This window comes from Zalophus californianus, chromosome 5 (genome assembly GCF_009762305.2).
Source record: "Zalophus californianus isolate mZalCal1 chromosome 5, mZalCal1.pri.v2, whole genome shotgun sequence".
Lineage (NCBI taxonomy): Eukaryota > Metazoa > Chordata > Mammalia > Carnivora > Otariidae > Zalophus > Zalophus californianus.
In genome coordinates this window covers 27,891,535-28,013,430 of record NC_045599.1, presented here as the reverse complement: position 1 = coordinate 28,013,430, position 121,896 = coordinate 27,891,535, and the positions used below count along the sequence as shown (strand labels likewise).

Sequence of the window (121,896 nt, the reverse complement as noted above, 5' to 3'; positions counted from 1 at the left end):
GCTTGAGAGCAATCTTGACAGCATCACACTTCCATTCAAGGCACCCAAATATTCTTATTTAAACACATTGAAAGGGAGCGCCTGGGTGGCCCAGTCGGTTAAACATCTGCCTGTGGCTCAGGTCATGATCCCAGGGTCCTGGGATTGAGCCCCACATCAGGCTCTCTCCTTAGCAGGAAGCCTGCTTCTCCCTCTCCCACTCCCCCTGTTTGTGTTCTCTCTCTTGCTGTCTCTCTCTCTGTCAAATAAATAAATAATCTTTAAAAAATAAAAAATAAAGCTCAAAACCTAGCATCCAATCCATTATCTGGCACATAATTATGTTTTGTAAATTACTTAAGAATTCAAGAAACAGGTGTACTTTGAAAATATATTTTTTTAAATACATTTTTAGGGGCGCCTGGGTGGCTCAGTCATTAAGCGTCTGCCTTCGGCTCAGGTCATGATCCCAGGGTCCTGGGATTGAGCCCCGCTTCGGGCTCCCTGCTCAGCTGGGAACCTGCTTCTCCCTCTCCCACTCCCCCTGCTGTGTTCCCTCTCTCGCTGTGTCTCTCTCTGTCAAATAAATAAAATCTTTAAAAAAATAAAATAAAATAAATGCATTTTTAGGGCGCCTAGGTGGCTCAGTTGGTTAAGCGACTGCCTTCGGCTCAGGTAATGATCTTGGAGTTCCAGTATGGAGTCCCGCACTGGGCTCCCTACTCTGCGGGGAGTTGGCTTCTCCCTCTGGCCCTCCCCACTTCATGTGCTCTCCCTCTCTCTCAAATAAATAAAATCTTAAAAAAAAATAAAGTGCATTTTTTAAAAAACGGATGTCATAGATAATTTTCCCAAGCTACAGACTCGCGTTTCCTTCTCTGCCTAGGCCCTCGGGTCCCTGAAGCCCCTTCCCGCGGACGTGGGGAGACCAGGTTGCTGAAAGGCTGGCTCCAGCCAGCAAGCGCGCTGAGCCTGGGGTTTGGCGGCGGAACCGCGGGGAGGCGGAACTTTGGGCTCGTGGAACTGTGGCCCTGCGGACCGCCAGGAGGGAAGCATCCCCCCGCCCCCGCCCCCGGCCCGGAAGGAGCTGATGGGAGCTGGGACATCGGCAGCCATAGCGCTTTGCAGTTTGAACTAGACGGGTGTAGGGCGGTCGCCAGGTGAGGAACTGCGATCTCTCCATTCGCAGGTGAGTGGAGGTCTCTTCTCCCAGTAGAACTGGCAGGCGGCAGCTGTGGATCCCAGGGAAGGTGCACTTTTCGGGCCTGAGCCCACCGGGGCCCCTGCTTGTGGCCAGGCGAGGAAGGGGTCCCTGTTTTCCTCTCCGGAGTCAGGCGGCACTAAGAGGAACGGGTTCGTTTCCTGCTCTGCGGTGGTCGCCGTGAGAGTCCTCTGGATAGTACACCTGCTGCTGTCAAACGGTGTCATTTCAGAAAAGAATGAGCTGACTATAAGCCGCAGATAAGCCCTTCCTTCCCCTCAGCCTCAGTTCCCTCACCTGATCAGGTGAAGGCGGCGGGGATCATTGACAGCTCAAGACCCTGTGACGCGGTGTTTTCAGTTCTCCCAATTAGTGTGGCGGCAAAGTGAGCTTCCTTACTAGTAGAAGTTAACGTTTGGCCATAGCCCAAGTCCCAGCTGAGTGGGAGAAAAGATAAACTGGTTGGGGGAAAACTAATGATTTATAAATTGTTCCAAGATTTTTGAACAACATAGAAATTTGTTTTGACAGCAGCTGAAACTCTGACCTCATTGGCCCGAAGAACCAAACTCATTAGGAATGTATTTGGTACATTGGGCAAAACGAGGTGAGGGAATCCTTTTAACTTGAAAAATTAAACCTAGTATTATTTGCATATTTACCTGTCAAGCTCACTATTACCACGTGTCTTACTCTGAAAAATATCCTAAGTTCAGTGTTAAAATACCAGCTAAGGGTATGAAAGAAGGGGCGCCTGGGTGTCTCAGTCGGTTAAGCGTCGGCCTTTGGCTCAGGTCATGATCCCAGAGTCCTGGGATTGAGTCCCGCGTGGGCTCCCTGCTCAGCGGGGAGTCTGCTTTTCCCTCTGCCTCTTCCCCTGGCTTGTGCGTGCTCTCCCTCAAATAAATAAAATCTTAAAGAAAAAAAGTATGAAAGAAAAGGAAACATTTACTGTCTCCTGTTTGTGAGGTGCTAGCCATTCGCACAACAATTCATTAAGGAAGGTAATGGTATCTCTATTTTACAGATGGGGAATAAGGGAAGACTTACAATTTGTCAATAATTAGTGGTGCTGACATAGCAAAGCAATGTGTATATCTAATACTGTTTTGAGGATTTACATTCATTACCAAAATATTTGGAACTTTAAAAACTAATCTTATAGTTTAGTGGCATTTTCTGAGTTTGCAGAAAAGGAATGTTTTGCCTTTATTTTAGAAATGTTAGAGAAGCATTATTAATCATTACAAAGATGAGCAGTTGAAAAAAGTACATTTTAATCATCCTTTCCTTGCACTTCAAGCAGGAATTGAGACAAAAGATTAGGCTATCAGAAATGAAAATCACTGCCACATTATTTGAAGTTTATAAATCAGAATTCTGTATAATGATTATTTCTCCACCCTCTTCTTTGAGTATACTTGGTTGATACTCATTTAAATTATTTCTCTGTGGGCGCCTGGGTGGCTCAGTCGGTTAAGCGACTGCCTTCCGCTCAGGTCATGATCCTGGAGTCCCGGGATCGAGTCCCGCATCGGGCTCCCTGCTCGGCGGGGAGTCTGCTTCTCCCTCTGGCCCTCTTCCCTCTCGTGCTCTCTATCTCTCATTCTCTCTCTCAAATAAATAAATAAATAAAATCTTTAAAAAAAAATAAATGATTTCTCTGCAAAACATAACTAAGCAAACACCTTTAAAATCATGCATTTGAAAAATTTCTCTTGTAAGTGATGAACCACTGAATTCTTCTCCTGAAACCAATATGCACTGTATGTTAACTAACTAGAATTTAAATAAAAATTTAAAAAAAAACTTTCTCTTTGTTCTGTGTAGCTTTTAAAATAATTTCAATTAAGAGTATTTTAAGGGGGAGGGGGCACCTGGGTGGCTCAGTCCTTAAGCGTCTGCCTCAGCTCAGGTCATGATCTCAGGGTCCTGGGATTGAGCCCCGCTTCGGGCTCCCTGCTCAGCCGGGAGTCTGTTTCTCCCCTCCCCCTGCTTGTGTTCCCTCTCTCACTGTGTCTCTCTCTGTCAAATAAATAAATAAAATCTAAAAAAAAAGAGCATTTTAAGGGGGCTTCTGGCTTGCTCAGTCAGGGGGGAATGCTACTCTTGATCTTGGGGTCATGAGTTCAAGCCCCATGTTGGGCCTAGAGCTTTTTAAAAAAAAGTATTTTAAGGATTGAATTTGTCACTGTTTATATCAATTCTCATTTTCCTTTTTTTTTTAGATTTTATTTATTTATTTGACAGAGAGAACAGCGAGAACAGGAACACAAGCAGGGGGAGTGGGAGAGGGAGAAGCAGGCCCCCTGCTGAGCAGGAAGCCTGATGTGGGGCTCGATCCCAGGACTCTGGGATCATGACCTGAGCCGAAGGCAGACGCTTAAAGACTGAGCCACCCAGGCGCCCCTCGGTTTTCACTTTCTTAATTCAGTACAGGCAAGTTCAGTACTTAGACTCACAACAACCTTATTCATAATATAGCGTTCATTTCCCCTTCTCTTACTCTTAAAAAAATCCTATTTATATTTGTCACAGATTTAACCTTTCAATTGGAGTGTCATTTTTGCCTAAAGGAAACTTGAGTTTGTACTTTTGGTTGATTACATGAACCCAAAGGTCTAATTCCATTACTATGATTGCTATGCATTCAATCATAAAATGTTTTTTTTTTTAAAGATTTTATTTATTTATTTGAGAGAGAGAGAGAATGAGAGATAGAGAGCATGAGAGGCAAGAGGTTCAGAGGGAGAAGCAGACTCCCTGCTCAGCAGGGAGCCCGATGTGGGACTCGATCCCACTCCAGGATCATGACCTGAGCCGAAGGCAGTCGATTAACCAAATGAGCCACCCAGGCGCCCATAAAATGTTTTTTTGAGTTTTGTATTTGCATCATTATTTCAAAACTCTAAAGGCTATAGAAAGAAAATCTAAGAAATTTAGGGGAAAATATTTATAAAGTCAGCACTGTCTTGAAACATTTAACATTATTACTTTCCATCCTTGGTAATACACATGGCCTTGCTGAAATTCTATAAAACATGGTTTTATAGAATTTAAGAGATTACTTAAAAACATGGTTTTATAGAATTTAAGAGATTACTTAAAAACATGGTCAAGCAGAGTTTGGTCTCATATTTCTAGTACTATTTGAATTTGTTTTGTTTTTTTTAAAGATTTTGTTTATTTATTTGAGAGAGAGAATGAGAGAGAGAGTACATGAGGGGGGGGGAAGGTCAGAGGGAGAAGCAGACTCCCCACTGAGCAGGGAGTCCGATGCGGGACTTGATCCTGGGACTCCAGGATCATGACCTGAGCCGAAGGCAGTCGCTTAACCAACTGAGCCACCCAGGCGCCCCTAGTACTATTTGAATTTGAAAGAGAAGTGTGCATAATTTCTAAATGAGCATAATTTCTAAATAAGGTAGCTTACTGATCTTATGGAATTATACACATTTTTATCATAAACCTGATGAAGATGGGTAGAAAATTATGATTAATCTTTTCTAGTAAATATCTTTACCTAGAGTTGAAGGAAACTATTCTAGTACCTATTCTGGTGACAGTCAATGACAATGTTGTTAATATTTAAAGTAAAGACATTCATGGGACCCCTGGGTGGCTCAGTCGGTTGGGCGTCTGCCTTCAGCTCAGGTCATGATCCCAGGGTGCTGGGATCGAGTCCCACATCGGGCTCCGTGCTCCCTTCTCCCTCTCCCCCTGCTGCTCCCCCTGCTTGTGCTCGCTCGCTCTTTCTCTCTGATAAATAAATAAAATATTAAAAAAATAATTTTTTTTTTTTTTTTTTGGCCTGGGTGGCTCAGTCGTTAAGCATCTGCCTTCGACTCAGGTCATGATCCCAGGGTCCTGGGATCAAGCCCCGCATCAGGCTCCGTGCAACGCGGGAGGCCTGCTTCTCCCTCTCCCACTCCCCCTGCTTGTGTTCCCTCTCTCGCTGTGTCTCGCTGTCAAATAAATAAATAAAATCTTTAAAAATAAATAAATAAAGACATTCATGAAAAATATTAAAAACTTCTTGGGGCTCCTGGGTGGCTCAGTTGTTAAGCGTCTGCCTTCGGCTCAAGTCATGATCCCAGGGTCCTGGGATCGAGCCCCGCATTGGGCTCCCTGCTCCTCGGGAAGCCTGCTTCTCCCTCTCCCACTCCCCCTGCTTGTGTTCCCTCTCTCGCTGTGTCTCTCTCTGTCAAATAAATAAGTAAAATCTTTAAAAACAAACAAATAAATAAATAAAATCTTAAAAAAAAAATTCTTCATATTGGGGCGCCAGGGTGGCTCAGTCGGTTAAGCGTCTGACTGTTGATTTCGGCTTGGGTTGTGAAATCGAGCCCCGAGTTGGGCTCAGCTCTGGGTATGGAGCCTGCTTAAGACTCTTTCTCCCTCTCCCCATCCCTCTTTCTCTCTCTCCCCATCTCTCAAAAAATTTTTTTTCATATTAGAATACTGAAATCTTTCAGTTTTTTTTTTAAGATTGTATTTATTTGACAGAGACAGAGAGAGAGACAGCGAGAGAGGGAACACAAGCCAGGGGAGTGGGAGAGGGAGAAGCAGGCTTCCCGCTGAGCAGGGAGCCCGATGCGGGGCTCGATCCCAGGACCCTGGGATCATGCCCTGAGCTGAAGGCAGACGCTTCACAACTGAGCCACCCAGGCACCTCTTTCAATATTCTTGTTAATATTGAAGTTAACTTGAAAATTGGCATTTAGAGTTTGTACTTTTGAGGAGGCACCTGGTTCAGTTGGTAGGGTGTACAACTCTTGATCTCAGGGTTGTAAGTTCAAACCCAATGCTGGGTGTAGAGATTACTTAAAAAATAGTTAAAAATAAAATTTGTGTTTTGAATTTCAGTTAATTTAGTTGGAATGAGTTAATGCCACTTTACGTTGTGTAGTATACAAAATATTTTCAGGTACACTATCATAATTAATCTTTTTTTTTTAACACTTTATTTGAGAAAGAGAGAGCACGAGAAGTGGGGAGGGCAAAAGGAGAGGGAGAAGCAGGCTCCCGCTGAGCAAGGAGCCTGCTGCAGGGCTCCATCCCAGGACCCTGCCTGGGAGCATGACCTGAGCCAAAGGCAGATGCCCAACTGACTGAGCCACCCAGGCGCCCCACATAATTAATCATTCTTAAAACTCTGTGAGACAGATAGTATTCCTATTATAGGTAAGAAGAAATTGGAGCTCAGAAAGATTGGCTTTCCCAGAATGAAATAATAGTATTTCAAAAGATGCATATTAAATCCTGATTTTTAAAATTCTAGGATAGGGGCACCTGGGTGGCTCAGTCGTTGAGCGTTTGCCTTCGGCTCAGGTCATGATTCCAGGGTCCTGGAATCAAGCCCCGCATCGGGCTCCCTGCTCTGCAGGAAGCCTGCTTCTCCCTCTCCCACTCCCTCTGCTTGTGTTCCCTCTTTCGCTGTGTCTTCTTCTCTGTCAAATAAATAAATAAATAAATAAATAAAATCTTAAAAAAATAAAATAAAATTCTAGGAAAGTTACTCACTTTCACCATGGCCCTACCATCCTTTGCTTCCCAAACTTAATAATGTATTGTTTCTATAATGCTACTCTGGTGTTATATTTGCCTTTTTAGACCATTGGAGCTTTTATTTTTATTTATTTTTTAATAGCTTTATTGAAATATAGTTCACATACCATAAAATTTATCCTATTAAAGTATACAATTCAGTGTTTTTAGTATATTCAGTGTTATGCAGCCATCACCACTATCTATTCCAGAACATTTTCATCACCCAAAAAGAAACCCAGTACCTATGAGCAGTCACTCCCAGTTTCCCCTTACCTCCCTCATCTGACAACCACTAACTTACTCTGAGAACTTACATGTTCAGGACATTTCATGTAAATGGAATCATTCATGTAAGTTTAATGGGAGAAGGCTTTAAGCAGTTATTTGTAATCTGAGAGGTTCTGCTCCATTCTACTTTTGTACTGATTTTCATGTTACTGGAGTAGATCACTTTTCTAATCTGCATAGGCACTTTTCCTATTTGTTGTTCATGCAATAAATAAATCTGCTGACGTGTATATGTTTCCTTATTCTTGACCTTTGCTCTTCACATGTCTAATAGTGTGTTCATGGTGTTGTGTAACCTGTTCTCAGGGCTCAGGTATCTGTTTGTGGCTAAGTAACATTTATTCTTAGTTGGGCATTTTTATTTCTACTTTAAAATGACTAATGCTTCCTACCTTGTTTTAAGGTTCTTAGAAACCACAACTTTATTGAAATATAAATATCTCATTATCTTCTAAAGCAGAGTTTCCCATATATGTTAATAAATTATTTCTCTAGGGACAAATTTTACAACAGCAAATTTGGACCATCTTTATGCAAAAAATCGTTTTTCCTTCAAGTCTTACCCCATTCCACTCTCTGTCAGTTTCATGGCTTTCGCCTACTAACAGTCATCTTCAGTGAAGACTTCTTTTTTTTAGTAAACTCTGTCCTCAATGTGGGGTTCGAACTCATGACCCCGAGATCAAGAGTCACATGCTCCACTGACAGCCAGCCAGGCACCCCTTCAATGAGGACTTTGTCACTTGATTCATAGTCTTGCTCTCTCTAGCCCCGCGTTCTTCCTGTGATTGTGCTGTCGGCGTGGACAGTATACCATGTAGCCTGGCTTCCCCTTTCTTTCACTCCAGCTTTCTTCATCTGTCTGTGCCAGAGATGGGCCTTGGAATTTGCCACCACCCAGACCCGATCCTCTGGAAATTTTGAACCCCACACTCTCCTCCAGTTTGCTGACACAATTCTGCTCCACCTTTCACTTTTCTTGCCCTTTTACTATGCCTATGTGTGTCTACAGTTGCTTTTCGACCAGAGATTTTCCCCCTGTTCTCTTAGTTCTCTTCTGTGAGAAGCCTGCCTTTGCTGCCCAGTTTATCCCCAGGTACTAGCTGCCTTTATACCTTTATTCACACAGCCTGAACTTTTGATCATATCACTTCAGCCTCTCACTAGTACTCTCAAATTCCTGTTCCCCTTGTCTTTTTTCAGTTCCTAATCCCTGTTCACTCCATTTCTGTAAAGCTGATCCTCGCTGGGAGGGAGTGGCCGGGAGAGGGGGAGGTTGGAAATCCATGCAGATGGACGGTGCTGTGAATGTTTTTCAGCCCCAGCCAAGCACTTGGCCCTTTTTAGCAGTCTTTTAACTTGATCTTTTCCCCACAGTAGCTATTCGAATCCTCACTCTGCTCCTCAGAAAATTCTCAGTACCCCTTCTCCACTTTTGGAGTCTGATTCCTGCTGCCTCCACTGTATGTTCCCTGGCCCTGCTTCCTTCTACTCTTAGAGGAGATGTGCTCTCAGCCCTGGCTCCTCTTATGAGACTGTGCCCCTTTTTGCAATTCCTTCCTTCCCTTTCTCCCTCATCTTTAACCTCTCCCTTTCTGCTAGCTCCTTCTTACCAACAAACTTACCCTTCCTTAAGAAGAAAATCCCACTTCTGTCCTTCCATTTCAGACTCTTTGAAAGAGGACTCTTCCCTTACTGCCTCCAGCTACTGACCGTCTGTCCTACTACTTCTCCATACTGACAGCAACCAGGTATGAAGTACTTATTTTGTGCATTTTATCTCAGCTTGATCTTTACAGCACCCTGAGAGAGTTTTGCAAAAGAAACTGTAGCTTGTTCTAAGGTCACACAGTTAATGACTCTTGGAGACCCAGCCCTGCTGTGCTCTAAGTACTGGCCTTGGGCTCTCCTGGACTTCCACTCTGCTGTGGGTGACTCAGGCTCTCAGCGGTGGTCTCCTGTCACAAAGCAAGCTGTGACATCTCTGCAGCGGTACTAATGGGGCTAACTTCTTTCCACCTTTGCCACCGGCTCTTCTTGTTGTTTTGTTTTGTTTTGTTTCTTTAAGATTTTATTTATTTGAGGGGCATCTGGGTGAGTGGCTCAGGTCATGATCCCAGGGTCGTGGGATCGAGCCCCGCATCGGGCTCCCTGCTCAGCCAGAGGCCTGCTTCTCCCTCTCCCTCTCCCCCTGCTTGTGTTCCCTCTCTCTCTGTGTCTCTCTCTGTCAAATAAATAAATAAAATCTCTAAAAAAGATTTTATTTCTTTGAGAGAGTGAACAAGAGAGAGAGCACAAGCGGGTGGAAGGGCAGAGGGAGAGGGAGAAGCAGACTCCCCTCAGAGCAGGGAGCCCGATGTGGGGCTCGATCCCAGGACCCCCCGCTCATGACCTGAGCAGAAGGCAGATGCTTAACTGACTGAGCCCACCCAGGCGCCCCTCTTCTCGTTCTATGCTTGCTGGGTTCTGTTGGTTCTTCCACTCCTCTGTCCCTTAAAGATCATCTCAAGTGAAAACTCATTTCTTCCATAGCATTTGGCTGGTGCTTGAGGCAGGAGGCCTTTAGGTAGAATTGGTGGGAGAAATTCATTTGTTGGTTGGGTTGGAGAATGGGCAGAGGTTTTAAGGTGGTAAAGTATAGGTCACCGGCAGTGAATGGCAAGTGGTTTACTTTGGCCCAGGGAAGGCTACAAGTAGGGAAGATTTAAGCTTGTAAAGGTGACCAAAAGATAGATAGTGGAAGTTCTGGAATATTGGACGAGGAGTTTGAATCATTTCTCAGCCCACAGACCTCCAGTGGCTCTCTATGCATAGGTATAGGGTGGCTATATAATTTCACACCTAATCAGGATGCTTTTGAGAGTGAAAGGAAGCACTATGAATAATTGTACTGAGCTAACTTTGCTGAGACTGTCCCCAGCAAGCTGGGAGTTATAGTCACCCTAACCATGCAGTAAATCAAGTCTAAGATGGTATTTTGATGAAGCCACTCTGGAGGGTGTGTACAGAGTGGTACAAACAAAATTTGAAGTTAAGATGGTAGTTTGGGAATGTGATTTAAGGTCTTCACTAACTGGTTCCTATAGGAATCTAAGAAAGCTTGAGACTGCAGAAATTGATAGAGCTGGGGAATAACTAACTGGATGTGTGATGTGAGGAGGAGGAATTACGTGTCAGAGTCATAAGCTGGAGTGATTAAAAAAATGGTATGTAACCATTTAAACAAATATAGCCTTTGTTATAAAGCCACTGCAGTGTAAGAGAAAGGGAACGGACTTAGAAGTCAGAAAGACCCGTGTTTAGAACTTGGATGTGCCAATCCCCAATACTTGAGTTTTAGCTATTGTAACTTCAGTTTCTTCTTCTGTAAAATGGGAACAGTAATGTATTTACTTGGGGGCCCAGTCGGTAGAGCATGCGTGACTCTTGATCTTGGGGTCCTCATTTCAAGCCCCACATTGGGCATGGAGCCTACTCAAAAAATATATATATATATTTACTTTGAAAGGTTGTTGGGGTGTTTTAGTGGTGACATTCACAAAGTGCCTAGTCCTGTGGGCCACATGGTAGAAGAAATAAGAGCAGCTAATGCTGAATGCTTCCTCCATGCCAGATGCTAAGTGGTTTGTGTATAGTAATGGATTTAATCTTCACAACCATCTCAGGTAGCTACTGTTATTCCCAGTTTACAGGTAAGGAAATTGAAGTAACTTGCCTAAGGTCGGTGGTAAAATCCTGGCTCCGTAGTTCTTGTTCTTTTTTTTTTTTTTAAAGTATTTATTTTTTGACAGAAAGAGAGAGAGCAAGAGAGGGAACACAAGCAGGGGGAGTGGGAGAGGGAGAAGCGGGCTTCCCACTGAGCAGGGAGCCAGACGTGGGGCTTGATCCCAGGACCCTGGGATCATGACCTGAGCCGAAGGCAGATGCTTAATGACTGAGCCACCCAGGCGCCTGCGTAGTTCTTGTTCTTAACCTTTCAACAAATCATAAAGCTTATGGGGGTAGCTGCTATTTCTTGTTAGCTTTGCTTTATTAAATTGAAAGACTGATTCAATATTGTTTCTTATATCAATATGTTATGGGTAGCAAGCATGAAGACCAAATGCCTAAATTTAGTCTCAGATTTGTTTCTCATTCTGACTTACGCCTCCCTTGTGAGCACCTGTTGACTGATGCTAAGTTTGCAGCCCCCTAACCTGTCCCATCATTTCACAGTACCTGACTTTTTGCTGTCCCCACTTAGTTTCACACCGCTGCACATAGTATAACAACCACTTAGCAAACTCTTATTTAATCTTCAAGATTCAGGCTGAACATCATCCAAGAAACCTTTCCTTAGGGACACCTGAATGGCTTAGTCGTTAAGGGTCAGCCTTCGGCTCAGGTCATGATTCAAGCCCTGCATCGCATCAGGCTCCCTGCTCAGCCCGAAGCCTGCTTCTCCCTCTCATACTCCCCCGTTTGTGTTCCCTCTCTTGCTGTCTCTCTCTGTCAAATAAATAAATCTTAAAAAAACAAACAAACAAAACAAACCTTTCCTTAGCTACAACTTGTTGTCTCTGTAGAACTGTGTAGAGACAAGGAGGACTGATTTTCTCTTTTTCTGTACAGAGCATAAAGTACATTTGTGAGCATACCATACCCCTTCCTACTGCATTACTTCTTTTTATTCTGATTTTACACTGTTATGATCATTCATCCCCTAATAGCTTATGATTTACAATATGGGCCGTCTTTTTCTTTGTGTTTGTATAAGTTTTGAAATTCTATAGGGTAAGTTGTTAACCATCCTAGATAATATCCTATTCAGTTTTAACATTTTTCAGTTGAATTACATTTGTGTAGCTAACTTACTTCTCTAGCTAGACTTTAATCTTTTCAAGAGAAAGAGCCATGTTTATCATCAGTATTTGTATCCCCCAGGGTGTCTAGCTTAGGACCTTGGACATGATATGAACTTGGTAATCACTATTGAATTAAATAAAATGTTTCAATACGCCACTGCTTTATTTGATTCCCTAGAGTAAAAATTATGATTCTATTTGAAAAACACACATCTTACCTAAAAATCTTCAGAAAAGATAAGCCACTGTATACATTTTCTGTGACTACAAGTTTCAGTTTCTACATCACCTAGAATAATAATAGAATGAGATATAATTTTCAACTTGAGTAAAATAAGAACTTCTAAGGTACTGGATTTTTTTTTTTTAAGATTTATTTTAGAGAGAGTGAGCAGTGGTGAGGGGCAGAGGGGAGAGTCTTTTTTAAAGATTTTATTTATTTGTTATGTCAGAGAGAGAGCGCGCGCACAAGCAGGGGGAGGGGCAGAGGGAGAGGGAGAAGACTCCCCACTGAGCAAGGAGCCCGATGTGGGACTTGATCCCAGGACTCTGGGATCATGACCTGAGCTGAAGGCAGATGCTCAACCAACTGAGCCACCCAGGCGTCCCTGGATTTTTCTATATATGGCTCTTCTAGTTCTCATTCTTGTGCTACTGACATACGAAACTTTATAATTTGTGAGTCATTCTCAGTCAGGAATGGACTGGTTGCAAGAGCAAAATTTTGCTCTGGCGAGTTCAAGTCAGGGGATGGAAGAGGGGAGAGGCTATTGCCTGGATCCAGGGAATCTCCTAGTAAATACTGCTAGGCCTTCTAAACTGGAGGTAGGTGTCTCTTTTTTGTCTCTCATTTTCAGGGCAATGTAATCTCTTAACACCTTATCCTCTAGCAATTCTGAGTTTGGTGGGCCTGTCTGGATCAGGTTGGCAGCCCACTGACTGAGAGGTGGTTAAAGAAAGCAGTGTTGTGTGTCACACTTTGTTTAAAGAATGTCAAAGATAGCAGAACCTTTCAAATTGTTTGGACTTGGCCCAAGTTTTGGGCCTGGGTTTTGTTTAGCTCTAGAAAATGAACTTTGTTGATCTGAAAGTGTATTTTTGTATATGTGATCTTTCATTTCTCCAGGATTTTTTTCGTCTTCTTTCCATATTAGCTTTATTAGTTATCAAGCCCCTGTCAAGTAAATGCTAAACGGAACTATACTCTGCATTTTCTACTGTGATTTAAGAAAATGTTTTTTACAAACTGAGGGTTCTAGAGGGGAGGGGCTGGGGGGATGGGTTAGCCTGGTGATGGGTATTAAAGAGGGCACGTTCTGCGTGGAGCACTGGGTGTTATGCACAAACAATGAATCATGGAACACTACATCAAAAACTAATGATGTAATGTATGGTGATTAACATAATAAAAAAGTTAAAGAAATAAAAAATGTTTTTTAACATTCAGTAACATGATTAAAATTTGCAAAATGCAGAAAGATGACAGACCCAGAAATTTACCACCTGTTACCATTTACTACAAAAGACCAAAAGTAAGGGTTTTTACTCCACAAAGGTATAATCAGACTTGGAAACTTACTATCATAAATTTCCTTTTTTCATCTCTTTCTCTTTGCTCTTCCTTCCCCTACTCTAAGGTTTTGGTACCTATTTCATAGACCATATATACTTCATTTAACTTACTGTTGAATATAGATTATTTCCAAAATTTTTCTTACATAATGCTTTGATGCACATCTGAATATATGATTGTCCGTATTTAGGACAATTTCTAAAAGTAGAATTCTTGGGGGGCACTTGGGTGGTCACTTGGTTAAGCATCTGACTCTTCATCTCAGCTCAGGTCTTGATCTCAGGGTTGTGAGTTAAAGCATACCTTAAATAAGTAAGTAGAATTCTTGGGTCAAACAGTATAACATATATTACTGGCGAATTAGTTATTAAAAAGATTTGCATCAATTTATATTGCTATTAACTGCCTCTCTTACGACATCTTTTCCAGTTCTGGCTGTTAAAGTTCATTTTCGTGTTTGCCACTCTGATTGGCAAATAATGGTCTCTAGTTTGTTTTTTAATTAAAAATTTTTTTTGGTTTTTTAAAAATAGAGGGCTTTTACTTTTTTCTTTCCTTTTTTTTAAGATTTTATTTATTTATTTTACAGAGAGAGAGTTAGAACAAAAACACCAAGCAGGGAGAGTGGGAGAGGGAGAAGCAGACTCCCCGCTGAGCAGGGGGCCGATGCGGGGCTCGATCCCAGGACCCTGGGACCATGACCTGAGCCGAAGGCAGTCGCTTAACCGACTGAGCCACCCAGGCACACCCCCCCGCCCCCCCGCTGCCGCCTTTTTTTAAAGTAAGCTGTACACCCAGCATGGGGCTTGAACTCCCTACCCTGAGATCAAGAGTTGAATGTTCTACCAGTTAAGCCAGCCAGGCACCCCACTAGTTTGTATTTTAATGGCATTTTGGTTTCTATGCATCAGTATAGATCAGATTAGATCACCCTGGGTAAGAAGGGCTAACTCCTTATAGTAAGGTTGTTGTAGGATTATTTACTCAGAGTTCCTCTTTAATGTTGTTGTTAAATGTTGACTACTGAATTCAAAACACTTTCTTTTTCAGACTCTATAAGATTTGGATATGTCCTTCATATTTGACTGGATTTACAGTGGTTTCAGCAGTGTGCTACAGTTTTTAGGTATGTTGGCTCTTTGTTCTCTATGGTTATCCCATTTAATCCTACTTAAATAAAAGTGCTTATTTGTCTAGAGCCTCTTTATATATAACCCAGTAGTTGCGAATGTGGGCTTTGAAATCATACAAACATGTTCAGTTACTCATTGTATCTCTTATAAATTATGTAGTCTTGGGCAAATTACTTTCTCCACCTTAACCTTAGTTTCCTTATCTGTAAATTAAAAATAATTCCTACCCCTTAAGATTGTTGATAGGAATATTATTTACAGGAATAGCTACCTTTGATTAGCCAGTTTACCTAAGTGCTTTAGATACTTTATCTCATTTAATCCTCACAGGAATTCTCTGCATTATTTTTGTTACTATAAAATGCACATTCCATAAAGTGCCTTGTATATCATAACTGGTAGCATATAGTCTGCTAAATGAGACTTGTTTACCCAGCAAATCTGGCTAGTAATTTTCCTCTCTTCTGTAGATTTTAAAGAGGGAAAATTTTAGCATCTCATTCTCTTATTGACACTCTTAACTTCTCATATTTTCCAGCGAAACAAGCTTTTGATTAACTTTTATATTACGACATAGACAATTTTATTATAGTAATTAATGAAGATATTTCTGGTCTCCTATTTTCAAATCATGCTCTAAGTTTAGTCTCCATGTAATCATCATCTTGAACTGGAACAAAGAGAAACATTTCATGTAATTACAGAGTTGTCAACATAATTCCTGACTGGCCACAACCGTACTTATGAATTATAATCTCCTGTATAAATGGCTCTTTTTCCACAAACATAATTTTAACAAAGGAAATAAATTTTGTTTGGAAAATACACATTTTATTTGACTATTATATATAAAAGGATAATGTAAGATCAAATTTTGTCAATCTATTTTTTTTAAAGATTTTATTTATTTGACACACAGAGAGAGCGAGAGAGAGAGGGAGAGGGAGAGGGCACAAGCAGGGGGAGCGGCAGGCAGAGGGAGAAGCCAGGAAGCCCAGTGTGGGGCTCGATTCCAGGACCCTGGGATCATGACCTGGGCTGAAGGCAGCAGTTTAACCAACTGAGCCACCCAGGCAACCCTTGTCAATCTATTTTTATTTCTTATTTGAACCTCAATGTTTGCACATTTTTAAAAATCAAGGTTTTCTTTTTCCTTTTTAAACTAAAATTCCTCACATTTTATACTGTCACTCTACTACAGGTCAAATATCAGATCTCTCTATATTACCTCCTCAAGAATTCTTAAATATTTTTATCAGACTGAAATATTTTATTACGTATTTTTAACAACTGGGTCAGAAATAAACATTTTAAACTTCATTAGACTGGGATAACCCGGGTTGTGACAGGTTGGTATCTGTATCTCAGTTTATAGAAAAATTAATCTATGCTGAACTATGTTGAAAAAGCAAAATAGGGTGCCTGGGTGGCTCAGTTGGTTAAGCGACTGCCTTCGGCTCAGGTCATGACCCTGGAGTCCAGGATCGAGTCCCGCATCGGACTCCCTGCTCAGCGGGGAGTCTGCTTCTCCCTCTGACCCTCCCCCCTCTCGTGTGCTCGCTCTGTCTCTCATTCTCTCAAATAAATAAATAAAATCTTTAAAAAAAAAAAAGCAAAATAAATTGCCTCATAAGCAGAAGCAAGAGGTTAATAGGGCTAACAGTAGGAGGCAGTGTAGAGAAATGAAATGAACCAAAGCTTTGGCATCAGGCATGGTTTCAAATCTCCTATCTGACTTCGGCATTTGAGCAAGTTAACTTTGAGCCTTTGTTCCCCTCTGTAAAAAAAGAGGATAATAATGTTTACTTCAAAGAGTTATTTTGTTTTGTTTTGTTTTTTTAATTTTATTTGAGAGAGAGAGTGAGAGAGAGCGAGTACAAGAGGGGGTAGGGTCAGAGGGAGAAGCAGACTCCCCGCTGAGCAGGGAGCTTGAGCAGGACTCGATCCTGGGACTCCGGGATCATGACCTGAGCCGAAGGCAGTCGCTTAACCAACTGAGCCACCCAGGCACCCTTCAAGAGTTACTTTGAAGATTAAATAATGTGTAACAGTTTGCTTAATAGTGTCTATCACAAAATAAGGATTTAGTTGGGCGCCTGGGTGGCTCAGTCCTTAAGCATCTGCCTTCGGCTCAGGTCATGATCCCAGGGTCATGGGATCGAGCCCCGCATCGGGTTTCCTGCTCAGTGGGAAGCCTGCTTCTCCCTCTACCACTCTCCCTGCTTGTGTTCCCTCTCTGTCAAATAAATAAATAAAATCTTTAAAAAAATTAAAAAAATAAGGATTTAGTCCAACCCACTTTAAAGGTTAAAGTTTAAACGTCGTAGGTGTTCCCTTTTGGAATCTTATCCAGTGCACTTTTACTACTTAAAAGGATGGTAAGATTGATTGTGATTGCACTGGTTAGAAACATTCGATGTAGAAATGTTTTAAGAAATAGGAATGTGGATCACCTGGGTGGCTCAGTTGTTAGGCGTCTGCCTTTGGCTCGGGTCATGATCCCAGGGTCCTGGGATCGAGCCCTGCATCAGGGAGCCTGCTTCTCCCTCTCCCACTTCCCCTGCTTGTGTTCCCTCTCTCACTGTGTCTCTCTCTCTGCCAAATAAATAAATAAAATCTTTAAAAAAAAAAAAGAAAAAGAAAAGAAATAGAAATGTAGGGGCGCCTGGGTAGCTCAGTCTGTTAAGCGTCTGCCTTCGGCTCAGGTCATGATCTCGGTCCTGGGATCGAGCCCCACATCGGGCTCCCTGCTCATTTTGGAGTCTGCTTCTCCCTCTCCGCTTTTGCTTTCTCTCTAATAAATAAAATCTTTAAAAAAAAAAAAGAAATACAAATGTATAAAAAATTATTAGTCACAATTCATGATTAAGTGAGAAATGTAGTATCCCAGCTCAAGTAAATATGGAAGACAGTCTTCCCCTTAGGATCAGAATTGTTGGTCACTGGGTTATCAAAAGTTTAGGACTTGAAACAATTTACTCCTTAAGCTTCAATGTGGATAAAGAATTGGGTGTTATTTTGGCATGAACTTATTAAATGGGTAGCCTGAATTACAATGCCTAATATCTTTAAAGTTCATTTATTGATTGAGTAAATATTTTTGGGATGGCTACTATGTCCCCGGGTCCTCATGTAATTCCATGGGTGTCAATTAAACACATGAAACATAAAGTTCAATATTACTACATAACCTATTAGAATGTTCAAAAGCTGGACATTGACAACACCAGATGCTGACAAGGATGTAGAGCAGCAAGAACTTTCATTCACTCCTGGGAATGCAAAATGGTACAGATGATTTGGAAGATTGGGTGATTTCTTACAAAACTAGACATACTCTTACCATACAATCCAGCAGTTGTGCTCTTTGGTATTTACCCAAAGGAGTTGAAAACGGTGTGAACCTGCACACTGATGTTTTATAGCAACTTCATTTATAATTGCCAAAACTTGGAAGCAACCAAGATACCCTTCAGTAGGTGAATGGAGAAATAAACTGGTTCATCTAGACAAAGGAGTATTCAGCACTAAAAAGCCATGAAAAGATATGGAGGAAGCTGAAATGTATATTCCTAAGTGGAAGAAGCCAATCTCAGAAGGCTACATACTGTCTGATTACAACTATATGACATTCTGGCAAGGTAAAAAGGCAGAAATATGGAGACAGTAAAAAGATGAGTGGTTGCCAGGCGGGGGGGGGTAAGGTGGGATGAACAGGCAGAGCTTATAGGATTTTTAGGGCAGTGAAAACACTTTGTATGATATTATAATGATGGATATATGTTCTTATATGTTTGTCAAAATACAGAATATACAATACTAAAAGTGAGCCCTAAGGTAACTCTGGGTGATTATGATGTATCAGTGTAGATTCATTGTTGGTTAAAAATGTACCATTTTGGGGCGCCTGGGTGGCTCAGTCATTAAGCGTCTGCCTTCGGCTCAGGTCATGATCCTAGGGTCCTGGGATCGAACCCCACATCGGGCTCCCTGCTCAGCGGGAAGCCTGCTTCTCCCTCTCCCACTCCCCCTGCTTGTGTTCCCTCTCTTGCTGTGTCTCTCTCTGTCAAAAAAAAAAAAATCTTTAAAAATGTACCATTTTTGTGAGTGATGTTGATAATGGGGAAGGCTGTATATGTGTGGGGACAGGTGTTTTGTCAGTTTATTTTAAAACTCAGTTTTGTTGTAAACCTAAAACTGCTCTGAAAAAAAGCCTTTTAAAAAAATAAAGCTCAATTTTTAATTTCGCAGTAAATGCCAGTCTCTTCTAAATTGGTCAGTGCTCTTTTTTCTCTCACTTCTTCTACCAGTATTAGTTGATACATGTAAATTATGTGCTTGGTTTTTTTGTTTTGCTTTAGTTTTATGCAAACCTGTGAATAGTTTAACCGTATTCTCAGGGAAATTTGACAGTGACCTAAACTTTTTATTGAAAAAATTCACTATGATTTTTATTGTCAAAAGCGCTTAAACTTATTTTCATCCATGAAAAATCTAATTTTCCTTTTTTTTTTAAGATTTTATTTATTTATTTGAGAGAGAGAGACACAGTGAGAGAGGGAACACAAGCAGGGGGAGTGGGAAAGGGAAAAGCAGGCTTCCCGAGGAGCAGGGAGCCCGATGCGGGGCTCCATCCCAGGGCCCCAGGATTATGACCCGAATCGAAGGCAGACGCTCAATGACTAAGCCACCCAGGCGCCCCTCCTTTTTTTTTTTTTTTTTAAGATTTTTATTTATTCATTTGACAGAGAGACACAGCAAGAGAGGGAACACAAGCAGGGAGACGGGGAGAGGGAGAAGCAGGCCTCCCACAGAGCAGGGAGCCCGATGTGGGGTTTGATCCCAGGACCCTGGGATCATGACCTGAGTCAAAGGCAGACGCTTAATGACTGAGCCACCCAGGCGCCCCTTTAATTTTCCTTTTGGTCCAGCTTTACAAATACATGATGTCAAGTGTGTTATGAGTGTTTCTCTAGTAGATGACATTGATATTTATCCCTAAATAGTCAAGGGGATCAGCTTTGTGGTATTGAGACAGGTTTAGGTAACACATTTCAATGACTGGACAGAGTTTAGTTTTAAAATGATTTGAGGGGCGCCTGGGTGGCTCAGTCCGTTGAGCATCTGCCTTCAGCTCAGGTCGTGATCCTGGTCAGATCCCTCTGCCTGCTATTCCCCCACTTGTGCTCTCTCTTGCTCTCTCTCTGTCAAATGAATGAATAAAATCTTAAAAAAAAGAAAAATAACTTGAATTTACAAATCAAAACTAAAAATAGACTAGAAATTCAAGCTTATTCAAGCCAGTTTATAAAATCTTACAAGTTCAGGGCGCCTGGGTGGCTCAGTTGGTTAAGCGACTGCCTTCGGCTCAGGTCGTGGTCCTGGAGTCCCGGGATCGAGTCCCGCATCGGGCTCCCTGCTCAGCAGGGAGTCTGCTTCTCCCTCTGACCCTCTTCCCTCTCGTGCTCTCTGTCTCTCATTCTCTCTCTCTCAAATAAATAAATAAAATCTTTAAAAAAAAAATAAAAGAAAAAATAAAATCTTACAAGTTCAAAAGGTTAATAGGTGTTTCTTTATAAAAAAAATCTAATTAGGAAAAGTATACAAATAACTAAAGTGCAAATGTTATAGTTTTATTTAAAATAATAAGTCTTTTGTTTGTATAATCTATGTCAGATAGAATTTTGACTAATCATAGCTCTTACTCTGGCAGGATTATATAAGAAAACCGGTAAATTGTATTTCTTGGATTGGATAATGCAGGAAAAACAACATTGCTACACATGCTAAAAGATGACAGGCTTGGACAACATGTCCCAACGTTACATCCAGTAAGTATATTCCCATATACAACATGTTACTTTATCAAGTGATACCCAATTCATAGGTACTAACCAAAATTTTTTGTCTTTTGGTGTTTTTTTGGGTTTTTTTAAGATTTTTATTTATTTATTTGACAGAGAGAGACACAGTGAGAGAGAGAACACAAGAAGAGGGAGTGGGAGAGGAGAAGCAGGCCTCCTGTGGAGCAGGGAGCCCGGGGTGGGGCTCGATCCAGGACCCTGGGATCATGACCTGAGCAGAAGTCAGTCGCTTAACCAACTGAGCCACCCAGGCACCCCTTTTGGTGTTTTTTTGGTGGATAAATTATCATCAGGTGATATGACCTAGTCTTAAAATAGTATAATAATTCACAGCTAACCCACTCCACTCCCAAGAAGTATATTTAAATCTTAAAATAATACACATATCTTCTTTTCAGTTAGTACACCCTTCTCCAGCTAGAGGAATTAAAGTTACTGTCTCAGGGATTATAATATGATTGAGGTCTATCCAACCAAATACTGCTTAGACTATAAATAGTCACCATTACCTTATTTAGATAACTTAAATTTCTTCAAGTTTTAAAACTGTACTTTTAATCATTATTCAGTGGACAGCTTATAGTCTTACACTTGCTAGTGACTCTCAATTTATTAACCAGTTATTTTTCTACTCTGAGAAACCTCAACAGTATCTAATATAAAAACCATAGAAATTATTCCAAGAAACAGGGCACGTATGGATACTTTACAGAAAGTTTTAGAGAACAATTTGAAAGATAATTTACTGTGGTTTCTTTAAGAAAGACTGCTAAAGACATTAACAGTGACTCTGTAAATCACTAATACATATCATCCAGCATATAAGGTATGTCATGATACTATTTGAGAAAGTAAAATTAATGTTAAAGTGACAAAATTATTAGAACAGAAGCCTAACTTATAAATACCTGTGACCTTACTGTCACTTGAAAAGACTATAAATCAAAAAGACAAAGTTTTATTTTCTTTTTCAATTTCATTTTTTTTAGACAATAGAGTTTAAAAACAAGCTAATCCACAGGGCGGCCTGGGTGGCTCAGTTGGTTAAGCGACTGCCTTCGGCTCAGGTCATGATCCTGGGGTCCGGGATCGAGTCCACATCGGGCTCCCTGCTCAGCAGGGAGTCTGCTTCTCCCTCTGACCCTCTTCCCTCTCGTGCTTTCTATCTCTCATTCTCTCTCTCTCTCTCAAATAAATAAATAAAATCTTTAAAAAAAAAAAAAAACAAGCTAATCCACAGATTAATTATGAAATAATGAGTGTGGACTTAATAATGAGTATAAAATGGAGCACTGGACCAGAAAGTAGATAATAATATGATAGTTATTTAATTCAGTAATATTCAGAGAACAAGGAAGGAGAACAACAAAAACAAAGTACTGTTTTATCAGTAAAACTCTTAGTGAAGTTGGAAAAGGAAGATTTTATAAAATTGATAAATCTTTTTTTTATATTAGGACAAGAGTGGGGCTTGGCAAATAGATTCTGATACAAGAACAATACCATTAAAAAATGATCATTGTGAAATTGAGTATATAAATTGTATGCAAAAACAGTTGAAAGAGACTACAGAGTGGTGTGGTATTATTTTAGGTGTAAGTCAATTTAAAAAAAATTTTTTTTAAGATTTTATTTTTAAGTAATCTCTACATCCAACATGGGGCTCCATTGTATAACCCTGAGATCAAGAGTTGCATGCTCTACCAACTGAGCCATCCAGGCACCCAAATTTTCATATATTTTTTTAAGATTTTATTTATTTGAGAGAGAGAATAGAGAGAGAGAGCACATAAGAGGGGAGGGTTAGAGGGAGAAGCAGACTCCCTGCTGAGCAGGGAGCCCGATGCGGGTTTCGATCCTGGGACTCCAGGATCATGACCTGAGCCGAAGGCAGTCACCCAACCAACTGAGCCACCCAGGTGCCCCACCCATTTTCATATTTTTGTTGTTGCTCTCTTTTATTTATTCATCACATATTTATTGAGCACCTACTTTATGTCACACCTTGTCCTAAGTACGAGGAGTAAAAGGCACAAAACAATTGCCATCTCAGCTCTCCTGCAGCTCGCGTTCATTTTGTCTTACATTTTTCATTAATTAAGAGCATATGTGGGGCACCCGGCTGGCTCAGTTAGTTTAAGCGACTGCCTTCAGCTCAGGTCATGATCCTGGAGTCCCGGGATCAAGTCCTGCATCGGGCTCCCTGCTCAGCGGGGAGTCTGCTTCTCCCTCTGACCCTCCTCCCTCTCTCTCTCTCTCCCAAATAAAAAAAATAATTTAAAAAAAGAGCATATGTGGAAAAGGTAATATATATCTACCCTATGATCTGACAATTCCATTGCTAAGTATTTATCAAGGAGAAATGAAGACATGTTCACTAAAATCCTTGTACAAGAATGTTTATAACAGCCTTCTTTGTAATAGCCCCAAACTGGAAACAGCTCAGATACCCATCCAAAAAAAAGAAAAGAAAAGATAAACAATGAAATTCTTTTCAATAAGAAAGAGGAATAACTTACATACAAAATATATATTATGATGTTTGGAAGAAACTGGTCACAAAAAGTTTCATACTGTATGGTATCATTTATATGACATTCTAGAACAGGGACAACAAACCTGTAGTGATAGAATTCAGATTACTTCTGGGAGTGGACAGTGACTGGGAAGGGGCAAACTCCCTGGGATATTGACAGTTTTCTGTGTCTTAATCAAACTGGGACTTTTATAGTGTACTAGGGATTGTAACCATAAAGGTAGTATCCCAACCACATCCAAGCATTATATTTTCCTTATGGAAAGGAACACACTTTGAACACAAATTGTATTGGTTCATTCAGTTGGGAGTCTATATAAATAATTTTTTAACAAGAAACTACTCTGGGGCCTCAGCAATTGTAATGAATAGTTAAAATTACACCGAACCTTTCATTATAATTGTAGGGGACTTCTGCTTTTGCTATGGGGCAGTAAGAGCATCTGGAATTATCCTCCCACTGTAAGCAGCTAGAAAACTGGACAACCATATATACTACAACTGTTTTCAGAACTGGACAATATTTAGCACAGGACTGTGATTCCTGAGAGAAGGAAAACAAACTTTTCTTTATTCAGGCTTTATCACAGAGATAATCTTCAGACCATGGTGCAAGGAGAAGAAACCCAAACATGACCCAGTAGTCCTGCTGAGTTGAGGAGAGAGAGACTAGAATATGGGGAAACTGAGGTGACGAGAATTTGCTTGGCACAGTACCAGAGAAGGAGCTCTGCAGACAAAGAACTGCAGAAATGTTCATGGCTAAATACCAATCTGTGTGCATAGGGTAAATCTCCCCATGTCCAAACAAAGAACAATTTCTGCAGAAAGAATAATTGTAGCAGAGCTGTTAACCAAATAATTCTCAGAGCTCACATGGGCCCAGGAATCATTCATGTTCTCCCACCAGCCAGAAGGGTGAGACCAGGCATTCAGTAGAGACTCCAGAAGGATCATACCTTATTTTTTTTTTAATTTTTTTAATATTTTATTTACTTGAGAGAGAGAATGAGATAGAGAGCATGAGAGGGGGGAGGGTCTGAGGGAGAAGCAGACTCCCCGCTGAGCAGGGAGCCCGATGCAGGACTCGATCCCGGGACTCCAGGATCATGACCTGAGCCGAAGGCAGTCGCCCAACCAACTGAGCCACTCAGGTGCCCAGGATCATACCTTGTTAATGGGGCTGAAGTACCTGTAAAGATTATGATAACCCAACAAAACTTAAAAACTGATCTACAGTGTGCCTGGGTGGCTCAGTCGTTAAGCATCTGCCTTCGGCTCAGGTCATGATCCCAGGGTCCTGGGATCGAGCCCCACATCGGGCTCCCTGCTCGGCAGGAAGCCTGCTTCTCCCTCTCCCACTCCCCTTGCTTGTGTTCCCTCTCTCACTGTGTCTCTCTCTGTCAAATAAATAAATGAAATCTTAAAAAAAAAAACAAAAACTGATCTGCAAGCAGTTTAACTGTCTGCCAGAACAAAGTCCACCTTACTTCAAAAGAATAAAACGAAATCCAGCATCCCGTGAAAAATGACTAGACATGCAAAGAAGCTGGAAAGTGTGACCCACAACCAGGAGAAAAATCAATCAGTAGTGACAGGCCCAGAAGTGACTAAAATGATGGAATTAGCAGATGAGGATCCCAAAAGAGCTGTAATGAATGTGCTCAAGGACTGAAGGAAAACATGAAAAGAATGAGGAAAGAAATGAAAGATACAAGACAGAACCAAGTGGAACTCCTAGAATTGAAAAATACAATAACTGAAATTTTCACTACATAGGATTAACAACAAAATAGTGCCAGTACTGCAGAAGCAAAGACCAGTGAACTTAAGTCAGCATACTAGAAACCATATAAAATGAAGCACAGAGAGAAAAATGAAAAGAAAATGAACAGATACTCAGTGACCTGTGGGATAATACGAAGCAGTCTAGCCAACCTATACTTGAAGTCCTAGAAGAAGGGAGGGAGCAGAAAAAAATTTGAAGACATCCTGGCAAAAATATTTATTGCAACTGTGTTTATCATTAAAGACTGTCACTTGCTCATATGAGAGCCATGAGAGAAAATTATTTCCCTGGTGTCATCTAAGATGAATTACAGGAAAAATTATAAGGTTGGAGCAGTTACCTGAATTCACAGCAGATAATTATCTGAATAGTTAATATTTTCAGCAGGAGAAAGAAAGAAGGAAAAAAAATGTTGGATTTGTGAAAGGTAGTGAATACTAGAATATTACCATTACTTGTGTTATGTTGTCAGTATAAACTGAAGTATATCTAATTACAACAGATTCTTTTATTAGTTACTAAATGTCTGATTTGAACTTATTTGCTTGCAGTTAATCAAACATTAAATAGCAATATATACCATGAATGGATATCTGATTTTCTTGTTGTAAAAATATTTTATATTATTATTTAGCTTCAGAAGAACTAACCATTGCTGGCATGACCTTTACAACTTTTGATTTGGGTGGACATGTTCAAGGTAAGATTCTATTACTCTTATAGTTGCTTTATTTTAATAAAAATGTGGCCATTATTTCCTAGTGCATGAAATCTCGTTCTGTTCAAGGAAGGCCAGAGTAGACTTAAAATTTAAGAATTATTACCACCAGATAAGCTTTAAACCAAAGTGATTTTCATAATACTCCTGGTCAATTTAAGTCTGAATTGCTTTAGGTGTAAAGCATGAACCTAAATTTAGCCTCTTATCCTCTGCTCCAATTCACATCTCACTGATGGTCATAATCATGTTATGATGTCACTCTCTGTATTAAAAACCTTCAACGGCTGACCTACAAAATGGAAGCCAAACTCATTGACCTGGCATTTGGGATCTCTGTAATCTGATCCCAGCTTATTTTTTGAGTCTTTATTTTCCTCTATTCCCTTTCCTATTCTCTGTACTCCAACTAAACAAAACCCTCTTGATGTTCTCCCCCTCTGTACTTTTGCTCATGCCATCCTCATCTGCACACAAGTAACCCACCTTCAGGGACCAGTCAGTGTAAGTATGGCTACCTCCCCTGAGAAGCCACTCTCACCTGGGAGTGCTATTAATTATACTTCCATAGTGCTTAGTGCGTTTGTGTAAGTGTCTACAAGTTTGGAAAAGACTGTGTTATCTCCTCTACTAAACTTTCTGGAATTAAAGTCTATTTCTTATGTCCCCCTAAAGACATGGCAGTGCCCAGCACATGGTAATTCATAAATAGTGAATATTACAAAGTTGGTGGGCATTCTGAAAGCTCCTAAGACAAATAGTTGAAAAGATTTTGATTGGTTGTGGCTAGTGAATGCACATTTGAGACATAATAATTATTTGAAATATATATGAAGTATTTTCCAGAATATAATGGTTAGAGAGAATTGGAACCTAATGGAGTTTGTCTGAGACTTAATTTCTGTGCTGTTTTTAAGATATATCATAAAACTGAAGTCAGAAAAAAGTTGCTTACCCCTAAGGCACCCCTAAAACTTTTCTAAAAATAATGTCATAGAAAAAAATTACCCTAAAGGTTTCATCAACTTTAGTTAATTTCTAACAGTTTGCTTTATTATTTTTTTATTGCAACTGTGTTTATTTTTATTAACTTAACAAATCTGTACCCACAAATTTCCTTCTTTCACTGACTCCGAATTTATCAGTGGCAAAAAAACTGATAAAATGTCAAAAAATGAATACTGCATATAAATAAAATTTAAAAATAGTGGCAGTCATCCAATGAACTTAATGTGCATCATTGTCCATTGGTAGCAAATAATAATTCCACTTCTGACTTGGGAGAATTGGGGCAGAGTAAAATATTTGACTTGCTCACATCAAGGAAAGCCTTCCTTGGTCCTCTGAAAGATTTGGCAAACCTGGGTTAAAGATTAACTTGAGTATATAGTGAAGTGATAGCAGCTAAGGGATAATTATACTTGATATCTTGTTGGACTCTTCCATCAAACCATCTGCTAGGTCTGACCAGCAAATAAAATCTAACTCCTGATTGTTTTTGTTAGCTCGAAGAGTGTGGAAAAACTACCTTCCTGCTATCAATGGCATTGTATTTCTGGTGGATTGTGCAGACCATGAAAGGCTGTTAGAATCAAAAGAAGAACTTGATGTAAGTTAACTAAAACTAAACATAGCTGAATCACTCTGGTAAGCTTGAGGAAATAGGTTGGAGATCTAGGTATCAGAGTGTAGCTTTTCTGCAGTCTCTGATATAACTCCTGGCAATTTATGGAGCTCAGTGGTTACTCCACTTAGAATGCAGAGACAGTAGCTTGGAGTAATTGTAGCTATTGAGGACATACTAACACAGACTTTCTTCCTGAAGACCTAAGCTCACTCTGCAGCATGCCTTTCTAGTATATTTCATGTCTGCAGCATACCTGGAGTGGCTTGGTCTTGAGTCCCTGGTCATCCTAGATGCCATTTTCTTCAGGAGTTGGCCGGAACCTGGAAATGGTATAACATAGTATCTTAGTCACCACTTCCAGGAGTGAGTAGGGGCATTTGTAGCCACTTCTCCCCCTCTTCCAGGTCAGATGCTTTGTAAAGTGGCTCAGGATCAGCTGGGAAGGCAGGGCTAGATCTGGGACCACAGAGAAAGCAGTGATTTGACCTTGACCGTGCCTCTTCCCAGAGCAGGCAAATAACTGTTCATGTGGCAAAGTCCAGGTAGGTTCTGTGGTCATGGAACAGGGTCAGGGAATTCCTAACTACCTGCTTTGTGCCAGGCACGTGTATATTAACTCATTTAATTCTCAAATCAACACCATAAGGTAGGTGCTACTATTCCAAATTCTCTTTGAACTTCATTGAGGCTTATTTGTCCAAGATCTCATAATTCATAAACAGTAGAACTAGAACTGAAACCAGGTCTGCTCACCTTCAAGGTATTTGTTTTAGAGTCCCTTAGTGATTCACAGAGTGAGCAGAGTTGAGCTATAGGGAAACAGAAGAATTGAGCTTAGTTTCTTTGAGCTCACTTTGTTTTGTTTTTGTTTTTAAGATTTTTTTTTTTTTAACTCCTCTCTCCACCCAGCTTGGAGCTCAAACTTAACAACCCCCAGATCAAGGATTGCATGTTCTACTGACTGAGCCAGCCAGGCGCCCCAGAGCTTGCTTTAAAATGTACGAAAAGTTTGTCAAAGAAATTTGGCAATATTGACATGCTATGATAGAGAATGAGTCCTTGATACTCATTGGTATCTTATCATAAGGAGCTCTTCAGATAGTTTATCAACATCTTGTCTTTCATTTTGTTTTGTTTCAGTCACTAATGACAGATGAAACCATTGCTAATGTGCCTATACTAATTCTTGGGAATAAGATTGACAGACCTGAAGCCATCAGTGAAGAGAGGTTACGAGAGATGTTTGGTTTATATGGTCAGACAACAGGAAAGGTAAATAAAACAATTTTTTTTTTTTACTAGTGTGAATATTTCATTTGACAGTGTAAGGGTCTTTTAATTTAATACCTTATTTGTTTTTATCTTCTGAAATAGTTTATTCCAATACTAGCACTAACAGTAATCATGGTGATTAGTCCAGTTGGCGGTCTGCCTTTTTTTTAATCGAGGTATAACTGACATGTAACATTAGTTTCAAGTGTACAACCAAATGTCTTTTTAAATTACTATTGTCCAATTGCTTCAAATTACTATTGTCCAACTACTATGCCCATTATTACTATTTTTTTCTTAAAAACTGTTATTTGTACATTTGGGTCTTTTTAAATGTCTTCATGTGTTTTCTTTCTACCACTGCATGAAACCTTTTTTTAGGGATAACAAAAATGTCAAAGCTCATGCTTGTGGGAAACTGAATGAAAGCTTTCAAAGTTTATTCTTCTTAGTTTTTCAGAATAGCCACCAAATAATATACTTAAAGGTTTAAGCATTCCAGTAATGTATTTAGGCCCTAAGTTCCTCAGAGATAAAAATAAAATGTAAATTTGTACAGTGTTTGGGGATTTTCTGAATACTTTTTTTAACGTTTTATATGAGATAAAGAGAGTGAGCATGAGGGGTAGGGGGAGCGAGAGGGAGAAGCAGACTCCCCACTGAGGAGGGAGCCTGAAGCAGGGCTGGATCCCAGGACCCTGAGATCATGACCTGAGCTTAAAGCAAATGCTTAACCGACTGAGCCACCCAGGCATCCCTGAACATAATACTTTATTTTTTTAAGATTTTATTTATTTATTTGAGAAAGAGAGAATGAGAGACAGAGAGCACGAGAGGGAAGAGGGTCAGAGGGAGAAGCAGACTCCCTGCTGAGCAGGGAGCCCGATGTGGGACTCGATCCTGGGACTCCAGGATCATGACCTAAGCCGAAGGCAGTTGCTTAACCAACTGAGCCCCCCAGGCGCCCTGAACATATTTTATAATAAGCTTCAAAATGCATTATTTTTGCAATCATTTTTACTAGTATTTGTTTGAGGGAGGGACCTTGGTATAGAAAAATATCAGAGTTTACAAACAAAATTTCTTCGGTGTGTATGTGTGTGTGTGTGTGTGTGTGTGTGTATATACATACATACATATATTTTCAGAATAGAGAAATACTGCATTCTTTGGAAGGAGGCTCTGATGTTAGGGTAGACTTTAGTCTGTTTTCTGTGTCTTTTCAGTAAGTCAACTCCCCATTTTTAGAAATGCCTTGTTTAGTCATAAACCTACTCAAAAAGGTTTGTCTTTAATATTAGTGAAGCTGGCTTGGGTAACTTAAATTTTTCCAAGTCAAAGATTATTTTCATTCTTTTGTGCCTCAGAAACTCCCCTCTTTCCCACTGAGAGGAGGAGGTTTCCTGTGTGTCTAAGGGACTTGTCCACCCAACAACCAAGGCTTAGCACAGTCACCCTTTGTTCTGAGATGCAGAAGCTGCAAGTCAGCTGTAAAGTGGAGCTTTTATTTCATAAAGGGGTCATCCATCATAATATAATGTCTGTCTTCCCTTCTAGGGCAGTGTATCTCTGAAAGAACTGAATGCCCGACCCTTAGAAGTGTTCATGTGCAGTGTGCTCAAAAGGCAAGGCTACGGAGAAGGTTTCCGTTGGATGGCACAATACATTGATTAACAACCACCTGCATCGGTTCCAGGTCTCACCATTCAGGCCTACTCAGAGATTTGATCTACTCAACATGCATAACTTGAATTCAATAGACTTTTGTTGGTTAGAAAACATGTTTTTTAGATTATTAATATTATATCAACTTAATTTGAGTGCAAATTGAAAACTGATTTAAGTAAGTTTGAGTATCACAATGTTAGCTTTCTAATTCCATAAAAATAGTTTATACAGTTTATAATCTGACATTATCCCCAGCGCCATTTATAAAGAACAACTTTCCAGCAGTACATTTGAAGCACTTTTTAACAACATGAAACTACAAATATAAACCATGTTTAAAAGCTCACCGTGTTAAATTTTTATGTACTATTTTGGAACTAGTTTTTAAATTTTAGATTATATGTCCACCTGTCTTAAGTGTACAGTTAATAATTAGCTTATTGATGATTGCATGATGCCTTACAGTTTTCAATAATATTTTTTCTTATGCAAACGTCATGCAATAAAACACACCCTGATGTTTGGCATTTTTGTTGGACAGATGTTTCATTTTAATGTGTCTTATCTAGCTAGTATGCTCTGACATTTTGAGTATTTAATAACATACGTATGAGGGGGTTGTGGGGAAAGGAGACCACTTCAGAATTTTTAGGATAATGTATAAGTCTCTAGAGGTTTTTGCATTTACCAGGAGACAAGTTGTGTTTAGTTCCACCTTACACCACATTTATCTCTGAATCACTTGTGTTTGTAACAGTAATGCTACCATTATTAGGTGCTGATGGGGTCCACCTCCTAGTTTCCATGGGATCGGTCTTTTGAAGAAAAGCACATCTGGTACAACACAAGGGCTTGATAGGCCCTATAGCTCCATCCCAGTTGTCTGATTCTGAAGTGTTCCAAACTTACTGGTGTCCAGTTCGGTTATTTGTGCCTTTTCACCAAAAGTAGTGACAGGCACCAGTCTCCCCACATTTAGAGGTACCCCCCACTCCCTTTTACATAATGGTACTGCCAGGGCAAGCAACAAGTAGCACCTTGTGCGTAGTTTCATTGTGGAGGCCTGTGTGTGTGAGAGAGGAAGCCTGTTCTGCCTTGTGAGCTGCACGGGGATTCTGGTCCTGTCCTATAGCTTTTTTGCATTGTTTGGCATATTTTATTTCTCAGTAGAAATAAATGAATGCTTGTGTTTGATTTTCCTTTTTCTTAATTGCTCTCAGCTCTTACTTTTATAGCACAAAGGCTTTTGTTTTTAGAAGTAATGCCTTCCAAGTGATAGTGTCTGCAAGCCTCACTGATAGACTAACATTTTAGGTAGGTTTTAAAGCACTTTAATTTTCTAAGAAATTGAGTTTGTTTGTTTTTTTCCATGAGGTTCTGAGATTCCCATAATTACTGAAATAAGCTGAAAGGTAAGTGCCAAATATGTATTTTTAAAGACTCAAACTTAAGAGAGTTCTCTCTTGGTTATAAATGAGGATTTTATAGTATATTTCACCAATTCCATTGAGAGTACATTGCTCCAATTCCCTCAAGAATAATTTTAATAACAGAATTAGTGTTTTCTTTAGCTTTTTTCCAAATCAGTTATAGTTCTGTCATTAATACTGGAACATCTGAGACAGATAAGGATCTTAGGGATATGACTGAAAGGAAATACCAGTTAGCTAAACCAACAAGGTCATTGCAACATGACCTCCGGTTTTAGTAATAACAGCTTTTCTGTTTCACTTTAACCTTCCTTTCAAAAAAAGAGCTTCTTCCCTGCTTAGAATCATCAGTAGCATCATGGGAAAAGGAGGGAATGACATACCAACCTGTTGGTTTATCCTGCCACATGTAATTCAAGTACTCACTATTCTAGGGGCACCTGACTGGCTCATTTTGTGGAACATGTGACTCTTGATCTTGGGGTTGTGAGTTCAAGCCCCACACTGGGTGTAGAGATTACTTAAATAAATAAAACTAAAACAAGTACTTCCAATATCCTGACAACAGAACTGCGCCTTATTAAAAGTAACTGCCTCTCATTGATACCTGTCTTGAATACCTTCGGGGACATGCATTTTCTTTCAAGTATTTCCTTATATTGTGATATTGAGAAGTTAATTATTTGTATCATAAATTGGTGTAAAGGAAAAACCTTACTAGTTTCTCTAAAGGGGAGAAATGCTTTCTGGTACAAAATAAATCATTCCAAAATTCTCATTTTAGTTCTGACCCTGGATCAAAGAAACAAAGTCAGTTGTGGAGCACAACTAAACTGTGGCTATTTTCCCAATGATACAGGATTCTTACGGCCTGAACATTCAGAAATGAAGCTGCGCATAGCAGCAACTGGCTTTCCCCCCAGCTCCGGGGAGATGGACCCTAGTCATCGGGTTTCCCACCTCACTCTTCCAGCTCCTCGGAACACATCCACTGAGTCACTGCTCCCCTTCAAGAGAAGCATATTAAGAGAATGGCAAGAGACAGAAGCACGTGGGGAAAACGTGCTCTCTATGCGCTTGTGCAAGTGTGTGCGCCTGTGCAGTATTTTGGGGGTAAATGGTAGCACTGGGGACATAGATTAATTATGTACCTTTTACCATAAGTTGTGAAAATGTATACAAGTTAAAACTGGATTCCATATAAATCAGGCACTGCTCAAAAGATGTGTTAAAATCTTTAGTCTAAAGCTCTAAAAGACAAGGTCTCAGCCTACATTTCTCATTTTAATGAAACCCTTAACCCCACACCTCTTTTCAAGGACTGCTGTTAATTATATTTCCAGGTAACTTTTTAGATTGATTCCAGTTTGTCTTTATCAGTGAATTTTTTAGAATGGAGATCATAGCATTTTTTTTAAATTGGGGCAAGACATTTCCTAAAATATATGAAAATAATTCTTCACTATTGGCTTGGTTGACCCAGTATCTCTGAATGCCAAAGATGTATGAAATCCAGATGTTGCCTGCATAGATGTAATGTTTAGTTTTGTGTGCCTGTGTTTATATATACATTTACTGTGGTTTACAGTGTTGTTTCTTTTCCTTAGTTTTGAACCAACTCACACTTCTTCCTAGTGCTTTCCAGCACATAAACTACTTGTAAAATCATTAAAATAGGGTAATAGCTGTGATAATCTGCTTCTAGCCTTCTGCAAAATGACTTGATCAGCCACATTCAAAACACAGCATTTTCACAAGTTCCATCATTAAAAGCAGTGTAATTCTAGTTGACATGATTTGAGAGTTGCAGGAGAAAGGTTTACATGTTCTGAAACTGCACTGGTTGTGACTCAGTGTGGCATTTGTCTTGATAGTCATGTGATTCAAGTTTGCAAGGATTTATTGCCAAACTTTGACCAGAGTACAATGAGAATAGCTAATATGAAGGGAATGCTCTCAAAATATCTTGTGTTCATTTTACTTAGAGTATATTGTTTGGATCATTTTAAACCTATGTAAAAGTTGGTGAAGCTTCAAAAAAATCTCCAAGAAACCATGAAAAAAAAAAAAGATTAGCAAATAAAAATTCCTTAATGCAAAATTAATGGTGAATTGAGGTTTTCTGTAAACCTTTCATATTTTTTTGCTGTAAATCTAAGAGTTCAGAACAGTGTATCTTCAATTAAGGTCTAAATTCTCAAAGCTACATGGTGATGCTTCTGATGGCTTCCATCACTGTTCTTTGGAAATGCAAATTAGTGCTTTTTAATCCCCGCCCCCCCCGCCCCCCCCCCCCCCCCCCCGCCAAGGAACAATCGAACAGTCTAGGAATATGGGACTGTGCCTCTGTGCAAAGTGATTGGGATTTTGTTAAAACCGTGTTTCCACTCCTGATCCCTGAACCATCCCCCCTCACACACTCCCTCACCACAGCTAGATAAAAAGTATGAAGGGAATCTACAGAGTCTATTGAAGATGTAGCTCTGAACCAACACATTTTTGTTCTCATAATTCAGATTAAGTAACTAAATGCATTTAATACCACTGATTGATTGTTCAGGGATTTGACCACACTTTTAAATAGAATCAAAAGTAATTACAGTAAGCAAATTTATCCAAAGTAAACTTTGTTTCAGGAGCATCCTTGCCCCAAATAGATTTTAGGGCAGAAATGGGAAGAAAACCTTTTGAGTAATTTCACACCGAGTTATTGTTGCAAAAGCTGCAGTGGACTGGATGAATTCTTCTTCAGCATGCATTTTAAATGGGGAAGGGAGAATTCGAATTAATTTCAGTTTTAAGTATTTTGGGGAAAGAGGGGGTGATAGTTCTACAGCTTTTGACATACAAGTGGTCTTTGGAATTGTTTTCATTATCAAGTATAAAGATTCACATCAGAATGGCAAACTTCACGTGGGTTTCTCTATTCCCTGGTGCTGCTTCTAACCTGAACTCATCATCAGTTGACATACTGAGGTGATAGCACTCAGGGTGAATGTAGACATGTTACTTTGAAAGTGATCAAAGTGTTTTTCTGTGGTGAGGCCTTCAGTATTTGACTGAATGAGGGGTATGTTGAAGTGGTTAAGTCAGGGTAAGTTTTTCATCACTAACCTTGTTTGCACTTTTGTACACCACTGCTTGCACTAGCATCTCAGTGTGAATTTTAACAATGGTTTTACAGTGTATACAGATTAAGCATAATTTATATAAAGATGTTTCTGTTTACCTTTATTTTACAAAGAACAGCTACAATAGATGGTTAAATGTTCTTGAATTGTGTTTGTATGTGATTTTGATTATGTTCTATTATCATTCACCCCCTATGAATTCGAGTGTCAGGAATAGAAAAATAAAATGCTAACATGGTCTTTGAAAAACTAGTGTCAAGTTCCATTTTTATCATCCAACTATAATTTTCATTTTGCTCACTGGAAATTTCTTGGACTTTGAAATTATGAAGATAATATAACTTTCCCTTTGTACAAAGATTCTGAAGAATCTTTGCTTAAGTACCAAGGCCTAATTTGCCTGAAGACAACTTAAGGGCAAACTGAAGTAGAAGTGACAACAGTGTTGACTCTGCTGAAATGTGAAAAATAAGGCAATCAGTTGGTTTTATCTACATCAAAGTTCTCTAGTGTTTGTCTGCATCAGAATCTCCTGGGAAGATCTTATTTATTTTATGTAAACTCTGTGCCCAATGTGGGGTTTGAAATCACAATCCCCCAGGATCAAGAGTCCCATGCTCTACTGACAGAGCCAGCCAGGTGCCCTTCCTGGGAAGATTTTTTAAAAAAACACAAAAGAAAAAATAATCCAACCGCAGGTTGTGATTCAGTAGACCTGGAGTGGGGGTGGAGGGCAGGAATCTGAATCATTTACAAGCTTCTCAGGTTTTTCTGATGCCAGAGTACACAGATTTTTCATTTAGCAGAAACAGTGATGTAACAATACTAAATATTAATATTGATGTAGGAAAGATGTTATTAGGGTTCGAAGCCGACAGCCAAAAAAGAATTCTTGAGATGTCTTTGGTGCAAAAGGGTGGTTTTATTAAAGCACTTGGACAAGACCCATGGGCAGAAAGAGCTGCACCAGGTTCGTGAGGAGTGGCCCATTATATACTTTCAAGTTGGGAGGGGATTAGGGGAAGCGTAAATCTCTAAGGAATTTTGGAAGCAAAGTTTCCAGGACCTTGAGAGGGCTAGCTATTGTTGGGAAAAGGTCATTTATTACCGTCTAATAAAACCTTAGTCATGCGACCCTTCAGATGTATATCGGTGGGTCATATGCTTGGCGGGGGGGGGGGGGGCAATTGTCAACACGCATCTTGGGGTGGGGGTTAGAGATAAAGGAAGTTTCCAAAGGAATTTTTATATGTTCAAGTAGACTTACAGGATCCTGGGTGGGGAGAGGGGGGTTCGGGCTAGGATTGCCTTTTGCCCTTTGCAAAGTATTAACATTGAGGCAGTTGAGTCCCTAGAGGAATGTCACTCTGCCTGTTTCAAGGACTTGTCAGTGGGCTCTAGGTAGTAAGGAAATTTAATAATTTTTCTTCTGCCTTTGTTTCCCACATCAGTATCACTAAATGATCATTGGTTCATCAGTGAAGAAAAACATTAATCATTTTGGTAAGGATTATCGAGCTGCTTTTGAGACTTAAATCCTTCCTTCCTTTAAACCTTTCCCACAACAATGTACAGAATGGAGACAAGCTTTGGGTTAGCTCTTTTAACATAAGCAATCACGATTCTATTACTGTTGTGTCCATCAAACAGATTTACCTCTGGACTCACATTATTTGTTGAGTTGAAACTAACCAGAAGATAAAAATAGTGCAATGAAGGAACAAATAATGTGAAATAAATGATCTCCAGTTTATTTAGCTCATTTTCCTGAATTTAGCTATGTAATTTTCAAAGGTACAAGTAATACAAGAGTCAGAGACCCCTGCAGAATGTGAAAGACACTTTGTTCGGAATAGGGAAACTTCCTAAGAAACAATGTAAATGTAAATGAAGCCCTTTGGGTGGTGGCCACTGTCCTCCTCATTGAAAGGAAAGGCATTGCTTAAAAACTTAACTAGAAAGTCCTAAAACAAAACAAAGGTCCTAAAAAAGGCCCTGTTTCTGTGGCATCCCTTATATAGGGTTCAGCAGCTGGGAATGCAGTTCACTGACAAAAGTCAGGACCTCTATTTACAAAGACTCTTAACCTTGACTTATTTAGACATTAAGGGGGGTGCCTGGCTGGCTTAGTCAGAAGAGCATGCAACTGTTGATCTTGGTGGTCGTGAGTTCAAGCCCCACGTTGGGTAGACCTTACTTAAATAATCTTAAAAAAATAAATAAAAATTAGGGGTGCCTGGGTGGCCCAGCCCAGTCAAACATCTGACTTCGGCTCTGGTCATGATCTCAGGGTGCTGGGATGGAGCCCCAAGTCAGGCTCCACACTTAGCGTGGAGTCAGTTTCTCCCTTTCACTCTCCCTCTCCTTCTGCCCTTCCCGTCAGGGGCTCTCTCTCAAATAAATAAAAATATATTTTTTAAAGATTTTATTTATTTATTTGAGAGAGAGAATGAGATAGAGAGAGCATGAGCGGGGGAGGGTCAGAGGGAGAAGCGGACTCCCCGCCGAGCAGGGAGCCCGATACAGGACTCGATCCCGGGACTCCAGGATCATGACCCGAGCTGAAGGCAGTCGCCCAACCAACTGAGCCACCCAGGTGCCCCTAAAAATCTTTAAATAAATGAATGAAAATTTAAAAATAAAGTTTGACATCAAGGCTGAATAATTTTCTGGCTATTACTTAGAATATAAAGTAAGTCTTGCTTTGGAATGTGGGTTTTGATTTGGGGCGTGGTAACAAGTAATTTAAGATGTTTATTAAAGTCACTAACTTCAGTGATGGCAATATGCCACTACAAACAAGCTCTTTATGTTGCAAAAATAAAAAGAGCTTTCTTTCTTGATTGTATCTAAAGGGCTTGGGTTAATGGGTAACACATTCCTCCAATCAAAGGGTTTTGCATGGAACAGGTTTCAAGGCTGTTAAAAGAAAAAAAGAAGAAATAATTGGAGGCGAGGTACAGGTGGTACAGGGGTCAAAATGGAGATTTTTGTTCACTGCTTTCTTGAGCAAAAGGCAACTAAAGGTGAAATGCAGTATTGGAATTGTAGTTCCATTTGATCTGGGATTAGCAAAATTTCACAAACTAAAGAGATTACAAACAATACCAAGTTACAGCACCACTTTTATGGTTCTCCTAGCACTTGGGTTTGGGTTCAAGTCTGTCTAGACCTATCTCTGGACTGGGAAGCCCTACCAGACTGAATGCAGTCTGAAGAAAATCAAGTTGACTTTTGTCTATTCTAGAGACTTCACTTAAAAAAAAAAAAGTTGGGGCGCCTAGGTGGCTCAGTTGGTGAAAAAACTGACTCTTGATTTCAGCTCAGGTTATGATCTCGGGCTCCTTGACTGGAGCCCAATAGAGGGCTCCGCAATCGGCGGGGTGTGTGCTTCAGGATTCTCTCTCCCTCTCCCTCTGCTCCTCCCCCTGCTTGCACACACACGCGCGTGCCGCGTGCTCTTTCTCTAAAGTAGATAAATATAAATAAATGAGTAAATAAAATTAAAAAAAATTTTCAAAGGGAAGTATAGTTGACATACCATGTTATATTAGTTTCAGGTGTAGAACACACTGATTTGACAATTCTATACTTAATGCTCAACACAGTAAGTGTAGTCACCATACAATGTTATTACAATATTAATGACTATATTCCCCATGCAGTACTTTTCATCTCTGTGACTTATTTATTTTATAACTGGAAGTTTGTACCTCCTTATCCACTTTATGCCCTGGTTCTGGCCCACTACAAGAGCCCTCTTGCATACATTTCTCTCACCTGGCACGCCCCACTTGCCTTATCCAAATTTTTCACCTTCAAGGTCCAAATCAAGTTCTGCCACCTCAGAGACACATCTGTGACACCTCTGTAAAAACAAATTACTGGACTCAGAAGGCATTGCCTCTAGCCAACTGTTTTGCTGTAAGGATTCTCTAGAATAAGTAAATTAGTATAATTTCCAGGAAAACAGAAAACACTTAACTTTAGCCAAAGCATCATTTTGTTAAGACAGTTTAGCACAGGAAGGGGTTTGGCCATCACAATGGGGTAAGAGGATCAGTTCAACTACACTAGTGCCCTACTTATGAATAACTGCGTGATTGGGGCGCTTGGGTGGCCCAGCTGGTGAAGCCTCTGACTCTTGGTTTTGGCTCAGGTCATGATCTCAGGGTCGTGGGATCCTGAGCGTGGATCAGGCTCTGCCCTCAGCAGGGAGTCGGCTTCTCTCTCCCTTGCCCTCTGCTTCTGCCCCTGTGCTTCCCCTCTCTCTTGCATGAAAAATAAATAAAATCTTTGACTAAAATAAATAAAATACTGGGATGCCTGGGTGGCTCAGTCAGTTAAGTGTCTGCCTTCGGCTCAGGTCATGATCCCAGGGTCCTGGGATTGACTCCCAGCTGAGCAAGGAGCCTGCTTCTCCCTCTGCCGCTCCCTCTGCTTGGGCCCTCTCTCTCTGACAAATAAAGAAATAAAATCTTTTTAAAAAATAATAAAATAAAATCCTTTTAACAATTTAAAAAAATTAAAAAGTAACAGCATGATGAACCACTGTTAGCTTTGGGAGTGAGTGGGTCCTGTTCTTCAAATGGATTAAGCATAGTTGACGCACAATGCTACATTAGTTTCAGGTGTACAAAACACAGATTCAACAACTCTAGACCCACAATTACAGCTACCATCTGATACTCTTCAGTCTTATTGCAGCAGAAAAAGGATGGTCAAACCCTGGTCCTCTCAATTTGGGAGGAATAAAGAAAGGCCTAAATTTTATTCATGGGGTCTGACTTTTAATTCCTTTAGCCCTTTTTTCAGCAATGACAAATGACTTAACCTTTTTAAACCTAGGTGGAGATTAGAATTCTTACCTCCAAGGATTGTTGAAAGGATAAAATAAGAAAATGTACCGCAAAAATGTACTAACCACTCAACAAATGGTAGTCATATATATATAAAACAATGTACATTTATGTACAAAATACAGCCCCTGGTTTATGCCCGAATAGGCAAAAGTGTTGAGGGCAGGCTAGGTCTTAACATGGGCTCCCTGACTTGTCCGAACGTCCTGAAACTCTTAAAATTTGATGCAGAACTTTGTGCTCTGTTGTGTTGGTAAATTCTACTGCGAAAACGATTCAGTTGGCACAAGGGTCTCAAATAAGTTCAAAATAGGCGGGGAGCCGGGAAGGCTTTGATTTAGGTACAAGGAATTGGGGGTGACCTAAGGAAACGCCTCAGGTCACCTGAGGGGAAGTAAAGATCAGCAGTGCGGGTCTCGGCCTGCTGCCCTTCCTCCTGGAGGTCTCACTAGGGGGCAGGCCCACCCTTGCCCCCCTTTTCTCTGCCCCTTGAGCCCGGCGCGGCCTCCAGGTCTTCCTCCCATTACCTCCAGAACGCCGCGCGGGGGGAGGAATCGCGTGGAGCCTCAGCCGCCAGCTGGAAGCACCACTTGCCACCTTGCCCCGAACATTCTTCAAACTGGGCGCGAGGGCGGGGCCAAAGCGCGGGGCAGAGCGCCGAGGTAGCGCTCCGGCCTATGAGGGACTGGCGTTCGGGCGGCGGGGGCGGGACGACGGGGAGGGCTCCGGCCTATGAGGGACTGGCGTTCGGGCCCCGGGGGCGGAGCGGCGGGGAGCGCGCAGAGAGCGAGGACGCCACTTTTGAGAACGTCGGCTAGCCGGACTGGGTTGGCGGTCGAGCTGAAGAGCTTCGGCGCTGGAGAAGCAAAGTGGGTGGGAGCTTGTGTGTAACTAAGGGCTCCATTGCCCAGCAACACAGCTCTGACGGCTCCTGAAGGAAACTCTGCAATGCTGCCTTCTTTCCTGACTGCCTGGCAGCAGATGGCAGGGGCGCGAAGCTATCTAGAGAACAACCTGAGTTTTCCTCCACCCCAGCTTCTATATAGCGCCAGGCTCAGAATCATCAGTCCTCTGGTAGTTGGGTGGCGGTGGGGCCCCTCTTGGACTTTCTGGGGGCTCATCCTGCCTTCCTCCTCGGAGAAGCAGTGCTCCGACCGTTCTACGTGATGACTGGACAGCCTTTGCCTACCACCCCAAGTGTCAGGGCTGGGCTGGGCAAAATAGGGAGGAGGGTCCCTACCAGGGATCTCTCTTTTTTCCCCTGTCTCACACACAAAGTTTTACATAGGGGGAACTACTACTTGTCACCAGGCACTTGCCAAGTATTGTGCTGGTGTTCGATTCAGTTTTGGATGCTTGGCTCCCTTTCTGTCTACTTTTCCTTTAGTCAATAGGCATTTCCTGAACACCTGCTGGCAACTGGCATCACATACAGAAAAATGGGTAAAGGGGCGCCTGGCTGGCTCAGTTGGTTAAGCGACTGCCTTCAGCTCAGGTCATGATCCTGGAGTCCCGGGATCGAGTCCCGCATCGGGCTCCCTGCTCGGCGGGGAGGCTGCTTCTCCCTCTGACCCTCTCCCCTCTCATGCTCTTTCTCTATCTCATTCTCTCTCTCAAATAAATAAATAAAATCTTTAAAAAAAAAATGGGTAAAGATCTGCCCAAGGCACCATGGGAGGCGAAAGGAAAAAGCGCCCAAACATTACCAAGGAGGTTTCTTTCTTTTTTTTTTTAAAGATTTTATTTATTTATTTGACAGAGAGAGACACAGCGAGAGCAGGAACACAAGCAGGGGCAGTGGGAGAGGGAGAAGCAGGCTTCCCGCCGAGCAGGGAGCCCGATGTGGGGTTCGATCCCAGGAGCCCGGGATCATGACCTGAGCCGAAGGGCAGACGCTCAACGACTGAGCCACCCAGGCGCCCCACCAAGGAGGTTTCTAGAAAGCAGGCACCAGGAGTACAGACTGGTTAGAAGGAGGAGTGAGAGAGGATGTGCCAGTTAGGTAGCCCAGCAAAGACAAAGGCCTGGCAATAAAGGCCACGTTGTAATTTGGGGACTGGTAGAGTTCAGTGCCTGAAGAGGACTATGGGGAGAATGTACTAGGAGAAGGCAAGAGTGGAGGGAAAGACTGGAGAGCATGAAGCCTGACCTGAGGAGGAAGCAGGAGAATAGGGCTGTTTTGTTTTGTTTTTCCCCATCCTCCTACCTGTTTCTCACCTGTAATGATACGTATGTTATTTCTAACACCGGTTCTAAAACCAGCATTGTATGATGTATGACCATGTTCACCAGCCCACGGTAGGAGCTAGTGATCCACCAGGATATTCTGCTCTTGGGACCATCAAATCAGAAACTGGACGTGCTATTTGAAGTTGGGACCGTCTGGATAGACGTGTCCTTCTTAAAATGCCACTGACTGTTGAGCATGTGCACCAGAATGTGTGGCGCTGACAACGGGGAAGATCCTGATGGGGGTAAAACTAAATGACAAGCTTGAAGCTGTTGAAACAGCGGGGATTGCCAACCTATAAAACACTTGGCTGAGCCCTGGGGTCAGTAGCGGCTGGGTGCTCACTAAGGATACTGCTGGGAGAGTGGGGAGCTGAGACAGCATCTGTCCCATCTGGCCCCTCTCTCTGCAAACCTCTGACCTGGGACTGGCTTGCCTGAAAAGTGTGGGGATCTGGTGGTTCCATCAATCAAACAATTCAAGTGTAATTGTAGGGATAAGCGGTGTGGGGGGGCATACCCTGCATTCTAATCCCCTAGGAAAGTACCCAGCTTGAAGAGTCGAATGGGCATATCTTAACTCATCAAATAGCCCAAGGGCTGTCCATTGAACACTGGACTGGACATGATCTCTGTGGCTCTAGGGCTCAGGAAGACCTGTGAATAGAAACATCAAGTTTCAAGGAGATAATTATAGTTGAATTTAAAGAAGATTTTTTTTTTTTTAAGTACAGATGACTTAGCACTGGATTGCTTTTAAAATGACAGTCTCTCTGTCATCAAAAATCAGAGGTTGTTCTAAAGAAGTTGTTTTGTAAGATTGAGTAAGGGACAGGCGAGGCTAGGTAGGGAGAGACAGATAGGGGACCAGTAACCAGGCTCACAGATATCCCAGATGTGCAGAAGTGTTATAGACAAGATAGTAACCAGAGAGAAGGGACCGGAACAGATCCACCTTGTTTGTCTTAAATGTTATAGATGAGATATTAACAAGTTCCCTGGTCAATTTTCTAGAAAAAACGACCATAAAAGCCCTCAGTGGCAACCCATACAGGACCCCTCTCACCCTACAGAGCTTTTTTTTCTTTCCTTTCTGTTCTCACCTTCACTTAATACATTTTCACCTCACTTCACCTGTTTGTCTGCGAGATTCATTCTTTGATTCTGTGAGACAAGAACCCAGCAACAAGATGAGGTTTCACAACCCCCTACCCCCCAAACTCTGGAGGTGCTATCATCCAGATGCAGCTCCTCAGATGAGAGCCAAGCAGGAACCAGGATTAATGGTGCAAGTTGGTGCCAGTCCCACACACTTTCTTAACTAGAAGGAAGTGCTCCTGTTTCGGGGGGGGGTGGGTTTTCCCAGAGATTTGAGCATCCCTTCTGATTCCTGATGCCTCTTCAGGGCCCATTGCTCTTTCTTTGACATTAACCCATTATCAAGTCTTAACATTGGATGAGGCAGTGATTAGGCCCACCTGGCCTCCTTGCCAAACTTCCTGCTGTAAGCTAATGGGCATAAATGTTATGGCTGGCATGTGGGAAGCCAGGCTATGAAACTAAGCACCTGTGACCAGAACCAGGCAGTGATGACCCACAGCCCCAAAATGGGAGTTCGGAACATCCACAGGTGAAGGTTTATTTTGCTGAGTCACTTTTCTGCCTTGGCTTCTCTTATGCTCTTCTGAGTTTCATGTTGCTCACAACATTCAGTCCCTAGCCATGGAACATTCCTTCTTTGCAAAAAGGGGCGGGGCTGAGGGGGCAGGAGGGATGTCCTATTCAGCTACCCTCTAGCTCTTGGGTTACAAGGTTTCAAGTGTACAGGAAGGCCACCAAGGAGCTCAGAACATTGGTAAGCTGGGGGTTTCTCAGGCCCAGGCAGCTGACTGTCACAGGTATCACATGAGCTGGTCCCTGATGACCCCCAGAGGTGTACAACCAGCCTCTATTTCAGCCCTCACGCCGCACTACAGTTGTCCCGGTTGAGGGTAGGGAGGCCCATGAGAACTTGTAAACAACCAGGCTTTGCCAGCTCAGATTCCAGGAAGTGAGAGTTAGTAAACAAATCCCTCTGGCCTCCTCCCCTCAGCCTAGAGCGGTCTCCGCCCAAACCTCCCCTTCCCTCATCTTCCACCTTCACTGAGTCCTCATTTTGCCCACCTCATGTCTACGTCCCCTTAGCACCTCTCAGCCGCCCTGCATGGGGGGCCCAGCAGGAACTGTCATCCTCATTTAACAAATGAAGAAATTGAGGCCCAAATACCAAAATACAAGCCCTTAATTCTCAATCATCTCATTTCTGCAGCAAGAAGCCTTGAGTTTAAGCTTTGAGTTGGGGGACATATGGGAGTCATGGGTGCCCCAGGAAAGGCAGAGGCCCAATACAAACTTTTTTTTGAAAGTTTTTTAGAATGGCTTCTTTTTGCTTAATGTTACGTTTGTTCTTGCAAGAAAGCAGTTGTACCTTAGGGAATGTGGCAGGGATTCCAGACCCCGCCCCCCCATAGTATTCTTTTTTTTTTTTAAACTAGGGTGATAAAACACATAGCATAAAATACACATAGCAACTTCTTTTATGTATGTATGTATCTATTTATTTTGAGAGTGTGAGGGAGAGAACACCAGCCCCAGCGGGGGAGGGGCACAGGGAGAGGGCGAAGCTGACTCCCAGCTGAGCAGGGAGCCCAACAATGTGAGGCCGGATCCCAGGACCCCAGGATCATGACCTCAGCCGAAGTCAGACACTTAACCGACTGAGCCACCTAGGCGCCCCCACATACCAACTTCTAAGTGTAAAATACGGTGCTGTCAACCATATGCTCACTGCTGTGCACCAGATCCCCAGAATCTTCTATCCTGCCTCTGCACCTGCAACTGAACTCAGGGGCTCTGCTGCTTGGGGTGCTTCAAATTGAACACCACCCAAGGAAGTGTTGAAAGCAAAGAGTTTTTATTACTTGTCACAAGTAAGGAGACAAGGAGATAGCTCTCAAACCATTGCCTCCTCTTAGGGTTAGTACAGGGGCTTTTATTCGGTAAGCTTCAGAACGGGGGCAGGGCGCCAGGTCCATTAAGGAACTTACCTGTATTTTGTTACTTAAGCACTTCGGGTCAACTGCACATGTTCAGTATGTCAAGGTGCTAGCGCACATTGTTATGTTAAAAAATGGCTGACCCCCACCCCCCATAGGAGATCTTAGAATTATAATGAGCTAAAGGTAACTTCAGGGCAATTTAGGGGGCTTCTCTGCAAGACCTCAGCAACAGTCCGGCTTAAGCTGGCTCCCGCTGTGGGTTAGCCCATGGTGTACCTGGCCCTCCGTCTCCTGGGTGGGAGCAGCTTGTTCTACAAAACAGACACATTCTTTCCCTGCTGTCGTCCCTTCCCCCTCCTCCTTTCCACTGAGCGCTTGCAGCCCTCTGATCCAAGCAACTCCCCTTGGCGTCCTAGCTCACACACCTGCTGAACAGCTCGCACCCCCTCGGCCCCCAGCCCCTGGGTCCTGTTTCCACCAGTCCGACTACTTTAGATACCTCCTACAAGCGCTGTGGTGTAGGATGTGTCTTTTTGCCATTGCTTATTTCACTTAGCAAAATGTGTTTGATGTTCGTAGGTCAGAATTTGCTTCCTTTTCAACCGGGTAATATTCCGTTGCCTGGATCTGCCACCATTTCCTTATCCATTCATCCACTGATGGACACATGGGTTGCTTCCACTTCTTGGCTATGGTGAATAGTATTACAACCAATAGCAGTGTTTTAGACACTCACCTGAGTCAGTAAATAAATGGCCCGTGGGCCTCAGACAGCTCTAAGGGAGAAGGGTCCCTTCCAGGCCGGAGTTCCGTTCAGCCTTAGCTTGGGATGTGAGATGAAATGGGGACAGGCGCAGCCTGGGTTCCATGTGTCCTGGCTACTGGCAGCAGCTCCCTTTCCATTGCTCTTGAACTTCAGGGGTGAGCATTTTGGGGTTGTGGGGACAGTCTGGGATCTGCTCCAGTTTTTATACACCATGGGAAATCACTCTCTAGCGCCACCCCGCGGCATGAGCCACGATACAGTGGAGGACACGAGGCTCCCTCTAGGATTGCCAGGTTGAAATCCAGGATGCAATATTTGGAACATACTTGTACTAAAGAATTATTCAGTATTTGTCTGAAGTACTACTTTCACTGTGGGTCCAGTACTGTTATTTGCTAAATCTGGCATCCCTACCTCCTAACCCACCGAGGGGCTCCCTCACAAGCCAGGACAAGGACCTTTGTATCCTGACTCAGGTTCCCTGAGAATGGATGGTATGGATGCTTCTGAACTCCAGGCCTGGCTTGGAGCACAGGGTGTCGAGCCCCATCCTGCTGCACTAAGCTTGCCCCTAAGTCACCTGCTTGACTGAGCCCCCATCCTTGCCTTGCTCTCTTTGACTCTAGGCAATGAGTCCGCCTGAACCCCAGAAGGCGGCCCTGAAATCCATTTTTCATGATCTCTTTTTTTTTTTTATCAGGCAACCCCCCAGTGGTGATCATGAAGCCTCATGTCCTGCCTGTGCTTCTCATCAGGGGAATGAAGAGTGGGTGGCTGGGGTAGATGCAGACAGGGGCAGCCGCGGCTTGGCCTTCGGAGTGTGAAGGAGTCAGCCCTTTTGTGGATGCCCTCAAGAGCCTGGCCAGGCGACGCTGCAGTGTGGGGCTCTCTCCTGTGAAGGGGAGCGGTGCAGGAGACCACTTTGAGCAACCTGCTGGCATGGGTCCACAGTGTCTCTGAGTCCCGAAACCCTCCTCTCCCAGAAAAAGGGCCTTTGCTGCCTCGGCACAGACAGAGGTGCGATGAGAGGGACTGAGGCCATCTCTGGGAGCATGGAGTGTTCCCTCTCCGACCCGCCATTGATCGCCTCCCTTGCTTTAGCAGTTACGAGACAGCAGGGCCTGGAAATCCTCAGCCCACCCACCCTACCCAGGGTGGGCACCCCACAGGCCTAAACCAATGCCTTATGCTCTCAGGAGGCCTCTTGTCCCTTATCCTGAAGGCTGATAAAGAAGCTCCTTCTCGGGCGCCTGGGTGGCTCAGTTGGTTGGGCGACTGCCTTCGGCTCAGGTCATGATCCTGGAGTCCCGGGATCGAGTCCCGCATCGGCCTCCCTGCTCAGCAGGGAGTCTGCTTCTCCCTCTGACCCTCCCCCTCTCATGCTCTCTATCTCATTCTCTCTCTCTCAAATGAATAAATAAGATCTTAAAAAAAAAAAGCAGCTCCTTCTCTGTGCTGGCTCATGAAGGGCTGGAGGGTCATGGATAGGGGTCGTGGGAGGAGGAGGTCTGGAGTTCTGAGACTAGGGACTGCATGGTTGGCCCTGGCCCTGTGGGCCTTGAGACTTGTTGCCGGAGCCATGTAGGCTGGGGCCCGACGGGCAGCAGATGGCGCCCCATAGCCTACCCTTGCAGAAATTTGGTGAGAACAAGGGAAGTTCTCAGAGACCTGCTGCCACCCAGCTTTATACTTACGGTATGGTCTTAGTGAGGAATGGACGCTGCTCTGGGATTACATGATTAAAGTGTGTCTCCCACACTGGCCTGGTCTCTCCCTAGGGGCATGTGGTCATCCTAATGTCCTCAGGGCCCAAGAGCAGGTGCTCAGTGAGCGTGGAATCAATACAGGCAAGATGGAAGGGTGGATGAATGCCACACCCGTCCTGGGAGATCCTGGGAGAGAACTGGCCCGGCACGAGGGAGCTGGGAACACTTCAGTCCACATTCGTCCTGTCCTGCCCTCGGGGGAGAGACAGCGGGGGCAGCCACAGGGGCAAAGGCCTAGGAGCCCCAACCAGCTGTGAGCCCCCTGCCGTGAAGCAGTCATGTGGACTTACTTGAATGGGTGCCGAGAGGGACCCCAGAGGGACTTGCTGGGAACTAGGGCCAGGTCTACTCCTCTGCCTTCCCCCATGGAAGAGGGCCAAGGACTCCTCATGGTTGTTTGTCCCTCACCCCTCACAAGCCTGAGTCAATCCAAAGCAACCCGGGAGACACCCGATGGCTTCTAGGGCTACGGTGCCCGATAGAATAGGTACTAGTCACCTGGCTCTTGAGCTCAAAAGGTGGCTAGTCCAAACTGAGATGTGCTATAAATATAAAATACACACTGGATTGCGAGGACTTAGTACAAAAGAATGTAAAATCTCTCATTAGTAATTGTTTTATATGAATTACATGTTTAAGTGGTTGTATTTGGATCTACTAGGTTAGATAAAATTATTAAAGTTCCATTTTACGTGTTTATTTTTACTCTTAAAACCTGCAGCTACCGGACTTACATGTGTGATCGCACCTGATGTCTACCGAACACTGCTGCTTTAGACCCACAGGTGTCTCGACCTCTCCGGCCCCACGGGTCACAGCCGGGTCAGCTTTCAGGTGTGGGTCTGGCAGCAGGGCGCCTGCCTCACTCTTCTGGACCAAGGTGGCCAAGTGCGCGTGGCGTGGTGCTGGCGGAGGGAGGACCAAGAGGCTGGGGTGCTGGGGTGCGAGCCCAGGGCAGCTGGCCCCTGTGACAGGTGGGCTGGCCAATCCGGAGCCCCAGGTTCCCTGCCCATGCCTTCCGCATTGTGGTCGCAGAACCTTGGATCTGGAGGTAGCCTTGGGGGCTACTGCCTATTGCAGTGACAAAACGGGGCAATTCTCGATGGCAAACAACTAAGTCGGTGGCTCCAGAAGCTAGGTTCCTTGAGTCCCAATTCCACCCTCTTCCTAAACTGCCCGCCTGGGGCTCTCAGAGGGGGTTCAAGACCCCTTCCTACTCCGCATAGTTTGATACATCTTTGCACATGCCCAAGCTGTTTCAGGAATGCTTGTTGGCCTTTCCTTCCATCCAGCTGCCCTTGACCGAGCAACTGTTTATTCTTCAGGTCTCCGTTGCCTGGAAGCTCTGGGATGGCAGGATCCTGGTGACGTTTGGTATACAACCCAGCACGCTGGCAGGATGAGGTATATGGCCGAGATTCATTGGTGAATGGATGAATGAATGGTCTCCATTCCTTAAGGAAACCCATCCTGAATGCCTCCCATCCCCAAACCAGCCTAGGCCTCCATAACTCCCTGTCCCCTCATCATCTGAGTCCCTGCTGGACAGTGAGCTGCAGGGCAGGGATGGTGGCTACACTTACCTAACAGCTTCCAGAGCCCAGCACTGAGCAGGCGCTCAGGCAATCGGGAATGAAAAACAAACCCGGGCCAGCACCTTCCCTGATGGAGGGACAGATGCCCAAGGTTGTCCGCAAACCTTCCCACTGTCCCAGGAGGGTGGCTCACGGCGGGGTGGGCCGAGCGCAGCACTCCTGCTGGTGATGCGGAACCCCTCCTCTCATCACAGCTGTGGCTCTGGGCACCTCCCTCATCCGCTCTGAATCCCGGTGGATGCGGACAGCGAGGAGCAAACAAAATACTGCCCCCGAGCACAGCCCCCAGTGCCTTCTGGGCACTGACGAGGAGCATCGCTAGAGGACTCCTCTGCAGGAAGCACGAGGTCCCGCGGGACACGCAGAGAGCCCTCGCTGGTTCTCCAGGCCTCCTGCTGGCTGTGGGGTGTGGACCCTCTCCCCCCGCCCAGTGCAACAGAGCCTCACACCACAGCCGGCACGGAAAACATTGCTTTATTCACTGCGTTTGCCAACACACGAGGAGTGCAAAGGGCTCCTTGAGACACAGGCCCTGGTGGGGGCCGGGGTCCGGAAACCCCCATGAGTGAGCAGGACAGGATGGGAGGTGGGAGCTACGCGGCAGCGGCAACACAGAATCATGCAGGGCGCGCGGGCTCCGGCCGCAGCAAGGCGGCCGTACATTCTATTGCTCGTTAAGGGGAGCGAACGTGGACAATGTACAAAAAGGAGAAATAGGTCTTTGCGTTAATGAAAAATACATTTTTTCTCTACAAAGGAATCTTTTCTAATACAAGAAAATAAATATTGCAACATAAGCCAAAAATAATTTAAAATTGCTCTTTTCAATATATTTTCAGTATTTCTCTTGTATATTAACAAATGGCACATCACTTTCTTTGAAACAAGGACAGAAGGTGTCGCCTCCTGTGACATTCATATCATCCCCCCACCCCAAGTCGTTTGTGGAGCACAGAGTGTTGGTGCGTCTGAGGGACAAGGTGGCAGGAAGTGCCTTAAAGAACGGACTCCAGCCCTGGCTCCTTGGCCAATGTGGCCAGCTGGGCCAGGGGAGTGGGGAGTGGCCTCCCCCAGGGCCTTGCTACAGGCATCCAGACCATTCTGCAGAGCTCCGGGAACGGGCAGAGGCTGGCCACATCTGGCAGTGAGCAAGGAAATGCCCAGTCCAGCTGCCGCCAAGGTCTGTTAGTAGTGGGCAGTTGATTCCCTAGAAATTGCCCCAGCCAGGCCCACAATGTGCCCATACACAACACACAGACATGCATGCGCAAGGACACAGGGGATGCACCCTGGCCCAGGCGCACACACCTACAGTCCGACACCCACGTCTGGAACCTCGGTGGCTTCTCGAAGGAAATCGAGACCCTGACATTACAAACGCTCACACACTGTCACAAAGTCAGAGAGCTCATTTAATAAAATAAAGCCTTCTACCTTTCTTCTCCTTACTCACGTTAAAATACATTTATGATCCATAAAAATACTTTCCATGCACCGTATCCTTTTCTTGCTGTGATGAGGGGGAGGGAGGAGCTGTGCAGCCAGGACTGGGGGAATGGGGAATGACAGAATGAGTAACAGAGCAGCTTCTCCCTCCCAGAAGAGGGCCAGTGAGTGGGGGCAAGATGTGGTCAAGCAGGAGCTCTGCCTCAGCCTCGGGCCTGCAAAAGGCCTCCTGCCTTCTTCCCTGTTTCCAACCTCAACGCCAGGGGTGGCAAAGCTGTCTACACGGTGGGCAGTAGACCAGAGAGGGAAGGGGCTGTGGCTAATGGAGGAAATGACAGTGGTGGGGACCAGCATCCCTGACCTCTGTGTAGCCTTGCGGGGCGTCCCAGAGGTGGACAGCTGCCCGGCAAGAACAGCCCTAGGGCTGGCCTGGGAGTGAAGGCCCCCCCACATCCCTCACCAGCTGGCTGAACAGATCCCTGGGCCCTATGCAGGACGCAGCCCCCGGGAGAGTCCACTCCAAAGCCAAGAGCCAACCAGAAAAGAATCCAGAGGCCAACTTGGGCAGAGGCTCCCTGAAGAGAGCTGGCTGCCCAGCCTGGCCGACCCGGACCAGACCCTGGCCAGCCAGGCTGCATTCTCTCCTGCCCCCGGGGAGCCCAGACTCTGCCTCGGGACGCACGAAGGGGTGAGGGGGCAACGGCTGAGTCTATTGGGCCTGAGCCATTCCCGGCACCCCACCCCCACCCCCACCCCCAGCAGAGTCGGTTGCTCTTTAAGCTCGTCCCCTGGCTTCCTGCGAGGTCAGACTGGGCAATCCAGCACAGACAAGATTGTGACCCAAAGCACGGGGAAGGAAGGAGGACTGTTCAAAGGCAGTAAACAGAGAACGGGGGTTGGGCCGCTGGTGCGGACGCTGTGCTGGCCGTGACTCCCAAGGAGGCAGGCGGACTGAACTCTCCACGGTGCCTTGTGCCATCCCAATGCCCGGAATCCTGGAAGCCCACCCTGAGTCCACTCCACCCAGACCGATTTGCCCAATCTTCTGAACGGAGTCCTGTCTTTGCTTCCTGTTTTGCTAAAATTCACACGAAACTGAGTGTCGATGACAATGCCACTGTCGTACCTTGAAAGTTCTGCAGTCGGGGGGTGGGTGGTCACGTTGCTCCCCATCCCGCTGATCTGCGTTGTGTATTTATGTTGGGGGGAACCACATGGTGAAGACTTTTGCCATGCTGGTTTTGCGGTCGGTATTCTACCCCCCCACCCCCGGTTGAGTCTCAGAGTTTGGGAAAGCTCACAGTGGGCCCAGCCCAGGATCTGAAATCCAGCGCTGGTTCCCGCTTCCCGATTCTAACAGTTCAGCAGCAGACCACCCTCTTCCAAGAGCTTGGGCTCGCCTCCTTGGGTGTGTGCAATGAACATGTCTCTACGCTTTGTTGCTAAAGAACTCCATTAAAAAAAAAAAAAAAAAAGTCCAAGTGACAAGTTGTCAGGTCCAGGCTGTGCTGTATTATGGTCAAAATATTCTTTGGCATCCATAGAATGATTCGACTGATTCATTGGACTTTTGCAAGGTTCTTGTTGGAGAAGTTCTGGCTTCACCAGTGGCGGAAGTGACCCAGGAGTAATTCATGAAAGAAAAAAAACCATGTTTTCACTGAATTCCTTTTGTGTTTGTTCCCTGAGCTATCACCCTGGGGCCACTCCACTGAAACTCTTCAGAGCAACTACGTGGGACCGAGAGGGAGGGACGGAAAAGGCGGCAGGTGGGTCGGTGGTGGGGAGGGAGGGCATAGCCAGGAGAGGGGGTAACGGCTCACGGGGACAGAGGAACCAGGAACACCCAGCAAGACTTGAAACCTGCCCCAGGCCCCGGGATCCCACTGCTTGTTGGAAGGAGGAGTTTCCAAAAGGAAACCGAGGAAGAAGCTCGTCTCTTAGCAGGACTGGAAAACTTGGAAAGGCAAACGGTCTGGTCTGGTCAGGTCAGCTGTCTGGGAGTGACCAGACTTCGGCCGAGACTGGCCCCGAAGGAAGGAAGGAAGTTGGAGCCCCAGAGCAATTCTCTAAGTGGGTGAGTCTGAGCCCCACGCCCCTGTCTGGGCACTGGCCCTCCCTTGCAGCTCCCACCGGCACTGGCGGCTGGCTGTTTGGGAGTCCCCTGAGTAAATGGCACAGCTCAGGAAGGATTCTAGGAACCCTTTCTCAGAGCCGCCGGGCTGGGCACTGGCAGGGGTGGAGCAGCAAGGGAGTGGGGGGTCCCGGGGTGGGCGGGCGGGCCTCAGATGATGTGGGTTGATCAGGAACAGCTGTGGTTCCCCTGGAACCAGCGGGCCCTCTGCGCCCCCTCAGTGCTTTCTTGTATAAGCTCGTTGTGCTTGTGACAGTGAGTAGACTCTGGCTGGGTATCACTTATCATACTTCCTTGGGGATCAGTGGAGTGCAGCAGGACCCCCCAAATGGACCCCAGTGGGATTTGGGGGCAAGGCGGGGCAGGCCCCGGGCTGGCCCATCTGCCATGAAATAATGCCCATACGACGGTCTGTGTCACCCAGTGGCAGCGGGCTGGAGTCCTGAGCTCTTCTTCACCTTGCCTACATCTAGCCAGGAGTTCAGCGACGCTGCGCGGGCCAGGGCAGGGCACTGCCCAGGCAGGGATGGTGCACAGGACCTGCGACGGTCCCTGCAGCCAGAGCCGTGGAAGGAATCCTACTGTCCTAGGCCAGCACAGAGAAAAGACAACAGTGTGGAATTCAAAACTCTCTCTATATTAAAAATAAAACCACAACAGAGTGGCAGTCTCAAGGGTCTGAGACACTCAGCAGAGATTGAAAATGGCAGTTGTGACTGGGCTGAGGCCTCACGGGAGGACCAGGGCAGGGCCTGGGACGGGGTAGGGGGTGACTTAGGAGGCCAGCACCCCCATGCGGACCACCTCCTCAGCCCCTGCTTCCCGGGGAGCCCGCTGCACCCCACTGTCCTCAGCTTCCACATCTGAGTCGCTCATCTCCCCATCAGAGAAGTAACCATCGGTCTCAGTGTCAAAGTGTAGGCTGACCTTGGGCCTCTCGGCCACAGCAGAGGGCGGTCCTGTCCCAGCATCAGGCCTGGCACCTGGCGATCTCCGGGTTCCCTTGTTTTCGCGGGGCAGCCGGAGCCGGCCCAAGGGCTTGGGGCTCGCTGTAGGGCCAGGCACTTGGACATTCGAGTCGGCAGCCATTGGGGCTGCCTCGTCCGGGACCTCGGGGGCCAGAGGAGGGGGGCTCTCGGGGGCTGCCGGGATGGGACAGTCCCCAGCTGCAGGGCTAGACGGCAGGTGGGAAGGCGTTCGCCGCGTTGGTTTCCGGGCCACTGGCCCCTGCCCCCCCTTGCCGCTGCCTGCATCCTGGCCCCAGGGCTTCTTGGGGGATCTGTCTGGAGTCGTCCGTGAGCCAGGCCCATCCTGTGGTGGCTTCTTCTTGGCAGGCAGGCGGGTGCGGCCCCGGGCCTTCCTGGCAGGGTCCCCGGGTCGCAGCGAGGGGTCCCGCATGAAGCTCAGCAGCGTCTCCTCGTCTTGCAACAGCTCCTCTGACAGCAGCCCCGGAGCGGGGTCTTCGCGGTGCCCATTGTTCAGTGACCACTCACTCATGGCCATGTTCTCTGCTGTGATCTGCACTGACTGAGCCAGCCAGCTGTTGAAGAAGGTGCCATCAATGGGGAAGGAGGTGGACAGGCCTGGCCGAGGGGAGAGAAGACGCAATTGAGATGCTCGCAGGTGTGGGTCTCACCCTCTCTCAGGAAGCCCTCTCAGACCCTCCCCAGCAGGCCACGGTGCACCTCCCTCCCTCCCTCCCTCTGTGCCAGACCCCACGGAGCCATCTTGATTTGCTGATCCCTCCCGCCAACACCACCGAAGAGGGGGGTCCACACCGTATTCCCCTTTTCCCCAGATCCACCTACTCCCAGAACTAGTTTCATGATTTGTGGTGCAGAATGCAAAGTGAAAATGTGGGCTCCCTGTTCAAAAATTATTAAGATGTCTCAAGGCAACAAAGTAGAACACTAAACCAAGCAAGAGCCCTTTGAGATGGCACAAGTACACACTCGTGAGGCCAGCTCTGCCCATCACCCCCTTCCCGGCGATGCAGGGGATGGAGGAATGAAAGTCCTCCTCACGCCATCAGGGGGCACTGGGTTTTTATAAGCGCTACTTCCAAAGCAGAGAAGCTGGATCAGTGGGTCAGGTGTGAACAAGGTAGTGAAGGACTTCTAGGTAGAAATTCCCTCTTGGGGGCCTGGGCCAGCAGGTGATCCTGGGCTTTTCTTTTGATACCCAAGTGGTCCCCTTCTTGAGACTGATGGAAATACAAGATAACCTGAGGCTTCCTTGCTGGAGGTGAGGTCTGGAGCATGCCACAGCCATCCCTGAGAAGTGTTCTAGGGGAAGCATGTGACACCTTGGGAGACAGAGCCCAAAGCCAGGGGACCCCCAAGGGCTGTTCTGCTTAATGCAGCAGCAGTAACGATTCTGTGAGTGACGATGGGCTGGGCCAGTCCTGTGGCCACTCCTTTGGGTCTCTCAGGGTGGCTCCAGGAAGGCTCCCTGGTGCTGAAGGGAGGGCTCGCTGGAGAAATTCCAGCAGGGCGGGACCAGGACGGAGAATTCCGGCAGACCCTTATCTCCCAGCAGAGGGCTTCCTTCTGGAAGGGCCTAGATGGCCTACAGGTCCCTTGAGGGCCTCCAGAAAAATCTGGCATCCAGGACTCTGGCTAGGGGAATGTGCGTGCAGGCTCCTGAGCCCCTGGCCCAGTCTCCAGGTCTAGACAAGGGGAATTTCTTGGGATGCAGAGAGGACTCTGAGACCCTACCTTGTTTCCTTTATGGCTAAAAGGTGTGAGCACCTGGGCATGGAAGGGCTTGCTTAGCCCTTTGGGCTTCCTACTCTGTGCAATGGAGGTACTGGTATAGACCCTGCTGGCCTTAGGTTGGGGGCGGCAAATGGAGCGATGGTGTGATCCTGGCCATGTCTGCCAGGTCAGTGTGGCCACTCACTCACCCAGCTGCCCCAGGACTGAGTCGGGCCCCGCCTTCACTTTCTCCTTCTTCTCGGGGCTGCCCTTCGGGCCCTCGCGGCCTTTCCTTGTTGAGTCGCTCTTCTTGCCCTTTGCTCTCCTCCCAGACCCCTCTGTGCCAGGGAAAGAGAGAGCAGGAGGGAGGTGGTTACGCCGAGCGGCTCAGCCAAAACCAAGATCACTGCCGACCAGCCTAAGAGTCCTCGCTCACCTGCACCTCACCTTCCAGGTCACCTTGCCCTGCTGACGGGCCCCAGGCTCAGAGCCACGGGCGGCTGGGTAACTGGGGCTCCTGTGAGTCAGGGACAGCTGGTGGGGAAGGGGGGGGGTCACTGTCTACTGCTGCCCTTGAGTGGCTTGGGGAGGGCAGAGGGCCACGAAGAGGGTGAAGGACACCCTGTAGGACCTGGAATGCAGGCTGAGCTACATGCCTATAGATATGGAGGGAATCCTGGTGGGTGGGGAGGGTGGCGGAGGTGAGTGGCCAGCACAGGGCCTTCCATGCCAGGCTGAGGAGCCAGGCAGGAGGAGGTGGAGAACACCCTGAGGAGTCGAGAGACATGGGTTCCAGTCAGGCCCTTGAGCAAGTCTTCTGCCTGGTCTCCTGATCTGTTCTTGAGGTCACGCCGTAGACGGCAGACTTGGGGTGCATACCGGGCCCTCATACCCTTTTGGTCCCTGACCATACAGGTCTAGGGAGCCCCCGAGAACGCTGGAGCAGGGGAGGACATCTGCAGGGAGAGGCCCAGCTGCCAGAAATCTCCTAGCTTTTCAGCCAGAGGCTGGCGTGCTTCCCAGACAAAGCTTTACGAGAAGGCTGAGGGATATGCAGTCGCCCCGGCTCTGCCGCTAATCCCCGGCGCAACCTCAGGCCGGGCCTCAGGAGCCTCATCTCTGACGTGGGACCTGTGCCCACATACTTCGGAGGGACACTTCGAAGTTTCCCCCGCTGCCCTCAGGAAAGTCTGAGCTCTTTGAGGCCATAAAACCTTGCGTGTCCGACCCCATCAACCCCCAAACCTCATTTGAGACAACCTCCTTTCGCCCCACTGGCTGCTAGGCCAGCCTCCTTCCAGTTTCTCTAAAAAGACAGGCTCTGGCTTCTAGGATTCCGAACTGTCCTGCCCCCGACCTGGTTTAGCTCACAGCATAAATGTCACTGCCATGGGAAGCCTTCTCCAGCCCTGTGGCCACACAGACCTCGACAATCTGCTGGTGGCCACGTCCTGTCCCAGGGGCCGAATGTCACAACCCCGAGGGCTCAGCACAGGCAAACCAGTCCCCCCTCCAAATGGCCTGCTCTGAACAAAGGGCTGCCTGTTGCTGCCACTTAGGTTGAAGAGCTGCAAAAGTCCCCATGCTCCACATGGGGATCGGGCCCTGGCTCTTGACCAGGTTTCTGGAATCCTGTACCTGAGACTACTACACGCCTTGCCACTTTCTGTCGCCCTGATGGTGGGGCTCTCCTGCAGCTGGACGTGCGGCCACAGTGAGGTCCCAGGGAGCCCGATGTGTTTCCAGAATCACCACTGCTGCAAAGCCATCTCTGATACTCTGTCCCTGCACTGGTGCTGACCACAGCCCCTTGGGCACCCTCTCCTTCATCGTTCCAGATGGTGAGCTCCACAAGGACAGGAACTCTATCCATTCAGTCCATGGCAGTGTGCCCCGTGGTGCCCGGCACAGAGCCTGGCATGCTGTCTACACTGTTAATGCTTGCTGCAAAAACCAACAAATAAGAGGGAGCCTGGAACGCTCGGGTGGCCAGGAAGCTGCCAGTCATGGGGAGGCACGGTAAGCTCTGACCTCTGCGTGGACACGACCCGGCCTGAACCAACACCTGTATTGGGTAGGGCTGGTTTCTTAGGACAGAGTAGGTCGTGATCCCAGCCGCTCAGTCCTTCGTTCTGGGGGTGGCCCAGCAGCTCCAGTTCCTCTCCACTCCAGCCCCAGCCTGACCTGGAGGCTGAACTGGCCGTGGCAGCTCCTGGCTCAAAATCTCTCTCCATCCAGCTACGTATCACCCAACACAAGAGCGCCATTTTTTGAGTGAAGCAGTGCCCTCCTTAACATGCACCCACTCTGGGAAGGGCCTGGTGTTGGGCAGTATCCACACAAGCAACAGACAAGAGCCATGTTGAAGCTTCTTTGCCCTTGATATCCAGATCTGTTAAGTGCATGTGACATCAAGAGTTTAAGAAAACAGAGAAAAAAGCTGCTGGTACAGCATCTAAATTCTCAGTTGAGGTCAGAGGGAAAGAACACACAGGTCCTCTTCCCTCTCTGGGGCAGCTGCCTGGTTCAGGATCCACATGGAGGCACATGGGTTCTGGGAAGCTCACCAGCTTCCGGCCCTTCCCGCCCCAACACCAGCCTAGAGCCACTGTTCCCATACCATCCACTCCTGAACCACGATGGCCCTGCAACTACGTAGGTGTTCCCAGTGGACCAGAAAGCTCCCTCAGGACAGGCCCGATGCCCACATTCCTATCCCTGGCTCCTTGTCAGCCAACACACAACTAGGGCCCCGGGAATCCCATCTTGGTCTACTAGTGGGTTACGAAGGGTCCGTGTACCGGCCAGTGGCCCCTGGCTCCGTGCACATGCCCTCACCAGGCCCTAAACATACCCCCTCCTTGGGCCCCGGCCCCTTGACAGCATGCACACTGAGCGGGGGCTGGTGATGCACAGGGAAGGTGCCTACCTCGACACAGGTCCTGTTCAATCAGTTTCATCTGCAGGTGGAATATCTGCTCCTGCAGTTTGCAGATGGCGTGCTTCGTTCTCTCGCGCCTTGTCACCATGTAGCACAGATTTCTAACCTGAGGAGACGAAGGAGAGGTATTCCACTTTATTCATGGGCGGTCACCCCCTGACCTCCCAGCTCCGGGGGGCCACCACTGCCTAACCTGCCAAGGACATCTGGGAATCAATTCCCAAGCCCCACCCAAGTGAGTCCTCAGCCCAGAGCCACAGTTCTCCGGTCCAAAACACAGGCCAAGCACAGCCTTGATCCTGCAGCCCCCACTGAACCAGAGTGGGCAGGGAGAGCGTCTGGTGAGCTCAGGCTGGTGACTCCACCCGCCTCCTCTTGGCCTTCACTGCCGGGCCCAGTCTGCCATGCTGCCCCTCCAGGCCCTAACAGTGTGGCTGCCCTCCCCTACATACACAGTGCCCCAAGGTCACTGGGGCCTGGCAAGGTCACCAAGTCCATCCCTCTGCCTCCTGTCCAAGGTCTCTTTTTCAAAGACATTCCTCAGCCATAAGCACCATGGCAAACCCAACTCCTGTCCTGAGACACAAATGGCCATGGGACACAGAACAGGGAGGCCTCCAGCAGAACAGCTTCTGACCCAGCCGGGTCCTGCTAGGGCCGAGCCCTGTCCACTTGCTGCACTAGGACCCGAGCCAAGCCCACACCTACTCTGGCCAAGGCCCCTAGTCCACATGGCTATGTCCCTATAGGAGACAGAAGTCCGCAGGGGGAAGGGCAGGGGCCTCCCTGACTCCTTTCGGTCAGCTAGGAAGAGTGTCTAGTGCCTGGGAGACAGCTTGCTTAGCTCATGGGGACACAGACCCACTCTGTCGCTCTTCCAGAAGCACCTGAAACCCGGGCCACGTTCTCCCTGTCCCCCTTGCACCTTTCCCCAGCCATCCCTTCACCGCTGCTCTCAGGATGCAGCACACTTCTGGGGCCAAGACCAGGCCTCCCCCCTCAAGACATTTCCTTGTTCTGGCATCGTCTTCAGCTCAGGCTGGAGCCTCAAAGCAGGGACAGCTGACCAGAAGCTGTGAGCTGGAAATCTGGGTCCCACCAGGCTAGTCCCTGTCTGCAGCTGGGTTCTGCCTTCAAAGCCGAGTTCAGGCTTCATGTCCTTAAGCTGCCTAGGGGAGACCAATGGGTTCCAAAGCCCCTGCCTATTGTCATGACCTCCCTTTTTCCTGGCCTGGGGGGTAGCTGTGATCACACCTCTCTGCAGACATGGGCATCCTCCCCTTCCTTCCTGAGCCTAGTAGTCAAAGGGATCTCAGAATGCCAGGCTCTGCAGGAACTCTAAGCACACACCACACTCCCGTGTGCACCAGCCTAGACCATGGACACAGGCCATCCGAGGCCCACACCTCCCTAAGGGGCAGCTGCCTGGCCCAGCCTAAGAGCCCTTGCTTCCTCTCAAATCCTGGACTTCCTCAGGACCTCCTCGCAACCACACATCCCTGAACACCAGCTGTGGCTCTGGGAACTCATGTGGTGTTGGGCCCTGGGTTCAGCGGCATGCGGTGCCATCGGGGAGATCCCTTTCTTCTGAGGGCTTCTTGCGTAGCAGGGCAGAGGGATGCAGAGCGAGTACTTACAGGACCAGGCAGCCCTGACCCACACTTGGGGTGGTGAGAAGGCTTCCTGCACAGAGGGGCAGCCAGGCCGAGTGGGAGAGGCAGAGCGAGGCCTTGTGGCTTGTGTGCCAGGCTTGGCCTGACTGAGCCAGGCCGAGGCTATCTGGGGAGGGATTTTGCTGGGGGCGGGGCAGGATGGGGTGTAAGTGCTGAGACCCTGGAGTCACCCTTCAGGACCGAGCTCCTCCTCACTCGCCTCCAGAGCCAGTCCCTCAGCATGCCCCATCAGTCCCTGCTGAACGTACATCGTTCCTACCAGCTCCCTCCACTTCTAGTCACATCGGCTCCACCCAGACAGGCAGGCATCCTGACCCCTCTGCTATCTCAGACAGTCTTCTTGAAATGTAAATCCCCCTGCCCTTAACACCTCTGCTGCTTTCCCTACTGGGATGAACAGTGCCCCCCACCAAATTGCACGTCCACACGGAACCTCAGATATAATCAGTTAAGATGAGGTCATACCAGATATGAATGAGCCCAAATCCAATGACTGGTATCCCTATAAAAGGCGTGAAGACATATAGGAAGAATGCCACATGACAACAGAGGCAGAGATGGCATCAGGGGTCTACAAGTCAAGAAATGTTAAGCATTGCTGCGAATCAGAAGCCAGAAGAGAGGCCTGGAACAGACACTCCCTCAGAGCCTTCAGACAGAATCAACCTTGCCAACACCTTGATCCTGGATTTGTAGCCTCTAGCACTGTAAGAAAACACTTTTCTGTTGTTTAAGACTTGGAGTTTATAATGCTTTGTTACAGAAGGTCTAGGAAACGAACACAGCTTCCTTCCTATGACACTTAAAAAAAAAAAAAAAAAGATCAGAGCCAAGTCCAAAGCCTTGCCCAATCTGACCTCCCACTGGCACCTCACAGCCCGTGTCTCACAGCCCTCCAGGCTCCGGCTACTCTGCCCTCCAGTCCTGTCCTGTGTCCAACCTATGTCTGCCTTGGGGCCTTGGTATATATTTAAAGCTCTTCCCAAGGCTGGACCTTGTCCTTTAGGTCTTGGCTCAAGTGTCACCTCCCAAAGGCCTTCCCTGTCCACTGCATCTAAGCGGCCCGACGTTATTCTCCCTGCACCCTAGTCCGCTTCCCTCCTGGCAGTCACGTGGCCTCGTGTACACAGGGATGGCTGGGATGAAGAGAGGTAGACAGATTCAGGGATACCCTGGAGGCCTCAAAGCAAACCAGTCAACACGGTCCAGCCTGAAAAACAGATCAGTCGAGGTCTGGCTTTTAAAAAAATTTCCCAAACATGTCATTCTCAGACTTAACTCTTAACACTAACCTCGAAAGATGACCTGAGGCTCAGGGTTGCAAATGTCCCTCTCGAAGAAACCAATACTTAATCACTTCCTATTAAAATACAGACTTTTTTTGGTCTTTTATCTGAAACTTTACAAAAAGGCAAACCCAAATGAATTACTGGCATCAAGATCCCTTGGGTAGCTGGTTAAAACCACGGATTCCCAGGGCGCCTGGGTGGCTCAGTCGGTTAAGCATCTACCTTCAGCTCAGGTCGTGATCCCGGGGTCCTGCAATTGAGCCCCATGTCAGGCTCCCTGCTCAGCTGGGAGCCTGCTTCTCCCTCTCTCTCTCTCTCTCTCTCTCTCTCTCTGCCTGCCGCTCTCCCTGCTTGTGCTGTCTCTCTCTCTCTGTCAAGTGGATAAATAAAATCTTTAAAAACAAACAAAACCCCACAGACTCCCAGCGGCGAGCCGTGGGTCCCAAGGGCCCCAGCTTGATCTCAGCTCAGGTATTGGTCTCAGGGTCGTGAGTTCAAGCCCCGCGTCAGGCTCCGTGCTGGGTGTGGAGCCTACTTTAAAACCAACCAACAAAAGACCTACACAGATTCCCAGGCTTGGGAGAACAGCAAAGTCTCTGGGGGTTGGGTCCTCAAATATACATTTAATCTGAGAATTACTGCTCTCGGCCAGGGGTCTCCAAAGTGAGTTGCATAGGCTACTGAGTTAGTTCATTGCAGTATAGGAAAAAGACATTACGATATCTACCGGTGCGTGTATGTAGTTTTATCTTAAGATTTTATTTTTAAGTGACCTCCACCCCCAACGTGGGGCTCGAACTCACAACCCCGAGATCAAGAGTCACATGCTCTACCGACTGAGCCAGCCAGGCGCCCCTCTACTGGTTTATTTTTTGATCCTGTTAGAAATTCTGATTATGTCTGTTTCATAATATGCAGTGACAGATACGAATGCGAGATGAAAAATACAATATACTGCAGGTAAATGCTCAATTTTTCTCCTGATAAGGTACACTACACAATGGGTGATATCGGAGGCTCTTGCTATGGAAGACAGGAATGCTTCTTCCTTTGAGAATCCCAACAATGCCAACATACTGTGGTTGGTACACTGGTCAGGATGTCACCCCATGCTCCCCCCGTCACCCTGGAATCATCAACTAATTCTCTAATTTCTCTCAAGACTGTTGGTTCAAAAAAAAAAAGACTGTTGGTTCCATAGTCACGTGTTTCTAAATGTTGTAGCATTCCTCTTCTGTGACGGCTTTTGGGGACCGAATATTGATACCACCGTAGAAACTCATCCAGCCTATCAGGTTTCTTATGCTGTCGTTATTGTTTTTTTCTGATTATAAACATAAAAAGTTCTCTTAAAAAAAATCGGAGGGCGGGGCACCTGGGTGGCTCAGCTGGTTAAGCATCTGCCTTCAGCTCAGGTCATGATCCCAGGGTCCTGGGATCGAGCCCCATGTGAGGCTCCCTGCTCAGCGGGGAGTCTGTTCTCCCTCTGCCCTTGCCCCCACTACCTGTTCTCTCTCTTAAATAAATAAATAAATAAATAAAATCTTTAAAAAAAAAATTGGGAGTGAAAAAATATGAATCAAGTAGCAAAGTCCCCCCAAACTGGGGATTGGTCACAAAAGCAGACTTTCTGTTTTGATGACGTTGTTCTGGTATCAGTAAGTTTTACAGCGTGAATCTGAATGGGGGTGAGGAGAGCAGAGGGGCAGGTTGGGCTCCCGGCTAGTTATCTTGAGCTAGACTGGACTAGTGTTGAGGCTTCTGTGCAGACTAGGGAGGTTGTGAGGGGAGCAGGCTTGGACCTGGGTGTGCTGGGCATGAGATACTGGAGCTCAGAAGGGAGATGTGGGCTGGACCAGCCTCCTGATGGGGAGCAGAGCCGTGGAGCAGAGTACTGAGAGGTCAGCCCAAGTGTGCTGAACTGATGACCCTGGGGCCAAGGGGTACTCACAGAGGGAGCGGGAGAACTGGGGTACTAAGGGAGGATGTGGTCAGTGTCCACAAGAAACATATTTTAAGACCAAAGGTATGTTTGGGGCACCTGGGTGGCTCAGTTGGTTAAGCGACTGCCTTCGGCTCAGGTCATGATCCTGGAGTCCCGGGATCGAGTCCCACATCGGGCTTCCTGCTCAGCAGGGAGTCTGCTTCTCCCTCTGACCCTCTTCCCTCTCGTGCTCTCTATCTCTCATTCTCTCTCTCTCTGAAATAAATAAATAAAATCTTTAAAAAAAAAAAAAAAAGACCAAAGGTATGTTTGACAGTGGCCACCATGGCTGAGAAAGCTAGAGGATGAAGATGGAGAAGTGGCCACTAGACATAGGGAGATGGAAGCTGTTGGTGGCCCTGGTGGATGGTTCTGGAATATGGTGGTGGCAGGAGCCTTGCCAGAGTAGGAAGCAAGGAAGAGCGAGCAGCGAGGGAGGACAGGAAAGGAGATAGGGATGGGGGTGGTAGAGGGTCCCAGGACTAGAGGAACATGGGGAGGGAGGATGTGTTTTCAGAGATGAGAGAAGGAGACACAGACTCGAATCCTGGAGACTGAGCGGGCCTGAAGGGAAGGATGACTTCCACGCTCACGCAGGGTGCGTGCTGGCGGGAGGGGGACGGGGAGAAAGGGCAGAGAGCCGATACAGAGGGCTCTAGGGCCCCGAAGTTGGAGGGGTCTGGTCTGAGGCACAGGAAGTGAGGTTGAGGGCTGAGAAGGGGGAGCCCTGAGTGAGCTGACGCAGGGGTGCAGACAGGCAGTGGGCTGGGGTGCCCCGAACATCCCAGAACAAGGCTGGCTGACAAGAACCTTGGTGGGGCTTACCTGCTGCTCAGCACAATGGGATTGCTACCGGGTGAGGCTCTACTAGGTACATGGCCTTCACACAAGGGCAAGGGCTCAGGCAGCAAGCCACACGCGGTGGGGCTGAAGAAAACGGGACAGTGAAGGGTGGGGAGCAGGGGGAACGGAGCAGGGAGACAGGAGGCTGTGAGCAAGCAGGGGGATTTGAGGGTGCAGGGTTACTGACGAGGCAGCAGGGTGAGGTGGTGACCAGGTTTCAGTGGGGTGAGGACACGGATGGGTTGGCAATGTCCTAGAGATGGGAGATAGAGGGGTGGAGGGGCTGCAGTTCTAGAGGCCAAGGCAGGCTTTGGTGGGAGGCCAACGGGAACGCAATCCAGGCACTGAGGACAGAGGAAATGGGGTATGACCCACTTGACAAGGAAGCGGGTGGGTGGCGAGTGTGGGGGAGGGCAGGCTCTTCTCCATGGGAGAGAATCAGAAATGTGGCCTCGGGGTGATCCCACAGATCTATGCTCAGGGAGGGGTGTGTATGTCTGAGAGCTGCTCCCACCCTCCCCAGCCAGGTCATGCTCTTGAGTAAACTCCGGGTAACCAGATCCAGAGGAACCACAGGCATCAAGCCCCGCGCAGCCCAAGCCTCCGGCACGGTTGCTAGGGGACACCAGCTCGGCGTTGGCAGGCTGCTCATCAGCGCTGCAATTTTTGTGTCAGCTGTGAATAACTCTGGGAGCCGGCGGTGGCCGTGCCTTCCTGAGCGGCCCGCTGGGGCCAAGGCCTGCGGCTGAAATTTTAGGAAAACACATCTTCCAGGCTGACCATGAAATGGGACTTGAGGCTAGTGGCGGCAGCCTGGCCCTGGCTTCTGCTTCTCTCAGCAAAACCCCTGCCTGGCCCCGGAGGACACGGCAGTGAGGGAGGGTGCCCTGTGATTCCTCCCCAGGGCCTTGCCCTGGGCCTGCACGCTCAGTCCTCCGTGGAGCCCCTCTCCAAGCGGCCCACTCAGAGTTGTTAAGAGCCAAGCAGCAACAGTAACCATGACGAAGGGCAGAGGTTGCTGTACTCCCACCTTCGCGGCGACGCCAAGGTCAGTTGGCTCCTTATTCCCATTTTACAGAAAGGAAACTGAAACTCAGAAGGCACAGAGCTGGGAAATGCTGGAACTGGATGCAAACCCAGGCTGTCCAAGGCTTCTGTCTCAACCCCGACCCTGCCTCCCGGATGGATTTGGCCCAAGCTGGCCGGATGCCCAGGCAGAGGCTGGGTCCTTTCGGCCGTTGGCACTGGGCCACGGCCGGGCCACCAACAGCCATGGGTCTTTGCAGAAAGCCTCCCCTGTGGCAGAGCTCTCAGCCCTGCTCCCTCCTGCAAGCCACCAACTCAGGGCTGTGAAAGGCCCTGAGGCGAGACCCAGAGGGCGTCAGGCTGGCTTCTCCTCTCCTCTGCCTGCCGGGGCCACGCACTCACTGCACTCCCTCGCCTTGCTCTCGGCTCATGCCCGCCAGTCCAGCTCGGGGGCTGCTGGAGGACGAGTGGGCTGGTTCACACCTGACTTTGGAGGGCTCTGTCCCCTTCCCAGAGGCATCTGCATGGCAGCTCTGGCTGCCTGGGAACCTGTTTGCATCCTAGCTTTTGCCCTTGGCTCCCTGCTACAGCTGTACCAGCTGACAGTGAGGTCGAGAGGCTGGGGAGACTGACGAAGGGATGCTTTTGCTCAGAGAGTGTACAGAACAGGAGGTTAAGCCAACAACTCTCCTTATGACAAACCCTGCCCCCCCCCACCCCCATTCAGGTCCAAATTCAAGTCAAACCCTAGAAAACACACATTTCCCTAGGACTCCCGGTCATTCATCTTCCCGAGCCCTAGTTTTCTCATCTGCTCATTAAGGCCAGGAGGAACTACTTTGTCTCTTTTTGCAGGATGATGATTAAATAAGTCACCCCACCCCCTGGCCTCTCTACACTGCCTAGCTGGAGCCAGACCAGCACAGACCCTAGGGAGGTCAGACCTGAGGGATCATTTGGGAAAGGAGCAGGAGTAAAAGCAGGGTGTTTGCGCTGGAGATCTGGAGGGTGCAGACTCAGGGTGGCCTGAGGACAACTGTGGAGGCAGCTCTGGTGTCTGAAAGTACTCCATGTTCTCACGTACCTGATGCCACTGCCACGAGACAGGACGCTGGGCTGCCCAGGAAGTGATGGCTACGATGTAGATGGGCCTTGCCCTCTGGCCTGGCTGCAGCCAGGGACATCTGCCATCCCCACTCTCCACCTCCCCCTTCTGACCTACTGGCAGGCCAGCTGCCAGGCTGTAAGCTCCCTCCCAGGCTGGTGGGGTCATTTCCCCTTGACCGGGGCTCAGAGTAGAGGAGTTCGAGCAAGCTGGATCCAGATTCAGTGCCTCCACCTTTTGTTCCTCCCAACACAGCACAACACCTGCCAAGCTCTTCTACCCATTTTACAGACTTGCCAACAGAGATGGACCTAAGCCAAGCAGCTGCCTCAGGTCACACAAAGCCCCCTGAACGTGTCCACGCAGGGTTGCCTCCTAACAAGGCCTGGGGTAAGGGCAGGCAAGGGTGTCTGTGCCATGCACAGAGGACACTATGACGTGATCCCATGTGCTCTGGAACCCTGGGACTGAATGCCCCGAAGAGGAGAGGCCAGAACAGCACCTGCGGTTCAGAGACCATCCCGTTTCATCCTTGGGTTGCCTCCAACTTTCGCTAGAGGTAACACAGTGGGAAAGAAGAGTCAAGTTCGAGGGCATACCCCACAGAAGGTGGAACCACCTCACCTCTTTTCTGGACGAGTAGGAGGGATTGGAAGCTTTGGGGGGGCCTCCATGGTCCAGGAAAGCAACTCTCATTATCCCTCAACCACCACAGCTCACCCCAAGGCCATGGCATCTCCTCATCTGACTCAGCTCCCAGAACTACCCTCTTGCACCGAGCCAAGACGGCTTGGTCTCCTAGCACACAGCTGGGGGGTTTGGGTCACCCATCCACTGTAGGCCCCGTGATTCCTTCCCCAGGGTGAGTGTCTGGAAGTTGCAGCCACAGAGGAACAGTCCCTGCTTAAAACATTCCGCAGTCTCCACACACATCATGGCCCACCCACTGACCTTTCTCCTTCTACTCCACACAGGCCACTGTGACTCCGGCCCGCCTGTATTGCCTCCACGCCCCTTAACACCGGTCTTCCCTGCCCTGGCCCAGCACATGCTTGTTGGGTTGATTCAACTTGCTGTGATTCCCAGTTCCTCCTCGGCCTCTGACTCCAAGCAGAAGCTCATGTGCTGGGAACAGGCATGGCCCACGGAGGCCACAAATGGGGAGAGAGGCCAGTAGACACTGGAAGCCTGGGTCGTGCCCCAGCTCTGATGCCCTCCAGCCTCAGGACCCTGGCAGGGGCCCCCCACTCTTCAGGCCCACAAAAGAGTAGGGACAAGAGGCGCTCGGAGACCCCAGGGCTAGATGCTTCCCTGTTCTGCACAGTATCAGATACCGCCACCCTGTCAGAGACCGGGAGGCCCTCAGCCCCCGGGCCAGAGCGCACGCGAGGCGGAGAGGCGCCCGGAGGCGGTGGCGGGGGCACTCACCCTCTCCAAGTCCTGCCGCAAGTGTGTGAAGAGCTTGAGGCGGCGGTACAGGACATCCTGCTCCTGCTGGGCTAGGTTGTCCACCTCGTCGGTCTTGGGGGTCAGCAGTGGCTGGTTGGCATTGGCTTTCCTCTTCAGCTTCCAGTACTGGTAGATGAAGTCAACCAGCGCCTCGGCCAGCTCCAGCCGCTCGGCCACCTCGGCCGGCTCCACCAGCTCGTAAAAGTCCTCCTCCAGCTGCTGCAGCCGCTGCTTGCGCACAGTCACCTTCTCCAGGTCCTCGCCGGCAGGGGTCGGCTCTGCGGGGTCGGAAGTGGGCTCCCCCCGAGGGCCCCCGTCACTGTGCTCCTGGCAGAACGACTTGAACTTGACCTCGTCGTTGTCTGCTAAGATAGTCCGCATTTCCAGGCCATGGTCAAAGGCGCACGTGACGTGGAACGCTGTGACGCAGGAAGGCATGGAACACTGGAGGGAAAGGAGGGAAGGGTCAGGCATGAGGGGAGTCCTGCTAGGAGGGAAGAGGTTCCACCGAGAATCGAGGCTGCTGGTGAGACCCGACCCACAATGGTACGGACTGGCAACATCCTGTGGGTATGGAGGGAGCTCTGGGTAAGTGGGAAGGGGGAACTGTGGGGGAGCCTGAAAGGAAATGGGGCTCAGCACCATATACATCCTGGGGAAAACGAGCAGTCAGGAGATTTTGACAACCCTTGGGGATAAGCTGCATTACTGTGTGGGCAAAATGACTCTGCAACAACAGGCATCAAAAGAGGCTGGTGATGGGTCACTGCCTCCCTTCTGCAACGTGATCTAAGATGGGGAGTTGTGCGCCACCTCTATCCTCTAGGAAGAGGGGCTGGAAGTGGACCCCCTTCCTTCTCTTGCCCAGGCAGCTGGGGCCGGCCGACTCAGGGCTGGCTCCTCTCTCCCAGCCTTGGATGATGACTGTGGGCAGCTGATAAATGTTTCAGCAATACCCCACCCAACTATTAATCAACATTTAGACTGCACTCACAAGTCATTTTGAAAGTCTTGAGGAAGACAAAGAATGACCCCCCACTTTCCAACCCAAAGACCAGTAGCATCACATCATCGGGGAACCTGCTGATAAAGCAAATTCTCAGCCCATTCCAGATCTACTGAGTCAGGACCTCTGGGGATAGGCCCAGCAATCTGTTTTAACAAGCCCTCCAGGTGCTACTGCCGCACACCAGAATCTGGGAACCACTACTGTGGACAGACTGCTAGAGCCCTGCCCGGTATGGGCTCAGCTGGAGTAGAAGTGTTTCCTGCCCCTCCCACATGTTATGTCTGATGTCAGAAGTGAGGTCCATGTGTTTATTAACCCCAAAGATAGTCGCTCTTGGGGAAAGCCAGGGCATGTTGGCACGGTGAGCCTTTGCTCCCAGGGCATATACCCCGTGCCTGGAGGGGCTGGGGATGGAAGAATGTCCCTCGGTGGGGGTCCTGAGTCTGGCTACGGTACCAGGCCTCCACGGTGCCTCTGTCTGCAGCACCATGGGGACAGGGGGAGTGGGGTGGCAGCTGCCTGTTTTCCACAGCATCCCAGATGCACCCCTCTCTGTGGCTGAGCCTGGCATGAGTCCCCGGGCAGCCGCAAGGTGAAGGGCCTTGTACCTGGATGCAGGTGCCTGTGCACTCCTTGCAGAGGTTGCAGGACAGAGCCCAGCGGCTGGCTGGGATATGCGAGATCTTGGTGATGGGCTCCATCTTCTCTGGACACCCAATGCTGACCTGGGCAGGAGACAGGGAGCAGCTGCGTCAGACCTCTCCTCCCCCGCTCGCTTCTAGGGATCCCCCAAATGGGAGCTGTCTGCCGAAACCAGGTAGGGGGCACACAGGGCCATGGGAGAGGCCCTGCATCCCAAGACCTTCCTGACTCTCCCAAGCTGACCAGGAAGTGAGTGCGTTGGTGTTCGCTCACCTGTGACTAGTTTTGTTTGTGACTGTGTAACAGAGTGTGCATCAGGCCATGTAACTGTGTGTGTGTGTGTGTGTGTGTGTCCGCACGCCGTGGTGGTGTGGGCCTTGAGGCAGCGAGGCCTCAGTGTGTGTGTGGGTTAGGTGTGTATGCATGCAGACGCACACACAGATGAGTACATGCAGCATCCCCATGTCTTCTATACCTCACGCCTTCGTTACTAGAACTTTCGGAGTTCTTATTAGAACATGAGTTTATTTAGTTTATGTTTCTGGGCAGCAAGTAAAGGCCCCAAGGCAGCATCTCTTCTCCTCCAGGGCCTGCCTGGCCAGTGGGGATGTGCCTTTGTTCAGCCCTGCCCGTCCCTCCTACGGGGACGAGCCAACAACCATACTTAAGTCTCCTGGGCACACAGCCCACCCCTCAGCCCGAGGATACATCTGCCTCCCCACTGCCCATGCCTGAAAATGGAAGAAGGGCTCCTGTTCAGAGGTCCTAAGCCAGAGGGCCCCCATGGTGGGGCAGGGTCCTTACTGGTTCTGTCTCTGAGGTGCCCAGTCCAGGGAACACCCAGAGGTAGTCCCAGCTTTCAAGAGGCTGCTCTGGGAGCAAGAAACCACTGTCAACGCAACCATGATGACCACAGAAGCCTACAATGGCGGGGGGGGTTCCCTGCAAGAACCTTCAGACTGGAAGCCCATGAAAGGGAGGGGCCCCTGCTGACAGGGCCACCTGGCTTGCTTGCAGGCACAGGCGGCATCGGAGGGGGGCCACGTTCCCAGTTGGGGCACACAGCGGGCCTGGGGCAGAAACTCTGGTGAACGACAGCATTTCCTATTTCAAATAGAACACGATGAACTTCCAGGAGCCCAGCGCCCTGGTGACTTAACTCACAGGGGGTGGGCCTAGCATGTTACCCATGGGCCCCCTCCACGTAGACTCAGACCCAGGCCAACCCCTCCATCCCAGCCACAGCCATGGTAGCAGACCCACCACCCACTTCTAATTAGCTCTCTGCCTGAACGCCTGATTTCCTTTTCAGTCAATGGCTTATTTTTGTTTTAAGCAAGGAGCCTGACGTTGGTTGGAACCACTGCCTGGATTTGGAAGGACCCACAGCATGCTTCCCCCTCTGCTCTGCTGCCTGACTTCTGCTCAGCTCTCAGACTTAACCACCTGGATCCCCCAGGAGCGCAGAATCCCACCTACCCATGGAAACCACCACCTGAGTTCTAGCCAAGACCACAGGCACAGCTCTTTGCGCGTCGCTGCCCCAGTTCTTCTCAGGTGCCACGCGTGAGATATCCCTTTTTATGGGGGTCTGTCACCTTCTTCCCCAGTGCTCTACTCCCTGAGTTCTGGGCTCCATGGAGACCCACTTCCCCAGGGCCGCCCCCTGCCTCAATCTGCCCACCTCAGGAATCCACAGAGCGCAGCTGACGTGCACCCACTTGGTCCCGCTTCTGGTGGGCTTCAAGGCTCCTCCTCGTTTGGGGCAGAGCAGGCACTTTGGCTGGACACCCAGGGCACACGTCCGGCACAGCCAGCTGCCCGTGGGCACCTTGAGGATCCCGTAGCATGCCTGGGGAGAGAGCAGGGCAGTCACCATCGACATCCAGTCAGGAGTCAGCTGCACACAGCCCCGGCCCCAGCCCGAGCGAGGAGCTACAGATCCCCACTGCGAGCAGGCTCTGGCAAGGAGGCCTCCACAGGGATTCTAAGGCAAAGACTCCAGTCCTCTGCCGAAGGGCTCAGCTCTGCCCTCTGTTGGGAGGGAAGTCACTTTGGCCAGAGGTTCCTAATAAGTGCTGGACTTCAGAAGTGTCCATGAACTCCCAGAAGTTGGACACAAATTTGGGTTTGTATGCTGCTTGAGGACAAGGGCCTGAGCGTTTTTCTTTTTTCACAGGGATTTGTGAAGGAGGCTCCTCCTAGTCATGCCTAAGGCTTATGGACCTACGAGCTACTGGGTATAAGGGATATGAATGAATGAGGGGTCCACGGTCTCTGAGCTCCCCGGAAGCTATTCCAGCAGCAGTGGCTAAGAAGTTGTGTGTGTGCTCAAAGTCAGGGCTAGAGTGGGTCCACTGGGTTCCAGTGAAGTCCTCTGCAAACAACGCCCAGTGATGCCCAAAACCTGGGAGGTTTGGGGCCCAAGATCAAGAGGAGGGGGCATGCCAGGCAACACGCCTGGTAGATAAGATCATTAGTGGTAAATACTTACAGTCTGTACTATACTGTGCTAAGCAAAGAACTCCTAGGAAGTAAGTGAAACCTCCCAACAACTTATTTTTATTTAGAGCTGAGGAAATAGAGGCCCAGAGAGCTTAAGAAATTACCCAGTTTCTTATTGAGTAATTCTTATTCAAACTGTGCCCTGCCGCAGTTTGAAATCAGGCAGCCTGGCTCCAGGCTTTGCTCTCCATCCCGGCATGGTGCGGCCTCTTTCTACGTTCAGGTCGGAGAGGAGGGGCAGGGGAGCAGGGTGTTCAGCGGGGAGCCTCAGAGGGAAGCCCCCAGGACAAGGATGGAAAGACCACCCAAGGGATATTTACTCAAGTCTGGCGGACAGCGCTGAGCCCTGGGGCACTCGCTCCATTCCCTTCCTCCTCCCTTGCCCTGCTTCTCAGGGGCCTGTGGCCGCACGGCTGGGGCCTTCCTATAGCCGGGATGACCAGCAGCCAGCAGCAGCCTGGCGGGGCAGCAGGTGAGGGTGGGGTGGGGCTGCGGGGCCGCCCACCTGGTGCACGCAGACGTTGCATTTGTCACAGAAGACCATCTCATTGCCATCTTCACCCTCGGGAGAGCGACACACATCACAGACGACGTCCTCATCATACTCGATGCCCAAGCCCTCCTGAGTCTCGATGGCCCGTACCATATTCTGGTGGCACAGGGTCTCTAGCTCCTCCAGCACACGCTCCAGTGTCAGCTCGTCTAGCTCGGGCCTCTCTGCGAGGACAGCAGGGGAGAGTGTTAGGAGCCTGGCTTGTCAGGACAGGTGTATGGCGGGGGCGGTCTCCACTCATGCACTGTGTGACCTGGGAAAATGCACCCACGGTCATGGGCCTCAGCGCCATCATCTGGAAACAGGATGGGCTGGACCGTTCAATCTCAGAGACCCCTGGGGGCTGGTCCCGGGGCTCTGACTTTAGACGGCCTGCTTGTGACCACACACGTGTGTACATGCAGATAACATGATAGGATCTCTGGGATGCAGCTGTATGCATGGGGAATTCACTGCCTGAGCTGCGTGTATGGGGTGTGGGGGACCTTCCTAGGACATGTTGGTGGGCTCCAGCCAGGAGGACCCTGCTAACTGACCCCGCACCCCATTTGTCATCCTAACTTCACTTATGTGTTCACCTATTCTTCGTGTAATACTCAGGCTTACTAACAATATCCTCAAGAACTCTGCAAATGACAGGTTATTGTTGCCCCGACCTGACAGCTACAGAACATGAGGCGCAGAGACATCCAAGAAGTTCTCCGATCAGTAGTGCAGTAGGGACTTTGTCTCATACCCATGCGGTGCCAAAGCCTCGTCGCGGCCACTGCCCTTCTGAGGGTGAGGATGCTGGCATTTGGAAGAAAACCCTGCTTGGCCTGCCCCCATCCCACTCTCAGCCTGGCAGGTCACCTACCCATCTCCTTGAGCTCCGAGTTGATGAGCTCCAGCCAGTAGGCATCAATCTCGTCCAGGTCATAGCGGCTGCCCCCAGGCCAATCGGGCTGGGAGCCCTCACCAAGTTCAGAGCTGCTAGGGGACACCTGGGTAGGGGGGCCTTCCAGCGGTGGGAGGATCCTAGGAAATCAAGAGAGAGTATCATGAGGGGAGGGACCCTCAGCCTGCCACCTTCACTGGGTCTGGGGGCCACCAGTGAGCTGGCCAGCTCAGCTGAGGAGCTGGTGGGCAAGTGAGATGTGAGACTTTGAGGTCACCTCCTTACACTACCTCGTCCTGCCTGCCCACCCTGCAGAGACTCAAAGGACTATGGGAGAGGAGACCAAAGGGCAGAATGTGGGTTGGGGGTGGGTGCTGACCCATTATCCTACACATCCCATAAACATCCATCCTGCCCAGAGGACACCTCTACTGGTCCTCCCATGAGGGCATCTGGGCTTAGCTAATGCTCCAGGATCCAGATCTGCCCTGCCCGGGGCTGTATCAGAGGCAGTCCACGTGCTCTCCTGGGCAATGCTCAGTTGAGATAGAGTCAGCAAGACTTCAGGTCCTTCAGCATTCCCCTCAAGGTCAGGGGGACGCCAGGGATTGTCCCTACGTGCCCGCAAGGTGGGGAATTAGAAGGGGTCTTACCTGGGGACAGTGTTGCAGCCCAGGGTGGCCCTTTCCACATTCTCTGTGGTCTCCCTCCCCAGAGGACATCGTGTCTTCTACACATCTCATCATTCCCTCCAGATACGATGTAACCTGAGCAGTCAGGTCTCTCACTGTGGTGCCCCCACCCTCAGTGTAAGATGGAGGCCTCCTACCCTGGATATAAGGATGTACATGCCTACTACAGCCCTAGGATCATACTCCAGCTCAGCCCTCCCTTGGGCCATGGCTCTCCCTGGGGCAGCTCGGAAGGGTCCTGGCTGCAAAATGTGGACTCAAAGTCCTGATCCACTATTTTCTTTTTAAGTAAACTCTACCCCCAACGTGGGGCTCAAACTCATGACCCCAAGATCAAGAGTCACATACTCTACCGACTGAGCCAGCCAGGCGCCCGCCCCCCTGACCTACCTCTCAGTGTGCGATCTGAACAAGCTGCTGTAACTTCTCTGTGCCCTGGGACCTCATTCAGAAAAATAAGCTAGCGATAATAGTACTTACCTTCTATGGCAGGTAAGGGTTAAATGGACGAATACGTGTAAACTCTGACAACAGTGCCTGCCACACAGTAAGCACTGTAGGTGTCTGAGTGCGTATTTTAAGTCCTCTGGATCTCACTCTACTCCTTCTGAAATGGAATAGGAGGGCTTTTTGCCTTGGGAGGGCAGTTTCCCCTCTTGGCTCAGCTGTGTGCTGCCCTTGAGTTCCCGATGCCAGCTTTTCCCACCCCCCACCGGTTGCCATGGTTATTGCTGCGGAGCCTGGCTTCCATCTGGCCAGCCCTGCCAGGCCTGAGAGGCCCCTCACTTGCCCGAGAGGCCTCCTGGGGTCAAAGGCAGGGCTGCCGGGGGTTGTGACTCAGCGCAGACTGGGGAGGGGAAGGCAGGGTGGCCCAAAGACATGGCTGAGCTATGGGAGGACTCCGGGCTCCAGGGTGGGCCCCGCGTGTCAGCCAGAGGGGCAGGAAGGATGGAGGAGACAGGGAGGCAAAAATGGCCTCCAGACCAGGAGGGGAGGGTCGGAGGGAGGTTGAGGGGCGCAAGGAGTGAGGGAAAGTGCTTGGTGCCACGTGGGAGGCCCAGATCAAGGAAGACCTCAGGTAAGGACAAATGGTGTGACTCCCTCCTGTAAAATAGGTCATTCCAAATGGATGCAGTACTCTTAGTCCTACAAAATCCCCTGAGGGTCTTATTGGAATTAACACATTCTTTTAAAAACATAGATTAATTTTGTCTTGACTCTGCTTTGTTTGTGCCCCCAGCGTAGGCTCAGTCAGGTTTTGGATATAAGCTTTGTCCTACCACCTACCGGCCTCACTGCCTACACCTGTATGGTCAGTCAGCTGCCCCCTGGCCAGACCTCTTGGGGCCAAGATCACGTTCCTTTCTTTCTCAGAGACTCTAGGGTTCAGGGGCTTACACCAGAAAAGGTATTCCCTGTGCTTCCTGGGGCCCTCATCTTCATCTGTGACACCGCTTCTGGCCCTGGCTCTGGCAGAAGCTATCCTACCAGGCGTGCGCTGACCTGACCCTAGGCCAAGGACTCCGTCTCAACTGTAGCCAGCAGGACAGAGGTCAGCTGGAGGAAGTGGATGGCTCGGCTGGCACCTGGGGGAGGGTCTCTACTCCAAAAGATGACACCTACACCAGAGGTTGGTTTTGCCTTGGGTTGAGTCTTTTGGCCACACAGAAAGGGAGCAGCATAGACCATCACTCAATTCACAATCAGGGGGTGAGACAGGTTCTCATTACCCAGATAAATTTCAGACCATGAGGTGGGCAGACCTGCCCACGGGCCAGGAAAGAATGGAGGAAAAGGGGGAGGTGGAGGGGGCCGGGGTGGCAGCGGGGGGAGGGTGTCAGAGCCAGCATGCCGGTGTGATCGGGGCACGGGCTCTCTCTGGGCCTCACAGGGGCAACCTGGGCTTGTTCTCGTGGCTTGTGACTTCCTGGCCCAGCCCCCTAGGCCCTGGCGGTCATGCAGGGAATTCCCCAGCTTCCTCATCTATCATATCAGGACAGTAAGATGTACTTTTAGAGCTGGTATGCTAATTAAATGAGAAGATGAACGTAACAGGCTCAGCCTAGCAAATTCTCAGGAGAGCTGCTGTAACAATTCTGACTGGGCTGGCTGGTGCACTGGCTTGCAGTGGGAGGTGCCCAGAGAGATGGAGGGACTGGGCTGGAGGGAGACAAGGGAGCCTTCTCCAAGAGACAGCCGTCCCTGCCTCTAGTCTGTCCTCTCCAGAGAGCACGGAAAGGCCAGGAATGCCTGGCTCCTGTCAGCTTAGAGCAGCCGTGCATATGCGGGGAATGCACCTCGTTGAGCTCAACGCGTGCTCTCCTCTTGATGTCAACAGATAAAGCACTGCGCCGGCAGACAGAAGCCACGCTACTGGTGTGGAAGCATCTGCAATTAATTACCCAGGCCATTGGATATTTCCGGAACCACCTGACACTGACATCAAGGAGGGAGGACAGACAGCTGGGCCAAGCCTCATCAGGACTCACCTCTCTGCCCGGCTGCTGGCCTGTCCCGCCCCTTCGCTGCCCTGGGCCCTTGCCACGTGTATTCGCATTTAATCCCCACTACACCATTAGGCTGCTACTGTCATTAGTCCCGTTTTACAGAGGAGACACCTGGCTCAAATAGGTTAGTAATTGTTCTTTAGTCTGCCTAGATGAAGGTATGAAACCGGCTAGGAGCTTAACCTACGTTTAGAGAATACATTCCCTCTGCAAACCCCACATATTCTCCCTTTCAGAGAACCCTAGAGCTCCCCTGATCCTCAGAGGGCCTGACACCAAGAGCTGGCAGGCACTCAGCCCTCCGGAGCCACAAGATGAGCCCTGCCCAGCACCCAATCCTCACAGAGCACCTAAGGAGGGTTCAAGAGTCTGATTTGCCTCTGTAATCCCATGCCCAGCACAAGCCTGGCACCAGCTGGGCACTGGGGGTCTCTGAGCCACTCACAGGTGTGGCTGCCAGCAAGCAACGGTGCCAATGTCAAGCGTGATGAAGGCTGCAATCTTTGCCCCAGACCTGGTCAAAATGCACCTAACCGAGAGCCACGGGGCTGCCAAGGCCAAGTGTGCTGCTGGGCCAGGGAGGCCAGGACATCGGGTCCCTCAGCCCAGAGACAAGATTTAGGGATTTCCCAGGGTGCAGAAAGCAGCACTTGGCTAAGCTCTGTCCCTGGAGGCAAGGGCCATGGCCAAGATGCACCAGGGGTCTCTCCAATCCGCAAGACCAGAAGGCTACAAAGCCTAGAGAGGACGCACCCTGACACAGCCCTGATCCCTGGCAGGGAACCCTCCTGAGGGTGGTCACAGCTTCTGCTTCCTGAGCATCTGCTGTGTGCCAGCATTCAACTCCCTCCCACTCAGAACTCCTTAAAAAGGTTTAAGAAGTCAACAGCATGGCTTATCCCTGTCTTAGAGACTATTTAGAAGCCTGGAGATTTCCCTGATAAGATCTGCTCATGGGAGGCAATTTGGATTGACATCAAGCTAATCCATGGCCATTTTCTACCGAGCGCTGGTGTGTGCCAGGCCCTGCACCAAGTGTCTCCCATGTGTCGCTGCCCTTGTCATCTCGACCACCATACGAAGTAGGTGGTATTGTTAACACTCTCCTTTCACAGACAAGGAAACTGAGGCCCAGGAGATTACATTTCTGGCCCAAGGTCCCAGTGAATGGGAGTGGCGATTTGAACCCAAGCCATCTGGCTCTAGAGCTGAGCCCAAGCCCAGGCCCTCAGCCTCAAAGGTAAACTGCCAGTATTTCTGGAATTTTTCAGTGGTTGATGGGACCAAAGAATCTCAGACGGAATAGAGGGAGGCTACAAAGGCCCCCTGCCCCGGCCTCCCCTGTTTAGCGCCCCCTGGCTTACCTCACCACGGGCTCTGGAATGGCCTCTGCCCCCGCGGGCACCTGCACGCCCTTCTCCCATTCCTGTCGCCACGGGTCCGCCAGGATGTAGTAGTCATCCGGGCTGAGCTGGCAGGAGTCTGGGATCTTCATGGCTGTGATCAAGTCTGTCCGGAAAACCTGTCAGGAGCAGGAGAGGAAAAGAGTGCCTCAGGGTGGTCTGCTCCACAGCCAGGGCAGGAAGACGCAAAGGCAACCTGAGTGGGCTTTCTGCCCACTTACTTGGGAGTGAGAAGCCGAAGCCAAAGGAAATCATGACAATGACACATCTTCTCTGAACTCAGCACAGGGCTCTGCACACAGGAGATGTTGGGTAAACGTGTTGAACTGAATTCACCTGTGTTCTGATCTGTTCAAGGACAGAGCTTGAAGGACGGATGGGAGTGGACCTCAGAGGGAAGGGGAAAAAGGAAACACTAGACTGTAGAAAGGCTTCTGTGAAGGCATTACTGCCACTAAGGGACTGACTGCTCGGGGCATTTCCACAGGTTTAGAATTATGTTCCTGCTCGAGGGGAGGTGTGAAGGAGGGCAGGCCACCAACCCCAGGCGAAGGAAAGGCCAGGACCTTATGTAAACAGCTGAGGGAGAGGCCAGGCCCCCATGCAGCTTACAGACAGCTTCCCGTGGGTCAGGGTCCCCAGCGTCCCTTAAGAACAAGGATACCGTGTCCCCTGCTCAGCCGGGGCAACACAGGGCCATCTTCTACGTGTGAGAGAGTAAGAGGAGGGTAGGGCTGCATTTTTTTCTCAGTCAAGCCCATCCAAATCTTCTCAGAGCCAGGCCATGAACGTGCGCACCCTCATGCTCTGGTTTTCTCCTGGGCAACGGCTCACTGGATGTTGTCTGTCCCCACCGACCCCCTCCGTATTCCCACCCCAGAACCATCTGCAAGCCCAGCCAACACCGGCAATGCCCCTCCCTCCCCACCGCCTGACCTCACTGTGGCCTCCCACAAAGGGCTGCTGCACGTCTTGGTAGCAGCTCCAGATCACTACATGACTTGTTTAGGCACCCACTTTCCCAGGGATTATCAAACGAGAATCACAAGTGGAGAAACCACTTCCAAGAGCACTGCAGGCCTCAGACCAAACTCCAGCAAATCTCTCCCTCCCCAGAAAAACCAGCTTCACTGGCCTTCCAGAGGCCCATGACCAACCCGGTCAGTGCTAACCTCTGCCTGCCAGGGGCCCAACTCACTGGCTGTGCGTGTCTCATTTGAATTGAGGGCCACAACAATGAGGAAACAACCGAAATGGGTGCACTAAGGGGACTCAAGGCAGCATCTTCCAGAATCTAACTAACATTTGCATCTGGCTAGAGAGGGCCCCGGCTTGGAAAAGGTCAAGTTTCCTGAAGACTCTATTTGCCAACATAATTTAATTGTTAAGACTAACACCCTAACGTTTAATTAGGGTGCCAGTGTGAAAAAATTAAAATGAGATTACGATTAAATGCTAATTAAGCAGAAGATGAAATGCAGTGAAGATTTCACAGCCCCGATAATTTGCGTATCTTATTAACAAGCGGTTAAGACGGCTGATACAAGAACACAAACTTGGGCAGTGGGTGCTTCTGTGCTGTTCTTCCCAAGTCTCCCTCTCCCGGCTTGGGCCTTTCCTAGCCGATGCCTCTGCAGAGCCCAGCAGGACTGGGGCTTGGTTATTTCCTTCTGGAGCTGAGGCGGGACCTGGTGGGGTGAACTGCCCCCACAGTGGCCTCAACAAGGCCTCAAGTTCTCCTGATCCCGGTAAACTAAGTGGGGTCCAGACCAAAGCCCTGTCCCTCTGATGCCACGGGAAGCCTCCCACCGGGGACAACCCGTCATCTTGCCCCGGAAATCACCCCTTCACTACCGTCACTAAGCGCCCCTCCAGAGATGCACAGGTAAGTCTGAAAGCGATTGCTATTCCCTCATCCTGGGCTACCATATAAGCACCATCTCCTTCAGGATTCCCTTCCCGATCACCCTGACTCAGGGAGTGCCAAGTGTCGCACAAAGGCCCTTTCCACTCCGTCATCCCCCCTCGCTTCCCAGCACTTACACCCCAACAGTTAACTGGTATCCACCTGTTGCTATTTTTTTTTTTTTACCACCTCCCTTCCACCCCCCCTACAGCAATCCTGTTGTCTGCTACGTTCTCAGTGCCTGGCATGACCACTGCCACACAGTAAGTGCTCAGAAAATAGTGACTGAGAGAGTGAATGAATGAATGAAAGGGCCTCTCTGGGAAATTACCCAAGGAGTCGGAGGCCCCCAGCTGGCTCCTCCACAAGGAGGAGCTTTCTGAACTCCCATCAACAAGGTGAGGTACCTCAAGGATATACGTAGAGCTCCCCAAGCACAGGGACCTAACTGGAGCAACATGCAGCCTCTGGTCTGCAGGGCTCGAAGCCCAAGGACCAGTGCACTACCCAAGCTGGAGTCTGAGAGACCAGAATGTCAAGCCCCACCAGCAGCGGAGAGGTGGCCCTGAGCTAGGAACAGGTGTGGCGCTGAGAACTCAGCAGGAAGGAAGGGATCCCAGGCTCAACTGGATCAGAGAGACTTAGGAAGGAGAGGGAGAGAGGGAGGGAGGGAAGGGCAGAGAGGAGGAGAAGAAGAGAGGGGGAGAGGGAGAGGAAGGGAGAGAGAGAGAGGGGTAAGAGTCTAGCCCCAAGAGAGGTGCATGTTTCATCCCAGGTCACTCAGGGAGCAGGTGGAAGACTGGACACAGGTGGCCCTTTGGGGCAGGGGACTGATGGAAGTGCAGGAACGGGAGCACCATCATGACGGTGGCAGCCAACAGAGAGCACCGTGTATCCGGTACCAGTCTAAGGGATGTTCTTGAATTGATTTAGTATTAGTCCCTACACCGCCTCTCTGAGGCCGATGCTGCCATCATCCCTATTCTGGGACTCTAACCTGAGGTTAGTTAAATAACCTGCACCAGGTCCTACCTGTTAAAGGGGCAAAAGATCCCAGGCCACAAACTCTGGAGCCTACCAGCTCTCCCCCACAACTGGCCTGCCCCTTTTGGCTGCGTGCTCAATGCCCGTACTGAAGCCAAATCACATAGCTTCCCCAAAGGCTGGAATATGCAAATCAGATGGTGGCCTTTGCAAATTTCAAGCCCTTCGGTGGCTTTCCACCGGCTTCCCTCAGGCTGAGCTGCAGGGCCTGCCAGCCCCTGTGGCCACACAGGTACACATCAGTCTGTGGAGCACTTTTGACCCTTGGCACAGAGAAGCACCCTGCTGGGATGCTCTTCTCTCTTGCCAAAGTGGTGCCGGCCTGTTTTATCTTGGAGGGCTTGGTCCCGTCCACATCTGCTCTGGGAAACCTTCCCTGATCCCAGGCTGGGTTCTGGGCTTCCTCTGACCTCCCACCGCCCCTGTATTGGAATCGCCTGGTTTCTTACCGTGTAGCCCCCATAAGAACGAGGTAAGCTCAGCTGAGGTCTGGCTGGGCCGCAGGCTGGAGCCCAACAGTGCCCATGGGGCCTAGCACTTGGGAGGCGCTAAACAAAGGCTGAATGGCTCAAGAGCCTTCCACGGATCTGCCACCACTTTCCTGGGTCACTGCCCAAGGCTACATATAGCTGGGTACTCTGTACCTTCCAAAGGAGCCTCTGTACATTTATATAAAACCTATCCACAAATATAGCAACCCAACTGTCACCCAAACATCCTTTTTATTTTAAACTGCCAGAGGTTAAACTTAAAAAAGGCTCAATTATTCTCCTAAAACACCTCCGAAATATTTATGAAAACTAAATAAAGAATAAAACGGACACTGATGAACCGGAGGCCTTACCATGGCTAGAAAAGTTGGAAGTTGGAAAACAAGTAATTTTCTAAGAACGTGAATGTTTACTATTTTTTCTCTCTTATGGCAGAAAATGACAAATTGTCTTTAAAGGTCTGCTGCCTAGCAATCAAGTTCTGCTGAGCTGCTTGGGAGATGTTAATTGTAGCTTCTTCAAACAGTATGAAGAATGTTGAAAGGTCTAAAACTCAGATGTAATAACCAATCTGAGTGATGGGAAGCCAGTGCAGCTCCGGAAGGAGCTGACGACGCTGCTCTGTGCAGACGTAGGGACACGCGCATGGCCCTGACCTTCAGTTCCTCTTCCCGAGACTGAAGACAACAATCACAGAACAGTCTGTCTTGTTTTCCACACCTATTTCCCCAGGAACAACCCAAAACAGGCTCTGCCAGAAACTATCAGTGGAGTCTGACATGACCTCCAAAAGCAAAGCTAATGACCACAGGCAACTTTCCCTGGGCCGTGCACCGAGTTCTCGTACGTGATCATGAGATTTGTGGATGTCACCTGAACATCTCATCCTGGGACCATGGTCTCTGCTTCCTTTTCTCAAGGGTGAATTATTGTATCACAGCGTATTTCAGACCAAGAGACACCAAGAGGAGGTTTAGTCACTTAAGGAAAGGCTCCACCGCTGACCATAATTACAAAATAGGATTATTTGTGTAATTATTTGTCGGATGTCCATCTCCTCCAGTAATTCAGCTGAGGAGAAGCAGAGCCTACACATGTCCTGTTTATCACTGGACCTGTCCGTGGCACCGTGCCTAGCATGCAGCAGGTGCTCAGCAAATCAATGAATGAGCCCCAGGATTTGTCTGAAGTAGGACTAAACTCTGAAACTTCCTGTCCTGCCTAGTAGGGAGAGTAGAGGCAAGAGGCTGGCCCCGAAGATTCTTCCAGGTGGACTTTAGGAATTGGTCTTGGTCAGGGTCTCAAAGTCAATGAAATCAGCTTTGGCCAAGACGGCCTCTCCTTGACCTCTGTCCACACTAGGAGTCCCAACATAGAGCTAGGACTGGCATCTTCCTCCGAATCCCCCTGAGGATGTTTGGGGGGTCTGCCAAACGGAACTGCTACTGAGTATCTCATTTTAAATCACAATTGTTTTTTCTGAGCACTTCAATCTCATTAGAAACAAGCTAATTTTGAGAAGTAATTGTCCTGTTAAAACAGGTGCTATGCTAAATACTTGAAATATATATAATATACATGTATATACACACACAACCCCACCTAATCCATATTATCGCCATTTTACAGATAGAGAAACCAAGACTCAAAGAAGTAAACCACTTATTTGAGGTCTGCACTATATTTCAACCACTGCAAATTACTGCCTGGGAATCAGCCAGGTATTTCTTCTTTTTAAGAAATCTACCCTGGGGGGCACCTGGGGGGCGCCTGGGTGGCTCAGTTGCTTGGGCGACTGCCTTCAGCTCAGGTCATGGTCCTGGAGTCCCGGGATCGAGTCCCACATCGGGCTCCCTGCTCAGCAGGGAGTCTGCTTCTCCCTCTGACCCTCTTCCCTCTCGTGCTCTCTGGCTCTCATTCTTTCTCTCAAATAAATAAATAAAATCTTTAAAAAAAAAAAAAAGAAATCTACCCTGGGGGAGGAAGGTCACCTGGGTGGCTCAGTTGGTTAAGTGTCTGCCTTCGGCTCAGGTCATAATCCCAGGGTCCTGGGATCGAGCCCCACTTCGGGCTCCCCCTCAGTGGCAGTCTGCTTCTTCCTCTGACCCTCCACCCTCTCGTGCTCTCTCTCACTCACTCTCTCTCTCAAATAAATAAATAAAAATCTTAAAAAAAAAAATTCTCTTCTGGGCTGGACCCTGATAAAGAGTTATCTCAGCCAGGGGTGCCAGGGTGGCGCAGTCAGCTAAGACTCCGACTACTGATCTCATGGTCATGAGATCAAGCCCTGTGTTGGGCTCCGCTCAACACGGAGCCTGCTTGGGATTCTCTCTTCCTCTCCTCTCCCCTCCACCCACCCCTGCCGGCTCTCTCTCTCAAATAAATAAATAAATCTTAAAAAGAAAAAAAAAAAAAGAGTATCTCAGCCAAGAGCAAACTTACTTAAATTAGTCATAAAACACCAGAGAAGGGCTCTGAACATAGCCACCCTCTGCCCAGCCCCATTCAAGCTACCACTAGGCTAATTTGGTCAGACTTCTCTGTCTCTCAAACACACACCCTCTTTCTCTTTCACAAGGATAACAGCACTTCCTGCTCTTTAAAAGAATTTATTACACACATTTCTTTTGCAAGACAAGCCCCAGAGGCCAGGAGGACTTTCCAGCTGGCGGGAGCAGCAATGCTTCTAACTATACTGGAAGCGGATTCTGCCCCCCACCCCAAGGGAAGGCAGCAGGAGTCTAAGAAAGCAGGCACTTGGCCCAGTGGAAGGGCTCCCCGTCACCGCCCGCCCACCCCACAGGGCAAGCATAAAACCTTTCTGGATTTCCCGTATTTTATCTCTCAAGCATTTTGCCTTTTCCTACAACGTATGCCATCACTGTTTTTATATAAAATGTTATTTCAAACATCTGGATAGCACTTGTGCTCCTCCAGGTAGGCATCTTCTTTATCCTGTGGTTTTGCACCCCAACACATTCTGGCCCCCCACGCCTGCACCCAGAATAGAAGGCTCCCGTTTTTTTAAAAGCAACAGGCCAAGCCAATAAGCTGCATCCTCACTCTTCACTTGCTGCCTTTTCTAGGGGGGAACTTATATAGGAACTTTCATGGACCCTGGGTCTGGGGGATACCCCAGTGGTGACAGAAACTGCTCATTCACAAGGATCACCTTTTTCTCCCAGGCCCTGTCCCCAAGGTCAAGACACTGAGCATGGTGAAGGGCCCCTGTGGGAACTGCAAAAGAGGCCCTATTCTCTCATCTAGGGATATACTAATTTGTCACCAGGGCCTACGAAGGAAACGGACAGTTGGATCCCAACTCCTGCCCACCCCGTTCTGGAACTATCAAAGGCTTCGATCCCAGGGAGGCCAGCTTGCACCTCCACTCACTTCCTCCACCTCGGGCTCCACAAGCCTCAGGGACGAACAGTCACAGAGCTCCTCAGTGGCAAAGCTAGCCGCACCTCCCATAACAGACAGTTCCTTGTGTAGCACCTGCATCCTGCTACCCAAGGACCAGCTCCCTGGGGACAGGGTCTGCATTTTCTGTGCCTTCCCCCCAACCCCCCGCACCCAGCTGGGCCTGTTAGGTGCCCTCAAGCGCTCGTTGAGTTTAATTACTGTCAGCAGCTCTTGGGTCCTGAAGACCTATGCCCTGCCCTCCGGCTGACTTCCTGAAAACCCTGCCCAGGGGAAACCCCCAACATTCCGCCTGCCCTTCTGCCCCAGGCCTGAGGAAGACACGGCCTCAAACAAACAGCAACCTCCAACCCACGGGGCCGGCCTCAGGTCTCCTCCTGAACTGTCCTTCACACCCTGGCCAGGCCGATGGTTTGGAAGAAACCGGTCAGTCCCTTGGCCACAGTGGGGGGGTAGAGGGGGAACAGCTGGGGATCGTCCTCACCCACACTCCCTGCCTTTGCTTAGGTCACTGCACCAGGCTGGAAAGCTCCCCTTTGTCCTTCAACCTCGGGGTCCTTCCAGGGAGGATCAAGTCAGGAGCTCCCGTCTCAGCAAATTAAGGAGAAAGCTCTGTGGCCACAGTTCTTAAACCTGGCTTCCAAAAAAGGGGCTTTAAAAAAAGTACAGATACCTGGGGTCCCACTCCAGACCATTTAAGTCAGAATTTCTGGGGGTGAGGTAGGATGGGGGCCTGGTATTAGTATTTAGAAGAATAACCTTCGTGATTCCATCAGATTCTCAGAGATAGGACCCACAAAGTGGTAAGCACCAATAATGGTTATGCCATCTGGTCAGACAAGCCAGGCCAGAAACCCAAGGCCTCGGCATGGTTTATATAGGAGTACCACCTTCCCGGAGCAGGCGAATCCCTTTCCTGCCTGCCGATTCAAGCCCTAAGGGACACATCTCAGCTTTGTTGGGATCCCACAGGCAGGCAGAGCAGGGGAAGGGAGCAGCACGTGTCCTTGGGGTCAACGCTATCTTTTTCCTCTATTGCCAAAGGGGATCCTGCGGCCGACTTCGGACTTGGTGCACTTCTACCAAAAACTCAGCCTCCCAGAAATCCCTGGGCCTGTCCCTTCAGCTCCAGTACTGAGGCCTGGATTCCCCCACCGCCTTTCACAATGGCTGAGGGAGGCCACCCACTGGTTAAAGGCCAGAAGGGAAGCTGGGCCTCATGGCCTGGGCCCTGTCCAGGGTCCTGACTCCTGGTCAGAGCACTTTTTTTTCCGGCCCTATAGCACCTTACTCCGGGTATAGAGGGAGCCCCTAGATCTATACCCTCAGGTGCACTCAGAAGGGTGGCCCCTGGCAGGTCATCACGGGCGGTCGCTGGTCTGGCGTAAACCCAAGCCCAGCCCTTACTGTGGCTTTTGGCTCCACTAGGTGCTGGTGCTGCTGCTATGCTAAGGCCTCCAGGCCATCAAATCCCCCAGGCCATCACTGTCCACGGTGAGAAATGAAGAGACAAAGGGAACCATGGGCTTCCCACCAGGGAGGGGACTGCACCATGCTCATCAATTTACAGGCATTCTGGCTGGGACCTTGGGTCAGACTAGGAGCACGCTGTGTGACCAGCCTGACAGCCACCCCACAGAGGTCTTACTCCAGGGACTGGATAGATGGGACTCACAGATCCCCTTCCACCACGGTGACCAAAGCCCTCTGCCCTCAGGCCCAGCAGACTATAAAGGCCCTCCTCCCCAACCCTTTCACAGTAAGAGAGGGGAACCGCCCAGCGAGGAGATTTAGTGCAAACATTATCTGCCGCCAAATCCTTGCTTTTCATCTCCGCCTTCTCATGAGCCAAATAATTTGGAAGCTTTCATTGATGGTTTCCTCTCGGCCCCACGATCGCTTGGAATTTATGCCGGCTATGGCTCAGCCTCCTCACTTAGGGGACGAGGGAAACCTCGTAGGCTACACTCCAGCCTGCTGTGGGAGGAAAAGCTTGTCCTTGGCGACAGTTCAAGATAGGGAGGGCTTCCTCAGCCCTCCTGGAGCCCAGGACTTGAGGGCGGATGTCTTCAGGCAGGCCTCAGAGCTGCCTGCAGAGGCCCCTGGGCTCGAACCCAGGGCCACGCACAACCAGTCCCCAGCAGGGCTGGGCATTGGCACCCCTACAATGATGTGAGTCTATTTTTAGGTGGAGATAGGTTCAAAGGCTCTGTGCTGGAAAACCCAAGAGGTAGGGGAATTTTCAGCCCCATGCAAATCACTCTTTCCCTTTGGCCTTCACTTACACCTGTTTCCTCCCAGCCCCTGGCCTATCCAGGGTACAGACGGCAGCCCTGCCCCTGGGATCTCTGCCTTGAGAAATGGCCCCACCTCCTCCTGGTGTTCAGAGAAAGCAGGGCAGGCAGAGTGGGGTGAACCAGCCAGCCCCAGCAGTTCCCCAGAACTTCCCCAACCTGCCATTGAGAGCAGGGGCAGGTTGAATTCTGAGACAGGTTCCTCATCTCCAAAATGGGCAGAGAATTCCTCCCTCCTAGGTACAGGGAAGGCACATAAAAGTGGCTATTGTTTTACTAATGCAACCACAGTAACTGGGGAGCCTCAGTGGCTCTCAAGATGAGGGTAGGAAGGCAAGGTGGAGTGAGGGTGGAGGAGCAGAGAGGTGGTCCCAGAGGCTCCCAGAGCCCTACAGCACACTCTGCCTCCTGCATCCCAGCGCCCTTGAGCATATCCATCTACCTACTGAGCAGGGCTAGTCCAAGAGGGTGCTTAGAACCTCAAAACAGCAACCCACATGCCCGCCTAATTCCCAGCTTTTGTCCCAGTCCTTACTGCATTCCCGGACGTATCTCCTTCCATCTCCACCCCTCCCCCATGGGGCCAAAGGAGGACACTAGGTTGGGGGATGGGGATGGGAGGCATCAGGTCTCAACCACCCCACCCCACCCCACACACAAAAGGAGAGTCCCGGGGTAGGCCACCTCAAGGGAGGATGTGGGGAGTTCTTTTTCAAATGCAAGGTTCTGCGGAAGATGCCCCCACTGCCCCCAAGGGGCTGGCTAACTACTGCTGCTCAGGATTGCCCCCGAGCCATGACTGTGGTTGGGGCAGGGAGAGGGCTCCAGGCTCAGAACAAAGATACCCTCCCCCACTCCGTGTCAAGGACTCTGCCCCAAGACTCTGCGCCCTCCCACCCTTGGCAATTTTGGCCTCAAGAGCTTCAGGTCTTGGCTCTATAACCCTGGGATCCTCAATTTCCTTATTGTAAGAGATGGACTGAGAAGGACTAAAAAAGTGAAGTGTCCAGCCCAACTCCTGGCTAGGCTGAACAACGTCTCCTTTAAAGGCCAGATTCAAACCCCCTGCTTCTTGGGGGCTCAATGCTCTTGCAGCTGCATCTGTGCAAAGGGCCTCTTCTGTGCCCAGTGCAATGCACTGAGGACCTGAGAGAGAGTGATGTGGCCCTAGGATGTGATTTTTCAGGCGCCACAACGAGCAGGATCACGATGTCCTTTCATGTCCAACACTACCCACCCCCCACGCTCTTCTCCACAGCTCGAGAAGTCAGGAACACCTACCTCTACGTGCCCCAAGAAATGTCCCGGGTCCAAGGAAGGCAGGCTTGGGATGCAGATGCACAGGACACGGGCAGAAGGAGCAGATGACTTAACTGGATGATCCTGAGGACCGTAGCCCTCACCCCTGTATCAGCACATCCTGGCGCCCTTGGCTTGGCCTCCAGAACATGCCAAATCCAACCACTTCTTCCTCCACTGCCACTACCTGGCTCTCAGCCACCGTGGCTTCTCTCCTGGACAACTGTAGACGAGTCCCCCTGGCTCCCGCCCTTGCCCGCATATTTCTTCTTCTTCTTCTTCTCCTCAGAGCAGCCAGTGGGGCCTTTTGTTAATGCGCCAGACTCTGTCGTTACCCGCTTACAATCCTGGAAAGCTCCTCCTCGTGCTCAGCTGAACTGGAACGTCTTTACAACAACCTACACAGTTTTCACTGGCATGCGCGCCCCCTCCTCCCATTCACTGCACTTAGCCACGCTGGCCTGGCTCTGCAGGGCCCGTCCCCTCTGCTGGGAAGGCTCTTTCCCCAGGCACCTGCAGCGTCCCCTCCCTTCCTCTCCACAGCTCTCCGCTCCTGTCACTTCCTTCCCCACCACCACTTCCTCTTTGTCCGGACACTAGGCACTACCCACCTCTGAGGGCTTCTTTTCGTTCTGCCGGGGCCAGCCCGACTTGGTGCTGCTGGGCAGTTTGGAGCATCGTGATGCAGTTGTAGCGTGACCTGCAGAGAGAGCACAGCCCATTAGGCGCCCCTGAAAGGCCAGGGACACCACCCACCCACCCATCCCCATCCAAGGACAGGAAGCCTGTAAGGAAGGCTCTGGCTTGAATGTTCAGGAGGTGGAAACCTCTGTGAGCACGTGTCCCTGCTCTGGACCTCTCCAGGGAGAAGTGGGGACATGAATGCTTCCCCTGCTCACCAAGCACAGGGGTTTCGGAAATAAAAGGCAGTGACCTGGACTCACGAGTAGCTTACTGTGTGACCCATGACAAGTCCCTTGCCCTCTTTGTTCCCCTGCGTCTTCCTTGGAGAAGGAGGCCTTCTGTGGCCACGCTTCACTCCTGCCCCAGGTAGAGACACTCTGGGATGATGCCCAGTGGATATGCAGAGGCACAAAAGGGCAGTGGGATGAATGCTGCTCTAAAGTAAACCCATTTACCAGCTTGTCACCCTGGGCAAATGACTTTAGCTCTCTGGGGGCAAAGAGCTGTGAGAATTCAGTGACGCCATGCCTGTTAAGGCTTAGCAGAGTCCCCGGACCAAAGCACGGCCTCCATAAACATGAGCTATCACTGCTAGAGTCTGAGGCCCTGGCTGGACTGCAGGACTGCAGCCTCCACCCCGTGGGTCCAAGCAGTGGTAGCCACGGGTAGCTACAGTGGTGGGGGCTGGTGGGAAGGGAGTATGCCGCAGCCCGGCCCAACTCTGCTGCAGCGGCCCAGACACCGGCTCTTGCAGGTGCCTGGCCCTCAGGGGTTCCTGTCCTGAGTGAAGTTAGAAGCAGAGGATGCGGTTGTTCTTGGCTCTGTTGAGACAAGCCACAGGCAGTGCGGTTGTGGCCACAGAGGGCCGGACGCTGTGATCTCCTGCCACAGGGAGGAAGGACTGGCCAGGTTAGACACCAGAGCCAAGCTGAGCAAACAGACCCTAAAGGGCAGTGAATGAGACCTGGAGGTAGGAAAGCGGCTGGGACTGACTGGCCGTCTTGGTGCATCGGTCGTCAGGCTCCTGGGGGGCTCTCCGCAGCTGCTCACCACAGACGTGAACAAACTGAGGTGCAGAGCTGCAGGGCTCCAGGCCCAGCCTTCCTGGCAATGAGTTCAGCCTCTTCCTCAGGGCAGGCTCCCCCCAGGGGGCACCGCTAGGTGGAATCCTCCTGGCAGCGCACCTCTCCTATGTAGGGCAGAACGGAACTCCTTACCGGACCAGCTCACGCAGGCCCAGGTTCCTGCGGCATCTGGGAAGAGCTGCCTTCTGGTACTAGAGAAAAGCTCTCGTCTTCTGCAAACCTCTCTTATCTCCCCCCACATTTGAGAAGAGGCTCCCTAAGCCCCCTTTTCTCCTTGACAATCCCTGTGACCCCCAAGACATCCAGCTGCCACAACCAGCCCATACACAAGTCTACCTCTGGGATTCTCCTGCCAAGATCCCTTGTTAATTCCTTTGACAAACATTTACTGACCACCTATTATGTACCTGATCTAGCTGGGGATACAGCAACCAGCCAGACATGACCCCTCTTCCTCTTATCAAGGAGTTTACCGCTAATTAGGAAATGATATTTATATCAGGTAATTATCATAAAACTTAACAGGTTTTCTGTCTGTTTCTACACAGCCCTGATTTCACATAAGGGCCAGAGAGAGAGGGATGTGTTCCAAGCAGCCAGGAGCAGCAAATGCAAAGATCCAGAGAGGATGTGATCTTTTCTAACCAGAGCAAAACATGTGGGATTGAGACCTAGGGGGGAAAGGGGAGCAGGGTGAAGACCCCAAAGGCTCAAAAGGCCACAGAGGTGTGGAGACTTTCTTAGGAGTACAAGGAACTGGCCCGATTTATGCTTTCATCAACTTTTGAGACCATGGGGCAGCCTCCCCCCATTTGGGCCTGTGGGCCTGATAATTATTCCAATGCTTTCCTTGCAGGAGCCCCAAACGGAAGGCCTTACTGTCAGTGGTGTCAGAGTTGTCGCTGCTGATGGAGTATTTTCGCCTCTTCTCTTCCATCTGCAACAAAAGGCAGGCCCCGTTATACTTACAGGAGGCTTGGGAAATCCTCAGTCTCTTAGAAAACTGCCCGATAACCTACCTCCCCATACTCACCCTGCTGCAGGGGAAGAATAACAAGGCCCTGCCCTAGCCTTCTCCCCAGCCAGCTTCTCCCTCTCTGCCCAGCCACCCACGGGAGCCCTGGGGGTGGGGCAGGGGGCTGCATCTCCCACCTCCTGACCCCAGAGCCTCAAGATGAACAGGAGTCTGGCCAAAGAGGTCAGAGGGAGGGCAAGGGGGTCGGTAGCCCCAAACAATTAGGGCCTGCTCAGCCCTAGTTTCCACTCAAGGCAACTCAGGTCCTCCAGAGAATGCACTCCCACCCCGGAGGAGGAGCAGAAAGGTGAAACAAGACTGACTGTTCCAGAGGGACCATGCCATCTGAGCTTAGAAACAAGCCAGCTCAGACAGCACTAAGGGCACATCCTGAGGGTGGTGGCCAGAGGAGTGTGGAAAAGAACTAGGAGCAGGGAGGCTCTGAGCTGGGTCCCTGAGCTGCGCCCAGCCCAGGGTGACTGGTCCTAGGCTGGGCTGCCCTCCCTCCTGCAATGTCCTTCTCCAGGTAAGAGCATAAACCAACTTTATCTCAACTACAGTATTTTACTTCAAGGTAAGAGGGCCAGCTCCCCACACGGAGCTCCTTCCTCTACCAACACTGGCTCGGCTCACGTTCCTAACACCCCGGGAAGCTCCGAGTTATTGGCTTCCTTACTACAGAGGCACAGGGCCTTGTCCTGCTGTAACTGGCTGAACTGGGATTTGAATCCACGTGGTCTTATCCCTGAGCCCACACTGAGCTGCCTCTGGGCCTGGGTGAGCTCTTGCCTGAGGACAGTGCTTTCCCACCATTTCCTGGGATCCTGCAGACTCCAGGGTGGCAGAGCTTGCTCCAGTCTCCTCTTGGAGGGGAGGACCCCAAGGGGCTTGTTCACCTGCCTTGGGTCTCACAGCTAGTCAGGGGCCGAGTCCTAATGTGAGAACAGATCTGGGATTCGGGACCCAAAGCATTTTCCACCACATCCCTTGTTAGTCTGGAACCTGGGCCGCCTCACTGCCCGAGGCGAAGGGCAAGGAGCCAATGTCAGTCGAGAGAAAGTCCCGCTTCCCAGCCCAGCTGCAGGCCAACCAGGGTCCCCACCTCTGCTTGGGATCCTATGGGCCACCTGCCACTGCCACCCACTCCAAGTCTGTTTACGCCGAGCCCTGGGTTTCCCCTTATCTCACGGTGGCCCTGGAGAGACAAGGGAACATGAGCTCTCTAAGGTGGGGCATGACCATCCAGACCTCTGAGCCAACCAGGACCCTCCTGCCTCAGACTTGATCTCAGCCAGGACCTTCTCCTCACTCCAGTGTCTTCTAACAGCAGGAACAGGATGACGGAAAGATTCACTGGGGCTGCTTGCTGCGAGCTCCAAAGGGACAGGCAAAGTTCTGTCCAGAGGGTGCAGAGGTTCTGGAGGGAGCCTGAGGACACCAGCAGCACAGGTGCCCAGATGTCAATTGCTAAACACTCATTGTGGCAGGAGGAGGATGCCTCGGTACACAGGGACCTCATGAAGCTCTCAGAGCAGCCCTTCTAAGCCAGCGGGCACGATGGCTGCTTCCCTTTTGCAGATGAAGAAAAGGAAGCACAGAGGTTAAGTGACTTGCTCAAGATCGCAGTGCTTGTAAGAAGTTTATCTGGTCCAGGAGCGCATGCCCTTGACCTTCAGACTTCTCTGCCTCTGTGCAGCAGAGTACTAGCAGGTCGTGGACTGAATGGGGCAATAATGCTCTGCCACCCACAGCTGCCATCCTTGCTGTCCTCCAGCGTCTGAGTGTGACAGAGAGGACTCCGACAGGGCCCTGACCCCAGCCTGCATCTTACCAGCCCGGTGCTCTAACAGGTGGGGGCGGCAGCAGGAGGAGAAGTGCTATAAATGCAATCCTGCCCGTGATCCCGTGTGTCTCCACTTCCAAGCCTGCATCTCCCAAAGGAGAAAAGCAGGAGCTCTGGATTCGGGGGATGTCGAGTTCAAATCCTAGCTCTACCCCTCTGCAGACCAGGGATCTTGGGAAAGACATACCTCCCCGAGGACAAGGACTCGATCTGGATTTGTACGTAAGTCTCCTCAACTTCCAATGTTGGCAACTGCTTCAGAATTTTTTAAAAACACTTTGAAAGGGCCAAACCAAACACATCTGTGGGCCAGAATCGGCTGGTGAGAATAAACGAGAGCAGCGTCAAGCCCTAAGCACGGCGGCTGGCTCTCCACATAGGTGCTAGTCACTCTGTGAAAATCTGGGGCCAGGTGAGGAGTCCTCCTCGCTGCGCCCACCTGAGCGGCTCCTGTACAGTAAGTCAGCCTGCCCGGAACAGCACCCCTTGACTGCCAGTGCCCTTCTCATAATGCTGTTTCCTGCTGCCCAGGGACCTGTCACAGGTGACCTGCCCGCATGCAGACCTGCACCCCACCCTCAGCCACCCTCCCCGTCCAACCTGCCCTCCGTGAAAACGCCCCAGAGTTCTCCTGGGTAGGGTGTTATTAAGGGAGCAGATTTTGTGTGGCTTAATTGGAATAATAACTAGGCTTCAGAGGGAAGCTGCTGTTTTGTGAGTGAAGCTTCTTTCCTTTGAACCAAGTCCGTTCCAAAGGCTTCCCCGCCTCAGGTGAGGCTCCACTGTCAGTGGCTAATGAAGCTCCGAAGGAGGCCTGGGCTCTCCTGTGGGACAGCGCTTCGTCCCTGGAACCCCCCTTCCAACTCAACTAGGAGACAGGGAGGACTCCTTCACCAAAGCGGAAATCTAGGTCGTGGTGGTGGGTGCTGACACTTGGGTCTTAGCCTCCGGTTTTCTCTCTCCACTGGCCCCTCCAATCTCTCCCAAAGCAAGGTCTGCTCTGGGAGAACGCCCCAGTGTCCTAAGGCACTTACTTGCGGGGATAAAAGTGTTTCTGAAGCCCTACCTATAAAAGAGAGTCTAGGAAAAGAAAAGGTCCCCTTTTCCTTCCTTGGCACCTCCTACACCACCCCAGCACAGAGACAGAGAGAAGGAGCTCTCCTTCAGGAGTGTGGGTGTCCTACTGTTCCTTCGGGGGAGAGCCCACAGCCTCTGTGCAATCTCTGCCCCACAGCCAACCCCTGGCAAGTCCAGTGGGCTCTCTCTCCAGAACATACGCTGAATGCATCCACTTTCCCTGCCTCTCTCCTGCTGCCACCCTGGCCCACCCCGGGCCCAAACCAGTCCCATCTCTTGCCTGGACTTCACACTCATCTCCCAGCTCCCGCTATGGCTCCTCCCCAATCTAGAATCCACACAGCAGCCAGAGTGACCTTTAAAGAAAACATAAATCAGATCAAGTCATACCCCCTTTTTAAAATCTTTCAAAGGCTTCCTGCTGATCAAAGGACAAAACTCAAGCCCTTGACCACAATATCCTACATGATCCGGTCCCTCCCTACCTCAGCAAGTTCACAGGGACCACTATCCCCTTCCTCAATGCTTTCTGGCTACACTGGTCTCCTTTCATCTCCTGAAATAAGCCAAATATTCGCTTCGGGACCTGTGCACAGGATGTGCTCTCTGCCTGGAAGGTTCTATGTAGTCTATGCATGTCTGACTTTTTATCCTTCACATTTCAGCTTAAATGTCAAGGAGGTCTATGCCAGTCACTTTATCTAAAGAGAGCCCACAACGCCGTTAGTCAACATCTGCAGAGCATCCACCACAGTTACTGTCTGTCGATCTACTTGTTGAATGTCTTCCTCCTTGGAGAGGGGAGTAAAGGGCACGTCTGTCTGATCTCTGTGGGAGCCCCACGGCCCCTCGAGTTATCCCCAGCACACAATAGGATAGGGGCTTGGTACCCAGGGAGTGCTGAGTTAAGTTCTTGTCCCCTCCCTGTACAAGTGTGGGGAGCACACAGCCCAGCTGGCCGGCCTGCAGCTTGCAGGAACAAACACCCCAGGCCAAGATTTCACCCTGTTTTCACAGCCTGCCTTCCCCATCTTAACCTCACACATTTTCCAGGAGGCTTTATTTGGTTGGGCTCCTGGCTAATGATCAATGTCAACTCAGTAATAGGGCAGCAATTTGGTGGCAGATGTTTTCTTGGCAGCACTAGCCATTGGTCTTAGTGGGGGCCTTGGGTCTGGACTTGAAACACCAATGCCCAATGCCAGCCCCCTTTAAAGACCTCTCTGCAAATAAACTCAAATAAACACCCTGGGCCTCCATTAACACTCTTCCAGCTGACCCTGGGAACAGTGGCCCTTTCAGCTCTGCTAGTGCAGCCGCTCCCTGGGCAGTTAAAACACCCCAACCTGGCCTCCGGCCTCTCCTCTCTGGGGGCCACCAGACCTGCCCTGCCCGCCACCACACACAGCAGGACTTCGTCTTCCTCCTTAAAAAAGGGGGGGGGGTTGGCTTTCAAGCAGGCAATTTACCATTCCAGACACAATCTTTCAAAGAGAAACAAAAACTTTCCCTGTCTGAGGCAGACCGCTTAGGCGTGTGTGTAATAAGATGCTAATACAATTTAATGATATTTCGGCTGGAAAACCTGTCCTCAGAGCCTCCTTGTGTCGGGAAGGCCAGACGTTCAGAAAACAAGAACTGCATGCTCTTAAACCGCTGTAAGTGGGGGTCAGAGCCCCGCTCTTTCCTATCTCTCATTAACTTTAATGCCTTCTTGGGGACAGTAATCACCATTACAGAAATGACTTTGTACACACGGATCCTCAAACGTGCTTCTCTGAGCATGGGGGCTCCTGAGCCCTCCTCCGACACTTATCATCGCCCACCTGCAATTCCAAGTGTCCCAGAGGGTACCCAGCTCCCTTGGAACACGCTGCCCACACCCGCCCCCCAAACCCAGTTCTGGGGACATACCTAGGGGGTCCTGGAAGAATGAAAGGGGTTTTGTCTACTTTGTCCTTCGGCACCTTCTCACCCTACCCTCCACCTCAGAGAGGGCAAAGCTCAGTCCGCTCGCTCCCACAGATGGCTGCCCATTGGCAACTGCAGGGTTCTTCCGATCCCTTCTTCAGAGAAGGGAGCTGGCTCTCTGGCCTAGCCTAAAGGGGAGAGATCAAAGGTCAAAGCTGCATTTGGGCCCTCTGTAGATCATCAGTAATAGTAAAAATGGCCAATACTAATCAAGTGCTTACCACATGCCTGGCTTTGGGTTTAATCTTCTTTATGCAATATACTGCTCAATCCATACACCAATCATGGGGTAGGGACTGTTATTAACCCCACTTGCAGATGAAGAAAAGTGAGGCACAAAGCAACTGTCACAGCTGGTAACTGCACATAGCTATAGCACTCAAACCCAGGCTATGTGACTCCAGGTGGTGCGCCCCACCCCGCACGCTGGCTACCATGCACAGGCCTACAACCCCAGAGTGTGGCTAGGGTACTCCAGATTCCTACGGGTTATCTGAGAACCTCCCTGGGTTCCTAAACTTCAAGCCACACAGTCAGGGTCCTATGTGGATGGAGGACAAAGCAGGCCAATCCTGGCCTTCCCCTAAAGCACCTAAAGGCAGAACTAACTGTGAGGTCTGTGAAGAGCCTGCTGGATGGGGTTGTGAAGAATGTGGACTGGAAGTCACTGAACCCAGTCTTGGGTATAAGAAAAACTACCTCCCCGTTACTCGGAAGTCCAGTTAACCAGAACAGCCTGCACCCCCCCCCCCAAGGGGCTCAAGGATGTGACAGTAGTCAGTGTCAAAGGCCTACCCTCAAGACTCTGGGGTGCACCTTGAGGACTGAGACCAGCAGTCCCACCTCACCCGCCAATGAAAGCCAAGTGGAAGCTCTCTTGGATTAGTGTTACTGGCCATTTAGCCATGCAATTTAGGCAAAGGAAAAGCATGCTGGATGGGAAATGTTCTGGAAACATTTGCTGCATCCCAAGTCCAAACAACTTTGTCCTTAAACACTTCATCTCCAAAAGTGCTGGGGAGACCTTTGGCCAAACAATTTCAAAACCAACACTCACTACAAGTCCTGCTGCCTGGGGCGAGGACTTCCCTCTGCGAGGGATTTGCTGTAGAACCAAATGCTTTTCCACTCCAAACAACAACCAACAGCACTTGGGACAACTGAGAGGACTCCAGATCAAACAAACATCCCTTTTTTCCCCCTACCATGCAAACTTTCTCAATAAATTATTCGCCCACTTCGGATCAAAGCCTGTTTTGCAGCCTGTGACCTAAAAAGCAAATAGCGTCTCTTAAACATGAAAGCCCTCCTCCCTGCCTGGGTCGGCTTTATTACTCATTCCTTCCCCTTACAGTTATTCTGTTGTTATTTTCCTCCTCTGCTTGTTAGATCGCTCTGCAAGTCCCAACCCGCCTGAGGAAGAAGAGACGGGAGGAATGGTGCGTTCACTTGGGGCCCTAAGGTGAGAGAGGAAGTCAGGGTAGGGGAGAAGCCAGCACCCTGGGAACCCAGGAAACAGGGCCAGGCCCGGTTGGCAGCTCCTTGCACGGCCCTTTTGCCAAATGTCCTACTGGGAATTTTACCAGTGAAGGGAGGGAATTAATGCCACGGTGGGAGGAGGGGCCAGGCGGCCGTACCACCACCTAGGCCCCTGATTCGGTCTGCAAACAGAAATGTTAAGGGGACGTCCTGATAGCCAGCCTAGGCTGAAAGCTTGGGGCTCCTCCCCTTTCCAACAAAGGCAAGGCGGCAGGCCAGTCCTGCCCTCTCAGACCCTCCCCAATCCTCTTTAGAGCCGCTCTGGGTGCAGACACGAAGACTCCCGATGACCCCCTACAAACTCAGCCTCTGGGTAAAACTTTGTGTCCCGCAGTGGATGAGCAAGGGGTGCTGAGCGCGGGAGCACGGTCTGGAAATCTGCAGAGAGCAGAGTCGCCCGGTGCAGCGTGCCCTTGGCTCAGGGCAAAGGGAAACACGGCCCCTCCCGCCCCCACCAGCCCCGGGCACTAGACCTGCAGCCAAGGTGGTTTTAAAAAAAAAAAAAAAAAAGCGTCCCGGCCCGCGGCGGAGGCTAAGGGGATTGGGAGGGGGTGGCGCGCGCCTCCAGCCCGCCCCTGCAGGCAGTTCGCGGGACCGCAGGCTGGAGGCGCGCCGGCGTGATTCCGACCGCGGGAGCCGGGAGGAGGAGCCGGAGGTGGCTGCGGGGGGCTCCGGCCCAGGCGAAGGAAGGGCAAGAGGCGGTTCGGGCCGGGGGTGGCGGACTTAACGCTAGGGGCGGGGGGAGGGCTTTAGGTGAAGCGGGTAAGAGGAGCCGAGCCTCTTGGGAAGTGGGTAGCTACGTGTGGCGGGGGACTGGGTGTGTGGGGGATGTCCTGGGCCTCTGGAAGCCACAGCGAAGCCTTCCTGCCTGTCTCGCAGACATCCTCGTCTTCTGATGTAACAGCTACGAATCGCCAAGCTGACCCCTTCTCATCCCTTGGCCTGGAGAATAGAGTGGCTCAGGGATAGGCGGGAAGGGACCGGAGGGAGCCACAAGTCTGCACCCAGGCGGGGAGGAAGCGGGCGGGTGCCGCTCCGCAGGCGCAGGCGAGTGGGTGGGAAGGAAGGAGGGAGAGAGGGAGGAAGGAGGTGAGGCCGGGAAGATGCCACTGCCGGGGGCGGGGCGCGGCCGGGGATCCGGGAGAGGGACTGCAGCGGTGCTTGGTGGGGGCTGGGGCTGCAATGTCACTTATTTGAGGGTCAGGTGAGCATGTCCCAGGCTCAGACTGCCACTTGCCTACATCTTCCCGCTACCACCCAGGCCGCAGGGGCGGAAGCGGAGGGCAGGGGACTGCATTACCGTCCCCGAAGCGGGACGCGAACCAGGAGAGTTGGGAGAAGGTAAACAAGGGCCACGCCCCCTGCCGTCGCCCCGCGGGCGCGCACCCGCCACTCCGGCCGCAGCCGGTACATTTCCACTCTCCCAGCGCTTCTCCCCCGCCGGACTCCCGCGCAGCCCCGGAGGGGGGCTACCCCTAACCCCAGCCCCCGCCCCGTACGCCGGGGCTGCACACCCGGCATACTCACCTGGAAAGGGTGTCCCCCGCCCCTCCAAAACACTGTGTTTAATTTGTGCAGAGCCTCCGAGCCGGGGAGCTGAGCATGCTGCCCCCGCGTGCAGCGCCCGCGTGCACCCAGCCCAGAGAGGGGGCGACAGGGCGGAGGCGGTGGCCCCCGGAAGGTGTCTGGGACCGGACCGGCTGCACGTGAGCCCAGCGCGGAGTCATGTGCACCGGCTCAGCCCGGTTCGGCGGCCGGACGTGCTGCGTATCAACAAAATGAAACTCAGGGCGACAGGAGGGCAGACAGGTCCAGGTCCTCTGAACCCCCATCCCCGGCAGAACGACCTCCCCACCACTGCTGTCTCCCGCCGCAGCCCCTCCGCGCGGCCGGAGCCCGCGGGGCAAGTTGCAGCCCTAGCGCGCCCCCGCCCGCCCGCGCCCCCTCACCGGCCCGGGGGCGCTTTGCCGCAGTCATTAATAAAGAAGGTCGCCAAGCTCACCCTTCCAAAAGTTGTTGTTGCATGCGCCCCTCTCAGCCTCCCCGCAATGTACTCTTTAAAAACACGACTGACCAACATGCGCAATCTCTCTCCCCTGTGCTGTGCATCCCCCCCCCCCCCCCCGCGCCCTGGCTTCCTAGAACAGGCAGCCAGCAGGAGAGAGAGGGAGCGAGCGAGCAAGAGAGAGAGCGAGAGAGCGAGGAGCGCTGGCAGATCTGTTGCAAAAACACAAAATAACGCCGCGGAGATGCGCAGGGCCCATCGCTGGGGGCTGGATCTTACCTTCCTCCGCGGTGCCCTTCCGAGGGGCGCTGCCCTGGACTACGCGCCGCGGCGGGGGCCGGCGCGGGAAGGATGCTCCCGAAACCCGGAGCTCCTGGGGCCGGCGCGGGCGGGCGGGGGGCGCGCATCCATCCGGGGTCGCAGCGAGGGAGGCGGCCGGGCCTGCGGCGTCCCCGGCCCCGCACCCCTGCTGGGGACGGTCAGCCCGCTGGACCTAAGCCCTTGCCGCTAGGAATGGGCGCAAAGTAACTCCATGGACGCTACTCACCCCCCCCCAAAATAGCCTCCAACTGCGATGGCCGCGGTCGGCACCATTCACCAATCCCCCTGTGTATGTTTCTGTTTCTTTTTAAACCAAGACTTCCTTGTGATCTCTTTAGAAAAAAAAAAATGTGTTGGGGTGGGGGTGGGGTGGGGGCGGGCGGGAGGAGCGAGGGAGGGGGAGTAGCCACTTTTTTCTTATTCACTCGGATCTCCACTCCTGACACCCCCCGCCGCCCGCCCCACCCCCCCCGCCCAGTTGTTTGGCTTCGGCAGCGGGTCCAGGTAGCGTTGCAGGCCTCGGGGGGAGGGTGCTCTGCCGGGCCGTCCGTGTGCCTGCACCTCGGGCCCAGACTCCCCATGGGCTCTGGGGCGCCCCCAGCCCGCCCTGTCCCCAGGGCCGGGCCGAGCGGCGGCTGCGCCCGTGCAAGTCCCATCAGGTCTGCTCACACTTCACACACTCACACACACACCCCGCCCCTCCACTCTCTCACTCACACTTTCTGCTCACACTCCGCCCCCTTCGCGCCCCAGACCCGGGCGGCGCCCCCCGCAACCTTAAAAAAAAAAAAAAAAAGCAAGCTTATACTTAAAAAAATCTTTTGGCGCCATATTAATGACGTACTTAAAATTTGCCATTTCTCCCTGCGTCAAAAAGACGTTTCTTTGCAAATAACAGCCTGAAGGCGACACTCGCGGAGGGAACGAGGTTTGCACTGAGCACCCCGCCTCCCGGGGCTCCAGCGCTGGAAGACCCTCGCCCTAGGCCCTGCTCCCTAATCGCTGGTTTAAAAATGCGAATCGAATAAATCGCGTGGCGCTTTGCAGCGCCAGAAGTGAGCAGAAAGTGCTGGCCGGAGCGGAGGGGAGGGGCGCGCGCGCGAGTCTGGGGGAGGGGGCGCGGCCCTCCTCCCCCACCCACAGCAGATGGAAACTAACATCCCGGGCGGGGGAAACTTGAAATTGTGGGCGACCTCAAGAAAGGAGGGGCGGTCCGTAGAAAGGGTCCCTCTCGGGTTCGTCGCCCCCTCCCCCGCCCGGGTGCCTCCGGGTTCCCAGCTCTGCCCCGCATTTCCGGGGGGTGGGGAACGCAGTGATGGGTGGGTGGGTAGCTGCTCGTCCCGGTCCCAGTTGGAGTTTGCCCCGCGGTGTCCCCTTCCCCCCCCAGCTCGTCCTTCCCATTACCCCTAAAGGGTTAAAAACCGAGGGGGCAACTTCCAAAGGTTGGCACTTGGCGAGGAAGCGGGGCGCCCCTCTCCCCACCCTTCGCCTCCTCGCCCCTCCTCCTCCGGCTCCACTTCCCGACTTGACCTTGTGGTGCACAAACAGTGCGCTCGGATCCTCGCAGTTTCTGGAAGAAGCGCTTGCGCTCGCCAGGCAGGCGGGCTGTCGGGCGGCTAGCAGGCGGTGGCGGGGCCTTGGGTCCGTTCCCGGAGCCGCGGGCCACACCCACCCAACCCGCTGCGCCCGCCACGCTCACCTTCTCTCGAGGAAGGAGCTGGGCTGGCCTCCTGGGTGGGGAGGTGTGGGGGGCAAGCTGCAGCCTTTCCGGATGCTCCCAGCTGGGGAGGGGCTGGTCTCAGGCTGGGGAGACCTGGGAGCCTGGGTCAACATCCCCAAAGCATCGCTGCCAACTTTTCCTATCCTCTCCCTTTGGCTGCCCCTCAGAGATAATCCAAATAATTTTTTTGAACTCACCTTTGGCTTTGAAGGCATGTGGGTGAGTTGTGAACGGGGACAGCAACCGCCTTCCCTCTCCAAGACTGAAGGTTGTTTATTCTTTCTTTCTTTCCCTTCCAGCCCCCTTCTATGGAAAGATAAATATACAATTTACATAAGATGACATTTATGTGACAATTAAAAAGATCCCCCGATGGAATGTTGTGAACACGTTTGCTTATAGGAGAAATGAATCTAATAATAAACAAACTCATAATAAAAGCACAAATCCTCTGACAGGGTAGATTGTCTACACAACAAAGAGGGAGATGATGAATGCAGAAATAAGCACTTTTTGCAACAAGAAAGAAATATGAGCTCAAAGGGAGTCACTGCAACATTTTCTTCCTTGGCCTTCATTCACAAAGTCTGGGGAGGCTTGTCTGGCAAGATTGAGGCACTGGGGTACCACCTCCTGGTTAGACCTGACTCCAGCTCTGAGTGGTCATTTGTTAGGATTTTCTCAAACCCAAGCTCAATGCCAGAAAACAGATGACACAGGCTGTTCGCATGAAGCAAAATGGTTAAATACCTGGATTCTAATCCTGGCTTTGCAATTGAGAAGCTACTTGATGTGGGCAAGTGCATTCATCTCTCTGGGTCTCTTCTTCTGTAGAACAGGATGGCTGGAGGGGTCCTGAAGCGGTGTGTGTGTGTACATGCTGTTTGTGTAAACACAAACACTCCTGGCTCAGAGTGCACAGTGCACATTAGCACTTTCCCTGGTGCTTAAGTTTTGGAAGGGGGACCGTGCTCCCTGAAAGTTCTTAACACTGAAAAACTGGAGAACAATGATTTTTGTCTTGCTCTCCATGAGGACCTAGACAAGATCTCCCAGTTGGGGCAAAAAGGAAGGCGAGGAGAAAAAACTGATACGTGGTGGGCTTCATGGTCAAGGTCCAGATGGCAGTCTCAACCACACATCTGAAGTGGGAATGGGGGTACCAATTGACAGTGGCACAGTCTAAAGAAACCGCTCTGATTGGGTCTGGTTGCAGAGGACTTACATGCACCAAAGGACGGGACAGGCTCCTCCTCTTAAGCCATCAGGATCCTGTGAACCTTGGCAAGCAGTTATAAAATGACCTAGAGTGAAGGAAGAGGGAGAAGATGACCATTTATAGAGCACCTGCTCTGTGCTGTGCACTATGCAAGTTGTTCCATTTCATCCTCACAAAAATCCCATTTTACCTATTGAGAAAGATTTAGTGACTTACTAACAGTCACACAAGCTGGCAAGTGGTGGTAGAATTGGCACCTAGTCCACACGACCCCAAAGACTACATTTTTTCCATTTTACCCCACTGCCAGAAATAAAAAGTAATAGCATTATTGGTTTGATTGAAGATGGGGGCCTGATTGATATAATAGCAAGAAAGAATTTTGTGGGTAGTACTTTGCCTCTAAGGTGGTTCACTGAATTTGGGTGAGACCCAGGTCATCTAAGGAGTCCTTGGAAGGCACTTCTTGTTTAGGACAGGAAGCTCCATCAGAATTCTTGGATTCCCACTGTTCTCTGCTACTGTTTAAGGTTAACCTTGAAAATGTTAACAGAATAATAGCAATGGAGCTAATTATAACTCCTTAGTCTTTAGTAAAAACCTCACAAATCATTAACTTATTACAGAAAAAAAATGAGAAGAAACATAAAGTTCTTGGAGACGTAATTATTCACTTTTTTCAACAAATATTTATTGAGTGTGGGGCGCCTGGGTGGCTCAGTTGTTAGGCTTTTGCCTTTGGCTCGAGTCATGATCCAGGGATCCTGGGATCGAGCCCCACGTCGGGCTCTCTGCTCAGCGGGAAGTGTGCTTCTCCCTCTCCCACTCTCCCTGCTTGTGTTCCCTCTCTCGCTGTGTCTCTCTCTGTCCAATAAATAAATCTTTTAAAAAAAATATTTACTGAGTGCCTCTGGTATACCACGCACCATTCTAGGGGCTGAGGACACAGCACAAAAATGACAGACAAAAATGCCTACTCTCATGGAACTCACTTACTAGTGGAAGGAGATACACAAAATTTTTAAAAGTAAAATATATTTGAAGGTTAGTAAATGCTATTCCGAAAAAATTAAGTAGGAAAGGGGGATAGGGAATGTGGTCATGCAATTTAAATAGAGTCCTCAGGGAAGAGCTGCCTGAGAAGGTGGCTTCTGCATAAAAGGAGGTGAAGGAATGAGCTGTGAGGGCTTATGGGAGAAGAACGAGCATTCTAATTCTAAGTCAGGGGTTCTTGACATGGAGTCCATGGACACCCCCCCCTACAGATATCTGTGGATAGAAATTCAGGGGGTCTTGGCTTTAGATGGGGAAAAAATATATCTTTATTTTCGCTAATTAACATTTAGCATGTTCTTCAATTATGAATGCAGACAGCAAATCACAGTGATATCAGCACCACCTGTGAAGCCATTGCTAGTAGAAATCACAGATATTTTCATATCACATTATCGTTGTTACAACTACCTTAAAATATCATTACAGTTATCACTACTTCATAATTATGCTGCTAGCTCTTATAATTTAATGAATTAATAAGAAACACATATATTACTGTGTATTACACATTTTAAAAATACTTTGAGAGTTGTATTTCAACATACTTGGTTTTCTTTATAATTTATGAAGCTTATTTTATGGACTTAAAGATATTATTCTCAGAAGGAATCCACAGGCATCACAGACTGCCAAAAGGGTCCATGGTAGGAAATAAAAGAAACAACTGTCTCCACGGAGAGACCAGCAAATGCAAAGGTCCTGAGGCAGGAATGTGCTTATTATGTAAATGTATAAGAAAGAGATTATATAGGGTATTGTTAGGAACTTGGCTTGTGCTAGGTGTAATAAAGATGCTTTTGAGTAGAGGAGTGACATGGTCTGACACTGGATTTTACAGGTTAGTTTGCTGTCAGATGGAGGACAGCCTGAAAGCAGAAAGGTTGAAGCTGGAAGACAGGTTAGAAGGTTACTGTAATAGACCAGGTGAGAGATGATGTTAACATGCACTAGAGGGGCCGCCTGGGTGGCTCAGTCATTAAGCGTCTGCCTTCGGCTCAGGTCAGGATCCCAGGGTCCTGGGATCGAGCCCCGCATCGGGCTCCCTGCTCAGCAGGAAGCCTGCTTCTCCCTCTCCCACCCCTCCTGCTTGTGTTCCCTCTCTCGCTGTGTCTCCCTCTGTCAAATAAATAAATAAAATCTTAAAAAAAAACATACACTAGAATGGTAGCAGTGGAAATGGTCAAATTCCATATATATTATGAAGATAGCTCTGACATTTATTGATGGGGTGTGAGAAAACAAGGAGTCAAGAATAACAACAAAAGTTTTGTCTTGAGCCAGTGGAAAAACAGAATTGCCATTAACTGAGATGTGCAGACTCTGGAAGGAGTAGATTTGGGGCAGAGTAAGGAGCTCAGTGTTACACATGGTAAGCTTAAGAGACCTACTAGATGTCCAAATGCTGTCATCCTATAGGCGGCTAGAAATGGCAGCCTCACCTCAGGGGCATATTCTGGGCTAAAGACATCTTTTGAGAGGTATCTATAGGTGACTGGTATTTAAAGCTATCTAAGGCTGTTTGAGATCACTAAGGAAGTGAGTGTAGAAAGAGAAGAGGTCCAAGGATGGTGCCCTTGGCCACTGCAATGTTAAGAGGTCTGGAAGATGAAGAAGAATCAGCAAGATATTGTTAAAAAGGAAGTGTTCAGACATTTCTCCAAAGAAGAGATACAAATGGCCAATAAGCACATGGAAAGATGCTCAACGTTGCTAATCATTAGGGAAATGCAGATCAAAGCTGCAATGAGGTACCACCTCACGCCCAATAGGATGGGTACTATTTTATTTTATTTTTTTATTTTTTTAAAGATTTTATTTATTTATTCGAGGGGGTGGAAGCGAGAGTGCACGTGCACAAGCAGCAAGGAGGGGCATAGGGAGAAGGAGAAGCAGACTGCCCCTTGAGCAGGGAGCCCGACATTGGGCTTGATCCCAGGACCCTGGGATCCATACCCCAAGCCAAAGGCAGACACTTGACCAACTGAGCCACCCAGGCACCCTGGATGGCTACTATTTTAAATATTTTTATTTTATTTATTTTTTAAAAAAGATTATATTTATTTGAGAGGGAGAGAGGGCACAAGCTGGGGTGGGGGCAGAGGGAGAGAGAGAATCTCAAGCAGACTCGACGCTGAGGGTGGAGCCCTTCCCAGGGCTCAGTCTCATTACCCTGAAATCATGACCTGAGCCAAAATTAAGAGTCCAATGCTTAACTGACTGAGCCACCCAAGCACCCCTTTTTATTTTATTTTGAAGTAGGCTCCACACCCAATGTGGAGTTTGAACTCACAGCCCTGAGATCAAGAATCCCATGCTCTACCAACTGAGCCAGTCAAGTGCCCCAAGATGGCTACTATTTTTAGAAAACAGAAAATAACACATGTTGACAAGGATGTGGAGAAATTAGAACCCTTGTTGTGCTCTGTCAATGAGAATGTAAAATAGTACTGCTGCTGTGGAAAACAGTATGGCCATTCCTCAGAAAATTAAAAATAGAATTACCATATGATCCAGCAATTCCATTTCTGGGTATATACTCAGAAGAATTGAAAACAGGGTCTTGAAGAGGCATTTGTATACTTGTGTTCATAGCAGCATTATTCACAGTAGCTAAAATGTGGAAGCAACCCAAGTGTCCATTGATGGATGAATGGACGAATGGGTAAGCAAAATGCAGTATAGACATCTGATGGAATATTATTCAGCCTTAAAAAGGAAGGAAACTCTGACACATGCTACAACATGGATGAACTTTTGGGTCCTTATGCTAAGTGAAATAAGCCAGTCACAAAAGACAAATACTGTAGATGTCTAGAGTGGTGAAATTCACAGAGACAGAAAGAAGAATGGTGTTTTCCAGGGGCTGGGGTAGGGAGGGGAGATGGGGACTCATCGTTTAACGGGTACAGTTTCAGTTTTGCAAGACGAAAGAGTTCCAGAGATGAATGGTGGTGATGGCTGCACAACAGTGTGAATGTACTTAATATCACTGAACTGTACACTTAAAAATGATTAAGGGGACGCCTGGGTGGCTCAGTCGGTTAAGCGTCTGCCTTCGGCTCTGGTCATGATCCCAGGGTCCTGGGATCGAGTCCCACATCGGGCTCTTTGCTGAACAAGGAGCCTACTTCTTCCTCTGCCTGCCTCTGTCTCTCTCTCTCTCTGATAAATAAATAAAATCTTTAAAAAAAATGATTAAGATAGGGGCTCCTGGGTGGCTCAGTCATTAAGCGTCTGCCTTCAGCTCAGGTTATGATCCCAGGCTCCTGGGATCAAGCCCCGCATCGGGCTCCCTGCTCGGCAGGAAGCCTGCTTCTCCTTCTCCCACTCCCCCTGCTTGTGTTCCCTCTCTCACTGTCTCTCTGTCAAATAAATTAAATAAAATCTTAAAAAAATGATTAAGGTAGTAAAATTTATGTTATGTGTATTTCACCACAATAACAAAATTGGGGGAGGGGCGCCTGCCTGGCTCGTTAGTAAAACGTGCGACTCTTGATCTCAGGGTTGTGAGTTTGAGCCCCATGTTGGGTGTAGAGATTACTTAAAAATAAAGTCTTCAAAAATAGTAGTAACGATTTTTTAAAAATTGGGGGGTGGGTAGGGGAAAGTAAAAAGGAAGCAGCGGTATCCAGAGAGATAGGAGGAATGTCCTGGAAACCAAGGTAAGAGCATTTCAGGAGGGAGGAAAGCTCTATGTCCAAAGCTACCAAGGGGAATAAGATGAGATAAGGACCTGACAACTGATCATTAGTTTCACCCATGTTGGGCTCACTGGTGATATTGATAAAAGCCATGTCAACAGAGGGGCATGAACGGAAGTTTGATTAAGCGGGTTTAAGAGAGAGTGGGAAATTTTATAGTTGGTACAGCTTGTTCCAAGATTTTACCTGAAAATGAGTTTTCTGTAATATGCATGTTTATAGAGATGGATCATCATGTATCTGTAGAAATTCACTCTGTTGGTCATTCAGTAACTATTTCCTGGCTGCCTACCCTGTGCCAAGTCTTTTGCAAAGCGTATAATTTGGCAGTCAGGAGAGGACAAATCCAGCAGCTCTGCCTCCTAAGCTCCAGGCAGGAGCTGCAGGTGGGATTTGGGACAGATAGGAAAGCTGCCCAGGGCTGCATCTGTGGCTTAAGACACTGCCCTGGCAAGATCCAGCCTTGCCACTTTCTGTGGTGCTACAAACGCATGCCTGGGAGAAGCACCCCTCTGGAGCTGGTTTAGAGATGGTACTGACCAGCCCTAGGAGATGTCTGCATGATGTGCCAGCCAGGCCACCTGTCTCTTCTCAGACTCTCAGACCTAGCCCAGTGGCCACAGATGGCAAAAGGCAAAGAAGATCCCTGGGGCCTCTAAACACTTCCCCAGAAACTGACAGCAGGCAGTACCTCTGGCCAAGTCAGGGGCCAGATTGACCAGACACTCATCAAAGTGTGAGACACCCCAAGTGGAGCTGAGGGGCCTGGCTCAACCCAAGAACCACCAAGAATCAAAGGCACTGGCTCCAAGCCAAGTTGAACGGTGTAAGAAAAACCCTTTGGCTTTTCCCTGGGGTTTGTGATAAATTGAAGCAAATCTCTCCTCATCTGGCAGCCTTACGAAGACCCTTCCCATGCATTTACTGATGAATTCATAGCCATGCTGGAGCTAATCTGGTTTTATTAGAAATAACATGCATTTAGCAAGCACTTATGTAAACAAGGCTTTATCTTAGGGCAGTGAGTTCCAGGTCCAGATCTTACCTTCAAGGGATTTTGGCCCATTGAGGAAGACAAGTCCTTAAGCATATGCAGGATGGTCAAGGTAAAACAAGCAGTCTTGGGAGCCTGTGGCGTGGAATGATCCAGAGAGTCTGAGAAGGGTCTGGAGATGGACCTGCACGTAGATAGCGATTTAGATGAGATGGGAGGGGGGAGGACCATCCAGAGAGATGAGGAGTGTCTCTCTGGTTCCCAGCGGTGCAATGGGGCACAGAATATGATGTTAATAGCTGGCCCCAGGGTTCTTCCTGAGAGGAAAGTGCCCTTTGTACAGGAAAATATACTCGTAAGCTGCTTGAGGATGAAAGGTGAGAACCTGCAGTTGTCCCAAGTTGGAAGAAAGAGATGAAAACATGCAGTCTACTTCTAGGAATCCACCCCAGAGAGACCCTCTGATGTGGGCCCAAGAAGATCTGTTTAAGAATGTCATTACAAGGGTGCTTGGCTGGCTCAGTCGGTAGAGCATGAGACTTTTGATCTCAGGGTTGTGAGTTCAAGCCCCATGTTGGGTGTAGAGGTTACTTAAAAAAATAAAATCTTTAGAAAAGAAAACAGAGGAGCTGGGAATAGCTTGAATGTCCATCACCAGAGCACTGGCTAAATAAACCAGAGTGCAAAAAAGAAGGCAGCAAGGAAGAAGCATTGTATGGTTTTGCATGTTTCATGTAGAAAGAGCCCTAATAAAAGTGTTAAGTGAAAAGCAGGTTTTCAGGATTTGCAAATATCAAAACACTGTGCTGTATACCTGAAAACAAAACGCAAGTTTCAGCGTACAATGTGCAATATGATCTCATATTAAAAAATTAAAAGCCTAAAAAATACCTTAAAGGGGCGCCTGGGTGGCTCAGTCATTGAACGCCTGCCTTTGGCTCAGGTCATGATCCCAGGGTCCTGGGATCGAGCCCCGCATCGGGCTCCCTGCTCAGCGGGAAGCCTGCTTCTCCCTCTCCCACTCCCCCTGCTTGTGTTCCCTCTCTCACTGTGTCTCTCTCTGTCAAATAAATAAATAAAATCTTTTAAAAAAATAAATTAAAATAAATTAAAAAATAAAAACTACCTTAAAAAGCCTACATTTCTATTTGAACACAGACACACAGATGTATGTAATTTCATAGAAAAAACAAAGCATCTGGAAAGAGACTCGTCAAATTGGTGACCGGTTGCCTGTGTTGTAGTGTAGGGAGTGAAGCTGGGAAGGGTTGGGGTAGGAATTGTGGAGACAAGGAGGAGGAGTCAACCCTGTGGTTGTTGAGGGAGCCCTAAGGAGCCCTTTGCATTTGGGTAGTGTTGCTTACCCCACAGGGCTTAGAATTCTCCAGGGACGGAAGCATCTGGGGGGGGGGGGCGGTATCATGTTTCCCTAGCCCAGTGATGGGCTACAGTGTGGTCTTGGAGGGCAAGGACAAGAAACCTGCCCTCTAGCCTCGCCCCATTGCTGACTCCTGGGTGGCCTGGGTTCTGTTTGGTCCTCTCTGGTCCCCAGCGTCAGGGTCTCTCTGGGCTCCTCCAGCTGGCCCAGCCTGGGATTCTAAGTCCATTCCAGAGCCTTCCCATGGAGTCTGAACTCCAGCAGGGGCATGGAAAAGCTCCATTTGGCCTTTAGCCTGCTGGGACTTGAACATGGGCCAGGCTGGGATTGGGAACCAGTGTGAGAAGGGAAGTTTCTGAGCAGCCTGGCCCCCTGAGGAGGTCCCTCCTCTGACAGGTGGAGTATCATTTCTTCCCAGAACATTTGGCTTGAGGATACCTGGCCCAGCCTGGCTCCTCAGGAAACAAATGTGGGGATAATTCATTACCCGTTGGGCTCTCAACAGTTAATAAAACCCACTGAGTGAGGGCTCTGGGCTGGGAGGCAGATGTGGAGACTGCTTGAGGCCAGGATTTGGGCTCTGGGCGTGTAGGATGTTGGTGTGAGCTGTGCACAGGTGCAGATCTGTTCTGCATACAATTCCTGTGGTTGGTTTGGGCAGGCTTCAGGTTACAGAGATGTTAGATGAGGTCCCTGTCCTGAGGATACCACAGGATGGGGGAGGGGCATAAATTGGATTTGGATGGGGTCAAGTATGTGCATGGAACCAAGCCTCACTGTGGAATCGGAAGCAGCAAGGGCAGCTGGCCCTGAGATGCCTCACTCCAGTCAAGGCTTCATTAATGGTGTCCTGGCCTTAATCAGCCTCCCAGTGCTGGGAAGTGCTCTAGGGTACAAGGTGGATGCCTTGGGAGCCTCCTGTAGGCACTAGTGAGCAAGCTGTTCCTCCCTTAGGGCCGTGGACAAAGTGACTTGTGAGTCTGAGTTGGCCTTGGACACTGTAACTGGTGGGCATCCAGGACCTGCAGCTCTGGTAGGTGGCAACCAGCTTCCAAATGTGCTAGATCTCCAGCCAGGGCCCTGGGGAGAGGCTTGGACAGGAACTGGCCTGGATGCCTGTGCAGCAGAGATGCTTAGAAACAAGGGAATTCTTGTCAAACTGATCCCCAGCTAGGCCAGCTCCAGGCAGATGATCCACCTAATACAATTCCTCTAGGAGAGTTCTACAGAGGAAGGAAAGCATGCATTACCCTGGCATCCACCTGGAGCAAGAGAGGCAGATTCATAGGGGGCGGAGGGGACTATGTTGGGCAGTAGGGGCTTCCCTGGGGAGCCTCTACCATTGGGCATCTAGCTCCTTATCTCCCTGATCCCTAGCTGCCCTCAGAGTTCAAGGAAAGGCCAACAGCTCTTAAGTGTCTTGTCCTCTGGCTGGCCAGGCTGGAAGGGTATCCCTAAGGAAGAGCAAGCACCACCTTGCCCTAGAGGACCTCACAGTTTCAGGTGGGGAGGTGAGATTCCTATACTGGAAACAAGATGAGGTAGGGCATAAGTCAGCGTCGGAAGTGTCCACTTCGGCCGTGTGTGCACATGCACACAAGAGTGTGAATGAGCCAGGAAGGAGCCACTATGTGGGAGCAGGGGAAAGAGAGATTATTCCCATGTGTGCATTTGTGTGTGCCCACGTGCATGTGTTTGTGTGTGTGTGTGTGTGTGTGTGTCTGCGTGTGCCCAAACATTGCCTGATGCAACATCTCTGGAGTCGCCATCCTCTGTGCTACTTACCCAGACAACCTAAAAATAATTTCCATTTAACTTTAGGATTTGTTATTTGATGCATAAGATGCTTGCCCAGCAGATAGAGTTTTCTACCTACACTTTATCTAGATCAAGTTAAAATGAGTCTGCATTATTCATACACAGGATGGCTAGTGAGCAAAAGGCAGACCAGAACAGCCCGGATTCGTCTCGTAAATCCATATAAAAATGATCCCTATGTGAATAACAAAACTGGACAGTGTGCACGGATTGACAGTGATGGCAGTGACGGTGATGAGGACGATGATGAAGAAGGGCCCAGCGTGGCTACTGGGAGGTGTCATCAACCAGCTTTCTCACCCACGCATGACTTAGAATTGGGCACATGACATGCAGTCATGAATATTTATTGAATTTGTTTGTAGACATTGAGAAAGAATGTCCACATATGCGACGCAAGTGCAAATATGGAGCTAGATGACTGACAATTCATCATGGACAGAGGAGAATTGAATGATAGATTGAGTTTAAAAATCAGTTTATTAGACCGATGGCTAAGGGATGATGCAGTTATCAGATTGAAAGATGAAAGCCATGGAGGAATGAGAGATCAATAAATAACTTGTTGATGCTTGATAAAGGCGTAAGAGGGATAAACTATGGCCAGGTGACAAGGTTAGTAGATCCATGGTCAGATCCAAATAGGTAGATGAATAGGTAAACAGAAACGCGGCAATGGAGTTGAGAGGGGCAGATAAGAGGACGAGAGAGATACTGTGGTGGGTAGATGTTTATGCTGTGCTCCCCAGAACCTGGAATATGTTACCTTACATGGCAAAAGGGACTTTGCAGACATGATTAAATCAAGGACCTCGAGATGGAGAGATTATCCTGGATCATCCAGGTGAGCTCAGTTTTATCACATGTCCTACCACTGACCTCCTTTTCAGCATGCCTCAGCCTCTTCTGCCTTCTTTTCAGTTCCTGATCATGCAAAGCTCATTCCTACCTCAGGGCCTTTGAACTCACTGCACCCTCTGTCTGCTTCTTTTTTGTCACTCAGATCTCAGTTCAAGTTAGTGTTGCCTCCCTGCTTCTAGATTTTTGTCCTGAAGCCTTGAGCACACTCCCTTCCTGGGGACTGGGCTGGTGCAATGGGATGTCCCAGCTCCCAGCCTGCCCTGGCTGGCACTATCCCCAGCCCTGGGTCCCGCCCAAGGCTGCGGGATGGAGCAGTGTACATGAGTCATCGAGCCACAGACACAGTCCCCTTGTTGGAGGGACCTGAGCAGTTATGTTGTGGCAAACTCCTAGAGCCAATGGCCGGATTGAAAGGGAAGGTTAGGAATTTCCCCAAGTTATTCAGGCTCACGTGGGGCCAGGCGGGAGCTGGACAGTGGAAGAGCTAGGAATGTGCCGTGGGGACGACGCTGTAACCTCTCTGTGGACTCTCCTATGTCCATCCAAGCTAAAACAGGCTGTGGAAGAGTAGATGGCTCTGAGGGGGGTGTCATTACTCCTCAACTATGTCTTCATTCACGTTACACTGACTTAGCTCCCACGATGTACCAGGAATCATGCTGCCCTACTATAGGTCAGGCCCTGCCCGGAAGGAGCTTCCAGTCTAGTTGGGGAGGGAGGCTGGCCTGCAGACCTTCCCAATCGAGTGGACAAGGGTTCCCCTTCAGGGCTCACAGAGCAGCCGCACCTGATTGCCCGCATGACGGCAGTGACAGAGCTGGCTAAAAGCCATTCCGGGCAGCAGAACTGGCCTGCTCTGTTAGTTTCCCAGGGCTGCCATGAGAAAGAACCACAAGCTGAGTGGCTTAAAACAACAGAAAACTGTTCTTTCACAGCCTTGGGGGCTACAAGTTCAAACTCATGGTGTTGACAGGGCCAGGCTCCTTCTGAAGCCTCAAGGGAGGATCCTTCATTGCCTCTTGTAGCTTCGAGTGGCTCCAGGTGTTCCTTGGCTTGTGGCTGCAACGTTCCAATTTCTGCTTTCATCTTTCATGCTGTCTTCCTTCTGTGTCTGTGTGTCTTCAAATGGCATGCTCTGTGGGTGCCAGTGACTATGTCCAAGTTCCCCTCTTCTTATAAGGACATCAGTCATATTGGATTAGGGCCCACCCTAATGATTCCTCTTAATTGGATTACATCTGCAAATACCCTATTTTGAAATAAGGTCACATTCACAGGTATAGGGGGTTAGGGGTTTTTTGGTGGGACACAATTCAACCCCTAACAGTGGGTGAAGACTTGGAGCTCAGGGCCAGAGTGCTCTGCCACCTGCCATCTTATCACGCACAAGCTCTGTACGTATTTTCCCACAGGGTGACTCACTGGTCCATACACCTGCTGGCATGTTCCTACCTCCAGACTTGCTCCCAGCTTCCCTGTCTTGATGACTTTTCTTTCTCACTCGGCAGGCCCACCTCTTCAAGAGGCCTTCCTCTGGTTTCAGAGATGCTCAGGCTCTGGGCTCATAGTCTGTCCCCTTCAGCCTCCTCCCCGCCCCATGCCAAGTCCAGGGTCAGGGAGCCAGAGGCTTTGAGTCTAGCCCTTCAGCCATCTCCGTATTCCCTCAACACCATCCCTGCCCAGGCTTCTCACTAAGCCTGGGTATCCCCGTGAAGGGGGAGGCAGAGCCCTGACTTCTGCACCAATGGCCCCAACTGCCAGATCGTCTCCCTTGCTCTGGCCATACTACATCTGCCAGGAGCTCCCTGAGAGTTGTGAGGTTCCCCCCAAATCCATCACTTGGGGCCCCATGGAGTCCACTCCCACCCCTCTCTACCACCAGTGACCAGAGCTGCAGGGAGCACTGCCCAGCTGAGGCAATCTGGGGGGCTCACAAAGGTCTCCCAGACCCAAAGATCTCTTTCACCTACCTGCCCTGGGTCAGAAATTCCACTGTGAGAAGTCTGATAGCATCCACCTCTGATGAGGGCAAATGCCCCCGAGGGGAGACCCTCTGCCAGGAGTAGCTTAGGCAGGGCCTTGCCTTGGGAGCCCGGCAGCCTGGTGATATTTCACTCAAGTCCTACAGGAGATTTGCCACCCAGGAGCAGGAGGGGCCAAAGAAGTTGGGCCATTATGCAGAGCTTTGCCCAGAGGCTGCAGGCTGTATACTGCGGGCCCCCGAGGGCAGCCCCAGGCCCAGCCTGGCCCAGGCAGAAACTCACTCAGGCCCCAAGACATGTACTAAGCCCAGCTTCTTCCTTCTCTCTTGCCTGTCCTCCTTTCCTTTGTCCTGCACCTCTCTTCCTGAAGACCCAGCCCCTCGGACAGACTCGCAGCCACTGGGCTGTTAGTGGCCTTTGGACTGGGGAAGGCCTGGGGCCTCCCTGCTGGGCCCCACACCCATGTTAGCAATCATCAGGAACAGGGAGAGGCCAGAACTGTCACTCCCTGGGCACAGTCCCACAGTCTCCTCCATTGGCCAGTCCTGTTGCATCCGTTCTCCCGTGGGGAGAAGCTGGGGGCAGGGAAGAAGGCAGGGTCCCGACCTGGCCAGAGACATTGTCCTGCTGGGGGCCCTCAGCCCCACATGCGCCCATGGAGCCAACACTCTGTATGGAGGCCCTGGGTGAGGCCGGGCTGCCTGGGCTGCTCTCCTTTCTTGCCAGAGGGACTAGAGGGTAAGATAGGGAGCGGGGAGGGTGTGCTCACCACAAGACCCCAGGGGTTCCAAAAAGGTTGCTTTGGAAGGGTGAGCCAGCCATGTCTAATGAGCTATTTCGGTTCTGCCATAATCAAGTCTAGCTTTGGGCTGCCTAAAATAGCCAGGTATAGAAGCCAAATGTCTGCAAGGACGGTTTGGCTCCTGAGGCCTGGGGTCCAGTGCATGCCCAGGTGGGGGTCAGGAAGGTAGCCTCAACCCCAGCACCCAGATTGCAGGCCCCTACCTCAAGCCCCAGGCGCCAGCCCAGGCCTAGCCCCTACCAGGTCCTCAGGCGAACGAATCCTCGCAAATCCTCACTCTTACCTATCCAGCTAGTGCCCACGTAGCCAGCGTTAGTAAGGCCCCTTTTAGATTAAGAGCTGTGCGGAGAATTTCATGGTGCCCCAGAGAGGGTAAGGAATGGTCAGGGGCTTAGCTAAGCCTTGCTCTGAACCTGCTGCTCATCGGAGAGGAGGCATCTCCAAGCCTGGCCTGAGCCTATGTTGGGGGTTCAGTCCGTAGCCTGGGGAGCTGGGGGGGCCTCTTTGCCCCAGATCATCTACCTGCTGGGTTACCGAGGATGGCTAAGTTGGGGGCTGCCTCCCACCCTGGGAACACCCGCCTTGCCCCGCTTTGGCTTGGTCCTCTGTTAAGCATGGTTAGACCTGCCAAATTCTCTCAATCCCCTCTCTCATAGAGGAAGCAGGAGACCAAGCAGTGTGTGGCATGGGCCTTGCAGCCCACGCTCTGAACCCTGGAGCATAGCACCTATGCCAGGGCGGGGAATAGCATAGAGACACCCAGGGGGCACCTTTGGAGCAGAGCCTACTGCCTTTTCTCAGAAAGTAAATGCTCAGCTCCTTCTCTGCAGCAAAATCCTGCTGTGTGTCCTATTTCCTCACCAGGCTCTCAGAGACCATCTGGGAATCTGTGGGGGCATGATCTGCCTCCTCCAGGGGTACAGTCCCTAGGGTCAGCAACCACCAGACTACTCCCAATTCTCTGGAGGTCTTTGTGCAGCACCAGGAAGAACACTTTCTCTCTCATGGGACCGTTGACTTCTCTGGGAAGCTCATCCCTCCCCCATTCCCCCTGAGGCTTCCTGAGCCCCAGAACCTCAAAGGTATAGTCTAACAATGTGGTTAATGGCTGCTCCACCACTTGGTAGCTGTTTGACTGTGAGCAAGATACTCAACCTCTCTGAGCTTCACGTACCTCACTTATGAAGTAGAAATAATGACAGCCCTTATCCTAAAGAGTCATTGTGAGGATCAAACAGATCAAGGGCTGGCACATAGAGAGAGCTTAATAAACAAGTGGTATGATTATCATCATTATCTGTGGGTATCCGTCTTTAACCTGCTTCTCCTCTTTTGCTCCTTTCCTCTAGACCCCTGAATTCAGAATTGTCACCTTCCTAAGGCCTCGGCAGTCTAAACGGGGGTGGCTGGTCAGGTCCTATTCCCAGGTGAGTGGGAGACAGGGATGTGTGTCTGAGCATTCTGGTTGTAGAACCTAGAATGAGTCGTCCACAGACCAAGAATGCTCTCACTTAGGTTACCATTCAAAGGGATTTCAAGAATCAGCATTTCTGTGGTAGAAGGCAAAGCCAAGAAACAGAGAGGGTGAGGGAGTCGCTGGAGGCCACACAGCAAGCTTAGGCCAGCGCTGGCCAAGAGCCCCAGTGGACCTGCCATCCAGCTCCTCTCACTGCCTGACTCAACAGCTCTCATTTCTCCAGAAGCTTCACTGGAAACCTCACTCCGGAGCTTTCCTGTTCAGAGAAAGCAGCGAACAAAGCGTAGAGCCAGCCCCCTGGGCCTAGAGCCCTGAGCTCCCTGGGCAGACCCACAGGCTGACGGAGACGTTACCAGAGCTGATGATTCAACTTCCTGCCTTTTGAGAGCGCCCAGACCACAGAGGTTTTCTTGCTTGGAGGAGGGGGGCATCTCCCTGCCTCGGGCCAGGCAGAGTGGGTCAAATCTCCACCACAAACCACAGGGACTAGGCAGTGCGTGGGGCAGGCCGTAAGGGGCCATGCTAGAACCCTGACTGGTGCCTTCTGAAGCCTGTCTCCTCTTTGGGTTAATGATTACCACCTAGGGTGACCAACTATCCTGTTTTCCTTGACTCTGTCCTGCTGTTGGCACCCAAAATCCCACATCCTGGGAAACCCCTCAGTAGTTCTGGGCAAACCAGAACAGTAGGTCACTCTATTACTACCCATATTTCAGGAGAACATGACTTATCATCTCAGTGACTCTGGGAATATGGGCCCCAGAACAGCACATTCTAGAACAGGGAATTGGCAAACTATGGCCTAAGGGCCTGATCTGGCCCTGTACCTATTTTTGTAAAGCCCATGAGCTTAGAACAGTTTTTACATTCTTTAATGGTTGAAAACAAAATTAAAGAACATTATTTCATGACACATAGAAATTACAGGAAATTCAAATTTCAGCATTCATAAACCAAGGAGCGCAGCCATGCCCGTTCACTTACTCACAGGTCGTCTCTGGCTGCTTTCACATTACAAGGCAGAGTTGGGGAGCTGTAATGGAGACCGTATAGACCCATAGACTGCAAAGTCTCAAGTATTTACTACTTGACCCTTTATGCAAACAGTTTGCTGACCCCTGTTCCTCAGGCAGGCAGGGTGGGGATGCCTGAGCTGGACTGGTTATGGGTGTATATTGAGTGGGCAGTGACGCTTCTGTGAAGCAACTCAGAGCTGGAGCAGGCTTGATAGCCCAGCACTAACCCAGGATTTAGCAGATTAGCTGTCAGGTAGCGACGAGGCACTGAGTTTTTCCAACTCAGTTTGCCTTTCTGTACAGTGGGGTGAAGGTAGGCAGGCTCTGCTTCTCTCTGACTACAGCGCCTAGTCCTTCAAGCTTACACAGTCCTCTCCGATATAACTCAGGCACTCCAGAGAGTTCTATGTGGCCTAGGGCAGGTCCTGCTCCCTCTGGGCCAAGCCCACAGAGGGAGTGCTTACTTACCTGGCTTTAAGGCAGACCCAGATCCTACTCCCAGGCCTGGAAACTCTATTGTAACCAACTTTTCAACAAAGCTCAGGAAGCACCTACTGTCTGCAAGGTACTCTTAGGACCTTCCAACATTGGAATGGTCCTTTTCATGCAGACATATGAGGTGGGGAGCTCTCCTCTCCAAGATAAGGTGCAGTAGGGCTTTTGGCTCCATGACCCCTCCTTCTTAGACAAACACACTAGAGACCTCACAAGTGCCAGGTCATGTACTGTGTGCTGTTGAGCTGAGCCAGCAGGCAGTTGATGGTCCGGGAGAGCTCGAACAATGTGGAAAGAAACTCTAGTGAAATTGGACCCAATGCCAAGTCTAAAGTGCGTCCTAACTTGGCCCCTCTGCCCCTTCCCTGCCTTAGCCCTACAAGGGCTAAGGAAGATGTGCTTCCTTTCTTCTTTCAGAGGCCTGGGGAAGGAGTTTATCTGAGCAGCACAGGCTGCAAGAAGGCTTGCAGGGGCTGACCTCAGTGGGGACCTTGAGGAGGCCCAGCACGGCCCCTGCACTAGTCTGTCTGGTCTTCTCATACAAGACAAGGGCAAGCCCTCTGGAGGCCTGTGTGCCCCTGAAGCCTCTCCGCTCCCTCCCGGACACAGTTGTTCTGCTAGGCCGCCTTCCTCCTTGCCCATGTCCCCACAGCTCTGGTTGCTGACCTTAGTTCGTAGGACATCTGAGAACCCAAATATTTAAGGATTAGTGGAGGGTACCACAGAAAGAGATGCTCAATTTCCAGGCTTTCTGGAACTCTGCTTGGGGTAGATTGGGTCAGAGGGGTTATTTATTTTTTTTAAATAAGTGTTTTAATTAAAGTCCAAAATACATGGAGAAAAGGGCACAGCTCATAAGTATACAGCTCCCGTGAACAAGCCTGTGTTAACTATCACCTGTGTGACCAAAAACAGAGCATTGCCAGCCCCCAAAGCCCCCTGGTGCCCTCTGTAAGTCACTGCCTCCAGGGGTAACCTCAATGGTAGCCTCTGTCACCACAGATTAGTTTTGCCTGTTTTTGAAAACTATGTAAATGGGATCAGATCGTACATACTATTTTTCTGTCTGGTTTCTCTTGCTTAATGAGATTCACTCATGTTACTGGCTATGAAATAGTTTGCTCAGTTTCATTGCTATTCTCTGTTTTATAAATACACGACCACTGATTTACTGATACCATTGCTAATGGAAATTTGGGTTGTTTCCAGCCTTGGCTATTAGAAATAGTGCATGTCTTTTGGGACATGTATGTATACTTTCTGCTGGGTATGTATACTTAGGAGTGGAATTGCTGGGCTATCAGACATGCCTATGTTTAGCTTGAAAACATACTTATTGCTAACAGTTTTCATATGATTTTTTCAAAGCTCAGGCTGAAACTGCAGATGGATGTTTCTAGAACTACTTATATCACTGGTGAAAGGTAATGTCTCAACATTTCTCAGGCCGCAAATACTTGCCAGCCCAATTCCAAAAATGGTTCAGAAATGATGAGCTTATACGCACAGGCCCTACCCCCAGCCTGCTAACAATTTTGCTGAGCTTGGGCTTATGGGGGGCATTGGGGCCTGCAGTACCAGATCCTTGGCCTAGAGGCCAAAGAGTCCTGTTGAGGCATCAATGGGCCTACAGTTTCAGGACCCAAAATCAGAACATGGGGTCTGACAACTGGATAGCATATTTGAAACTGGAACCATCTTATGAAACCTACTTTTCTGACTGGACAAGAACAGTGAGGTTCCATGTGGGGTCCGGCGTCCCAACACAGTCACACAGTGCTGTAAGTACAGCAGAGGCCCTGGGTGCCTCAACATGGCTCTCCGCTGGTCCCAGGCCCACCCCACTTGTGTAACTGACTGAGCAGCTCTGGACTGCTGCAGCGCTGGCAGGCTGTTCCCAGAGCCTGCTAGGGAAGGGCCTCGTCTGATTCCTTTCTGAGCAGCTTCTAGTTCATGGGACCCTGATTCCTTGCCGTTAGCAAGACCTACAAGCAGCGTTTCTCAGAGGTGGATTCTGCCCTCATGTAGCTCTTCCTGGCCCAGATCTTCAAACCCTAGAATGGATAGAGCTGACCGCATCTCTGCAAAAAAACCCCATTAGCATCTTACTTGGGAAAGTGGGTGGCTTCCTTAAGGTTTGAGTGAGGCTTTCTATCACTTTGAAGGGCTGGTCATTGAGAGCAAACACCATGGTTAGTTTACTGCTCATTGTGGGAAGAAATGAAGTTTCACTAGTACTCACAGCCCCCTTGGGGAAGGCAGGTTGTGGGGGATATGTGTGAGAGAGAGCCCTAGAGATGTCTTGGAGAAGACCTGGGCCAGTTTGATTACTACCCTGCTGCCAGGAAGAATTCTGTCATAGGCCTAGGCTAGGTTCTTTAGCTCTACATAGACAATGTGTGTGCTTGGCTAAGTATCCTACCAACCACTCCATCAGCCACATGATCAGGTTGTTTTTAGGCCATACATCCCCAGATTGGCTTCTGTGGACTTACTGCTGAGATGTGGAGAGCTTGGGGATGGTACCAGAGGCCCCTCATCCAGAGACCGGGCCTCTAGGTCCATGCTGAGTACCCCAGGCTGTTGCTCTGTTGTCCCTTTGTATTCCCATCTATAAAATGGGATGACTGTGGGGCACTTGTCTTATCATGGGGCTCTGAAGAACTGTCCCACAGAGAAGGCCCTCTGGTGATTTCACTGTAGACATTCCCAAGGAGTTGGTTCCAGGCTGATGCTTTGGCAGGGTGTATGCGGGAGAGTCAATTAGAATTCTTTTAGCTTCAAGTGATATGAAACTCACCCAAACTGGCTTAAGCAAAAGAGAACTATGTATTGGCTTGTTTGTTTGGTGGGTTTACATAATGGAAAAGTTCAGGGGCTTCGGGCACACCTTGATCCAGGGGCTCAACTATGTCATCAGGACCAGGCCATTTTTCATTTCTGCTTCCTTAAGGATTGGGCCTGTCCTTACACTGTGGTGACAAGACAGCTGCCAGTGCTCCAAGCTGACACCCTCACACCTCCAAGTCCAAATGAAAGGACAACATCTGTTTCTAAGATACTCAGATACTTGGTATTGGCTCTGATTGGACCCCGTGGCTTGGCTTATGTCACACGCCCATCCCTAAACCAACCATTGTGTAAGTCTGCACAAGGCATAATGCACTCTGCGACTCTGACCGGCCAGGCCTGGTTCACAGGAGACTCTCAAGCCAGGGCGTTACTCCGCTTGGAGCACCCAAGCTGAAAATGGTACGAGGAGCAGTTCCTCAGATGAAAACCAGGGTGCTATTCCCAGAAGAGGAGGGATGGGTACTAAGCAGGGAAACCACAACAGTTCTCAACAGGGAACCCCCTACCTAGAACAGGAGTCATCTGGCCCGTGCCTGCTCCCTCCCTGACTGTCCTGTGCTTTGAGGGCAGGCATCACAACTCTCTCCCCTCTGTATCTGCAGAGATATTAATAGAATGAATAATCATCTTTGGCAGGTGTGTTGAGCTTGATACCTTTTCAAACCGCTTTTAACACCTACCATCTTATTTGATTCTTTGTTCTTCTTTTTGGCTACTTAGGATCTGAACCCTCTTCCTGTGACAGGGAATTCCCCTCATTCTGAGGCAGAGCCCACTTCCCACTACAGAGGCTGAAAGTACCATGTGCATCCATTTCCCAGCCTCCCCGTGGCTGGACAAAGGCCCATGACCGAGGCTCTGACAATCAGACACACAGACTCCAGACTGTGACCCAGG

At 49.4% G+C, this 121,896-nt stretch overlaps 2 protein-coding genes and 1 non-coding gene across 15 annotated transcripts; 2 read left to right on the top strand and 1 right to left on the bottom strand.

Annotated features, from left to right (window-relative positions):
- Positions 1–1,064: 1,064 nt before the first annotated feature.
- SAR1B (secretion associated Ras related GTPase 1B) lies at positions 1,065–34,852 on the top strand. Its single transcript, XM_035727658.1, is given in 9 exon segments — positions 1,065–1,168; positions 8,687–8,769; positions 14,486–14,561; positions 20,282–20,302; positions 20,305–20,403; positions 25,392–25,457; positions 26,981–27,084; positions 28,243–28,374; positions 29,932–34,852. Coding segments are annotated over 7 exon segments (597 nt in total). The 5' UTR covers positions 1,065–1,168; positions 8,687–8,769; positions 14,486–14,503; the 3' UTR covers positions 30,049–34,852.
- A 14,462-nt stretch (positions 34,853–49,314) lies between these two features.
- Positions 49,315–101,294, bottom strand: JADE2 (jade family PHD finger 2). Of its 13 annotated transcripts, none has more exons than XM_027604773.2 (14): positions 98,829–98,960; positions 95,706–95,890; positions 94,072–94,147; positions 90,736–90,793; positions 88,699–88,787; positions 77,592–77,749; positions 73,008–73,168; positions 72,104–72,315; positions 70,778–70,945; positions 69,060–69,176; positions 67,422–67,886; positions 58,062–58,179; positions 55,342–55,470; positions 49,315–54,019 (listed from the first exon to the last, which is right to left on the bottom strand). In XM_027604773.2, exons 4-14 carry the CDS (start codon positions 90,791–90,793, stop codon positions 53,211–53,213), a joined length of 2,484 nt encoding a protein of 827 aa, XP_027460574.1. In that variant the 5' UTR covers positions 94,072–94,147; positions 95,706–95,890; positions 98,829–98,960; the 3' UTR covers positions 49,315–53,210. The 13 variants fall into 13 exon arrangements, with proteins under 13 accessions (XP_027460574.1, XP_027460576.1, XP_027460573.1 ...); XM_027604775.2 differs by lacking the exon at positions 94,072–94,147 and adding an exon at positions 92,902–93,033; XM_027604772.2 differs by lacking the exons at positions 94,072–94,147; positions 98,829–98,960 and adding an exon at positions 101,158–101,294.
- A 7,531-nt stretch (positions 101,295–108,825) lies between these two features.
- TRNAK-UUU lies at positions 108,826–108,898 on the top strand. Its single transcript has one exon. It is a non-coding gene; the product is annotated as a tRNA-Lys (tRNA).
- Positions 108,899–121,896: the final 12,998 nt, after the last annotated feature.

Coding starts and splice junctions, on each gene's coding strand:
- JADE2 (XM_035727557.1), bottom strand. CDS start 99,381: ATGTTGGTCAGTCGTGTTTTTAAAGAGTACATTGCGGGGAGGCTGAGA. Junction 70,946..72,103: donor GCAACGTCTGCGTGCACCAG/GTGGGCGGCCCC, acceptor CTCTCTCCCCAG/GCATGCTACGGGATCCTCAA. Junction 55,471..58,061: donor TGAACAGGACCTGTGTCGAG/GTAGGCACCTTC, acceptor TCCCTGGCACAG/AGGGGTCTGGGAGGAGAGCA.